General features: G+C 38.0%; 1 protein-coding gene across 1 annotated transcript; it reads right to left on the reverse strand.

Moving 5' to 3' along the window:
- Positions 1-23498: 23498 nt before the first annotated feature.
- Positions 23499-84323, reverse strand: OTC (ornithine transcarbamylase). The gene is made up of 10 exons (XM_054566558.1): positions 84134-84323; positions 71890-72028; positions 70364-70445; positions 65674-65761; positions 46586-46739; positions 44589-44711; positions 37296-37349; positions 37073-37222; positions 31150-31287; positions 23499-25208 (listed from the first exon to the last, which is right to left on the reverse strand). The coding sequence occupies exons 1-10, from the start codon at positions 84208-84210 to the stop codon at positions 25149-25151; spliced, it is 1065 nt and encodes a 354-aa protein (XP_054422533.1). The 5' UTR covers positions 84211-84323; the 3' UTR covers positions 23499-25148.
- Between the last annotated feature and the right edge of the window lie 23658 nt (positions 84324-107981).

The following is a 107981-nucleotide window of genomic DNA, read 5'->3' on the forward strand; positions in this document are numbered from 1 at the left end:
GTCCTTTCTGAGGTTTATTTAGTGCCACACCTTTCTAATTTTTGTGCTTTTTGTTGGAGATTTTGCTTTTGAAAATGGCCTGAAACATGTAGTGCTGAAGTGCTAGCTAAGCTTGAAAAAGCTGTGATGCACTTTATGGAGAAAATGCCTGTGCTAGATAAGCTTCATTCAGGCCTGAGTGATAATGCTTTTGGCTATTAGTTCAATGTTAATGAATCAGTGATATATATATATGAAATCAGGTATCATTAAACAGAAACACAGATAAAACAAAGTTATGTATTGATCAGTTGATGAAAATGTTGTGGCTAAAGGGTTACAGGAACCTAACCCTGTAATTTTCCTAAGAGCACTGGTTCGGTATTTGCTAGTTCAATGTTCATGGTGACTTTATGGAATATAACTACTATAAATAACAAAAGTAACCTCCATTAAATAAAAGAAAATATCCGAGAAAGTAAAAGATGGAATGCCTAGACAACAGGTGAAAACTGGGACTAATAGGCAGCTCTCACTAGTTTACAGAGCTGATTGTGTGCTTATCTTCCCAGCTCCACATTCATTGATGCCACATTGGCAGCTTGAAATTGGCCATAGTAGCAATATTTACACCATGGGAATTGTCAAATCCTGCAAATTAGAGCTAGTTGTTACATTTACCAGCATACCATTGACTATAATTCTTCCTTTCTATAATTTTCACCTGAAATTCCTTTTGTTGAAGTACAGGGATCACAGTGAGGCTGCCACCAATTATCTCTGCTGCCTATGGCACTAAAGAGAATAAATTCTTAGGTGGATGATTAGGAATGTGTGAAAAAATTCTGTGCTTATTGCCTTTGTCTACTGATCCCCATGTGCCTGCCATTGGGAAATAATAACTTTTCCTTCAGTCCACCTTTAATTTATCTCATTGCAAAATCTAACTGGAACCTTGATAACAAAGGAATCTGAGAAATATAGTTTCTAGGCTTTCAGTCCTTGCAGTACAAGGAAGAACTTAGAAGATGGAGATGATACTGAATATCAATAAACCCTATATGACATGAAGGGAAAATAACTCTGGTATTAGTGAATATCAATAAGCTATTCAAAAATATTTCCTATGTGCCAGATACTGTGCTAGGAGATTTCAAGGGGTAATTTTCAAACTATAGGCAAAAATCAATAATAGATGTAATATTTTTTATGTTGTATCCAATGTTATTTTGAATACAGTTAAACAAAGCAAAATAGACTAGAAACAGTCCATCACATGTAGTATGAGTAAATATTGTTTGTAAAACTTTTATCTCAGATAGATAGATAAATATGTATCTACTTGTTTGCAAAATAAAATGCATTTCCTACTATTGATTAGAGTCAAATAACGTTTTAAAACATATCTTTAGAGCAAGGACCAGTAAACCTTTTCTTTAGTGTCAGATAGTAAATATATTAAACTTTGAAGGCCATGTGGTTTCTCCTGCAACTACTCAACTCCGCCTTTGTAGGGTGAAAGTAGTGTAGACAATAAGTAAATAAACGGACATGGCTTGTTCCAATAAAACTTTATATACAAAAATCCCAGGCTATAATTTGCAACTCCTAATTTAGAGCAGTGCCTCTCAAACTATCTGTGGTAAAACACCAGTGTTTTGTTTTTGTTTATTCCTGCCCAGGACAAGTATACAGCTTGTACCATATGCAACTCATCCAAGGGAGTTCAACAACATCCAGTCTGGCCTAGGCCTGGTTCACAAGATGAGTACAATGATCATGCACTTAAACAATATAACAATGTGAAAAATTTTATAAAAGATTATAAATACATACTCTGAGTTTGTATACTTAACTTGTTGCAGGCTGAACAAACGGTTTACATAAGAGGGACCAGTTGCAGTCCACAAACTACATTTTGAGAAGTTCTACTTTAGAGAATAGAAAGAAACAAAAGATACTACTGTTGTATTCAAGAGCTTTATGAGCTAATGGAGACAGCCCTGTTAACAAATAATAATACAAGGTAGAATACAATATGTACTCCAATACAAAAACTGGTTCATAGCATATGAACTTATTTTCCCCAAATTTGACCTACTTATCTGAAATGGCCAGTATTTGGTGTATGTGTGTATGAGTGTGTGTGTGTGTGTGTGTGTGCACGTGCACGCACGTGTGTGTGTTGGGGGGAGGGGAGAGAACAAGATTCCAAAGAAATTATTTAATGCATACCAATCATTATTAAAACTTTTTATTTGATAATAATCTCTGTGTATATCAGGATTTTTTTTTCTGTTTTGAACAGTGTTCTGTGAAGTTTAAAAGGAAAAATTCTTCTCATAGGCATCATTATGAGCAATTCTTGGCGAATGAAGACTTGGAAAACCTCCAATTCAATTACTGCTGGAGCTGGAGCTGACCAACTAGAGACAGGGGCTATTGTTATTTCCATGTCAAATGGCTTGCCTCTCTCTCTAGTGAGAGCTATTACTCTTCATATGCTAGTAGTGAAACCCACTTAGGGAATGTTTTAAGATTTATAAATATGTAATATGGTAGATGAGAAGCAAATCATAGTGTGATGGAGTCAAAATTCTTAACACTTGAGAGTTTCTGGCCATTACTTTCCTCATGCCCTTTAAAATGAACTGTTTTCTTGCTCTTTCCTTTTATTGCCTTCCACAAAGGGATTTCTGATGACAGACTAGCTTGAGAGCACTGTGCTGGAGAATCACAAGAAAATGGTGAACCCAATTAGATGCACAAGAGTTTCATGGAATCATGTATTTCTGGATGTCAAGGTGTTGGTTGGAAGGAGAGAGATGAGGAAGAAGCTGTGGTGCATGGTAGGCTTGCGTGGTAGAGGAATAAAAAGAGGAATTTTGACACATATTTCTGAGGACTCTGTTTTACTTCATGGAGTTGTTAAAATATAAGTCAAAAACTTAACCTATTTAAAATTTACTTTTATTTTTATTTCTTTTATTTATTTATTTATTTTTATACATCATGTTTATTCTATTACAGTTATCTCTATTTTTACCTCTTTACCACCCTCCACCCATCCCACCCCCACCCCCTGCTCCCACAGTCAATTCCCACTCTGTTGTCCATGTCCATGGGTAATTCATACATATTCTTTGTCTAGTCCCTTCCCCTTCTTTCCAACATTGTCCTCTTTCCACCTCCCCTCTGGTCACTTTCAGTCTGCTCCATGTTTCCGTGCCTGTGGTTTATTTTGTTCGTTAGTTTATTTTGTTGAATAGAGTCCACTTATAGGTGAGATCATGTGGTATTTGTCTTTCATCAACTGGCTGATTTCACTCAGTTTAATATCCTCCAGGTCCATCCATGTTGTTGCAAAAGATAGGAATTCCATATCTCTCTCTCTTTCTTTCTTTCTTAAATGCAGATTGATTTTATTTATTTTTAAATGTCAAAGTTAATTTTAAAATATTTAAAAATTTTAAAACCATTATAAAGCCTCAGCAATTAAACCAACATGACACCAGCACAGAAATAATCAAGTAGATCAATGAAATATAATGAGCATTCTAGGGACAAATGTATATATCTGTCAAACAATATAATATATGATTAAGTTGATATTTCAAATCAATGGGGAAAGTAAGGCTTATTCAACAAATAAGGTGCATGGACTACTATTACTTGAAATAAAACAAATATAGAGCCCTATTTCACACATTATAGAAGAAATATTTGGGTGAGTTAAAAATCAATATGTAGAATCTAAGGAGTTTTAGAAGAAAATAAAACTAATATTTTTGATGACCTCAAGTAAAATATTCAAACCCAGAAGTTATAAATATTGACAATATGACTACATTAAACATTTAACTATATAGTAATATAATATAAAAAAGTTAAAGGACAAAGAATACAATGGAAAAGTATTTGCAACACATCTAAAACATGGTTAATAGTTATTGTTGTTGTTTTTTTAAGGGAAAAAGGTTCTACAAACCTTTAATCAATAAATGGATAAAAGAAACCAAAAAGTAATTTAAAGCTTTTTAAAAAAATAATAGAAATAGACAAGAAATATACTAAAACAGGCTTAGTTTCAACAAATAGTAAAGGAACTATTAAAATAACATCATTGTCTCAATCAAATTAATGAGTATTAAAAATATTGGTAACATCAAGTATTGGCAACTCCAAAAGGAACTGAGTAGTCATAGAAACTTTTTCTTCATCTTAAAGCAGTCCCTTTAACATATTTTGTAGTGCAGGTTTGGTGGAGGTGTAGTCTTTTAGCCTACTTTTGTGTGGGAAACTCCATATTTTGCCTTCCATTTTAATTGAGAGCCTTGCTGGGTAGAGCAGTCTTGGTGGCAGGCCTTTGCTTTTCATGACTTGGAATATTTCTTGCCACTCCCTTCTGGCTTGCAGAGTTTCTGTTGAGAAGTCAACTGCCAGCTGTACTGGGGCTCGCTTATATGTTACTCCCTCTTCCTCCCTTGCTGCCTTTAGGATTTTCTGTTTGTCATTAATATTTGCCATTTTAATGATGATGTGTCTTGGAGTGGGCCTCATTGGGTTCCTCTTGAATGGGACCCTCTGTGCTTCCTGGACTTCTGTGACTTTTTCTCTCCTCCAATGAGGGAAGTTTTCCATCATGACTTTTTCAAACAGGTTCTCTATCCCTTCCTCATCCTCTTCTCCTTCTGGTATCCCTATTATACACATATTATTACGTTTCAGGTTGTCCTGCATTTCCCTTAATGCCTCTTCATTCTTTTTGAGTCTTTTTTTCATTTTCTTGCTCTTTCTGGGAGCTTTTTCTACCTTATCCTCCAGCTCGCTGATTTGGTCCTCAACTTCATCTAGCCTGCTTTTGATTCCTTCTACTGTGTTCTTCAATTCAGAAATTGTATTCTTCATTTCCTGTTGTCTCTTATTGATATTTTCTATGTCCTTTTTCATGCTGATATAGTTTGCAGTTAGTTCCTCATAGTTTCCCTGTAGTTTTTTGTAATTCTCTCTGAGCTCACTGAGCTCATTGAGCTTCCTTAGAACCGTTGTTTGGAACTCAATATCTGATCGTTTACTTGCCTCTGTTTCATTTAGTTTTCTTTTTGAGGATTGCTCCTTTCCTTTTGAGTGGGGCATGTTTCATTGTCTTTCAATTATTTGTGAGACTCCTCTTTTCCTTCTGATTCTTAAATTGATCTGTTTGATCTCCTGACTTTGTGGTGTGAACTTCTATGGTTGGAGACCGCTGTTTTTACTTTCTGGATCTGCCTCAGATGATGTAAGATTTTGACCCTGTCTGACATTAGTCTGTTCAAGACTTCCAGTAATCTACTGTTTGTGGTTTTCTCCTTCAGCTGTTAATCCAGTCACTCTGCACTCAGCAGGGTGCCTTAGACAGCTCAGGGCGGTGTGGAGTCCCTCCTGGGGGCAGGATTATTGGGTCCTTTCACGCTGCTGCCAAATGGGGGAGGAGTCTGCACTGGGATCCAGCCAGCTACTCTCTCCATTCTCACCCCAAAGCCTCTGTCCCCAATCTCTCCTCAAGTGTCGCCAGATGTCTTTCCGCCTTTAGTCAGGAATCTACTGTCTGTGGCCGCCACTCTGCACTCAGCAGGCAGCTTAGACAGCACAGGGCAAGGTAGAATCCCACCTAGGGGCAGGGCTATTGGGTCCTTTGACGCTCCTGCCGCTCAGGGGGAGTGGTCTCTGCCTGAGCAAGATGGCTGCTGCTGCATGGGGGATGAGTAAGCACTGAGATCCCACCAGCTACTCTCTCAGTTCTCTTCCCCAAACCTCCTTCCCCAGTCTCTCCTAAGGCGTCTCAAGCCCACTCTGCCCCGCCTTTGCCGGAGAACAGGGTAGGTGACTGCAAATAAAAATTTATGTGTTGGCCCTTTAAACAGTTCTTTGTGTCTCCAGCCGCCTTTCTCTGGCAGAGAGCAACCCTGCCACTTTTCTCAGCTGGCTGTTTTCTGTGTATCTTTTGGGCTCTAGTGCTGTGGGCTAGAGATCCCACTTTTGATATAGACTCCGCTCTTCTCAAGGGGATCCAACTGGCCCTTTCAATCCTTCTGGTGCTGCTGCCCATGGGCGCACTGCCCACCTTCTCAGGTCTGTACCACACTCCTTACCAGTTAGATTGCGCTAAAGCAGATTCTTCTGTCTCCGAGGTTACAAGCCTCCTCTTTCAGCCGTTGTTCAGTTGTTTGTTCCAGGCGATTTCTCCACAATTTAGCTGTGATTCCAGGTTGGTCCTGGGAGGAGGTCAGTGTGACTTCCATTCTCTCCTCCGCCATCTTGATTCTCCCTAAAATTTACTTTTAGCTGTATAAAGCATGCTCTTCTGAAAGCAACACATATATAAGTATGCTCTTTTGAAAACACCACCATTTGAAGAATGGTTTTATAACACTAGTATTATCACATTTAAACTAGTAATATTAACTAGTAACATTTTACTATCTCCCTTTCCCTCTCAGGGTATGCAAAGAATGTTTGAAGCTGGGTCTTCTGAGTCTGTAAGAGCTACTAGGTTTTCTTTTGGTGAATGCAAAAGAAACATAAATAATGTTGAAAGGTTCCCATGAATCAGATTTCACACTTTATTTGGGCCATTATAACCTGATTTAATTAAAATTGGGCCATTTTTCCACTTAATAAGAACTTATTAAATGAAGAATGGATAGGTAACATTATTTTAGTTTTACAAATGGGTGCAAGAGCTTAGATGCTTGCTCCAGGGTCACTTGGTGAATTAGGTTGCCTTATTAATTAAATTGCAGATATGGCATGAACTTTCAGTATTTTTTTTTTATCTTAAGAGAATCCCCAGATGATTTTGACAACTAGATCAGCTATAGGTGTAAATATAAGGGTAGAATCTAATCACCCTACTAATGTTCTAGCAGTTTCTTCATCCTTGTATCCTGCCATGAAAACCAGGATGCTCCCCCAGAGACATCGCCCTCCAGGATGGATCGTTTGGCACTTTTCTGTGCTTTGAAAAAGGCTTCACTCCTGCTTATATCCTGGACCCCAACTTCAGCCTCTCTTCTCCCTGCACATTACCCTAGAGGAATCATACCCTCCACTACTTTAAGTTGGACTGACATCTGGAGGGATTTCAGACACTTAAATTTTAGAAAATAAGATGGTTATTTTGCTGTTTTGAAGAGTAAAGATCCAGGAAATATTACTAAGACAAGAGTGGGACAGAAAAAGGACAGAGTATAAATTTTGGTTGAATTTATTTATTTTTTATTACACTGTGAAAATAGGAAGTTTAAGATTATTCTTGATAAAATGCCCATGAATAAATGGATCAGGGAGGAGTGCTGTAAATCAGTCCTGTCACTAATAAGAGAGGAGGATGTCATCAACCTCTTAAACACTCTCCATGGGTAACCGATCCATTAGGTAGATATTGTCCCTCTCCCTGCCAGCAGAATACAATTAATGTCATGGAGAAAGCTCAAGGGTGCTTGGGAAACACACATTTTATTTTTTAAAAAAACCTAACTGTCTAAAAACTGAAATGTATGTATTTCATTTTCTCCAGAAATGGTTGGCAATTATCTTTTCTTGTCATTGCATTTTTCAGGATGGAGAAATCCATTGTGTCTGTGGTACATTTCAAGTTCTTTGAGTGACTGATAACATTGCAACTTGAATGATTCAGGAAGGATTTTTATTCTCTTTAATGTATTGTTTTAATAAGTAAATTTAAGGCAGTCTATTCCTCCAGCTTAATTGGTTTTGTGACATTCCATTGAGTCTTGGTGGTTTATATAAGACTGATTCTGTTGGAAGGGTGACCTGCTTGGCCAGAGAGAAGAAAAATCACTATTAGACCTAAACTTATTCCTGGTGTTGACTCATCTTCCCCAATGCATCAGCATAATCTTATTTACCTTGACCAAGGATGTAGCAAGAATGAGACCATTGATCTGAGTCAAGAACTCTTCCAGACTCTGTTTTTGGCTCTTCCCAGACAGGAATGCAAATTCAACATCTGACAAATAGGTTATAACCTTTTTTAGGTCACAGACCTTTTGAGTACCTGATGAAGTTGCATTGATCCAGGTCCTCTAAAATGGGATTAGGCATGTGAGAAATTTATTGAGAGACAGGCTTGTGAGGGAAAATGAGTAGGGAGGCTAGGAGAACCATTAAGATTGAGAAGGATATCTGATCTGAGCCACTATAGAGGAAAGGAAGGAAAGGAAGGAAGATTAGGTGGAAGTGCCTTAGATGTCATTGCAGTTCTAAGGGAGTTCTACAAGGCTCTCAGGGTGTCCGAGAACCAAAGTCGCTTGTCAGAGGAGTCCCACCACTCCCAGGACCATATCTTCCATGCTTACTCAGTGACTTTGGACCTGCTAGGGCTTTCAGTCAAACACACTGCTGATAGTCAGAAGTCTAAGGGGGGCATTCTCATGGCCACCAGCCTACCCCTTGTACTGCACAGATCTACTCCACACAAAGTCAGGAATAGATCCTGCATGGTTTCCATGGACCTCTCTTCCTGAGGGGAAAATTCAGAAAAGGAAGGCTAGTGGGCCAAATTACAATCCTTATTGTAGCAGTTGGTCTCGGATCTGCAATTGGTACTCATCCTCTCTCTCTTCTATTATTCATTCTATCACCCACAGCTATCACCTCCATAGGTCTGGTGTTACCTGATGATAAAACCCTAACTTTCATTCCTGAGAAGTCTGAGGTTGCATCTGCTACATTTGCCCATTCACTGCCATACTTGGGTAAGGGAGTAGTAGCAAGATGTACCCAAGTTTATCATGTGAGTGACATACACATTCTTCCCTACTGCCATTATATAAAAGCAATCCTACTTCCTCCTGATGATCAGCATCAGTTACTCTTGCCATAATTGTGACTCCTTTTCTTGCTTGCTGGTCCCTGGGCACAAGGCATCCAAAGTGTCATGGTGGTGGCCATGGCTTGTAGCTCAATGGGATCCTTTCTGCATCCTCTGGCAAATTGTGCCCTCTTTGGAAACAATTACCACCAACCCTGTCATGCCAAGTTGATGGGACTGGAAGCATAGGGTCATCATGTGGTAAGCGGGGTCACTTCTGCTTCCATGCCTTGGTCTCTGGATTCATGTATTCTTCCTACTTGGGACACAGCACCAGATAGAGGTCTCTGATATAATATGTATACTGTATCCTGAAGAACACCCTCTTTTTTAAGAGTGTTGCCTTAAAACTGCCAATTTAGTCACTCATTTCAAAATCTTCCCAGTGTCCTATGAGGCTGGCTGGGTCCGGATAGTGTGGTATGTGTCACCACCAGTGGATGCCTTAGAAATAGGCTCACTCCCACTCTTTCTTTGCTGTAAAATGGATCCTCTGGTCAGATGCTATGTTATGTGGGATTTAGTGCTTGTGGATCAGGCCTGTCATAATCCCCTGGAGAGTGGCACTAGCTAAGGCTCTACAGACAGCAAAGTTGAACCTATGCTTGGAATAAGTGTCTATCCCTTCCAGGATGGCAAGGTCTCACTGTTGTTGATGACACCATGTGACCAAGAGAGTGCTGTATCTGAAAGCTCATTTTGGCTTTCTGTTGCCAACAGGCTGGACATTCAGAGACAGCAGTCGCTAGATCAGCTTTGGTAAGTGGTAGTCAATGTCATTAGTCACCAATGTTATAGACCATATGTATGTTGGTCACCTGGCCACTTCATGAATATGCCTGCCATGACAATTCTAAGGTGGTCGATGATAAAGGCTAGCTGCTGAGTCATTTTTTTCTCCTTGGTTGTTTGGTGCCTCTTCTGTGGTGGATGCTTTCTGCTGGATATTTACATGGGATACAAAGATCTTCAAATTTTGTACCCACTCCCATGTTTCCATTCACATGTCTTTAATCAGAACTTCTTGGTCTGATCTTATAGCCTTCCCTTCCAGGCCATTGGATACTGCCCATGAACCTAAATATTCTCTCCTCAGACCACTATTACTTCCATACAAAATGGGTGACCAGATATACCACTTCATCTCCAGCCATTGGGAAGATTTTCCTTCTCATTGTCATTCAGGGCCAGTCCTGAATGTGGTGTAATATAGCTGCCATCCATTTTCAGCTTCATCCACAGACTAAGCCCAATCATCTATAATCCACACAAGAGCTTTATTTTCCTCCTTCAGCTATTTGTTCTCATATGACTATGGGGTTCAAGGTTCAAGCTTTTGTGGGACACTGGTAAACTCTTTATGGGTCATGTGGGGATGTGGACTACCTGCTTATGCAGTTTACTTGTGTCCTCTGATCTTGCTCTGGCCTCATCTTGGATATACCATTTCCATTTTATTATAGGCTGATGCTAGGCCTCTCTGACTTTAAAGCGTGACAATTAAAAAAGAACTCAACTCAAAATGTATAGCTTCAGTCGCATGGTCACTTGGTGTCTGTGGTCAAACATTCTATCTCTACCAGGGCCCAGTAATGTACATGCCAAGACCTGTTTCTCAAAAGGCATGACATTGTCCACAGTGGGTGGCATGCCTTTGCTTCAGACTCCCAGGGCCTCCATTGTTTATCTTGCTATAATCTCCATATTGTAGCTTTTCCCACCACTGACTTTTTTAATACCATAAGGTCTGCTGGATTGTATGGTCCAAAGGGCAAGGTTGCTTGTACCATGACCTGGACCTGCCACAGAAACCATTTCCTTCTCTGAACCCTACTTAAATCTGGCAGCATTCCATGCCAGAGGAATATTTTTAGGAGTGGAATGTGCTTTGGGTCCCTCCAGAACCCCAAAACATCTACCAAATTCTGTGCTTCCTTTTCTGCGGTAGAGGGTGTAAGATTCAACACTGTTTTCTACTTTGGAAGGGTAATCCAGCATGTCCTTTACTGCCGGTTCCTCCACTGGGATCACCACCAGTGAAATCTTTATCAATTAAGTCATCGCTGTGTGCCAAGGAATATTTGTGCCCCACCTACCAACCAAGACGGTGTCATCTACACCTGCAGGACAATGAATGACCAAGTTCCAACTTCACTTCTTACTACCTATATTATCAGATGATTTACATAGTCTGGGTCCCATAAGAAGTATATGCCACAACAGAACTAGCCATACAAGAGATTTCTTAGGGACAGTGCCTAGGAGGTAATATGGGAAGGGAACCAGAGAAGTCAGAAAATCTCAAGGCAGATCTGACTCTGGGTGATGGAGTGAGAAAAGGGAAGGAGATGGTAGGAAGTCTGGGTGGAAGCATCTTAGGCTGCAGTGTAGTTCTGAAGGAGATCTACAAGCTTGTCAGGGAGTCCTTTAGCCAGAGGTACCATCAGAGAAATCCTCATCATTGGCTAAATCAGGCTGTAGGAAGCACTGCCTTGGTGTCAGTACAATGATGGATTTCAAGTGCAACAACTGGACCATCAGTCACTTATGTTCCATGCTGTAGGAGACCCGAGAGAACCGTTCTCAAGGCTGCCACAGAAGCTTTGTTTTCCTTCATAGAAAAAAATACTAATATACACATATAAAATGCGGATAATTTCATGGGTTTTATTGACCCTCTCAAGTTCATTCCTTGGACTGCAGGGGTGGTTAAGAACACATGTTTTCAGAATTGATTACTCAAATCATTTAGCAAGAACTGTCTGGGCTTTTATTTGAAAGACAAACAATGCATCTTTAAAAGACACTATACATTTTGTAAAGATGTATTATAGCCTCTTCATTAAAAAGAGGGGGCCTACATCTTCTTAATAAAATGTACAGTGCTATATACATTGTAGATAATCTGAATATGTTGGATGTGTATTCACTAAAGATTTCAGCCAAAATAGTCCCATTTGGAGGATATTTTAGCAGTAGGATTGGGAAGCAGCAATGGCTTTTGAGTCTTGAAGCTCTCTCTTGCCTGGCAGTTTGATGGAACAGAAATTTGGTGAATCTGTCAATTATAGATGGTTCAGACCTTTATTCTGATAAAGAAGATGCCCAATTTACTTAATCAAATAAAATATTTTCAAAATGTAATTCCTCTTTGGTAAGTAGTGCCATTGAAGTAGTGTAGTAGAATACGTTTCCAAATCTAGACAAAGGGTGAACTTGGACACCTCATTTAATTCCTGTTCTTTGGATTTCCCTACCTTTATTTAATGTTTAAAAATCTAAATGCATTTATTTATTTATTTATTTTTAATTTTAATTGAGATAAAATTTATATGTTTCAAAGTACACAAATATTAAGAGAACAGCTCATTGAATTTTTACATACATTCATGTAACCATAAATCAGGTGAAGATATAGAACATTTCCAGGACCCCAGAAAGCTTCCTCATGTTTCTTCTTGGTCAGTACCCATGCATGTAAAGGTAACCACTATTCAGACTTCTATAACTACAGGTAAATTTTGCCCATCCTTGAACTTTATGAGCTCCTTTGTATCTGGCTTCTTCCACTCTGCATTATGTCTGTGAGATTCAGCCTTGTTTTTTTGTGGATGACTGTATGTACTTCATTTCTTTTTATTGCTGTGTAGTATTCTATTTATTGACCCATTCTACTGTTGGTGGACATTAGCATTTTCATTTTGGGCAGTTATGGAAAAAGCTGTTAGGGATTCTTTAACATGTCTTTTGGTGGACATAAGCATTTATTTCTCCTGAGTACATATCCAGGAGTGAAATTGCTTGGTTATGGGAACATGTATGTTCAGCTTTGTTAGATATTGCCAAATAGTTCTGTAATGTAATTGTACATTACAGTTTCCACTCCCATCGAGAAGGTGTAAAAGTTTTAGTTGTTCCCTATCTTACTATATCCTCACAGACTAGGTAGTGTAATTCCTTTAAATTTCAGCCATTCTGGTGGGAATTTCCCACTTTAAGTAAGACTAACTGAGCTGTTATCAGTCAGGAAAAAGGCACATTAGTGCTCTCAGAACCTCTTAGAGACTTTGGGGTGGTTTTTATCCTGCTAGATACATAGGGTTGTGGTGTGGATGTATTTTTTGACTATTTATTAGAGCATTCTTGGTTCTTTGGAAGTGGCCTACAGAAAAACATAAGAAAGAGTTTTATAATTACAAAGGGCCTTAGAAAAGCCACTGGAAATAATTCCTGGCATCTGAAAGTCCAGTCTATGGCCCAAATTGAAGTGTTACAAGGAGGGAAATGACCACTTCAGGAAGCAGAGAAGTAGTCAGCTCCAAACAAAAAAGTGCATTATATATTTTATACTGACATTAACTGTCCACTCTTACTTAAATATGTATAAATTCTTCTCAATGGAATTTAAAGGATTAATAATTTAATTATCAAAGAACTTACACTTTGTTAGCTTAGAGAAACAGATGTTCACACCCGTAAGATTCTGCTGTTGTTGAGCTTTTCCTGATGAAAAAGGAAAGACAGGGAAACCATTAATAATTATAACTAAGTGGTTTGCCTGTTTTGCTCTACTCTCAGACCAATGAGCAGGAAATGTGTTGGTTAGATCTGTTAATCTGTAAATCAAGATTTGAAGAAAAGAAATATAGGTCAAGCATCTTCTTTAATCCTTTACCTTAACTATTCTCACCCTATAAAGCTACCTTGATTAGTCTGTGTGGCCCTATTTTGAAAGGTATCAAAATAATTAAAAGTGAAAAAAAGATAATTAATTGCTTTCTTTGTGGTAGGTAAGGAACTAGGGGTCCTTGCATCTACTATCACATTTATGCTTCACACTAAATATCTTGCTTAAATTCTTCTCATCCTTGTGAAGCTAAGAGATTATATTTTATTAGTATTGCTTTAAAGATAGAAATTTTGAGCCCTGACTGGTGTGCCTCAGTTGATTAAGTGCCGACCTGCAAACCAAAGGGTCGCCAGTTCAATTCCCAGTTGGGGCACATGCCTGCGTTGTGGACCAGGTCCCCACTAGGGGGCACACGAGAGGCAACCACGCATTGATGTTTTCCTCCCTCCCTTCCTCCCTTCCCTACTCTCTAAAAAATAAATAAATAAAGTATTTTTAAAAGAAAAAAGAACAATTGAGGCCAAGAGGTGACATGACCTACTCGTATATATTTCATGATAATTTCAAGTTTAAAGTGTTTATTCTTTCTCTTTGACTTCTATTTTTTTATGTTGATATGAGCAAATATCTTTTAATTTTTTTAAAGATTTTATTTATTTATTTTTAGAGAGAGGGGAAGGGAGGGAGAAAGAGAAGAAGAGAAACATCAGTATGTGGTGCCTCTCTTGCGTCCCCTCCTGGGGATCTGGCCCACAACCTAGACATGTGCCCTGGCTGGGAATCGAACTGGCAACCCTTTGGTTCACAGGCCATTGCTCAATCCACTGATCCACACCAGCCAGTCTACTTTTTATTTTTTTAAATTTTTTAACTGTTTTTCAATTACAGTTGTCCCCATTTTTCACCCAGTACTCTCACCTGTATTCTTTCTCATTGACTTTTAGATTCAACTTCTAAGTCTTGTCAGTTTTCTCTCAGATCAAGTATTTCATTTCCACAACTGCTACTCTAGTTCAGGGAACAAAATAGCCATGAGACTGGTTTCCCAAATAATCTATTCAGTATCGCCAGATCAATATTGATTAAGCACTGCTTTCATCATGTCACTCTCATGATAAAATGTTCAACGGCTACTCAGAGCCTGCAGGATAAATTCCAAACTTAGCTTATTGATGAAGGTGCCCCTTGGTTTGGAACTAACATACTTTTCTGAATACTTGTATATACAGATCCTCCATTTCAAACAATAATGGACTATTATTCATTGATCATCACACAAGCATTCCCATTTCATACATTCCCATTTCACATACTTGCTCACAGTCCTGACAACCTGAATGCCCTTCTCCTTTTACACTGTCCATCCAGATGTTGCCAGTTCTTCAATGATGGAGCCATATTCATCCACTGACCTAAAGGGTTTCCTTATCAGTCCTGCAGGTGGTATTTTCTCCCCTCTCGGAAGTACTGTGGCATTTCAAGTTGTATTAAGCAGACTGCAAATTATTTACGGAGTAACAATGGAATGAAAGGTGGCATGGTAAATTCAAAAATAAACTATATGCTCCTTGAACTGAAAGAGCTCCAAATGTGAGATGACAATATAAATGGAAATTTTAAATAGGGAACTAAAGATATATTAGTACCATTTTAAAGCATGTACTATGTAGCAGGCCATGCACTACTTTTCCTGGACATGCATACTTATTTCTATAAGTAATATATATACTTATAGAAATATATATATTATTTATTTATTATTAAATATATATATGTGTATATATATTACTATCCTCTATTTACAGATGAGGAATCTGAGGCTTAGAGCTGTCATAGGACTTAGTTATTCAGTTAATAAGAGGAGAAGTGAGATTTAAGTAGCCCATATTCTTATCCTTTGGGCTATAGTTCACTTAAGATGTCATCTCAAGTCCCAGTTGTCCAGGAGAAAGACTGGGAGACTGGGGGGAAAGACTAACAGGAAAATGAATACAAAGAAGTAGAGGAGGGCAAAAATCAACAATGGAGAAATAAGAAAATAGAGTGAAGCATAAGTCAGTAAAATAGGGCTTAGGATTTTAGAGCTAGATCTGGCAACATTTGTCCTCCAAGGTCCTCTTTTTATAAACAAATCTGTTTTAGATTCTTTTTTTTTAAGATTTTATTTATTTATTTTTAGAGAGAGGAGAAGGGGAGAGGGAAGAGATATCAATGTGTGGTTGCCTCTCCCGCACCCTCTAATGGGGAACTGGCCTGCAACCCAGGCATGCGCCCTGACTGGGAAAGGAACTTGTTACCCTTTGTTTCACAAGCCAGCATTCAATCCACTGAGCCACACCAGCCAGGACTGTTTTAAATTCTTAATTGACTCAAACTCAGAGATTTGTTTCTTGGCTTTAAAGTTGTGGAAATGCAATTCTCTTGGTTTGTCAATACTTGAGTAGACTTTGAAGACTAACTCATACCAACCAAATATCTAAAAGATGGATAGATAAACCAGATAACAGTGTATGTATACACACTGATGCTTATTTTACAATATACTCCACTCTTAGCTGTCTTTTCAGAATACTCCTAATGGATATGACCTATCAAAGGCTTCCCATTGCATTTGCAATAAAAACCAAAATTGTTGCCTTGAGTTCAAAGGCCTACATTGCCTAAGCTCTGCTAAATTTTTCAGACTTGTTTGTGCTCCTCTCTTCCTTGCTTACTACACTCCAGCTATACTCATCTTCCTCTAGTTCATTGAAGAAACCAAGCCCTTTATCACCTCAGGGCCAACCTGTACACTATTTTCTCTAACTGAAATATTCTTTTTTTTTCCATTCTTCACTTAATTATATGGAGATCAGAAATTAAATACCTTAATTTCTTTTACTAACCTTAGTTAAAGAAATGTAATTTTTACAATATTTAATGAAAAGCCTTGAGGGCAGGTAATCTTAGCATAAGTACTCTGAGAATTAATGCAAAGTGTCATGATGGTTGTACAAGCCTCAGGAAGATAACAAAAGAGAAGTTAGAGAACATTTACATTCTATTGACCACATAAAAAGGCACTGTTGGTCAATAGCATAAATTTTTAAGGATATGTGTCCTGTCCGTTGTTAATAGGAAAATATCTTCAGTGAAATGTTTTTATCACAAGGCTTGTAAATACAAAATGTCTAGTGTAACTTCTCACAAAATGTTTTTTATAGCAACTTATAGTTGCTCACTTAAGTGGTAAAATATTTTTGTAATAACAAATGGAATGGGCTCATTTAAGCAGCAAACATACTTACCAGCCCTACAGTTCAACATATTGCTAAAAAAGAACTGGCATCGCCTCAGACAAATCTGAGATCCAAATCCAGTGAAAAGCTTGGGTCCTCCAATTATTCTCATAAGTCAGGACTCAGTTTAAGGTCACCTCTGAAAGGCTTTCTCTGACTACTGTGTTTAAAGCAGCACTACTCAAATTTTGGAAAACCACATGGTAAAACTAGAGACCCAGGCCCTCCCTACTTCAATAAACCAGGACCTCTGTATTATTTATTAGTTCTCCAGGGGATTCTGATAGTCACTTAAATCTGAGAACAATTGACCCAAATGTGTTCCTTTTCTTTTGCCCCTTTATTTTTTATTAGAATGTCCTGTTTCCCTCATAGGTCTTATTATATATGCTTGCCTGTCTCCCCTACTAGATTATAAGCACCATGCAGACAGGAATCATGTGTTCCCTGTCAATTACTGTATCTCCTACTGCCCAACACAGTGTCTCACAGAAAGTTGGGACTCAAAATAATAGATGGCTTGGTATGCACAGGATGAATAAAAGGCGATTTCAGTATAGATTTTATCTATAGTTAGTGCAGCCAAGACTTTCTTTATAGAAGTAAGTCATAAACTGTTTTTATTTTTCTCCAGAATCTTTTGGGGGAATGCTACTATGTATTACAGTTAAAATCAGAGTAGAGTCAACTGTGCTGGTTTAATTAGGAATGGGTGTTCCAGAGATTTTCCTCCTTGGCCTCCCTTGGATCCATGGAGGTAGTACAGGACCTTGCTGTTTCAGCTGGTTCAAAGGGGTGGGTACAAAAGAGTTGGTGGGTAAAACTGCTGACACCTTAGCACAAATTAAGGCTTTAGTACCAAGTCATTTTATTCTTCACTATCACATACAGGCAGATTTTAAAAGCCAGATTCACTTATGGATATCCTTGATGAAGCAGTAAAAGTTATTAATATTCAATTTCAACCTTTGAGTACACATTTATTTAATATTCTGTGTGCTAAGATGAGAAATAAGCATTAAGCCTTTCTGTTGCATAAGGAAAATTAATGATTGAAAAGCACTGTACAATTCTTTAAGTTGTTGAACTAGCCACCTTTTGTATGATACACCAGTTTTAATCGAAAAAAACTTACATACCATGCTATTAGGAATTGAGTATTTGGAAGACATCTTAAAAATGAGTGAAGTGAACCTGTCACTTCAGGAAAGTAACTGACAGCTTTCAAAAGAAAATTAAAATTATGTAGAATTTTATCTGCTTCACAATACTTAAAGATTTTTCTAATGAGATAGGTGGTTGTGTTAGCCCATTTGAGCTGCTGTAACAAAATACTGGATAGCTTGTAAACAGCAGGCATTTACTTCTGTTTTGGAGGTCAGGAAGTCCAAGATCAAGGTGCCAACATGGTTGTGTTCTGGTGAGGATTCTCCTCCTGGTTCATAGCTGGAAACTTATTGTGTCCTCACAGGATGGAAGTGGCTAGGGAGCTCTGTGGTTCTCTTTTATAAGGCACTAATCCCATTTATAAGGGATCCACCCTCCTGACCAAAGGCCCTACCTCCTAATAGCATAATCTTTGGGGATTAGGATTTTAACATATAAATTTTGGGGGGGACACAAACATTCAGATCATAGCAGTGGTGATAATAACAAATGTAATTTTTTAAAGATTCTATTTATTTATTTTTAGAGAGAGGGAAGGAAGGGATAAAGAGAGGGAAAGAAACATTGATGTGCAAGAGAAACATTGATTGATTTGCCTCTTGCCCACCCCCAACCAGGGACCTTGCCCACAACCCAGGCATGTGTCCTGACCAAGAATCAAACTGGTGACCCTCTGCACTATGGAATGACACTCACCTCACTAAGCCATGCTGGTCAGGGCACAGATGTGATTTTATAAATTTTACGTAATGTAAATCATTTGGAATACTGCATAATTCAGTGGACTAACATTTTCCAAATAACCAATATGGAGTCACACATGGGTAAACGATCTATTCAAAGTCCAAGGTAGACATTAAGTTTAACATTGTAGAAAAGTTCAGAGATGAGGTTTCAGATTTTACGTTGCAACTAATCTTTAAGGAGCTATGGCTTGTGGAGTTTCAGTGTAACATCAAAGAATATCCATGATTATTTGAAAAGCCTATTCAAATAGATCTCCCTTTTCAAACACTTATCTATATAAGGCTTGATATTCTTCCTATACTTCAAACCACCATAGTGCTCCAGATGGAATGCAGAAGTAGAAATGAGAATTCAGCTGTCTTCTATCAAGGCAGGCATCAAAGATGTGCAAAAATATAAAACAATGTCAGCCACTCTATTCAGTAACTTTATTTGTTTTGGAAAATAGTTATTTTTCATAAAAAAAACATGTTATTTATGTTAATCTAAAATGGGTTCACTATTGTCATTTTAAAATTAATTAGTAGGCATATATACCTAAAATTTCTCACTTTTAATTTCTAATGTGGTAAATACTGGTAAATATATCCCACAGAAACAAAGACTGTGATATCTTCATAATTTATGGGTGTGTAAAGAGGTTCTGAGACCAAAATGTTTGAGAATTGCCGCCTTAAGAACAGTTTGAAAACTTCCTTTGAGCAGTTCTAGCTTGAAACAAAGATGGATAAACCCTGACATATTTTTTTCCTAATCCTCTTCCCCTTTTATCTGCTAGACCCCAAGTCCAACAATTGCTAAATGCCTTTGATTTATTGCATATAAATTTGCACTCCTGCCATGCTTTGGTAAGCAAAGAATTTAGTCTCCTTGATTAGATTTTCAGATTTGCTGGCTTCCAGAATGTGGTTTGGCAAAGAGCCAGGTTGCTTACCTGGGTAGCACGTTCACAAACCAGCTCACAGAAAGAGATGGCCTCACTGAAGTGTCAGCTTCTGGGTTCTGCCAACTTCAGAAGACAAGCTATGAGATGGACATTATGATTTCTATTTTGTAGATAAGGAGGACAGGGTTAGATAGCTGTTATATAGCAGAGGAGGGATGAAATCCAGGCCACAGTGGCTCCAAATTAATCCAAAGATTAATACTTCGGAGAATCTGGATTGTGTCAAGAGCTTTATGATGGTACTTTATCCATGTGGAGATGAAAACATATCAAATAAGTCTTTACAATCATCTCAGGCCAATGATTCTCAAAGTGTGGTCCCTGGACCAGTAGCATCAACATCCCTGGGGAGTTGTTAAAAACACAGATTCTCAGGCCCCAATCCAGAACTGCTGAGGAAAAAGCTTTGGGGGAAGCCAGGAAGCCAACACAAAGGGCAGAACAACTAAACAGCTGCTAGGGTTGACAATTTGAAAGGTACTAAAATGTCACAGAAATAAAAAAAAATATTGTGTCAGTTAACTCAGATCTACTTTTCTCTGGGGAAAGCAAATTGGTCTCTTAATTCCATGTAGCTAATAAATTCCTTGTTATGAATTTGAGCATGTGACAGGAAAATAACATTTGTTTTGTATGATGTTCTACTTCGTTCTAAGAAAGGCTGATCCTGATAACCAGAAAAGTTTGTTGCTTGCTAAACACAAGTTTTTCACCATTTGGCCTTTTACTTCCCTATTCTGCCTTTGATGCCTAAAGGGTAAGCAGTATAGTACAGACCTCTGAAACATCTTTTTATGGATTATCTTAGATCAAATTCCCTTGAAACAGAGCCTGAGATGGGGATTCTTGTGCAAATAATTTACTGAGGAAGCACTCTCAGGAGAAGGGAGCAAGGGAAGCAGGCTAACAGCAGGGAAAGCTAATCAAGGATGTGGTTTCAAACAGATACTAGCTTTTGCCTGATCCCATGGGGAGCTCTGATGAATGAATTTCACCACACAGTTGGTCTAGAAGGAAGGGAGCCAAGTTTTGTTATACCTCTCTATCTTTCATTGACTGTGAACTTCTGGTGGTGGGATAAGAGTGAGAGCCTTTTGGGCTAAGTGATTTGTGGTGGCTGAGGGTAGCTCTTTAGAAAAAGCGGGGTCTGGGAGCCATTAGCAGCTAACTCTGACAGCCACTGCGGGGATGTACTAAGCCAGGTAAAAGGGATCTGGATGGGGTACCAACAGCATCTACTACATGGATGGTTTTTTAAATCTCCGTTCATATCCCTGGATATCTATACCCATCCCTGCCTCAGGGGTGAACTCTCCTCTCTATCCTTTGGCCCCACAGAACCATAGTCCTAAACCAGGCAACTTCCTATTCCTCACTCACCATATGACATAAATCAAATCATGTTCTTACATTTGTAGGAATCCAGAGAGTTTGCAGAGAGGTGTTGAATAGATGCATTATCCCTCCCTATAGAATACTTTTCTGTCCTAGGAACATTTTGTTGTTATTCCTTATTTTCTTCTTTTGTAAAATGAATGGTGTTCTGGATTTTTTCTAAATGTTATTCTGGTTTAAAAATTCATTTGCCTGTCAGTTGTGCTTGCATTTCCTCTGGGAGTGAGTTAAACAAAAACATTAATTAGAAACTGAGTCTGGCTGCCCCTGGCCAGTGGCTCAGTTTGTTAAGAGCATTGTCCTCTACACCAAAATGTTTCAGGTTCGATTCCTGGTCAGGGCATATACCTAGTTTGCAGGTTTGATTCCTGGTGAAGGCATGTACAACAAGCAATAAAGTGATCTCTCTCCCTCTCTCTCTCTCTCTCTCTCTTTTTCTCTAAAATCAATTTAAAATATCCTTGGGTGAGGGTTTAAAAAAATAAACAGAGTCTGGTGTCGTTAATATAAGTCAGACACTATTAAAACTGTAAAAAGATTTAGTCCAGCCCTGGCTGATGTGATTCAGTGGACTGAGTGCAGGCCTGTGAACCAAAAGGTCGCTGGTTGGATTCCCAGGCAGGGCACATGCCTAGGTTGCAGGCCAGGTACCCAGTAGGGGCATGCAAGAGGCAACCACACACTGATGTTTCTCTCCCTCCCTTCCTTTCAAAAATTATACTAAGCGAAATAAGCCAGGGGGCAAAAGACAAATACCATATGATGTCACCTATAAGCGTAACCTAACCAACAGAACAAAGACGCAAGGAAAATAAGACCAGCAACACTGAAAGAAAAAAGAAACCAACAGAGACAAGAGGGAAGGAGGGAGGGGTGGGCGGGGGAAAAGGAAGGAAAGGGTCAACTTATAGCAAGGACTCATGGACAAAGCCAAAGTGGGGAAGGATTGAGGGAGGGAGAGGGGGGAGGGGGACAGGGGAAAGTGGTGGGGGGAAGGCGGAGACAAATGTATTTGAAAAATTAAATTAATTAATTTAAAAATAAGTAAGTAAATAAATAAAATCTTTAACAAAAAGATTTAGTCTATATCAGGGAATTCACTTGCATATGTTCTGACCAAGATTCTTTTATCAATACTTGATATTAAATTTTCTGGACAATTATTAGGGATGAATTTCTTTAAAATACTAAAGAATTGCAGGGTTGATCTCAAATTCCTATTTCAATGATCAGTGTCATGTTTTTGCCACATACAGGTGGACAGACAGTCTCATTTCCATCATGGAGTCTTAATGAAACTGTGGCAGAAACTGAAGCAAGACACCAAAACCATCACTGAAGTGTCCCTATGTGTCTCATTTTAATCAAGCACAAGGTGACATTAAAAAATTCCTGATGTAAATAGTTGATAGTAGAGCCAGCCCTACCAGATACTAGCCTTTTGGGTGATTTAAAACAAAGCCCCTATTGAAATTTGGTCTGAAAATTGTTCCCTCTTGGTGGACAACTTACAAAAATGTCACTCCTTCCTCCTGGCTATAAGGCCTGTAAGGGGACACCAGACTTGGTAACTGAAGTACAGACCGGGTGTCAACCCTTACATTTTTCACCTGAGACCTTTACACAGAGTACAACTTGCATGTCAGTATATAGTGTTCCTTGTTGTAGGAGTCTGATCATTGTGACTTGACAGGTTTTTAATTCTTTGATATGACTTTTCTTGTTTGTCAAAACACATTAATCCTACAAAATTGCTGAGTGGTACCATATCTGAAGACATGTCTCAACCATCTCCATAATCTAAACATTGATGAGAGCTTCCAAGACAAAAAGGCCCAAAACAGAATGTGTTATGGTTACCCTCTCCATATGTATTCATCAGTCATTTTTATGACATGAGAAGACTTGCCTTGGAACTTTCACATTGGACCAAGGACGCCTGCCATTTTAACTAAGGTTCTAGTGTTGCTTGCATATGAGGTCTAATGTGGCATTGCCAAGCTAATTTGTGCAGATCTTTCTGCCTGGGGATCTTACAATTGTCAAATCACTAGTACAATATCCATTAGAAATATTTGACATTGAATAATTTTACTAAAGTTCCTGGGAACTTATCACTGAAACAAACAGATGATTCTTCCCTGACATTGAAATCAATGCAATATAATCAGTTGATGTTTTTACTTCCAATGTTACAATGGAAAAAGTCTGGAAGCAAGGAACTCTTTGGCTAGTTATATTAATAAAATGGATAGGATCTATTGCATACACCAGGGACCAAGCATTATTGCTGGGATTTTTGTTGATCTTTGTTATTGCAGTAGTTACATAGGAAAGAGAATGAGGGAGGACAGAGTATAAAGAAACAAGAGATAAAAAATAGTTTGGGGAAAAGTTAGGCTTAATTCCTTCCCTGTTTTCTTTATTCCTGATAATATAAATAATGTCTTCTTAAGATGAAAAATAAAGAGAGCAAACACATTTTTACAGATTTGAGTTGAGAAATATATTAAATTTTGTATACATGATAAAGAAAGATTTAGGACTTTTTGAGGTAAAGTGACTATATGTTACCAAGAAAATGATTATAAGTTCTTTCTTATTGAGGGGTGGAAATTAAACTTCCACTTGGTTCAAAGAATAACTAATAAAAACATGACAGCTCATTACCATGAGGAACCACTTAGAAAGTGGAAGGATACTCAGGATTTTGTCCTTTACATGTAGGCAGTTTCAGGGAGAGGCTCAACAATCCACATGATACCTTCTGCTTAATTCATTCCTATGCCCTCTGCTGAAAGAATATAGTCCATTAAACTCCCCTCTTTCTTAAGTGGTCCTTATAAACTACCACAGACGCAAAAATCACCTTTGATATTTACCAGAGAAAATGATTTTTCCCCTGTAACATTATGAGCCTTTTTCCCTACAAAATGTGTTATTGCATCTTCATTGCAAGTCTAATTTGTAATTCATCTCTTACTTACTCATTTTTAAGTCATAGATATCTGCTGAAAAATATCAGTCGACAAGCCTGAAAACATTCTTCTAATGGGGGAGGTAGAATGTACAGGTAATTACTTTTTTTGTCCTCTGGAAAATACATTATTTTTAAAGTTCCAATTATGTTATTTAAATTTTAACTAAAAATTTTCAAATTATATCATAATAATTCAACATTTCATATTTTAATCACTTACAAGAGACACTAGCTTTAATTACATTATAATAATCCAGTATGCAAATTTTATTATCCTGAAGAAAAACTGGAGGAAGGTTGGGCTACAATATAGCAAGTAGTGGATTTATGAAAATATCTAGTGTGTAGTGTGAGTAGATGCATGATAAGCACAAACACGAAAAAATTAAATTCTCCTGCTGAAGAATTTGAACCTATAAAAATGTTACTCTCTAATGGCTCGTACATTGCTAGCTAGGTATCCATGGTTTTACCACTCTTCACAAATGTTTCCTTAGTGTTGTAACATTAAGTATTCATTACAGAAAAGAGATGTGTGCTCTAGAAGGACCATCCTTCCCACAAGTGACTGGAAAAAGCTCCAGAGTTTAGGCATAGTTATAGCTGTTTTCTAAGAATTTCATCACTTGCCTCCATAAGCGAAAGTCTGTCTACCTCATTTGCCTGAAAATTGCGATATATCAGTAAGATGAATCATTTGGTTTCTTTGTTGGTCCTGGGGAATATGAACACAGCCCACAGATCTACTAGCAGCTGACTCTCTGGTAAATGTTTACTTAGAGATTTGTGTGGGTAATAATTTATTAAGGTAATAAGCATAGATTACAGTTAATGGCTTAGACATTACATATTCTGAACATAGTATTTTATGTTTAGTTGAGGTAAATATATATGATTATTAATATGATGACAAAATGTAACTCAGAAATTGCAAATTAGTTAAAATCAAGTCAAGGCATGTATTACAAGGCATCAATATTTAAATTAAGGACTTTAAGAAAGTTTCACAATGGCAAAGCAACATCATATTGTTCACCTATACCATGTATCAAGATTTGTTTATTTCTCTTATATTCTCTTCTCCTTCCCCCAAAAACTGACTCATTCTGTTACTGGAAAACATCGTTTCTCCCTTGACAAGCATCACAGCATTAAAACTTTGGCTTCTGGAGCTGAGGTGAATAATCTGTCAGCAGGGATACCATGACAGCCTAGGATGACACAACAAAGAAAGAGAAAAAAGAAATGGAAATTAGCAAGAGTCTGCTTAAGGACTTAAGAGGAAGTGGGTTGTAGCTTTGAAGGCATTTGGTAAAATATATTTTCCCAAGGAAATGACAAGGTGACAATTTCTATCTAATATTGATTTTTACTTAGATAAAGGAAGATCAGGAGGAATCAGACTGACACAAACATATGCACAGACATATGCTTACTTAGGCCTCATTCCAGGACTAGTTGAAATGATATATCATGGTGGTAGTGATGATTAGATTTTCCAGTCATAAGTGAAACCTAGGTATTGGCTGGTTTTAGAGAAATATAATCCCTCTCATTTTCATGTTTATACTGTGGTTTGGTCACTTGTAACCTAAATTAGATGTAGAATAATACAAGTAAATCATCTGGAATAACAAATAATGTCTATCTGAATCTGATTACTCATGAGAAAATATTTATAACCAAGAGTACAACTTCCCATTAGGCTGTCAGCCACAAATGGTAATTATCACTTTCACGCTTCCCAGCTTCCACAATAATGGTAATAGTATTAATATCAAACAGTGATGACAAATGTTTATTGAGTGTTACATGCCAGACGAAGTGCCTTATCATGTGTTAGTGGGTTAAGAGATATTTGCCAAGCTCTATGCTAGGTGGTGTGGTGCACTAGAGAGAAATATTTATGCGTTATCTCATTTAATACAGCAACCTTCTATGGTAGCTTCCATTACTATCATTTATAGATGAACTCTGTCCTGGTAATGACAGCTAATACAGAACTGGGTTGGGACCCGTATTTTTCTGACTCCATTCTTTTTTTTAATTGTTGTTCAATTACAGCTGTCCCCATTATTCCCCCACTGCTCTCCCCTGCCCCACCCATCCCCACCTCCACCCTCAATCCTACCCCTCTTTGGTTTGTCCATAGGTCCTTTATACAGGTTCCTTGACACCACTCTCAAGTGATAGTTTTACTACTTTTCAGGTCTGTGCTCTTCCCTTTCCACCGTTTTCCATATGTGTCCCCAGTCTGTATCAGAAATGCAGGTCTTATATTTAAAAGGTATTCATTGAGTATATTTACTGAGCAGTTACCAAATGCCGGGCCCTGTGCTGAGTGATTTATGTGTACCCTAACATTTAATACCCTTTCCAACCGGGTGAGGCGGTAAGGGACATAAAATACAAATGAGGGAACTGAGGCATAGGCATTTTCCTGAGTGGCAGTAGTAAGGGATGGATCTGCATCTGCCTGTGCCTTGACCTTGACCACTCTGCTCAAATGAATCCTAACTTATTTAATCCTTGCAATTTTATGAAGTTGTTTCTATTTTAATCCCTATTTTTATATGAATAAACTGGGCTTTGAGAAATTATAGTACTTGATCAAGATTACACAGAGAGCCAGGATTTTAACCTTATTTTCAAAGCCTGTGTTGTAGAACAAGTACTATATATTGCCTTGAGGCTACAAAAATGTATTGAGCACATATTTAGGGTATTTGTTAGGCACCATTCTATATATAACAAAGAACATTACAGCCAAAATCAATGCTTTGATGCAATTTTCATTATATGGAGTGGGGGTGGGGAGGGATAAGCAACAAATAAATATCAGGTAGTATTAAATGTCATTAGAAAATAAAATAAAAATGGTATAAAGGGGCCTAGGGAACCACTTAAGAGTGGATGGCCAGGGAAGACCTTGTTAAAGGAATGACATTTAAGTTAAGATCTAAATGACAAGAAGAAAGTAGAAAGGCCAGACTCTGGGATAAAAACATCTTGCAGGTAAAACATTTTTAGCCTTTTTATAGGTTCCTGGGACCATATTTCAGGCTTGGTTTTGTTCTCAATTGCTATTACATGTGTGAAATTTATTTTCAAAAGTAAAATCTTAGAAATTCAACTTGAAGTAGAGTTTCTAGATTTAACTAAACAAAATAAAAATAGACAGACAATTAAACTGGCATTTTGGAAAAACAACAATTTTTTATCTATAAATATGTTCCAAATGTGGCATAAGACATTGGCTATACTAAAAAATTATTTATCTAAAATTTCATTTTAACTGGGTGTCCTGTGTTTTATCTGGCACCACTAATATGGAGACAAGTAAGAGACTATAAAATACTGTAATTATATTTGCAATAGTGTTGTGTATCTGAGTGTGAGCCTGATAGCAGTGCTTTGAAGTGTCAGCTTTTTGTGGGGTCCCTTTAAGTTACTTTAGCTCCACAGTAAAATTGGCAGGCACAGGAAGAAACCCTCCTGATTTTATGAGTCATACAGCCTTACTAATTATTAAAAAATACAAAAGCAAGTTTTTGGTGGAGGAAAGGGTGTATTTTTTTAAAAAAGGGATCCAAAGGCTTGTGCATTATGGAGAGAATAATGTGATTACAAGAGTATTCTGAACAACGCTGCTGGAAATCACCCAGCACAGAGGCCTTAAAAAGCTACTCTGAGTGCTAAAAGAGAACACTTTTACTTTTTAAAAGTTATATGCTTTCAGAACAAGTCCTTCACCCTATTTAGTTATATACCTTATTATATACCAGTCATTATGAGCATTTCAGAACTTGAAGGTAAGTTCTATCTTTCCTTCCTCCTTTCATCCTCATTTTAGATGGAACTGTGTGGAAATCATTCTCTAGACTGTAGTACTGTTCACTAGAACTTTCTGCAATGATAGAAATGTTCTGTCTGTGCTGGCAAATACAAATAGTATAGCCAAGAGCCATACTTGGCTGTTGAGCCCTAAAAATGTGGTTAGTATGTCTGAGGAATTGAAACTTAAATGTTATTATATTTTAACTAATAGAAGTTTAACTCTAAAGAGCCACATGCACCTAGTAGCTACTGTATTGGATAAGAAAATTCTAGAAGAAAACAAGCATTGTGCCTTTAGAATATCCCAGAAAAATCTAACAAAAAGTGCTGAGCCTAAATGCCACTCTAAATAAGCTAAGAAGAATTTCTTTGCCTATAAAATAAGAATTTAGACTCTACAGTCTCTAAAGTTTTATCCCACTTGAAAATACTATGCTTTTATGAACTGTACAGTCTGCAGGGACTCCACAATATTCATTTTGTAATCTCCAATGCCTGACAGAGGATCTGGCACACAGCAGGTGTTCAGTATATGGTTGCTGAAGTGAGCTTAACTCAATGGGACATCCAAATTATCTAGCTTAGAGATATAAAGAGTGCAGCATGTATGTCATCACCATCTTTCCAGAATCCATGTCGGGTATCATTACTCAGCTACACCACTCTTTCTTTACAAAACCACAGGCAAGCTTAGGACCTTCTGATATAGTACTCCAAGTAGCCTATTGATGATATTGAGGACCTAAGATTAAAACTCATTTGCCATCTATAGAGCTTGATATGCATATTTTATATATGAAGAACTGGAACCTAGAGAGGTAATACTTGTCTATGATGACACAGCTGACTAGTATTAAAGACAGTTATGGAATTCAAGTCTTCTCACTCCCAGTTAAGCATTCTTTGTATTTTAGACTCTCCACCTTCATTTTAACATAGCTTTGCTTTTTGTTTAAAATATAATTTCCCCTAATAACAGTGGGTACCTCAGGAAGTTGAAGGATGGAGAGATAGTGCTAGACCATAGAAGGATGGAAAATAGGTGGGCATAAGATTTCATTGTATGTATGTCTGTATATATACATACATATTTATATACTTATATTTATTCTTATAAACATGTCAACCATGTGAATATATTATATATTTAATTTTTAAGGTAAATTCAAAGATGTTTTTAAATAAGCTCTTTAAAAATTGAGAAAGTGCAGAGCTTCTCCATAAATGATATTTTAGAAAGCTTTCTTTCAGTTTCCTCTCTGTCTGTCCAAATTTCTAAAAGGAAATATTTTAACAGATTTAGGTTGATTTATTTTTGTAACTCCAATCATACTCTGATAAAGACTAGAGCTGGAGGAAAGTACTTTTGCTATGTTGCTTCCTGAGGTATATGGTTGGACAGCTCACATTTTTTTTCCAAGAATTTGCTGAGTAGTCATGTTGCCTGAATGGTGATCAAAGTATAATTTTTCTTTCTTCATTTTTTACAAATATTCTCTGTGGATGCTTGCTATTGTCTGTTTGTCTGGTTTATGGTGATTCTACTTTTTATGTTCTGTTGTTTGCCCATGCATTTTCTTTTTATTCATCTGGATCTTTGCTCCTCAAATGTGGTCCACAGGAAAGCAGTATCTGCATTACCTAGGTGCTTGTTAGAAATGCTAAACTTTGGCCCCCATCTCAGACTCACTGAATCCAAACTTGTACTTTAACAAGATCTGTAGGTGATTCAAATGGACATTAAAGTTTCAGAAGCACTGGCCTATGTGACATGGCAATTGCCATCTAGCCACAGTTAGCACCCTGAAGTGGCAAGCTAGAAGGTACAGTAAAAAAAAAAAATCATCCTTCATATTAAATATGACAAATTTAGGCCTGATATACAACTTTCCATTGCAAAGGCAGTCATTATTGGCTTCCAAACAGACATAGTGGAGCTTGAATTTCTGCTGGTCACTGTATTTGGTCAACAATGAAAACGCTGATGGTGATAATTATAACAACAGTATTTACAGTGTCTTAGGTGCCATACTAAGTGTTTTACATGTATTATTTTAATGCTCGCAGTAACTTTATCAATCCTCATTTATAGAATAGCTAAATAATTAGCAGATAGTGCTTGTCACCTTGTTTTTCACTACCCCAGAGGTTTTAAAGCTCTAAACTACATTTCCCAGACTACCCAGCAGCTAGGATGCACACATACCACTTAGCTGCATCTACTCAAGACTTGGAGCCATGAGGGAATTAAACGCAGTGGAAGCCATTCGCTGGAATGTTGAGTCTTCTGCTGTATATGCAGGTAGAGGTATCTAGTTCAGTTGGAACAACTATAATGTAGTAGCTAGCATTTAGTTTCAAAGGCCTTAGTTACCAGCTTATGGGTCGTTGTGTCAGTGGTGTTTTGGCTACAAAAATCTACAGTGTTGTTGGGCAATTTTCCTGCCGTGTTGTTTCTGAATGTGTGGTATCCAAGAATGACTTGCTACACCCTCTTTCCTGAGATAATCTGGGAGCTGCTTAATGTCTTTCAATAGATTTCTTTCCCTTTCTCTACCTAGAGTAGACTCTATTGTTTGCCAGTAAAACCTGGCTAATATAGTAATTGCAATCAGTTAAATGACTAAAAGCCAAAAACAAAAAATGATGCTACTAAATTATTGCACTTGAGTATTCAGTTTTCCAGAAAAGAAAGTGACATTTGGGATACTGTAAAGCAGATATCTGATATTAATATTTCCCAGAACAGCGGTGATGAAGATGAAATTAGCAGCATTATGTTAAAGCTACCAATAATTTTTGTTAGTTTTGCTGCAATTCTGGAAATGTTCCATACCTAAAAACAAATGTGTCTGTGTGGCCAAAGTCAAGTGGACAAACAAAACAATTATCTAGGAAAGTTATGAAAGGAAGGAAGACAGGAGGAAGGAAATAAGATTACTTTAAATGCTTATTTTGTAGCAGGCACTAAATAAGGGCCTCTAAAAACATTAACAAGGAGATTGTAAAATAAGAATTGTACAACTTGTAACGGTTGGCAGGCAATGGTGGCTGGTGCTCAGACTAATCAAAAGGAGTAATAATTTCCATTAAAATAGATAATTTTGGAGTGGGATTGGTTTTACTCAAAATGCACTGTAAATGATAATAAGCAGTAATAATCAATTATGAGCTTTCTGGAAAGAAATAGATGCTGTATAAGCAAGTAAAGTAGGTGGATAATCTCAGTCGCTGATTGTTTGCCAAAAGGCATGAATGACCTACTTAGGGTCACCGAGAGAACTCCTTATTCTCCATTCCCCATTTCTTGCTTACCATGATTGTCCACTTTCTGTTTTCAGCCTCTGGGAATACTAGTGATCGTGGAGAATAAAACACTTCATCATCCACTTCTTCTGGCTTTCTGGGCAAGCAGTGTAAAAATGTCCAGTCAGAGGCAGCAACTTTAGCAGTCTAAGGAAGAGATGGGAATAAGACCTTGTTTTGACTATTATGTGTGACTATCACATTTGTTTTCTTTAATATTTAACAGCACATATGGCCTGGAGTCAGAGATCATTGCAAAGGGAGAGACGAAGGAGCATGCAAGGTGATGAAGAAGGGTATGAGCTCAAGGCACCCAGGGGAAATATATATGGTACTTTCAACTTTTGAAAATTTATTGTCATTTTTTTTTATTTGGGAGATTGTCACTCCAAATCAACTCAGTTTTCTGGGATTCTTTCTAGGGGAATAGTGGACATTTCCATGAAGAACTCTACTAGTATAATATGTGGCTGATAGCAAAAGTTACCAATTATACCCCAAAATATTTTAGAAGTTGCTTTTATGTGACTGTGTTGTATTTTGAGCTTATTTCCCAATTCTGCTTTTTAGCACTTGAAGCATACTTTATCACTAGTTAAAACAATTTTGAAAAAGAGCACTGAGATAGGAGTACATTAAACAGGGTTATGGGCACTGTACTAGATGTTTCATTCTTAATGCAAATATTCTAACAGTTTTAATTTTCTACAACAGTTAATTACTGAAAGTTACATTTTCCATCCATTTCATTGTTCACTTACAGATTCAAAACTACATACATTCCTTCATAATTTCTTACCTAAAAATTACTGCCTTTGTACTTAAAATTTGTTTTACCTCCCACTCTAGGTCTAGGTTCAGAACCTTCTGAGTTTCTAAATACTGGAAAAGTGACAAGGGAAAAGAATAACATTTGAACCTGTCATACATCAGTTCGGTTAATGCTTTTCATATCTAGAGTTCCAGCAACAGAACAATGTCTAAGTTTGTCAAGTTAAGTACTGGGTAAACCACAGAGATTTAAAAATTCTCCATGGATATAGAGAACAGACTGACAGCTGTCAGAGGGGAGGTGGTAGAGGGGGCTGGGTGAGAAAGGTGAACGTATTAAGAAAAAAACCCTAATAGACAACAATATAATGATTACCAAAAGGAAAGGAGGGATGGGGCAGGGGAGGTAGGAGAGGATAAAGGGACGGGATAAATGGGGATGGAAGGAGACTTGACTTGGGGGTGGTGAACAGACAATGCAATATATAGGTGATGTATTATAGAGTTGTACACCTGAAACCTATATAATTTTATTAAACAATGTTACTCCAATAAATTCAATTTTTAAAAAGATAAAAATAAAAATTCTCCATAAAAATGTTTGCCACATACATAACAAAGGATTGGCCATAATGTATAAATAACTCCTGTAACCAAGGATAAAAGGAAAAAAAAAACAATAGAAAATGGGCAAAGGATATGATAGTGGTTTATAGAAAAAGACATGGAAATGGACAATAAACACAAAAAGGATGTTTAACTTCATTAGTAATAAGCAAAACGCAAATTTTAAAAAACATGAGATACCAATCTTTAAGATTAAAAATGTAAATAAGGATGGAGAAAGTTTGGAGGGAGTATTATATCGTCAGTCCTTTTCAGATGGGCAATTCGGCAGCATTTCCCATGTTTTATAATGTATATGCCATTTTTCCCATTATGCCATTGTTCCTGGAACCAACAACTGAACAATAGTGAGAGAAGAGCCTTATAACCTCAGACAGACAGAAGAATCAGCTTTAGCACAACCTGACTGGTGGGGAGTGTGGTAGAAACTCAAGAAGGCAGGTGGGGCACCCACAGGTGGCTGTACAAGAAAGATATTGAAATGGCCTGTTGGATCTCCCAGGGTCTAAACCACAAGTGGGGATCTCTAGCATATAGCACCAGAACCCAAAAAAGTACACAGATAACAGACAGTTGCGCAAAGCAGCAGGCGGCTGGAGATGCAAAGAGCCGTTTAAAGGGTCAATGCTTAAATTTTTATTTGCAGACACTTACTCTGATCTCTGACAAAGGCAGGGGCATATTCTGGTGCTGACTCATCCCCCAGATGGCAGCAGCCACCTGGCTCAGGCAGACCACTCCCCTGAAAGGCAACACCACGGGAGGACACAATAGCCCTGCACCCAGGAAGGACTAGGCCCTGGCCCGGTAGTGCTAAAGCCCGACTGCTGAGTATAGAGTGGCAGCCATAGATCATAGTTCTCTGGCTAAAGGGGGTGCAGAGTGGTCAAGAGACGCTTGAGGAGAGACTGGAGATGGAGGCTTTAGGGAGAGAAGAGTAGCTGGAGGGATCCCCATGCTGATTCCACCCCCGTACTGCAGCATCCATCTGGCTCAGGCAGACCACTCCCGAGTGGCAGCAGAGTGAGAGGACCAAATAACCTCACCCCCAGGAGGGACTCTGCCTCGCCCTGTAAAGTCTAAGCTGGCCTGCTGAGTGCAGATTGACTAGATTAGAACCTGAAGGAGACAGCCACAAACAGTAGATTCCTGGAAGTCTTGAACAGAATGCCTAAGATCAGACAGGGTCAACATCTGACATCATCAGAGACGGATCCAGAAAGAAAAAACAGTGGTCTCCTCCAATAGAAGTTCACGCCAAAAATTCAGGAAATCAAGACAGATCAATTGAAGAAGCAGAGGCAAAAAAAGAAGAGTCTCACAAATAATGGGAAGACAAAGACACACCCCCCGCCACCTCCCGTTGAAGGGAAAGGAGGAAGCCCGAGAAAGAAAAATCAATGAAATAGAGGCAAGTAAACTATCAGATATTAAGTTCCAAACACCGGTTCTAAGGAAGCTTGATGAGCTCAGAGAGAATTACAGGAAAACTATGAGGAAGTTACTGCAAACTATATCAGCATGAAAAAGGACATAGAAAATATCAATAAGAGACAAGAGGAAATGAAGAATACAATTTCTGAATTGAAGAACACAGCAGAAGGAATCAAAGCAGGCTAAATGAAGCAGAGGATCAAATCAGTGAGCTGGATGACAAGGGAGAAAAGAGCTGCCAGAAAGAGCAAGACAATGAAAAAAAGGCTCAAAAAGAATGAAGAGGCATTGAGGGAAATGCAGGACAGCCTGAAACGTAATAATATCCGTGTAATAGGGATACCAAAAGGAGAAAAAGAGGAGCAAGGGATAGAGAATCTGTTTGAAAAAGTAATGATGGAAAACTTCCCTCATTGGAAGAGAGAAAAAGTCACAGAAGTCCAGGAAGCACAGAGGGTCCCATTCAAGAGGAATCCAATGAGGCCCACTCCAAGACACATCATCATTAAAATGGCAAATATCAAAGACAAACAGAGAATCCTAAAGGCAGCAAGGGAGGAAGAGGGAGTAACATATAAGCGAGCCCCAGTACAGCTGGCAGTTGACTTCTCAACAGAAACTCTGCAAGCCAGAAGGGAGTGGCAAGAAATATTCCAAGTCATGAAAAGCAAAGGCCTGCCACCAAGACTGCTCTACCCAGCAAGGCTCTCAATTAAAATGGAAGGTGAAATAAGGAGTTTCCTAGACAAAAGAAGACTAAAATACCCCTCCACCAAACCAGCACTGCAAAATATGCTAAAGGGGCTGCTTTAAGATGAAGAAAAATAGTCTATAAATACCCAGTTCCTTTCACAGTTACCAATACTTAATATTACCAATATTTTTAATACTTATTAATCTGATTGTGACAATGATGTGTTATTTTAATTGTTACTTTATTATTTGTTGAAACTAAACATGTTTTACTATATTTCTTGCCTATTTCTATTATTTTTTAAAAAAGCTTTAAATGACTTATTGGTATTCTTTATCCACTTATCGATTAAAGGATTGTAGAATTTTTTTTCCCTAAAACGACAACAACGACAACAACAACAATTATTAACCCTTTTTTAGATGTGTGGCAAATAATTTCCTATTCTATTACTTGTCCTTTAACTTTTTGTATATGTATATTACTATATAGTCTTAAATGTTTAATATAGTCATATTGTCAATATTTGACTTTATAGCTTCTGGATTTGAATATTTTACTTCAGGGTAAGTAAAATATTATTTTGCATTTCCTCCTAAAACTCCTTAGATTTTATATATTGATTTTTAACTCACCTGAATATTTTTTGTATACTGTGTGAAATAGGGCTCTCTATTTGTTTTATTTCAAGTAACAGTGGTCCATGCACCTTATTTGTTGAGTAAACCTTATTTCCCCCATTGATCTGGAATATCAGTTTAATCATATATTACATTGTTAGTCAGATATACATATATATATATATATATATATGTTTCCCGATTGCTCATTTTATTTTATTGATCTACTTGATTATTTCTCTGCTGGTGTCATGTTTTAATTGCTGAGACTTTATAATGGATTTAAACTTTTTAATATTTTATAATGGATCTTGACATTTAAAAAAATAAATAAAATCAATCTGCATTGCAAAAAAAAGAAAGAAGGAACTCTTCCCTTTTGTGAGGACATAGATGGAACTGGAGAATATTAGAGTAAGTGAAATAAGCCAGTCGGTGAAAGATAAATACCATATGATCTCACCTATAAGTGGAATCTATTCAACAAAGTAAACTAACGAACAAAATAAACCACAGGCAAGGCAACATGGAGCAGACTGAAAGTGACCAGAGGGGAAGGGGAAGAAGGACAATGGTGGAAAGAAGGAGAAGGGACTAAACAAACATGTATGAATGACCCGTAAACATGGACATCAGAGTGGGAATTGACTGTGCGAGACGGGGCGGGGAGGGAATGGTAGAGGAGGATAAAGGGGGAAAAATTGAGAAAACTGTAATAGAATGAACATAATTTAAAAATAAAAAATTTAAAAAATTAAATGAATGGATAAGTGAAAATGTAAGTTGGAATAATACGTATAATATACCATTTATGATAAATCAATTGTTGTGTGTCTAGGCATATGTAAATACACAGAGAAGTTCTGCAAAGAGACACATCAGATTGATAAACACTGGCTACTTCTGGGAATAGTCACTGTTAAGGGGAGGGGGAAAGAAATTTTCACATTTTATGTTTCAAACTTTATTCCATTGGCATACATGAACAAGGAGCTTATATATATGTATTACTTTATCAATAAAATATCTACTATAATTCCTTAATCCCTTTTTCACTAAAACAGGTTACTTACCCTGCTGACAAAATCCCAATATCCACCTGACTTTTAGGGTTTTCCTCCAGAACAGTGGTTGTCAAAGTGTGACCCTAGAGCAGCAGCATCGCATCACCTGGGAACTTGGTAGAAATGCAGATCTTGGGTCTCACCCCTCAACTACTGATTCAACATCCCTGTGGGAGTGGGGTCCTTCCAGCTGTGTATTAACACCTCCTCCAGGCAATTCTAATGCATTCTCAAGATCAAGCATTGCTTCCAATATCATGAAAGGCATCACAATAGATAGGATGCCCCTGGGAATGCCCTGGAGGCAGTTAGCAAAACTCAACTGGACTTGAGTCCTTAGAAAATAGAGTCAAGGATTGGCCTGAAGAACATAATTATTGGACATTTCTTCTAGAAGAAATCATGAGAAACTGCATGCAACAGAAGTAACCTTGTATCTGTAAACATATAAAGTATAAAGCATTTTGATGCCTACATTGCTGTGAGAGAAAAAAGTTAGCTTCTTCTGCCTGGGTTTAAAATTCCTTGAAATAGGACAGAAGTGTCTTTCTAAAGGATGTAGCTAACCTTCAGGGATAAAGAAATCCCTAGGGGATACAGTCAGTGGGTCCTTCATAGGGAGTGAAAGGACAGTCTGCTCCCCTTAAAGTGAATGAGTAATTAGATGATTCTGGCCTTTATCAATGGAATTAATGAACCTTCAGAGAGGCATCAATTTGTACCTTCATTGTAACCTGGTAACCTTGGAAAGCCTGGAGCCGCTTTTTCTTCTCCTCTTCTTGTCCCATGCTTATCCAAGTGTCTGTAATTAATACATTGCCTCCACGAGCCGCTTCCAATGGATCATTCGTCAGTGACAGTTTGGTATTGTTCTAGAATACACAAGCATGCCAATTATACATGGGACAGATAAAGGCAATAATAACTTTATGTATGGGAACATACCTCCTTGGCATACCGCTCTGCTAACTTGATTACACTGGGATCCGGCTCATAACCCTGAAGGGGGAAGAATTTAACTGTTATTTAGGTAATTTTATTCTATATGCTTTATTACATAAGGATTATATTCTTTTCAACAATATCCCCACTCTTTTCCCTTTTTATACTTTAAGTTGTAACACAACTGTGTTCAGTAGTATATGATATTTACATATTGATCAAACCTTAATAGTGCCTTGGCATTTTAAAATATAACCAATCGCCCCATTTTTATTTTATTGTTTTGACCTCTTTAGTCATAAACTCAACAGAGTAGGGTGCTTTTTAGCTCTTGGTTGCACTGCTTCTTGTTCCTCTAATAGTTTAAGAGGATCATATACATAATTCTATACGACCTTATGCAGTTTTGTCTGAGTCTTTCCACAAGCTGTTTTTTTTTTTTAATGCTCTTTTGTCTGAAATGCTTTTCCACACCCACTCCATGTGGATAACACTTTCAGGTCTCAGCTCAAATATTTCCTACTCAGAAAAACCTTCCATGACCACCCCAGCTAAATACTAACAGCCTACACACACACATTCTTTTACACCCATCAACAAGTGTTCTGAGTGTTGGGCACTTGCTCAGAAATGGCACTTACACAGCAAGCACACTTTTGTTCAAGTATACTTGGAATGGTTTGGTGAGAGAAAGGTTAGGACTTGAGTGAGGCAAGAAAGTTGCCTAGGGCACAAAATCTAAGGAGGCACTCACTGTCAGAATCCTGCAAGTACAAATTTTGCACCATATGGTACCCCGCTTGCACACCTTAGCCTCAGCTCCAGGTGAGAGGACATTATAGGAGCAGCCAAAATGCTCACGCTATTCCAGACCCCACAGGTGGCTCCTCTGCCTCCATCCTCTCCTTCCAATCTGTTCTGTGTATTATAACAAGAATTGTTTTTTTCTGAAGCCTTCAATGTTTACTATTTGTTTCTTAAGTCAAAGCTGATTAAGAGTATCAAGGCTCCCCACTGACACCCCCTGCTTCTGTCTGTTTTAATTCTTCTCAACATCTTGCTGTAGGAAAGCCACTCTTATTGACATCCCTGCACATGTCTTGCCCTTTTCTGTCATCACAGCCTTTTACCCTTGCATACCACCCTCTTTGTCCTCTCCTGGGTGTCTTCAAAAGAACCTGTCAGCTCCTCCTTTGTCAAAACTCTAGCCCAGCTTCACCTCTATACCCTCCATATGGAAGTCTTGTCAGTCCAAACACCATAATTATTCTCATTTTTTCCTTCATGCTTCTCATTTTCCTGAGTTCTTAGCTTTCATTATGAGTTGGTTTTTATAAATTCTCAGTAGGGCATTGTGGTGGATGCTGTCATGTGCCACCCAGATTCCCCTTCATAAATAAAGGACTTATTCCCCCAGCTGCTAGGCATGCTGCTGAAAGATGACTTTCAGCTGTCAGCCTTCTCTGGGCACTGTCTCAGCTTCAGAGAGCTGACACACCCAAGGTCACATACCTTTATAGGGCAACCTACATTCCATGACTGGTTGACAGGAGCGTATGAAAACCACACTCCGTCCTCCCACCTCACAACAACTCTGAATGGCCATCTCAGTCTGGACTTCTCCATAAAGTCAGCAGAAGTGGTTGTTAGGCCTGCATCACACCTTGATTTCTCCCTCTCCTCACTCCAGCTTCCTCCACCTCCCTTACACAGGTGTTAATCCCAAGGGCACACCCTAATAAAAATCCTGCAGGATAAATTCTGTCTCAGAGTCTGCTTCCCAGGAATCTCAACCTGTGAAATGTATGTTCAAGTTTATTTATTTGAAATTGTGTTTATTTGCACATGATTGTCTACCATAATTCCTTCTCTCATTACAAAATTCTTAAGGAGAGAACTATTCAGCCCTGGCTAGGTGGCTCAGTTGGTTGGAGTGTCATCCCATACAAAAAAAGATTGCATGTTCAATTCCTGGTTGTGGGTTTGATCTCCAGTCACGTATAAGAGGCAACCAATTGATGTTTTTCTCTTTTACATAGATGTTTCTCTCTCTCCCTTCCTCTGTCTCTAAAATCAATCAACAGATCCTAGGGTAAGGATTTTTGAAAAAAAACTATTCAGATGTTGATGATGATGGTTATAGACTTTTTAGCAGCTTTACTACCCTTAAAACAGCCATAAATTTTGGAATTTTGTTTATCAGAATTTGGGGGAGGTATTTAATAAAGATTTAATAATTTAGTAACTAATGTAGTGCACGTTCATACTGGTAAACGTAAATGAAGAGACTTGGCTATAACCTCATGTGCCTCCTGCCCTGAAAATTTAGCCTTCCCTTTGAAGAGCAGGTTTTTGTACTCCCTAAGTATAATCATTCTTAGAGAAGGAATCAATAAGTACCTAGAGAACCAACGGAGAGGTTTGGAAATTAGAAAATCACCCAACCTTGCATGCACTGGGCCATGACTGAGAATACAAAGTGGAATTCTTTATTCACAGCTCAGCTTTCAATACTAAATCACTCATTGGCTTTTACATAAATGTTAAAACCAGAGGAGGAAGATGATTAACAAACCCCGTTCGGTCTAAATATTCACTTAGAATGATGTTAAAATCATTACCATCAATAGTTTATGGAGCAATTTTACAATCAAGGACAAAATTATGTTTTCTTGAACATGTAAGTTATTCTTGGTTGAAGAATGGGGAAATAGATTAATTATGGCCTTGGAAACTTTTTAGTGCTTCTTAAATTTACAATAAATCTCCTAGCTCTATCTTCAAAGGAAATAGGTCTACTTATAAATTGGTAGAACAACTTCTACACTATCAGACTTTCCAGAAGACATTTTAAAACTCTTACTCCCACCAAGAATTAACCGGGTTTTAGTACACTTTATCATTTAAATGAGTTTCTGCATAAGAACAATACTGAAATTACTTTTTAACATTGGATTTTTTTTCTTTTGATGCTAATAAAACACCTCTGACATGCAATAAAATGTTTAAATCTATTTCTCCACCAGAATAAATCATTTCTAAAACATCTTATAGCAAGGAACAATTATTGTTAATATATGTTTTATCTGTAAAAACTAAATGTGGTAATAGTTCACATTAATACATTTCCTCAAACTAGATTTGTAGTAAGAGTGCTAATTCTTCCCGTAAAGTGAAGAAGCACCACCTTACGCACATGTGAAATCTGACCCTTTATTTCAGTGCATGCTGAACAGAAGAGAATTATCTGCTGTAAGAGTTATCTCTCTGAGTCCCCAAAGTTTACTATAATAGGGTGACTGCTTTTTCTTCTATGGCAAGTGTATTAGGCAGAATAGTGTCCTCCAAATAGTTCATTCCTACCCAAAATCTCAGGATGTGACCTTATTTAGAAGTAAGGTCTTTGTCATTAGTTAAGATGAGGTCATACTGGATCAGGGTGGGACTGAATGTAATATGTCTTCATAAAAGAGGGTCATTTGTAAAGAGAAACATAGACAAAAAGGGAAGGAGATAGAGGCAGAGGTTGAAGTGATGCAACCACAAACCAAGGAATACTTGGAGCCACCAGAAGTAGAAAGCGACAAGGAAGGATCCTGCCCTAGAGGCTTCAAAAAGAGTGTGGCCCTGCCAGCACCTTGATTTTGGACTTCTAGTCCCTAGAATAAACAGTGAAACAATAAATTTCTATTGTTTTAAGCCACCAACGTTGTGATAATTTGTTAGCCCCTGCAAATTAAGGCAGCAGGGTGCACTGACTCAAACTGATCCAGCAAAAACACTAGGGAAAAGCATTTTGTTTAGTGTTGTTTTGTTTTTGCAGAATTAAAAGACAATGCCGACGCTCTACCCAGATGCCAATCAGAAGGTCCTTTTTTATAGCCCTTGCTCCCTGTCCCCATTTCAGTGTGCTTTTCACACAGAACCCTACTGTTCTTCAGAAAATGGCCCTCTCACTACCAGCTGCTTTTCTTGTCAAAAGTGCCAGATTTGTCACCCCTTGTCCCCTTGCTACCCTTGACCAAGGACTGGTTCAAAGGATGAAAGCCCACCTTCCTTTCCCCAGGCTGGAATAGCTCTGGGGTATAACTTACACTCCAGAGCGCCTGTGGGATCAAGCTGAAGTTCCCTTTTGTGAGGCCGTGCCTGACATGGCACTAGGGTGACCAAATTATCCTGGTTTGCTTGGGACTCTCCCAGTTTTAGAGCTGATAGTCCCATATCCCCAGAAATCCCTAGTCTTGAGCAAACCAAGCTGGTTGGTCACTGTTAATGGAATTATTGCTTAGACTCTTCCCTTTCTCTGTTCTGATACCCCTATTCCCCTACAGGTTTCCCTTAGGAGTACTTCCTTAATAAATCACTTGTATATGAATCTTCATGGGGATCTCCTTGTGGAGAGCTTGGCCCAAGACATTGGTAGAGGGTGGGGGTGAAGACTGAATGCTTGAACTAATGCAAGGACTGGAATATTTCCTGTTGGAGAAATTCAGCTATTAATCTACCTTGTGAAATTCAAGTTCCTGGTGATTGACAAATAAACAAAAGTCAAGAAACAAAAGCTGGGAGGAATTTTTAGTCCTCAAATATTTACTTCTGGATGTCTTAGCTTATCAGAGTGAACCACTGCAGTGACTATTAACAGCAAACACATGCTTGATTAGAAACACACTGGTGCACAATAATTGTGAGTAGACATCATTAATGACAGGTTCAATTTTATCTTTTACTTTGTTTCTGAAATGGTTTCTATTGAGGGGAAGTTTCCTTTCAAAAGACTCCTGATAGAATATTAGTATTCAGTGAAAAACATAATGGGGAAAACAATTCAGCAGAGATGGGATTTTTTGTTTAAACATTCTGTGGGAATCCTTCAGGACTGCTTTGTGTACGCATCTCCTGTAGAGTTAATTTTTATCCTCTAAAAGGCCTATTTAGCTCTGGCTGGTGTGATTCAGTGGATTGAGTGCTGAACCTGCAAACCAAAGGGTCACCAGTTCAATTCCCAGTCAGAGCACATGCCTGGGTTGCAGGCCAGGTCCCCTGTGGGGGCGCGTGAGAGGGAACCACACATTGATGTTTCTCTCCATCTCTTAATCCCTCCCTTCCTCTCTCTCTCTCTCTCTCTCTCTCTCTTTTTTAAGTGCTAATATAGACTTTTTTATGACAGGAATCTTCATGTCTTAATTAATCAATTACAAAGTAAATTACAGACAATTACAAAGTAAAACCACAGAGAGAAATACTATTATATACATATTGGTTCTAATGTGTTTAAAAATTGACAATACCAAGTGCTGGTGAGGCTAGGAAGGAAGGAAAAGTATTATCCATTGCTAGTAGGAGTAAATATTTGTCTATTTTTGGTAATATTGCAAAAGATGTTTGTATTACTTAGAAAAGCAGAATGTTTTTACGGTAAACCACCCAGAGATTCTACCCTGAAGTATACATCTTAGAAACACTCTTGCATACATACACCAGAGAATGCTCAAAATGTTCATTGGAACATGATTTATATCTCTCTTAAAATAAAAATAAATATAAAAAATAAAACGCCTATTTATTTTGAATGAGGCTGTGGGTTATTTTAATCTAAGGTTGTCCTAGGGGAATCTGCATTTTTTATTTTGGTATGTTTATTTATGCTTTTATGTTATTATGGAGGTAAAACATTTACATATTAAGAAATTCAAAACATATAAAAGAATATACCATGAAAATAAAGTCTTTCTCCTACCTCTCTTCTTGAACTTCCCAGTTCCCCTTCTCAGAGCAACAACTATAGTATATTACCAGGTCATTATTTCTCAGAAGGGTCATTTTAGGCCTCTGAAAGAAGTACTGCTTCCTGAGCATTCTATGAGAGATTAACAGCAATGTAAGAAGTATATGGGGGTCAGGTTCACAGCCATGTGGGACTGAGACTTTAAAAGCTTATGAGTCCCTCAAGTTGAGTTTGAAGCACTAAGCTGGTGCAAGTGCCATCATGGTGACTTTCATGTTAGATTAACATTTTTCTTTTTATGTTTTTAAAGATTTTACTCATTTATTTCTAGAGAGAGGGGAAGGGATGGAGAAAGGGAGAGAGAGAAACATCAATGTGTGGTTGCCTCCTGTGTACCCTCCACTGGGGACCTGGCCCACAACCCAGGCATGTGCCCTGACTGGGAATCCAACCAGCAACCCTTTGGTTCACAGGGTGGCACTCAATCCACTGAGCCACACCAACCAGGTCTAGATTGGCATTTTTCTATCAAACTCCAGTATAGTAGTCCTCCATTATATGCAGTTTTCCGTGTCAAAGTTTCAGTTACCCACAGGCAACTGTTGTTCAAAAATACCAAGTGGAAAATTCCAGAAATAAATGACTGATATGTTTTCAATTGTGTGCCATTGTGAACAGTGTGATGAAATGTCACACCATCCTTCTCATCCCATCCAGGATGTGAATCATCCCTTTGTCTAGCATATCCATGTTGTGTACACTGCCTGTCCTTACTCACTTTATAGCTGTTTCGGTTACCAGATCAACTGTTGAGGTTTGCAGTGCTTATGTTCAACTTTGAGGTTTGTAGTCCTTATTTTACTTAATAATGTCTCATTCACCTCACTTCATCTCACCATGTAGGCATTTTACTATCTCACACTATCATAAGAAGGGGGAGTGCAGTACAATAACATATTTACAGAGAGGCCATAGTCACGTAATTTTTATTAGTGTGTTATAATTGTTCTATTCTATTATTAGTTATTATTATTAATCTCTTACCAGGCCTAATTTATAAGTTAAACTTTATCATAGGTATGTATGAATAGGAAAAAATAGTGTATATAGAGTTTGGTATTCTCTGCAGTGTCAAGCATCTACTGGGGGTCTTGGAATGTATTCCCCATGATAAGGGGGGATGACTCTATTAAAAAAATGATGGCATTCACCCTGTGCCTTGTGAGTTCTATGCTGTCTGGATTTTACTGCTTTCTTCAGCCTTTGTGGTACCAGTGCACAAGGATGCCAGTCATCACAATAGCTGGTTTCAGGGCATTCGAGGTGATAATTCAGACATGCTTTTACACAGACTCATAGGATGAAAGGTATCAGCCACAACTATTTCGTAGAGGTGAAAAAGTAGGCACTCAAGAGCCCAAATAGCTATAACAGTAGGGCTGATAACATAACCTAAATTTTGTGACCTCACCTCTGCTCTTGAATGGAAGACAGGTTTGTTTTTACTGGGTAACTGCATCTGGGGATGATTTAAAGGGGGGTAGTTTCAAGGCAAAAAGTTTCCCTACCTTTGGAGTAGCTGCCTGAATGTGCATTCCGAATTTTGCTGCACTCATCATGATGGAGTGCAAGATGTTGTTCCCATCCCCAATCCAGCTGAGGGTAAGGCCTTTCAGAGAGCCATAGTGTTCCTAAAAGGCAAGAGTGGAGATTATATACGGGAGGGAATCCACTTATGTGAAACAATTATTAGGATTACAATAAAAGAAACGATCTTCATTCCAATTTTAAGGCTTTGTTGGAATGATTCAACTCTTTTTTTGCATTATACAGAGCAATTAAATAACATGAATGTACAACTATAAAAAATAGCAAAATGTCCTAATATCTTAAACCAAGATATCATATGAACTCATATGAACACTTGTATTTTCAAACTTTTCAAATGTTAATCTTTATTGTATTAATTAATTAATTCATTCATTCATTCAACAAATTAAGTACCATCCATGTCCACTTTCCTTGGCCCTGGAGATACAACAATGGACAAAAGAGAAAATAAATCCCTGCCTTTATGGACATTACATTTCTTAGGATAAGAAAGGAGAAATACAATGTACCTAGAACAGTGTGGCATGGTAGATGAGTATGTTCCCAAGTATGTAAAGTTGAAAAACATGCCAATTAATACTCTGAGCAGTTTACAGATATAGGGATGTGTAGCTAAAGTACAAACACATGCCTGGGAATTATAAATATAGACATCAGGATAATAATTTCCTTGTGGGGTGGGAAGAAATGAGATCAGGGAGAGTCACATAGTGAGCTTCAATTCTATCTGTAATATTTTTTTCAAAAACAAACAAAAAAAATCCTGAAGTAAGATTTGACAAAACTGTATGGTGGGCATGTGAGTATTTGTTTTGTTTTTCATGAAGTATCTGTAGGTTTTATATATTTTTATGTTTATAAAAATAAGATAAAAAAAAGATAAAGCCTAAGCAATCTAGGGATCACAGGACTAGGTAGCTAAGCTAGGATTTAAATCCAGGTCCACCTGATTTAGATTCCATGCTCTTAATAAGTTCTTATTTAGTCATTCAACTCTCACTTTGAGGATATCCTATATGAAGACATTGCACCAGGTCCTGCAGGGGACAATGTGATGAATAGGATATTTCACTGTGCTTCGATCAATTTATAATCTAGTAATGATAAAGCCCCAGAGCAAAACATTAAATTATCTGGCACATATGTAAAAGCCACATCCACAAATAGCCACTTGGTATCTAACACCATTGTATCATCCTCTCTGCGTGAATCTTATCCTCATCACCAAGTTTTATTTTGAGTTTAACCTCACATTTATATGTGTACAGCATATTCAAATGAGGCATAATATAGACCTATCCAGTTTTCCCTGTCTAACCAGAATAGACACAGAAATCATGGTTTTCAAGATTCCCAGGGGCAAAACTACATAGATTGGCTGTGGCAAAACAAACAAGATAAATCTTTCAAAGTTAGTTATTCAAGTTCCTAATTTGGCATACATGGCTAAATCTGAGCCTCAATGCTATGTATTTTGCATGTTTTTAACTCCAGTTTTAAACAATCAGTTTATTAACAGAAAATAGCCTTCTTCTCAGAAGGTAATTTCATAATTGACCATTTTGAATATGCAAAGTACACTCCACCAGTCTTCACAAGCCACAGAACCCAATATATGGAGGATTACATGAAGCTTTTCCATTCTGTATATTCCATCATTCCCATTCATCCATTTGTGTTCTGGCACCAAATATGGCGCCAAAAAGCAAAAGGATTGAGAGAACAGGGGATGAGAGAGGGACTAAAAGAGGTTGGGAATCAGGTTGAAAATAAAAGGCTCTTATAATATGCCCTGTTCCTTGAATATCTAGTATACAAACATATGCTATAATTCTTTGCCAAGATAATATTTAAAAACAAAACACCAATACCATCATTAAAGCAGTTCCATTTAGAGCTACTCAAGAACTATTTATTGATTTTCATCTTGTGTAAGGCAAGGAAATAAGCCAACCTGGAGCGTAAGGTAATCAGCCAGGATCTGGATAGGATGGTACAAATCTGACAGCCCATTGACGATGGGGATGGATGCTTCTTTAGCCAGGATGTCCAGATCTGATTGTTTATATACTCGAGCCAACACTGCATCTGTCATGCTAGATAACACACTGCAGCAATTCAAGACAAGATAATCTAAGTTAATTATGCTTAATAACTCCTTCTTTAATACAGAATTTAAACAGTAATAAGAAGTACTGATAAATTATGATTTTCAGTAAGTTACAACTACCTATCAACACAACAGATTTAAAAGCTAATATTAAATATGTTGTCATTACAGAAGCTAGATATTGTTCCCCTGACATCCTAAACAATGACGACTGCTTTTACTATTTTTTTACAGAGATAAGAAATCAATTGTGGGCCTCGCAGCCATAATGATGAATTATAATTAATAAGTAGCAGTTGGTGAAAGGGACAAAACCAAAAACAAGATAATATTACGAGAAATATTAATGACCGGGCATGTAGCTAATTTTCTTTTGTAACGTCCCACAGACCAATGTACATTTTCACTATAAAATTCAAAGTACCAGGGTGGCAGCCATGGAGATGCACATACATTGCCTTATAAGAGAGAACCTTCTGGGAGGAGTGCTGTTGACTCGAAGTCCCCAGCTGCTGTACCTTCAGAATCCACTTCAGCATTCCTACCAAGGCCCCACTCTCCTCAGGCTGTTCCCACCAATGACTGAGAAATGTGGGGGCACCAGAGCTGGGCCATTCTGCCTGACACGGGATTTTTCAGCTGGGCAGTCTGGTGGGGCTCTTCATCAGCCGGGCTGAGAATTTCTGAGGTGCACTGTGTCTGAGGTTCTTTCTATCCCACTTCTTCCTTTCTCCTCTCCTTTCACTGGGGTCAGACCCGCATCACCATCTGAAGGTTCTCCCTGCCTACTGCCGCTTCCTCTCTCCTTAATCTTTACAGTTGTTTCCCCAAATATATTTCTTGCATGTCTAATTCCATCCAGTGACACAGCCAGCAATGAACTCTTGCAGGGACTGAGTCTGAGAAGGCATCAGCCCCTTTCCCTGCACTCTGCATAGCTATCAGTGTCTCTGCAAAAGACAGAAAGACAGAACATCATACAACTCACTCTCTCTCTCTCTCTCTCTCTCCCCCCCCCAAGAAAGCAACACAAATAAAATCATGGCCACAAATTCAAACAATTCATAGAGAGATGGATATTATTGTTCTCATTTTATAGCTGAAGGACCTGAGACACAAAGAGCTTAAGTAACTTGCCCTGAATCACAGCTAATTAAGTTGGAGGAGCTCATATTCAAATCAGCTTAACTCAAAAGTCCATGTTCTTACCATTACAACACATGGCCTCAAATTTTCAGATGATAAAAATCTGAAAGGGGAGCCTAAAATCCAGATTTTAAATTCTCTTCATGAGTCAGAATAATGGTGGTCCCTCAGCTAAAGTTTCAACCTTACAAAAATAGCAAGAGTGTCCTTTTGTTTAAAACCTTTGTTTCTTATCACTTAAAGGAAACCTTCACAACAGAGGCTTTAATCATTTTAGTTTTAAGGAAATATTCTTTTTATTTTTTATTTTTCCTTTATTTTTACTGACAGTATTGCAGATGCCCCCATTACCCCTGCCCCTTTGCCCACCTCCTCCCAGCCTCCGCCCCTCTTTCTCACAGGCCATCACCACACTGTTATCTGTGTCCATGGGTTATATATATAAATGTTCTTTGAATAATCTGGCAAAAGATTTTGGAAATTCTCTCATGATAGTTGTATTAAATATAGAGTCATGATTATAAGGTATCCAGTAGTCTTGGGTTCTAAATCTGGCTCTATAACTGACTAGCTGTGTGACCTTGGACATATTATTTAATTTGTCTATGACTTAGTTTCTTCATCTATAAAACCATAATAACAATATCTATCCCACTGGGTTATTGTTAAAGTGACCTGAAATAACTTGTATAAAATGCATAGTATGATGCCTTATTCATAGTAAGAGATAAAAATAGTAGATAATATTACTGTGTCAAAAGAAAATGAAAAAATAAAAGTATTATTTAGTAAGTTCTTCATAAGTTTGTATTTTAATTATCATATACAGGGTGGGGCAAAAGTAGGGTTACAGTTGTGAGTATGCAAAACATAATTTATTTTGTATTATTATATATTAATTATTGTATTATTTTCCATTCAAACAACTGTACACCTACTTTTGCCCTGCCCTGTATATTTTGAAAAATTAGTCCCTCTTATATGTCTGAGACATGTTATTTACTTGTCTGTATAAAACTGTTCGTACTTATAAAATTCAAGGACCACTAAAAAACTTGTTGCTCCACAGGATCAGAGAATCAAAGATTAAAAACTACATGCTTTTTTTTTATTGTTCAAATACATTTGTCTCCATTTTCCCACCACCACCTTCCCCTGCCCTCCTTCCCCCTCCCTTCCCCCCCCAATCCTTTTCCACGTTGGCTTTGTCCATGGGTCCTTTATACAAGTTCCTTGACTTGACCCTTCCCTTCCCTTTCCCTGCCACGCCCCCTCCCTCCTTCCCTCTGGATTCTGTTGGTTTCTTTTTTCTTTCAATGTTGCTGGTTATATTTTCCTTGCTTGTTTGTTTTGTTGGTTAGGCTCCACTTATAGGTGAGATCATATGGTATTTGTCTTTTGTCCCCTGGCTGATTTCACTTAGCATAATGCTCTCCAGTTCCATCCATGCTGTTGCAAAGGGTAGAAGCTCTTTCTTCCTTTCTGCTGCATAGTATTCCACTGTGTAAATGTACAATAGTTTTTTGATCCCCTCATTTATTGATGGGCACTTAGATTGCTTCCAGGACTTGGTGATTGTAAATTGTGTTGCTATGAACACTAGGGTGCATAGGTTCATATGAATTGGTGTTTTGGGATTCTTAGGGTATAATCCCAGCAGTGGAATCGCTGGGTCAAAAGGCAGTTCCATTTTTAGGTTTTGAGGAAATTCCACACTGTTTTCCATAGTGGCTGCACCAGTCTGCATTCCCACAAACAGTGTACTAGGGTTCCCTTCTCTCCACAGCGCCGCCAGCACCTGTTGTTTGTTGATCTGTTTATGATGGCCATTCCGACTGGTGTGAAGTGGTATCTCATTGTGGTTTTAATTTGCATTTCTCTGATGGCTAGTGATGCTGAGCATCCTTTCATAGTTTTCTGAGCCCTCTGTATCTCTTCCTTGGAAAAGTGTCTGTTCAGGTCCTTCGCCCATTTTTTAATTGGGTTGTTTGTCTTCTTGGAGTGGAGTCGTGTGAGTTTTCTATATATTTTGGAGATCAAACCCCTATCTGATGATCATTGGCAAATATATTTTCCCATATGGTTGGCTCCCTTTTCATTTTGCTGATGTTTTCTTTAGCCATGCAGAAGCTTCTTGTTTTGATGAAGTCCCACTTGTTTATTCTTTCCTTTATGCCCCTTGCTTTAGGGAACGTATTGATGAAAATATTGCTGCATGAGATATCTGAGAGTTTCCTGCCTATGTTCTCCTCTAGGACTTTTATGATGTTGCGACTTATATTTAAGCCTTTTGTTCATCTTGAGTTTATTTTTGTGTATGGTGCAACTGATGATCGAATTTCAATTTTTCGCATGTAGCTGTCCAGCTCTCCCAACGCCATTTGTTGAAGAGGCTATTTTTACTCCATTTTATTCTTCTGCCCCATTTGTCAAATACTGATTTACCACAGAGACATGGGTTTTCCTTCTGGGCTCTATATTCTGTTCCATTGATCTATGTGTCTGTTCTTGTGCCAGGACCAGACTGTTTTGATTACAGTGGCCTTGCAATACCTTTTTATGTCTGGTATTGTGATCCCTCCTGCTTTCTTTGTCTTTCTCAAAATTGCTGCAGCTATTCAGGGTCATTTATGGTTCCATATAAATTTTTGAAATTAAAAACTATATTCTTATAATATTTCATAGACTCATATTTTTTTTTCAAATTTTCATTGATTTCTCATGCCCATGTTTCCCAGATTTTCAGATTTCATGGATCAGCAAAGTTTTCAAAATCATATGAAGGTCAACATAAAATTCCTACCTTTTTGTTTAGTAAATTAAGAGTATGAGAAGCAAGTACATAAATACATATAATATGTTAGTATCTCCACTTCATAAAAGGACATTCTGACTCATAAAAATGTGTTGACCTAATCTCAAAGAATGATCCTTGCAATTGAATTAATTTAGCTTTATAAAATTCATTGTATTGTCTTTATTTTTCTTATTTGACCATTCCTGATGGAAACTTTCCATTACAGTGTATATCTGTGGAGGGGTCAGGATTTGGGAACCAGTATTCCTAACTGTCTAAGAACATTATATATTAAAGCATGAAAGAGGTGACTCAAAGAGCCAATTTATAGTTTCTCTTGCAAAACAAGTGATGTTTAATGGTTGACTAAGACAGGGGTTTTCAAATTTTGCTGTACAGGAAAGTTACTTCAAAAGTTTTTAACACTGTAATATATTTTTCCTGTTTTTAAAACTCTTGATGCCAAGGACATAATCTCTATCAATTACATCAGAAAAATAGACTTTCTAGGGGCGGGCCCTAGGGATCAGTGTTTTTAAAAACTTTCCAGGAGATTCCTATGTGCAGCCAAGGTTGAAAACCAAAGCAAGCACCTCACTCCTCAGATCAACAGCCATCAGCGCCACCTGGGAGCCTGCTAGAACTATAGAATCACAGGCCCCACCAATCAGAATCAGGATCAGAATCTGCATTTTAACATGGTTTTCAGTTTATTCATTTGTACATTAAAGTTCGAAACTTCCAATAAAGAGGGAATCCAAGCCACCATATTTTTTAAAGTACCATCCATTTTTTTCTTAGAACTCTAACCAGCACCTGCCCCTCAAGTATCAAGTGATGAGAGCCCAGAAAGACAGAAGATTTTGTCCATAATCTCATTGGCAGTCAATGCTTTCCAGTTCAATTGAACAAACAGGCATCTCAAATCCCAAAAAATGAATAATCCACTCCCTTCCATTAAGGCCCCCCTCTTAGAGTAATCAGCTACCCTGGCCTATGGATGCCCCAAGGCAATGGTTTCCAACATTTCAGGCCAGGTCCCTAGTTGGGGGTGTGCAGGAGACCTCCCACTGATGTTTCTCTTGCACACCGATGTTTCTTTCTTTCTCCCTCCCTTTCCCTCTCTCTAAAAAAATAAATAAATAAAATCTTAAAAAGAAAAAACAACGAAGTGAAGAACTACTAAACTACAGAGGCCCAAAGCTCCTAAAATAGGGTGGAGTCCAGGTCTTTTTACTTTTACCAAGTTTCCCAAGTCATTCAAATAAGCTTCCAAACTTTGAGAACCACTGTCCTAAGACATAAGCTACTATCTTAAAAGAATTTTAAATCTTTATTCTTTCTTCAAGATCTTAATAAAAATTTCCTTCCCAGTACAGCTATACTGATGCTTCATACTATAGAATGCAGGTTTTTAACTCTATTGTGGAAAAGTAACATGGATGGAGGTAGATAACCCTCCAATTATAAAGGCCTACAATTATAATCAATTATCAATTTTCTATTTCAGAAAAAAAATGGTTAATTTTATGATACCTACAATCCTATGAGAGAGAGAGGTAGAGGGGTATTTGACATAAAAGGACTTCTTTAAATATGCATCACTTCTTAGAGTGTGTACAGGTAGGGTAAAAAATCTGGAATAATTGTTGTAGTTTATTTTCTGGAATCTCAGTCAGAAAAAACAAATTTGACTTCTTTCATAGCTTCTTACAGCTAGGCCATGCACTGTCAACCTCTTATGGTTTTCATGAACTTTACAATGTGTTGTTGAGCTTTGCTAGATTTAGTATATATCACATGTAAATATTATCTTAACCTCATAAATAAGGGAACTGATGTCTTTGAAAACATTGAAGTAATTAGAGCAATGTTAAGAAAGAGTGAAGAAAGATCAGGCTGAAAGAGGGAGATACAAGGAGCCCAATTGGAGAAATCAACACTCTATACACAGTTTTTCAAGAAGATTGAAAACGGACATTGTAGTTCCCTCTCTTGAACAACCCCAAGAGCTCTCGAAGCAAAAGGGCCAAAAGGCAAGCAAGCATTTACTTGCCCTCTTTATAACGTGGAGTTTGTATCCCTGGAACCTCTATAGTATAATCTCATGAGAGAGTGCCTGGTCTGCTTTATTGAGGCTGTCTAACACCTCCTAGAACAGAGGTCTTCACCTCAACTGCATATTAGTATCACCTATGGAGCTGTAAAAAAATCCTGATGCCATATTCTGCCCTTTGGAAGGTTAAATCAGAATCTATGGTGAGGGATTCACATCAATATTTTTAAAGCTCCCCAGATTATTCCAATGTAAAGACAGGATGAGAACCATTGTCCTAGAAAATAAAAAGAGGGGGGAGAGAGAGAGAGGAAGAGAGCATGAGAGAGAGGAGGTGAGAGGAGAGGGTGATACTCTGCTGTTAGATGGAACAATGGGTCAATGTAGAGGAGGAAATTCTTAGCAGTTGGTTAAATCCCGTACCATAAGAAAAGTAAGGACAACAACATGATGTGTTTTACTGGAAAGGATGATATTTTATATACTTATAAAAGAACTATTTTCCTTTTATCTCAGTCACCACCAACAGCAGTCCCTTAGAAGCAGCAGTAGCTAGTCTTTCCCCCCTCAACACTTGTAAGCATTTCTAGTGCCCAGATTTTGGTCTTAATACTGTTCTATTAAAAAAACAAAACAACAAAACAAATCCTAGAAACCATTAGAGGATATCCAATTCCATGTCCTTGGGCAGGATAAAATCAGTATAGGTCTGTAACACCCAATTTTTGCCAGGAAACAAAAGAGATTTTTAAAATAGCAGGAGCAGTGCTAAAAGAAGAAAAAAAAAAAGAACCAACTTAAAGGAAATCTCATTGTCAAGTTGTGACCATTTATAGTAATAAAAATCATTAAATGAAATCAGGCATGCTTGTAAAAGGCCATGATGCTCATAATAAAATAGTAACAATAAGAAAATGTACAAAAATATAATTCTAAGATCAAAGGATGACTATTACCATGCACATTTAAGCTGATTTACTTAAAGTAGGAAAGTGTTTATATACAACTGTATAAATATAGATATTTGTGGGGTTTTGTTAAGCATATTTCTGTTTATCAAGTATAGGTGCGTACCATTTTCAACCTGTGTAAACCACAAAGAATTAATATAACATACAAGCCAAATAGTCCCAGAAATAGTAGAAAGTACAATAGATGGATAGGTCCCATCAACATCTGTGGTCATATATAAAGTAGAAAAGGAGTCTAGCAGTTAACTAGCACCAGTTGCCATATATAATTTCCAATTAGAAAGACAATACAGCCATTTATTCTAAAATGATAACTTACATAACTGTTCTGGAGAAGAAATCTAAATTTTCAGACTCAATTTCATCTCTATCTGGGAATGAAACCTCTTGATAACCCAACTAAGTATAATACAATATCAATGAAAAAGGCATATATTTTAAAATGTTTAAATTAGACCAGGTTAATATATTATGAAAATATTATAATGTGTCATGTAATGCCACAGATTAAAACAAATAAAAGTTAAAGAATATGCCATCTTTTAATTTCTTTTGAAAACTCAGAATTTATATGAAAAACAGGAATAAGGATCCTGTACACAGGATAATGCCCCTCCTCAAAGATGTCCACGTCCTAATCCCCAGAACCCATGAATACCTTACCCTTATGTGGCAAAAAGAATTTTGCAGATGTGATTAAATTGAGGATCTTGAGATAAGAGATTATCCTGGGGTGGGCCCAATATAATTACAGGAGTCCTTATAAGAGAGAGGCAGCAGGTCAGAAACAAGAGAAGATGCTAGCTATGCTGCTGGCTTTGAAGGACGAGGAACGGAAACATGAGCCAAAGAATGTAGGCAGCATCTGGAGAATGTAAAGGGCAAGGAATTGGATTCTCCTGTGGAGCCTCCAGGAGGAACACAGCCTTGTGGGCTCATTTTAGACCTCCAGAAGTGTAAGATAATAAATTCATGTTGTTTTAAGTCACTGATTTTATGGTAATTTGTTAAAGCAGCAATAGGAAATCAAAATAGAGCCTATGATAAAAGTGAAAGTTATGTGACAAAAATATATTCAGCCTCGTGGCCAGCAGCTTGAGTTTAATTCATCTTGAACTTAGCAACCAGTTCCCAAAACCCAATCAAACTTAAACGGTCAGCAATCCACTTAACTTGCATTCCTAGTCTCCAGAGGTGATTTTTTTTTCTTCTAGTCTGGTAAAATTACATACATAAACCCTGAAAATGTGTAAAAATAGTCTCTTACAGAATTCCAGACAACCCAGCATTATATAGAAGGTTAAATTCCAGAACCTTGTAAGGATATGAATAAAAGTAGGGATAAGAATATAAAACAATATTAAATCTATGATATTAACAGCATTATGCCCAGTTTTGTTGTTAAATATTAATCAACTTTGTAATCAAAGTGATATATTATGTGTATCTTTTCCTTTTTAAAATGTTTAAAGTATTCGAGGAAATCTAAAGTGCTAGGTTTGTGATTGAGGTAAATGTTAAGCATTTGATTAAGTTTGCAATCAGCATTTAAATGGCTGAGTAGACTTGTTTTGTTCATTTAATATGTATTTGATTTATTGGTTGGGTAAATAGTATGTGAATGTGTAAAGCAATCATTCTGAGACTTGAGCATGCATCAGAATCACCAGGAGAGCTTGTTGGAACAGAGCCAGTCATGTGTCTGATTCAGTAGGTCTGGTTTGGGGCCCCAAAGAATTTGCATTTCTTTTTTGTTAAGATTTTATTTATTTATTTTTAAAGAGGGGAAGGGAAGGAGAAAGAGAGGGAGAGAAATATTAACGTGTGGTTGCCTCTTGCACGCCCCCTACTGGGGACCTGGCCCACAACCTAGGCATGTGCCCTGACTGGGAATCGAACCGGCGGCCTTCTGGTTAGCAGGTCAGCAGGTCAGCACTTAATCCACTGAGCCACACCAGCCAGGGCGGAATCTACATTTCTAACAGGTGTTGCTTATGCTGCTGGTTTGGGGAGCACAGTTTAAAAACCACTGAGGAATGTTTGCTATTTTATGTTTACAGGAATACTAAATGTTTGATATTGCCATAAGATTAATAGATTGGACTGTAAAAAAAAGTACAGAGTAGGGAATATTCCTAAACACACAAAAAGCCCTTAGGCATTAAAGCATCTATGGGCAAAAGGTATCACAACAAAGCTTGATAGAAAATACCATTGCAATTCTCCTTCAGCTACCAAAGATGAAGGTGAAATGAAATCAGTGATGTGGGGGAGGAGGAGCAGCTCCTGGGTAGTTTTCACATTGGAATCACTTGGGGAAACAGATATTAAAGACCTTTAAGTGGGCCATTAGTTCATATTAGTTCAATGATGTTGCTTTCTATTTTATGTTAAAAGTTGATATAAATCATGGGGAAATCACCATTCTTATTTTTCTTCTTCCAGGTTACTAAATATCTTTAAATATAAATAGCCTTTTCACTGGAAAAAAATGACAAACCTGTAAATAGAGCTGGACTTATAGGCACACTAACTGTAATCTGGGCTTTCTGTAGTTCTACATCAATTTAAAACCCTTGCTTTAAACATTATAAGAGCTGTGTTATGTGTGCCACAAATGAAAAGTTGACAAGTTAAAAATACTCTCTGGCTCTGTAATGACTTTTATTTTTGGTCTCTTTTCATTCCCATTTCTATAGAGAGTTCTATTTGCCTTCCCGTGGATTCCTGAAATTTTGCAGACAATCTTAGGTATCTGTCCACAATGATAGCAAAACAGCTTTTGCAGAATCCAAATTATCCAAATTTATAATTTGTCACACATATCAGTTTCCTCTGGATGTTTAATAGCAAATGTTAGGATTAAAAATAATTCACAAGTTAAAATTTATCCAACTCAGTTTTGCCTAAAAGTTTAAAATGTGTTCAGTCTTTGCCCCATCATCTCTTTTGCTGCTGTTTAGAAAAAAAGAGAAGCACGGCATAGGACTTTCAATGGAAAGATGGTTCAGGAGATAAAATGTTAACATTGATTATTTCTAGATTATGGCAGTATTGGTAGTTCTATCTATATTTTTAAAATGTCTTTTAGTAATTTCTACCAAAAGCAATATTATTGTAATAACCAGAAAAAACATATTATTCAAAAAAACATACTTTGATAGTAAGTGAAGGTAGACTATGGTTTCTTAGAGTGATGGCTAATACTTGGCCTTGGTAAAGAAATGTTCAAGCTGAGTCTGGAATATCATGCCATATCAAAAAGCAAGGGAACTAACGAAGACTAATAGTGTTATGTCAAAATGACCCAGTAGCCAACTTGAATACAGAGCACAGTGGCTAAATATGGGACAATTTGAGCATCAGAAAGAATAACTACAATGAACTGACACCTTAAAATATGTTAAAATACATGAATTTCTAAAGACACTAAAAAAAGAACATTGAGAAGAGTCATAGCAGACCATTTTCAGCTCAATTTAAAAGTAAATTCTCAGTCGGTTTGTATACTCTCATCAGAATGGTCAGACTGCATAAAATGGAAAAAGATAGTTCACTATGTAAAGAGTGCCCTGATACTGAATTTTTTTTCCCTCAGTCTCAAGGACAATTTCAAAGGAATGGTGTGGAGTCAATAAAAAAAAAAGGTTAATGTTAAGTAATTCATGAAGACCTTCCTAACCTTGAGTTTCTATTATTCTTTGATATTTTGTCCTTTGTTTTAAGATCATACTTATTTAGGAATTAACTAAAATACTCAGAGGCCAAAAAAAAAAAAAGCAACACAAAACAAAAAGACACCATATACAAAGTCTTTCCCCATGGACCCAAAAGGCCTGCTGCAGAGTCTCTATGGTTGAATGAAAAGATACTTTAAAAATAAAACAAAACAAACAAACAAAAAACACAATAGTATGCTGGATCAGATCATAAGAGTAAATGTGGGTATTGATGAGATAGACAATCCCACAGAAATCCTGGTTCTCGTAGAGGCAGTTGAGTTGTTCATAAACTATTGGAACATAGTGAACGTGTTTCAAAAGACAAAGGCAAAGGCAAACAGAAGTTATATTCTCATAGGGTCTTGTCGTGCATTCTTCCCTTTGTCCCATTCTGCCTTAAATAAGACCATGTGCCCTTTAAATTCCAGTTTGTTACCAATGCTCTCCCTTATCAGTAGAATACCTGACTGGGAAACAGTTGGAGGAACTTTTTGGCTGTGCATAATGATACTACTGAGAACCCTGTGTTCATTTAAAAGTATGTTTCCTATTTTTCATTTTATTTATCAAAGCGGGCTAAGGACTTAGAGGAGACATGGATTTTTATCCCCAATGTAAACTGGTAAAGTAATAAACTTGCTGACTGAGTCTCCCTCTAGGAGGACAATATTCCAGCACTCTGGTATCACTTCCCAGGTTATAATTTTAGTTATATCAATGTAGGAATGATGAGGAAAAAAGATAATGGCTTCAGCAAACCTAGATGGGCTCCTCTCAAATGGGCTGGTGTTGGAAGGAGCCCAGGGATGTTGAATGAAATTGCCGTATAAAATTTATTCACAAAGGCTTCTATAATTGCCAGGTTATTTTGACTTAGACATTAGTTCCTATCTTTGAGGACCTCAGAGATAAATGGGTAGGGCATAATGGCATTCAGAATAACCTACTGAAAATATGCTTTAGGAATTCGAGGTTTGTGACAGTGTAAGCTGACTAAGAGACAACAGAGATGGCCAGAACTGAGTCAGAGCTTATCCTGAGATTGAGTTAGGCCATCACCAATTCGACCAACATTAACTTGAATTTCTTCTGTGTGCCCATCCTTCAAAAGTATGATCTCATTTATCCTCATATAACTCACTAAGATAAGTATTTCTATCTCCATTTTACAGCTGAGAAACCTAAGACTCAGAAACAAGTGGTCCTAACCACAGGGTCAATGTAATATGAGCTGTGAATTAAACCAATGCCTGATCCTGCTTGAGAGCCCCTGCCCTTTACACTATGGCAAACTGCCTCTAAACTATGAATATATCATATTTCATGCTGGGATGGACTGCCTTTTGTTACCATTTACCCAAGGACGTATAACTGCCATGCCTGCTAGCTTCTTAGTGACCCCAGTAAAAATCATGGAGATGCCATATTTCCCATTAGATACCAATTATGTACCTAATTAGGCGCATATTTCCCATCAGATGCCAATATTAAAATATTTCACGAAGGAATCTAAGAAAGATTGTTTTTGGTCTTAATATCACTGCTATATATAGGTATATATCTTAATGACAGTATTATAGGTTTTTAAAACATTTCTTTCAGTATGACAGTGGTTCATTCTTTCTCTTGAGGATCATGACTCATCCACAAATCCATCCATAATTTCCATTATTTGAGTTACCTGAATGACAATGATTTGAAACCCTTTCATGTTGTTGCAGGAAAATGTGCGTATGTGGTTTATAGTGGTTGAATGATGTCCCCTAAATTCATGTCCACCTGAAAACTCAGAATGTGGTCTTGTTTGGAAGTAGAATCTTTGCAGCTATAATAGTTAAGATGAGGTCATACTGGAGTAGTGTGGGCCCTGATTCCAATGACTGATATCCTTATAAGAAGAGAGGATATATAGAGACATACAAAAAGAAACCCAAATGAAGATGGAGACAGAGTTTGGAGTGCTGCATCTCTAAGTCAATGAATATCAAGGATTTCTGGAAGCAACCAGACACTAGGAAAAGGCAAGGAAGGATTCTTCCCTAGAGTCTTCAGAGTGAGCACAGCCCTATTGACACATTGGATTTAGACTTCTAGCCTCCAGAACTGTGAGAGAATAATTTCTGTTGTTTTAAGTCACCAAGTTTGGGTAATTTGTAGCTCTAGGAAACTAATACAGTGGTTTGCGCTGATTTTCCTTTCTACTAGTTTTACATTCACAGAACACACTTTAGCAATCACTAAGTAAATTACATTTATAAGGAAAGTAAGTAGAGTAGAACAACATTATATTATTTGGTTTTATATGGAGCTTTTCATACACATGGTTCCTGAAGCTGCATTACAAAGTAGTGTATTAAAGTGAAAATGACTGTGAAGCTATTATACACCTTTCAATAGTGGACTCAGAGCATTAGGCATGAACAGCTGTCATTATGGAAGAAACAGAAAGCCTTGAAACTGGAGTGATAATGTCTGTCTGCTGTTCCTAAGTTCCATCAGATCTTAAACTTCAAAAAAATCAGTGATCTGAGTCATGCTAAGGTGTCCTGGTGTCACATCTGAAAAAATAAGCCCAGAGCAAGGGAAAAAAAAAATAGAACATCCAACTCTTAACCACAGAGAATTGAGAACATCTGAAAATACCCTCAAATCTGAAGCAAATTTCATTGAATATATATGTATATGTTTTGTGTCTTTTGATATGTTAGGGTGTGGGAAAGAGTTGCTAAGAGAGGCTTTTCAAAAGAGGGAAGTAAGCAATGGTCGATTCTGTCTGATAGGAGTCTGGCCCTACAGGGACCCACACTGAACTGAGGACACAATTTCAATCTTAAGGCAGTCCTCCCATGGGTGTAGGATATGCTCCCTTACCAGTTAGACTATACAGAGGTAAAGGATATTCAGAAAAATCCAAAAGAGAAATGAGAGCCCTATTGTGGAATAAAAAAAAAAAAAAAAAAGAGTTAACATAGCAGTCCTGACATGACAATCTTCAAAGGGTCTGCTTACAATGTTGGCCCTTGGCTAGTCTCTGGGAACTTGGACTTTGGGAGGGTTTCCACCATTCCTAGAAATAATAAGGATGGCTCGCGGTCTAAACTGTTTGTATAAACAATATGATAAGATTATGCTCAATGCCTGCTTTTTGGGGGAGGAATCTAGAATTTGGGTTCCTGCTAGGCAGAAGATGCCTATGTGACCAGACCCCAGTAAAAATCCTGGGCACTGAGTAAAGACTGGTAAACAATGTTTCACATATGTTGCCACAACTCATTGCTGGAGGTTTTAAGAATATCCTGTGTGTCTCCACTTGGAGAGGATTTTTGTGCTTCATCTCCCCTGGACTTGGCCCCATGTGCCTTTTTCCTTTGCTGAGTTTGCTTTGTACTCCTTGTTTTGTATGAATCTTAGCCATGAATAGGACCATATGCTGAGTCCTGTGAGTCTTAATGAATCATCAAACCTGGGGATGGTCTTGGGGAGCCCTGACAGACTAGCTTCTTCACAACAGCAGTTCACAGCTTCGTCTCAGTGCCCCTTCTCCCTCCACTAGCACCCTCAGATCATATGAAAGATTTTGAAGAGTGAACAGGTTTTATTATTGTAATCAAGAAAGGAAAAAGCAACACATTCTATTTTGAATGTGTATTTAAGTTTTTTATTCCTTGATTTGATTTTGTTTCCTTCTTTTGGTGTTTGTAAGGGTATTTTTTTTTATCTGTGGATTTAAAATATGTTTATTTGCAGACTTTAAAACATTGCTAGCTGTCCTTCTGTTCCTGAATACATCAAGCTTGCCTTAACCTTTTACACCAGCAGTTTTTTTCTGTCCACAATGCTCTTCCCACAGCTTTGCATACCTGGCTATGTCTTTTCTGTGAGTTCTCAACATAACTGTCACCTCCTCAGAGAGGCCTTCCCTGATCACCCAATTTAAAGTAGTCCTCACCCCTCCCACAGAGCACCTTGCTTGAGCATCTTGCTTTAGCTTCATCATAGCACTTATTTCAACCTACAACTCTAGTCATACTTCATTTATTTGTTTGGTGAAAATCTCCTCCCTCTACAATATAATTTCTACTCAAACAAAGCTTTTGTTTATTTTGATCAGCATTTTATTCTCAGTGCTAAAACAATGCTGGGAAGAAAAACTAGGCATTTAATAAATATTTTTGAATAAATGAATAATTAAATCATTTGACTAAATGAGTGAGACACTTTGGAAATTGCACTTAATAGCCTTCAGGAGACTAGCCCAATTTTGCCTTTTTTTCCTGTCACCACATGCACTGTATTCTGCGCCCTGGCCCCACCAGGCTCTTCTTTCACCAGTGGGCTGTCACTTTTATATTCCACCAGGCCTCCAAAACAGCCATACAGGAAGTCGGAGAAGCAACACCGTCAATCATTGCCAGGTGTGCACTCTTCTCTTTATTTGAAAGGCAGAGCACTGTTATTTAAACATCATCCCATCTCTTTGCATCTTACAAAGTTTAACTTCCACAAAAAGCAAGAAGGCGATTGCTATGGATTACACAGTGCATATTGACAGAATAGATGCCATTAAGATTCACTTCCGCCCTTTCTCTTGTCTTCTTGAATTTAGATTTACTGAATTTTGGGATCTCAGCCATATCTTGTTTGTCAGATATTTTGGCAGTTTAAGTAGTAATGGGATACACAAAAGAAAGTCAGATTTCCACAATGGCTACTCTACCCCCTTTTTTGACAGTCCCACCTCCCATTGCAGCCTCATCTGATATTGCATGAGCCTTATTCTCCTTGTATCCTGAAAATTTTCTCCTGCCTTTCTTTAATTACACCTGCCCAGGTTCAGCCTTCTGCAATTCTCCCACAGTGAAACTCTGCAGCTCATTTTCTACCACTGAGCTCATATTTCTATTTCTCCAGCTCTCAACTTCACCCAGTCTTTATCTCCAATGATCTGTGGCCAATTATTTGTATTTGGGGGTTCAACTCTTAATGAAATATGTCCAATACCTAATCTATCACCTTCTCCCCAAAGCAAAAACTTCCTTTATTTTCTTTCTTCTAATATATACATACATATTTTAATAATAACTGATCTTAAATCATTTTCTTTGCACTATCAATGTACCCTTCATAATCAGTTATCATAAAACAATATAAATAGCTTATTACCTGTCTCTTCTTTACCATCCCCTTCACTAATGCACTAGCATAGATTGACAGCACAAGAATCCCAGGATTACAATACATCCTCCCAGTTCAGAGTCTCTCAAAGTGTGGTCCAGCCACCCTTGCAGCAGAATCATTTGATATAGATGCCCACACACCATCTGAATCCTAACTTGCAGAATTAGAAATGTTCTCTCTACCTCCTATGTCTACCCCAATCCAAACTACTCTGCAACTGTCTACACATGGTTTACATTAGGGCACACATCTGTTTAAAGACCACACTTTTGTATCTAATACATTTGCATGAAAATATATCTAATACATTTGCATAAATTGAGAGTATAAAGTTAACCTTAAGGATCAGAACTCCCTCACATTTTAGAAAAGGTAATTAAGATCCAGAGAAATTTTCACTTATGGAAGTTACAGAGTAGGTAGGTGGCGAAGGTTGGATTAGATCTCATTTTGTGATTTTCAAGCAATGCAGAAAAGAGTTAACATAGCAGGCCTGACTGCTGTCCTTTGAAAGCCCTGCTTGTAAGATGCCCCTAGATGGCATCTGGGAACTTTGATTTGCACAGGGTTTCCACCATTCTCAGTACTGATAAGAGCTGCGCCTAAAATGCTTTTACAAACAATATGGTTTAAAGCAAACACCTGCTTTCCTTCTGGGAGTCTGGGATTTGGGTACATGTCAAACAGAGGATGCTATGTGACCATCCCCCAGTAAAAACCCTGGGCACTGAGTCTCTAAGGAGCTTCCCTGGTTGGCAACATTTCGCACATGTTGTGACAACTTGTTATTGAGGGAATTAAGCATGTTCTGAGTGACTCCACTGGGAGAAGACACTTGGAAGCTTGCATCTGGTTTCCCTTGGACTTTGCTACCTGTCCTTTCCCTTCATTGCTTGTGATTGGTATACTCTCACTGTAAGAAACCATAACCATGAGTATGACTATATGGTGAGTCCTGTGAATCCTACCGGTGAGTCATCAAATACGGGGGTGGTCTTGGGGACCTCATGACACAGAAAACAATGATTTCCATAACATATTTTATTGACTCTCTCATGGGATGTTTTAAGAGGCAGTAGGAGTAGTCAAAACAGCATAGCCTAAAAAAAACCAGCGTGATTTAAATGCTGACTTAGCTGCTAAGACTGAGTCATGGTTTCATTGTCTATAGAATTGGGCCAATAATACTCACTTTGTATGGTTTTTAAAAAGATTTGGAGGTAATAATACAAGAGATTCATAGTATATACCTTTTAAGAGGGAACAATTGTTTTCATTCAGTCTTTTGGATTAGATGGAATGATCAGAAGGAATTATATGGATCAAATTTCATGTATCCATATATTCATGAAGCAATGGATGTAATTATGTATGTGGACTACAAAGTCCCAATCATGTTGGAACCTGTGAGCAGATTGTTTTTCTCAGGATCTGCGTAGAGCTCCTCAAATTAATGACTTGCAGTGGGGATTGTGTGGAGAGCAAGCACAAAAAGAACATGTTTATACTCATCCTTAGCTTTCAATCCATGCTTGGCTACCTGTCTCTTGCTTTTGAACTCCTGCCCACTCCACTGATTTCTGAGCCCTGACCCCTTTCTGGCCGCCAAGCTGCACTCTTAACTATTTACTGAATGCTCGGCTGTTCCTCCCACTGTACCCTTTTCCAACCACTGGCTCACAAAGACTCATTCACCATCATTCATTTGGCCCTATATGGAGAATCCCCACTGAAACTCTACCTTGGCTGAATCGCTGGCTTCATCTCTTAACTGGCTTGTGATATTTGCTCTTGAATAAAGTATACTTCATTTTTGTGAAAGGAGAATTACCAGTCAAATATAATTCTAGTCAGTGGCAGCATATATGGAAGAAAAACTCATTTATGCTTATTTACTCTTTTTGTCCAACACTTCTTAATACTAACATTGTCTCATCTGAAATAATGTAATGAAAAGATTTAAAGTTGAGTTATTTCAAATCTCTTCAACCACTCAAATGAAGCGGTTTCTTTAGTGTATACTAGGGTAGCTGCCATAAAAAAGCAGAGAGTGTCTGCAAGGAGTTGCTTTATGGCACATCATTTTCAGAAAAAAAAAATCATTAGTCTTCCATATCAAGGGTAAAATATCTAAACAGAGACATTTGCTCTGTATTTCTCAACCAGACATGACATAATTGTGAAAGTATTGCATGAGGAATCAGCGGACCCATGTTTCAAACTTTAACTATAATATAGTTGATAGGAGCCTTTTCCCACCTCTACTTTCATCTGGGTAGGGGTGAGAGTTACTAGAACTTGCCAGTAGAATGTGAGTGGAAGTGATCGTGTCCCTGCTAAGGTGACTTTGAAGCAAGTATCCTCACTCAATGCTCTCTTCCCCTAGCTCCTGACTGGATGTTGACACCGAGGGTGACCTTAGAGGCCACAAGTTCAAGACTGTAGAGCCATTCTCATCCAGAGTCTCTCAGTGGCCACATAAATAATCAACTCTTCCCTCTTACCAATCAGGAACATCTGCACTATGTTAAGTCATTGACATTTTGAGATTTTGTATGATAGTAGCTAGTATGTCCCTAATTAAGTTGTTTCACCTCTTTATGCCAACCTCTTTGGGTTGTTATCAGGATTAAATGAGTTAGAACAATACTGACATATAATAAATGCTCAATAAATGTTGGCTATTAATATTATTACCTGCTTTAAGGCTAACTAGTTATGTATGAGGCATTGAATATGTCAATTTCCCTGGACCTCTATTTCGATTGTAAAATGTAACAGTCATGCCTGATGATCCCTAAGTTTCCCTAAATTTGAAGTTTTATAATAAGAAACCTCTTCAAACTGTTAAGAAAAAAGTTATCTTAACTCACAGAAAGTGGCCAGAAGATGAGGTACAGTTATTCCAGAACATCAAGTAAAGAGGAAAAGAAGGAAAACAGACAATAGCACATCAGATACTAAGAGGGGGAAAAAACATTATTAAAAGAAAAGCATATTTTGTTATTGAGATGTATCCATCAATTTTGAAATGAACTTTGAAGAGAAGAAGGTTTACAAACCGGGCTGTGTCCGTGAGACTTTCATTCACACCCAAGTGAATATCTTGGGTCGTAAGAAAACAAGGGTGACCTCCCAGAAGTGCAAAGCCTATAATAAAATAAAGAGAAAACAAAAAGCATTTTGAAATAAAGCACTAAAGTAGGTAATACAATTATTATGAACTGGCGCCGTGGAGGCAGGGATTTCCATTGATGCATCACTCTCAAGAATGTAGAATAAATACTGGCACATAGTAAGTGCTCGACAAACACTTGTTGAATGAATTTAGGAGGGATTTTGACTCCAGAGAGAGAGCCCATTTTTTTCAATTGCAAACATTTAATTTTGTTAACAGAAAGAACAGAATGTTCGGTTATGTGTGAAGTGAGCTAATGGGATTTAGTGATGATTATAATCACTAATCTTTCTTCCTGAGTACTTCATCTGTTTATAAACAGGGAAAGTCACCTAAATAAATATGAGTACTGGAAATTCATCAAGAAAGTATTTATTGTTTACCTACCATGTGTCTAGCACAGGGGTAAATGTCATGGAGGGTCGGAGACTATGGAAGAATGTTTCACACACAGTTTAAGACCTCCTGGCAAGTCTACTCCAAGTCACAGTCTTACTCTCACTAAAGGTCATCTTGCTGCAAAAACCCAGGATTAGATCGTTACTTTTTCACTTTCCTGTGTGTGCTATAAAGATGCTCATCAAGCCTGGACTTATGAGGTCGGGGAGGAAGATGAGTTACAGAAAGTGTTAAGAAGTAGGAGTCAAAGCCTTCAGCCTCTAAAAAGGAATTCCCCTCTGCAGTTTGGTCTCTGATCCAAAAGAAGCCTCAGACCTTATTCCAAAAGCACAAGTCAAGTATTCATCAGTTTATTAGACCTGGGTGGCAGTAACTGCTTTAGGAGGATGTCAGAGGTTTTGAGAAGAGACCAGGAGCTGCCGTTGCTGATGAGAGGAGGGCAGAGGGACAGGTTTCTACTCTCTCTTCTCCCTTCATCCAGAGAAGTCTGCTTTTATCTGTTTCATTTGTTTATGCATTCACATCAGTCATTTTTGAACAGAGTTTCTTCTGTTAATACCTTAATTTATGTCTGGGAAAATAATAGTACATTCCCCTTTGCTCTTTCTTTTTCTCACACCCCTGGAAGCTTTGGAAGAAGGGGTATAAAAGAATTCGTGCACTGGAAATCTGAGCGCTCTGAAGGCTCTTGCTGGTAGAACTAAGGCAGTCATTAACCTCTCTGTTCTTGACTTTCCTACCTAAAGAATAGTATCATGATTTTTATATTGCCACCTTTGTAAAGGTGATGAATTTGAGCAGCCTGGAAAACACCAGCTTCTATTTTACCTTGAAAGTCAAATACCAATGTTAAATAGTGAAAAGAATCATCTTTTAGGATGCTCTGTGCATTTTTCTATCAGCTACTGCACTTACAAAGATTAATAAATGTATCTGCCTATCTGCTCAATTAACTTGCAATGAAAGAATATAATCATCAGTAAACACACAGGAGAATTGCACGGTTTGCCAGGCAGGCATAAACAAAGAGCGGGTGAGGAATAAATGATCTACATCTACACACAGTGACATTGATACATCTCTCAAACCTAATGCTGAGCAAAATAAGCCAGACACAAAAGAGCATATGCTGAATGATTCCATTTATATAATATTCGAAAACAGGCAAAACTAATCTGTGACGTTCGAAGCCAGGATAATGGTAATCGTAGGGTGGAGGTAGTAGCAACTGGAAGGAGATACAAGGGAGGACTCTGATTGCTATTAATGTCCTGTTTCCTATCTGGGTATTAATTACAACGATGTGTTCATTGTAAGAATTAATTGAGCTATATGCTTAGTGATTTTTGTGTTTTCTATAGGTATGTTACATGTTAATAAAACATAACATAAGCAATTAATATGGCTTAAGTGGGATGGGCAATTTTATTCTGTCCCTTGGGATAAGCAGAAATATTGCATATCTCTGCAACTCAGGCTTGGGATAAAATCTTCAAGGACTGTCCTGTGAGGATCACCTCATCCTAGAGGTTGGCACAAATCTGGGCCAGTAATAGGCAGTTTTAATTACATCTTATCTTCAATTCTAAGTACCAAAGTAAAAGGTTTTGATGAAAAATGGTGCTAAGAGACAACTATTAAGATGCACATGTACACAACAGAAAAGCTCTACCATGTTCTTGGTTGAGGTTTACCATTTCTGTAAGTATTTAAAGCAGCTACTTATTCTGACTGATTCGCCTAGTGTTGAGCTTGGCAGAATGCCATATGCAATTAGAGCCCAGGGTATTTATTGAGGATAATGATGAATACTCTGTGAACTTTAACTTTTTATGGCCTTCTATTCCTTTTCTCAGGTATTTGTTGTTACAGTTTGCAATTTTGTGCAGGTTTCAGAGCCCTTCTTTATAGATGGCTATCATTTAACAAAAAATGCTTAATGCCATCTTTAGAAACAATGTTACTGGAATAAAACATGACTATCTCATGTCTAAATTAAATTAGATACTGACAAAATACATTTAATAATAGCTTCCAATCCTGCATCTGCCATTTATTAGCTATGTGTCTGGGCTGTTTGCTGAACCTGTTTCAGCTGGTTTTCCTCAATAGGCTGATCCTTATAGACTTGTCATGAAGATTAAGTGAGATAATCCATGTAATTAATGTAGAGTACTTGACACAGGGTCTGCACCCAAAGGTTTATTAAACATTCACTCTTGGTTTTATTAATAGCTTAACAACCACATTATATGTGAACAGTAAAACTGATCACTTATTCAGGGATATTCAATAGCAAAAATAACATGTGAACAGAGAAAAATGGTAGAAAACACACCGTCAACTAAGAAGAATTAGATTTAAGAAACTTAATATTGAGAAATTCTCTATGTATTAATTCTTTTGTCAAAAAAGAAACTCCTCATACTAATGACGAAATGAAATAAAATTCTGCCCAATTCATGGAAGACCCATGTTGAAAGGACACAGGATTTGAGAATCACTAACTGGTTTAGAAATATTTATTTTTATTTAATGGCAGATGTCCACATGATCTCTTAAAGGAGCCACCTTTAAAGAGCAAAATATTCTCATATGTTTTCTTTCTATGACTTTAAAGATTAGGTGACACCTTATATATTTCCCTTCTTCCTCCTTCCTTCTTTCAGGGGACAATGGGAATGCATTAATAACAGTGAACTTGGCATCTGAATCCTGGTGCTATTTGTATTAATTTAGTGAACTTAAGAGGCCACTTAATCCTTCTGAACTTCATTTTGTTATGTATTTGATAACTCCATTACTTATCATTACAAGGCAAAAATGGCATGAAGCAGATGTTTGCTTCTAAGTCCTAGAAAGCTCAGGTGCTTGTAAGTGGGGTAAGGTATTTCAAGATCGACCAATGTGTTTTTGTTTATGATACTGCCTCCTCAATTCTATCCATTTGCCCATTTGGGCAGTCACATTGTTTATTCAAGGAAGTTTTGGTAGAACAGAAATGCAGAGAGAAAGAAAAGAAGCAATGTGTGGCTTATAACTTTCAAAACAGACTTTTTGAAACTTAGTACAGAGGTAACCATTTGAGGAAAAAAAAGAAATTTTTGTTTTAACAGCCTAGGATTCCAGCTACAAACAATAGATTTGAAAGAATACATGGATAGTCAGAGCAAGCTTTTTTCTCCTGCGTTATCACTGGGCCTCCAGTACTAGGAAATGGAAAGGGAAGAAGAGGTGCAATAGAGAAATAGAAATTGGTGGGTCTTTGACACTGTAAATTCCTGTCTGTACCCCAGGCCAAGTACTTCAGGTTGGGGATCATAATAGAAATTTTAGAAGAGTTTGGGGAACCCCAGAGCTGAGAACCTGTGTCATGCTTTTAAGACAGAGATCTAAGAGGCAACAAATGTAAACTCCCTGGAACCCAGCATGAGCAAGGAACGATATAGTAGAGAGAGCCTTGTGGTATCTCTGTGCCCAGTGTGGCATGGAGAGCTGCCAAGAGATTGAGAGAGCCAAGCTAAGATATATTTCAGGTCTTGTGATCAGAGTGAAGTAAACTCCATAGTGAATGAGAGAGAGCCAAGGTCCAATAGGGATACAGAAATCCAAGCAGACTCCAGCATTAACCCTTTGATGACCAGATACCCATAGCCCTAGATGTCTTGACATTCATATATTCTCTAGGACTTAGGCACAACTGTAATGTAAAGGATAGGAGACTCTAAATTGGCAAAGAAACCCCTGGAATGACTGAGGATTGCCTAATATTTCAGAGATTAGGTTTCCACCAACCAGCAAAATTGGTACAAATAAGATAAAGTTCTTTACATGTCAGAAGAATACACATTTCTGGACCATATGAGTTTGAGACATGAGAATTTGCGCCTACTTACATTTTGTACTTAACATTAAGTGCTGTTTGGGACTTCTGGTCAAGTCCTCATTGAATTCCTACAGATGAGGCTAATCTTTCTGCTTTCAGCTTCTGAGAATTGGAAAGGGCATTGAGAAGCTTTCACTCCTGCTCCCAGAGACAGTATTTCCCCTCTGTGGTTGCTAAAGAGAAAGACAGATTCCCCTCACTCCCCAGCCCACACTGGGTTACTCCTCCTAGGTCCTTACCCTCTCTGGCCACCTCTTCAACACAAGGGTGGTTCTGTCGGTGGACTCACCTGTTTCTGTGGACAATCTTGTTCGAGTACTTCTTTTTTCAAAAATCATGCTTAAAGCCTTGCCTTGCAACAAAGGCAAATACTGAAAATCAAAGACAACAATACAATTAAGATGAAAAATATCTAATATCAAAGATTATGTTTCAACATTTATTCTTTACATTATCAGAAATACAGAATAATTAATCACTGCTTCCAAATAAGTATTCAAAATGTGACTTAAAAAGTGAAGTTAAAGTGTTTTTTTTTTTTTCATTTTCTATACCAATGGGGAAAGGGAACAGGAACTCCCAAAGATTATTGATATATAATTAGAATATAATTATTAGCTGCTTTGGGTTCGGTCTGAACACTTGTTTCAAAGTATATTAATATTTCACACTAGAACCACCTTCTTACTTAAATCCATGTAAGTCCCCAAGATGCTTGGTTTGGAAATGTTTTCTCAGCTAGGAACATGCTACCCTGTCACAACATGGGGCACTAAGACTCTAAAAGATGAAGCCTCAGAGTGTCAGCTACTTTCATTATGCATTTTCGTAGGAGTGCAAAGGTTTATTTCTGCAAGTCATGTGGAAACAATCTGGAGAATTTAGTGTGAGGTGGGGCTCTTTCTCCTTCCTCTTCTATAGATGGACTTTTCTGACAGGATGAGCTCTGGAACAAATAGATTCCTGCCAGTTAAACATCCTCCCACACAATGTAAAGAACAAAGGCCTGGGATCTTGGGGGGATCCTTTCTCCTTATTTCAGGTCTTCTAAAGGAATACCATCCCGTAATAGTTGTAGTCACTCTGTTTACAGTATGTTCATAGGAACTTGAAGAGCTCATGAACTAGATAAGAAAATCAAGGTTGTGTAAAAATTTCTCAACCTGTAACCAACTTTTTAAAAAAGTTTTTAAACAAGCTTGGAATACAAAAATGCTTTCACAATTAAACAGTCTAAATTAAGCTACTGCATTAATTAAGTGTATTGCAAACATAAATTGCTCAAAATGCCGAATAATGATTACAGCTAAGCACCATATCCCATCTTTTCTCCTACTTGGTTACCATTTAATTGGTTTTTTTTTTCCTAATCTAAATTTTTAAAACATCGTCACATCATTGTAAATTTTTTGACATTATCCTAATGATCATATATCTGATACGCATTCACAATTAAAATTTGTGGCTAGAAAAAATTTATCATCCTTATTTTTATCTTGATAGAACACACAGAGAGGAGAAAGGAGATATAGAAATAAAATCTTTCCGGAGAATGATTCTTTAAGTTCCGATCCAGTTAATAATGAATTTCAACATTATACATGAAAGAAGTCCAATGACTTGTCATTGAATAACTTATTTTTATGCTTTTTATATGCCTGTACACTCAGTGATAATCAATTACCTTGACTGTGTGGTTTCATTTCTTGCTACTGTTTAGGAATTTTAATGTTTTCTTTTCCCTCTTTCTTTGTAAGACTGTCTTTTAAAAAGCTGATTGGTAGTAATGGAAGGTAAGATGAAAATGCTACATACCTCTCCTTTTTGTTTTATCCTAAATTTCAAATCTGCTGATAGCCATAGCATATACTTAATTTCTTCTCCTGTAAAGTCCTTTAGAGTGAGGAGGTCACGACCCTTCAGCTGTACTTTATTTTGTAGTGGTTGTCCACATCTAAAAAAAAAAAAGAAGAAGAAAAATGTATATATAAGAAAAAAATTACGTCCTGTGATGACTCATTGTTTTATTCTTAAAACAAAACAGTAAATCACATGTAGCCTCGTGTGTCTCTGCAAAGTGCTAATGCATTAAAATTGATAAGGCTGAGGTTGACATTTTAGATATTTTGTATTTTGATTTTTGAGAGAAAATAATTTGAAGAAAGAAATTGAATTCTCATTTGCTGCAAATAGCCATATGAGTGGCTTTGCCACTTACTAGTTGTGCAACTTTGGGTAACTTAACCTCTCCCTTATAGGGTTTGTTGTAATAATTTATTACATAGACATCAGACAGTATCAGGCATATAATAAGCATTTGACAAATTTTAGCTATTATTATTGAAATCATTCGATTGTACAATCAAAATTTGTAATATGCATACAATAGAAAACAATGTCATTCTTTTTTCCCCTAATGCCCTTCAAATCTATTCTTTGAGATTTGTTCTTTCTACTTGTCCCCGGTCAAATACAATGGACCTTGGAGCTTTTGTAGTAATTCTGAGGAGGGAAAAAGTTCTCTGCTTGCTTTACTCCCTCAAAGAGTCTCAGTAAAATGATATATAATAATAAGAATGATTTTTCAACTTTAAGAGATGTACAGCAAGTTAATACCTATAGGCAGAAGAGGGACCATAAGCCGTTTCCTCTGATTCCCTGCCATCAATTCATCCATGTAAAGACAAAGGAAGGTCTGTTCTAGCAATCTAGCATTGATGTAGGTGCTTGGGTCTGATACTCTCATGGGGGTGCTTTTCAGGGTCCCTTGGAGACTCTCTCAACTGGGAAATGCCAGCAGTTCTTGATGGCAGACAAATACATCTCCTCTGCCACACAAGAGCCTACCTCGACTCTTTCTGCTGACATCTCCCCACCGCCTCAGCAGGACTTTTGGTCATGAGGTGAAACATTATCATGCTCGGTCTCTTGGGCATTCCATATTGGTTCATGAGAAGTCCTTCATGTTCTGTGCTCTTACAAGAGTCAGGTCCATCCTAGTACAGACTCCCCTCTTGTTCTGCCATTAAAAACAGCTAGCCATCCAGTCCCTCTTACTTTAGATTTTCCAGGTATAGGCCTGAAATTTGTATATTGTGTCCCCAAGCTCTCCTATTGTTCAGTGCCCTTGGAGCCACTGTCTCTAGGCTTGAGATGAGGAAAGAATACCCCTCTACGTGGGACGCACCATGCACTTCAAAAATACTCTTCTAACCTACTACCTGTTTCTTGGTTTCTGCATACATTTTAGAAGCCACAGGAAGTCACAAGTGCATTGCAAAACTAACTCTTATGCATATTCTTTGCAAGTCCTGTTTTAGTGATCTGGCATCCCACTTTGGAATGAGGGAAGAGTCAGCACCTATGGGCCTGGGTAGAAACTGAGACAGAAGGAGTCCCATTTTAACATTTTGTTACATTGTGATGACAATAATTGTTATTTGGGATGATCAGTATAGATTGAGTGCCGGCCTGTGAACCAAAGGGTCACTGGTTTGATTCCCAGTGCAGGGCACATGCCTGGGTTGCAGGCCAGGTCCCTGGTAGGGGGCGCATGAAATGCACCCACACACTGACATTTCTCTCCCTCTCTTCCCCTCTCTAAAAATAAATAAATAAAACATTTTAAAAAATGACCATGCTTAAATTCCAGCCTAAGAATAAAGCTTGGGCTACTAGAGATAAAGAGTTAATTCTCTGGTGGGATTTATGTCTTTTGGCAATGATGATAAGATGATAGGTAGGAAAATCATAAATTCACTCAATTTGTTGTTTACATGGCATGATATACAATAACTTTAAACAAATGAATATTTCTCTAAACATCCAACTTTCTGGCAGAGTTGATTTGTTCATTTAGTATTCAGTAAGTGAGTAGATTTTTTTCAGTAGACCTCTTGTGAGATTAAGCTCTTCATAGATTGTAGTTTTTAAGGAAACTAACTTCCACAATGATGGTTTGCGGGTTAATTTGCTAATGGTTGATTAATTGATTTAATAGAAGGTTCTAATGATATATCCAACTCCAACAGAAAGCAGTGTTTACAACTTATATGTGAATCAAAATTTTGGTTAACATTCTTATTTCAAAAATGAACCATTTTTTCAATTTTTAAAATATGTGATTCACATATTCTCCACATAGAAATTTCTTTAAAGCATCAGTCCTCAGTTGTGTTTTGTTTGTTTTTTTTACTACAGACTCCTTATATTTAAAAAATTTGAAATGGACCTATAATATATATTAGTTTATATTATATGTGTTAGTATTCTGATAGATTATGTACATAACAAAACATAAATAAATTAAAAATTAAAGTTTAGACTAAGAAGAACCAAATATTTAAAAAATAAATTGTAAATATGAAAAATATTTTGCTGGTTAAAGAAGTTTTCAGAATACCCCTGGTTTGTGTGGCTCAGTGGATTGAACGCCAACCTGCAAACCAAAAGGTCGCCGGTTCAATTCCCAGTCAGGGCACATGCCTGGGTTGTGGGCAAGGTCCCCAGAGGGGGGTGGCAAGAGGCAACCACACAGTGATGTTTCTCTCTCTTTCTCCCTCCCTTCCCCTCTGTCTAAAAATAAATAAATAAAATCTTAAAAAATATTTTTTAAAAAAATTCTAGAATAGACCTTCATTTTCTTTCATCTATGAGAACCCTACTAAAAAGCTTACAAAACTGTGTCCAAGATCTGGATAGTAGTAGTCACCAATTTAACAACTTTAGAGACATGGCATTAGGCAGGAAATTTGTTTTTATATATGTGTTTCAGTTATGTGTTTGGTTCTGATGACACTAGTTAACGATAATATTAAGCAATACTTAGACTATGCAAGTACTGATATTGTTGAGAAGTAAACCAATTGACTGATACTCATGCATTTTTTTTAGGGTCAACTGGATTTGTTTTCAGAGGATCTGCAAACAGGTTTAACATGTCTGGCCTGGAATGGAGGCATGGCAGCTTCATCCTTCCCAATTCACATTTAGGGCAGTTTTGAAAATATTTTTTTCTTCTGGAATAAAGTCCAAGCAACATAAAATCATGGAAGATAAACTCTCTTGACTCTGTGTCTTACAATAATACATTAATATTCCTTGCCTTAACACTTCCTCCAATATTATTTTAAAAGGGGGTAAAACTTTGCTGGGAAGCCCTGCTCCCCAGGATTCAAGAAATTTGGGAAACATCACTATAGCTGTTGAGCTCATATCTATCAACAACAGGAAAATGACCCATGAACCAATTTTGAGGCTTTATTTTTTGTTTGGAGCTCAAGCAATGATTTTCTGGTTATTTGGAGCCCACAAAAGCTGAGTTTCCAAACTGCTACACTTCAGAGATTTAATACCCTCCTCCAATCTCAGTCCCTATAGGGTTTTATTGTATCTACTCCCTTCTAAATAATCACAGAAATACATGTTTCATTTAAGAAAATATTATAGATCTTAAAGTTGTGTTGTTGTTGAATCACAGAGAAAAAGAACTGGAAGTGAAAATTTTGCATGGAACTAAACTATTTTCTCCCTTTTCCATGCAAGGAAATCAGAAAATAATGGTGAAAGAGGAGGCCCAACAACACCCTTAGCTTCTTCAAAAAAGCTACAATTTTGCCCTGACCTGGTAGCTCAGTTAGTTGGAATGTTGTTCTGATACCAAGGTTGCGGTTCCATCTTTGGTCAGAACACATACAGGAATCAACTAATGAATGTGTAAATAAGTGGAACAACAAATTGATCTCTGTCTCTCTCAAATCAATAAATAAAACATTTTTTAAAAAGCTTCAACGTCCATCCCTTATTACCCCAATAGAAGACAAATTGGGGTTTTCTCAAATTTGTCCTTACACACTTCAAGAAGTTTCTAAGTTGGAAGTGTGATTAGAGTTCATTTTATGGTTAGGGTTAAGGTTCTCCTATTGAGATCACATTATGAGATGCTGCTCTTTTTATTTCTGCATTGACAGCTTTGAGTTTAAAAGTAGAAAAGACACAAACATCCTGCATAAATCTTCCTTTTTGTCCAGACCTTTCATTTTCAAACTTAAATAGCAACGGAAACTTTATTTCAATTTTTTTTTCCTTAGACTACAAGTGATCAGAAGAATTATCTCTTTGTGACTCTAGTCTCCACATGGCAGCTGCTGATAATGTTGCCCTCATTCTCATTGCCCTGGAACTGCACCTCCAATAAATGTTAGCAGATAAGCCTTTCTTTTTTCAGACAGTTGTGGCTTTGAATGGTAGGGTGGGACTGTAAATAACCATTAAATATGAATAATCAATGGGGAAAATTACAATTATTCTGTGACTTTTAAAATTGTGTCAAGACATTAAAAAGTCTGTTATTGTCAGTATAAACACATGGTGGAAATTAGTAAGATAGTAAAATATATATATATATTTAGTACACTGTAATTTAAAACATTAGAAATACTGAGGATTATAGTGTTTTTATTTCTTTGTAAAAACTGTCAAGTAGTTTCAGTAATGCACACTATCTCCTTATCACATAACTTCAGACACTGAGCAAGCATCCTTTCTATGCTTTGGCAAATTGTCATATTACTTTCTAAGTTTGAATCAACTTCCAACATTTTATCCTTTGCATTTTCAATGTTGTAAAATACCACTGAGAATTCTTTTAATATGAGGTGTTTTACTGGTGACACTTCCTCTGGAACGTCTTCATATTTTTTGTTACAACCACTTTCCTCATTTATGTTGATAAGTTTGTCTTCACTAAGTTCTTCTGGCTGCATATCTAGAGCCTCTCAAACAGTAGCAGGGTCAATAATCCCACAGTCAGCTAGTTCTTTCATCAATACATTAATATTTGATTCAAATTTAATTACCACTGCTATTTTTTGTTTGTCTGCTGCACTTTTGTCTCTATTGAACAGTTCCCTCTTTCAATTATACCACTGCTATTTTTTGTTTGTCTGCTGCACTTTTGCCTCTATTGAACAATTCCCTCTTTCAATTATCCATTTTCATAAAATGTTGCATGAGTTTAAAAGTAGGCAGCACAACTATGCTTTTTACTGTATGTATGTGAACTGAATAACAGATGCACAATGAGCAATCACCAACAGACTCTGAAAGAAGGAATGTGGTTGGTCACTGATCATGAAGTGCATCTGTTATTTACATAGAGATTTGTGAACTGAAGAGCTTGCAATGAAATTTTTACTTTATGCAACTACTCAAAATTAATATATCATGACAACTGAAATTTAAACATGTACTTCAAAGACTGGACTTATTTAACTAAACTTCAGTAACTGAAATTCCTACATATTGGGACCATGCAAAGGAAGGACTGCCTATACTCCAAATGCTTTCCCATTGTAAGATTCTTTTTTTTAAGATCTATTTTCTTTTCTTTTTAAAGATTTTATTTCTTTACTTTTAGACAGAGAGGAAGGGAGGGAGAAAAAGAGAGAGAGAGAAACATCAATGTGTGGTTGTCTCCCATGCAACCTCCACTGGGGACCTGGCCTGCAACCCAGGCAAGTGCCCTGACTGGGAATCAAACCTGCAACCCTTTGATTCACAGGCTGGTGCTCAATCCACTGAGCCATACCAGCCAGGGCCCACTGTAAGATTCTTATATCCCATTCCTACTGTCCTCTGAGTTCTCAAGACTGGCTTTTAGTCTTCCTTAGGCTAGAAGCTTAAATGCCACATCCTATAAGATTCCTTCCCTGACTGTACTGAGTAGTCTCCACTTTGCCTTCATTTTTTCATAATACTGATCACAATAATTTTTAAATATATATATATATGTTTCTGTTTATTGCTTACTTTTTAACTTGCCATTGGATTATATGATCCATGATGGCAGGGATCCTGCCTGTTTTATTCATTAATATTTATGTAGTGTTTATTGAAATGGCTGGGACATAATAGGCATTCAATAAATATTTCTTAAGTAAATGGATGAATGAATGTCTTTGGGGCAGAAGTAAATCAATTTGTGTAAGAAATTCAGCAGATATTTAGGAATGAATTTAGAGATTTGTCATGGTGGATTTTCAATGCCCTGACTAAGATCTGATGACAAAAAAAGAACACCAAGCACCCCAAACAGAATTAACGCTGAGGCAAGACCAAGTATGGGCCTAAAGTGTTGCTACAGCTGAAATCCCCTGGGGTTCAACCACTCCAGTACAGTACTTGCAGTGCTGAGAATAATGGTTACACATATGCATGTGAAACAAGGAAGTTACAACCTTGAATCCTAAGCACAGCATTCTGAGTCAAGTGCAAAAACCTGGAAAACTGATGAGAGGATGTGATGGAACAAGTTTTTGCCCATGGCAGCATGAGGGCCAAATGTAAAGTACCTTTCTTGATAGTGAACTATACCGATATTTGATTCCCTCTGTCCACTAACCCCTTTTGGACAGAATAAGTCCCCAGGATTCTTGGGGACAAAAATGGTTAGAATGTCATACTGGCATATGAGGGCTTCAGTGACTAACTAGAAAACTTAAAAAACTGCATCTCAACTGGTAAAGAGGGTCATACTGTTTACACAATTGAAAAATCATTAGAGTAGTCACCACCTTTCTCAATTCTATCTAGGAGGTGGGGCAGGAAATGTTTGCTTGGGAAAAAGAGCTGTTTTTCATAGATATCAAGAGCTAACCAGGAAAATTTATCACTGAAAGGAAAGCAAACACAATGGTTCCAGTTTAAATTCCTATCCTGTTTACTATCTCCTCATAGCACCCCCACCTTGGCTTCAAAATGAGACTGCCACACCTCTTTCCTAAATTCCTTAAGCTGTCAGGAGAGAGGGGGGTTGAGGGAAACTGGATGAAAGACGATGATGGGATTAGCCAAAGAACATATATGCATAACCCATAGACACAGACAACAGTCAGTGTGGTGATAGCCTAAGGGAAGACAAGGCGAGGTGGGGGGATGGGGTGGGCAAAGGCAGGGAAAATGGGGACATCTATAACAGTGTAAACAATAAAAATAAAGTTTAAAAAATTAGGGGAAAGTAGAAGAGCTTCACAGTTTCACCATGCTGAAATGCCTCCATCCTGGGCCCCCTTTTTTCCTACTCCTTATCAAGTAGTTCTTACTTTCAGGTGATAAACTCACGCTTGAAGCAGCCAGTTAAAAACACTGGCGTAAATGGCTATAGAGACCCCATGCTGCAGTTGGACGCAGCCTAGTTTGGTTCAGGAGCAGCCAGCCCAGGGCCAGAGTTACTATTTTATTGTTTCCATAAAATGCATGGTCTGCTTGTACTTACGTGCCTCCTTGGTAAATCAGACCTAAATCACATTATCATTCTTCAGCTAATACATAATAGGGAAGGTACAATATTGGAGAAAACAGCAGGAACCACTTACAGATTTTCCTGCAAAACGGTCCTTGTCATTGCAGCCTGGTCAAAGCCAGAAATTTGAAAAAGGCAACACCAGTTCCTTACATTAATCTTATCCTTTGAAAAAAATAATTATAGTGATTTCTCAACCCCAAATCACTGAATGCTAAGAAGTTAAGCCAAGGTAATAGTAGATCCTTGGGTTAGCTTTATCCAAATACCTTCCCAGCTAGAAAATGGAAGAGTACTATTCTCTATTGGAAGAATGAACCTTTTATTGCTAGAGTCTACATTTTCCAACTCTGGTAAATTGTTTGGAGCATGGGGGAAGGCCTGGATATGTTCCCATGTATAATTGTATTTTGTGGGAAGAAAAAGTGCTTGATTTGAGTAAAATGTGGTCAGTCAGAAACAGACTTTGCCAGAGTAGGAAAATATTCAGTGTTAAATGATATTTTGATCACTGTGGAGAATGTGAGATAAAGACTTTAGCTTCTGGAGGCATAAGAGAGAGCCAAAGGCCCCTATTGCTGAGATTTTGGTGCTACTTTAACGTTGCAGATGGATGCAACAGTTAGGGCTTACTTTCTTTGTTGTTGTTCTTGCTGTTGTTACTGACACATTTTGGCAATTCCTAAAAAAGAGACACGGCGCAAGAGTACATTGGCCAACTTGATCAATCTGGAAGGATCAAATTAATCAGAGCGGCGCAATGAATAGAGCATTGGTTTTGAATTCAAATTCTAGTCCTAATTCAACTATTACCTTGGCAAGATAATTTCCCATCTTTGGCCTCCATTTCTCATCTGAAAAAATTAAGAAACTGTACTAAAAGTCAGTGGTCCTTTATATTTTTGTCTTCTACAACATTTATAAGCACAAGATTTTCCATGGGCTATAAGGGAGTCATCGAATTCTCAGTGGCCTCATTTTAATTCTATTCCTTTCTTTCTATTTCAAAAGGCATATTACAATGCATACAAAGGAGAGTGACTTTATTTTTACAAAACTTGATTCTGATCCTAATGATTTGAGAAAAGCAAAATATTTTCTAAATTTATTTTATTATTAACACTAATCACAATAAGTTATTAATAAAAATGTACTTGAAAACTTTCTCACTATTGCCACATACTCACATGTGGTATACATTACTATTGATAGCCAGGTGACTATGTGGTTTCTAAAATATCTTATATTGTCAATATTCTAAAACTGTGAAATTTCCCCTCATCTGAAAATTGAAGACTGAAATGATGGTTAGCTCTGTCTGACCTACTATTAAAGGGTTAGAAACACAAAACTAATGAAAATCTGTAGCGGTCTCTATTTCTTTTATGTTAATTACTAAATTATTGAAAATAACAAACTAGGAATAAAACCCAAATTCTACTGTTGACCAAGGGAAACATTTTAACCTTCATTTCATTCCTGGTCTTATGTCCTGTATAGTTTTTTAAAGTCAAGAATTATGTTTTTTAAAAGGCATTCATTTTTAGTTATGAAAGAAAATGTGAATAATCACAGAGGACTGTCTCTTCTATGCAAAAATATGGATGGACTGCCATCACTTCGTCTGTATCCATGTGTGTATAGATGGGCATGAGCATGAGATGAAGGGAACATAATGAGTTATGTAAACCCTTAGAGAGGTCTGGAATGAAATACCTGAAAACCAGTCACCTCCAGCTCCAATCCATAACCTCCACAGATTGGGTGGCTTAGCTCAATATTCTCTGAAGAAATTTCTATCTGTGAGATGAAATTGAACTGCACTTACAAAGTGGTCTTCTCTGATAAAGAAAGAGATTTTTTAGTGGTTTCTTTAAAAGATAGAAGTGGTTTCCCTAATAGGCAACAAATCATAGGACACTGTCTATTATCCAAACACAGCCAGGCTCTAAAGCCTCATTTGTGAGATGAAAAGCCTATAGATTGGGTGTTTTTGGCAGTCTTGGTGTCTGACCTTATTGATTTTGTAATAATAATAATAATAATAATAATAATTGACTAAAAATGATTGATCCAGAAGCCAGCATGGATGGCTTCAGCCTCACTCATGCTGTTATTTTATCATGTCTATGGCCGACATGGCTGCTTACTTCAAAACTGTGCAGCCCCTGTTTTATGGCATTGTGAAACCCTAACTACATGTTTCCTATAACTCTTTAGTGGTAAACTTACGTGGTAGCTTTTGTAACAAGAGCCTTCCAGTTTTCCCAAGAGAGCTGTGTGTGTGGCTCGGGGGGGGGGGGGTGTCAAGTATTTGTTGAAGGCTGAAAATCAAAGTACAATAGAGGCAGAGTTGACAGAGAGATTTTCTCTGTTGTTAAGGGGTCATCAAAGAATGTAGGTCTTACTAGAGATCAGCAATTCTGAATTTACCTTGTTGGTAGCTACTGTGGCTAACTAAAAGAGTAGAAAAGAAAAATACCCATGCTACATGAGAATGACACCATTACAACATTATCTCATTTTTCAATAGATGCTCATGCTCTTAACTTCCTAATAGCATGGGTGATTTGATGCTTTCACATTTTCAAATAGCATATTTTTGCTTCATTCACTGTGAGAGATGACTAGCCAGGATTTTCAGAATTGCAGTCTGGTATAGCAGGATGTAGACAATAGAATATTAGTAAGTATCAAAAAGCCCAAATATTTTGAAGAAGTATTGCAAGTATTTATAATAATAAATATCAGTAATCACTGTACTTCGCAAAGAATATAAGCTCCAAGCTTTGGTCATTTATTCAGTTGATTGTCTTCAGCTCAGTGATAACTCTTAAAAACTATGGAATAAAATTTCATCACACTTTTATCTGATGTAACTCAGTGAGATGGAATAATAAAATACAGTTTTCTCACACACTATATCACTGATTTTCAGTAGCTGTGACTTCATGTGTCTGAAATAAAATATCTTATTTATTACTGTATCTCCAACACCTTGCCTAGGGTGTGGCACAAAGTAGGCGATCAATATATATTTAGTAAATGAATGATTGAACTACTGTGTAGTGGAAGCAGAACAGGCATTACTCTTTTTCCCATTTTATAGGTGAATCAACACCACAGAACAGTAAAGTGACTTGCTCAATATCATATAGCCCGCAAGTGGTGGTGCCAGGCCTTGAACCTGGTTCTTGAGACTCCAGAACCTGAGTTTTCTTCCAGATTCTTGGATATATGGTCTAATTCTGACACTAACTGGTAAAACCCATACTCTCCCTGGACTTCTTTTAGTTTATCTGTATAAAAAGAGAAGGCGTTATTCTGTGGCTCTGAGGTCCTACTTAGGTCTACTACTATGGATTTAATTTACAATATCTTTTATAATGAAACTCTGTATTCTGAGAGTTTTATATTCACCAAAGAAGTGATGGAGTTCAGAGAGGTCAGAGCTGTGAGGTGGCCCAGAGAAGGGGCACTGAGGGCCATTGTCACAGGGTTACTTTCTAACAGTGGGAGAAAATTACAGACTAGAAGCTTCCTCCTTTAGGAAGTCAGTGAAGTTGTTTTGAGGTTGGTTTAGGTTGTAAAGAGGCCCTGGGAAAATTCTATCTGATTGTTAACATGCTCTAATTACTCTAGAAGCTTTCTGGCAACAAAGTCCACATTTGATGACCTTGGTTACACAGCTAGCTCACCACCTTCCCCACAGACACACTATGCCCCATTCTCTACCACATGCTCCAAGGCTCTAAGCTGGATGTAGCTTTATAAAAAAAGATTTATTTACTTATTTATTTACTTATTTATTTATTTTTAGAGAGAGAGGAAGGGAAGGAAAAAGAGGGGAAAACATCAATGTGTGGTTGCTTCTCACGTGTACCCAGCTGGGGACCTGGCCCACAACCCAGGCATGTGCCCTGACTGGGAATCAAACCAGGGACCCCTTGGTTTGCAGGTTGGCACTCAATCCACTGAGCCACACCAGCCAGGGCTGGATGTAGCTTTTATAATTAATCCAGTAGAGACAGCCTCCTTTGCACATGCTACCAAGAATTTCAGGGCTAGATATCACATTTGGATTTTATTTTATATATTTTTATTTTTAAAAATATTTTATTTATTTTTAGAGGGGAGGGAGAAAGAGAGGGAGAAAAGCATCAATGCGTGAGAGATACATTGATAGGTTGCCTCTCACACGCCCCCAGCTGGGGACCTGGTCCACAACCCAGGCATGTGCCCTGACCAGGAATCAAACTGGCAAGCTTTCAGTCCGCAGGCCACTGCTCAGTCCACTGAGCCACACCAGCCAGGGCTTGGATTTTATTATTAAAAATTCATTCTCCGCATCACACATAAGGCTCCAAGTAATTAATCCCCATGCCCTGGACTGATTTATTGTTTTCAAACAAACCCATTGAACACAAGATGAAGGCCCTCTGTAACTTAGTTCCTCTAATTTTCTTCAGCCAGTTGCTCATTTAGAATGCACACAAACAGAAGAGGTCAAGAACTATCCCTGCTATACCTGCTGTGGTTAGTCACCCCAATCCCCAGCACACAATGAAATCTGATTACAGAGGACTGAGCAATGAAAGCTCAGCTGGACTTTAAGACAGCTGTCTCTGAGGGTCGAACCTGGCACTACACCCTGCAGAGAAATGACTTTTGAGGCTGCATTACTCTGCAGAATAGATAAATTTCACTTATCACCATGGTTCCTAAATCACACTCAAATCTCTGGCCATGATCACTTACCGAAAATTTCGAACCACAAAACTGTGACCATTTCTAAGAGCTGCATTGTTCAACAGGATCCTCAAATTAAACAGCATCTTCTTTTGCTAGCGAAAAGGACGGTTCTATGCTCTTGAAAATGCCTCACCAGAGTAGTCAGTAGGGTTTACCTAAAAGCTAAGAATGCTTTTGATTGCAGTGAAAGAGCAAAGGTAATATTAACCTTCAACTACCTTATCAAATTTCCCTGTTTAGAGATACTGCAGGGCAGGGTTCACGGGTATTTGAACTTTAAGCCAAGCTTCACCACTGTGCATTTTTTTTAGAAGGAATCAAACTCTTTTTGGTGCACAGACTCCTCATTTTTCATAATACATTTGTGCTGTCACATACTGGTACAAAATCAATCGACAAGTACTCATTGAGCATATAATATATACAAGGCAATGCAGTGCTGGCCGCTGTGAAGGCACATAGAAACAACTCTTTCAGAAAATGTGAATTGGCAGTGCCAAACCCCAGATGTAGATGTGACAGCCCTGAGTATTTCCAGTGATACCACCTTTCTATCTCTAATGCCAAGCCTTGACACAAAAACAAATAGAAAGAAGTATAGAAAGAAATGCCCTGGCAGCTTTTGGTTTAAGCTTTTTAAAAAATTATTATTATTATTATTATTATTATTATTATTATTATTATTAGTTGGTGGCAAGAAGCTGGAGTGAGGATAGAGGTATAGTAAAAAGGTCTCAGTAGAACTCCCATTGTGTTTTTCACATAGTAGGTCTTCAATAAATCAGTACCTGCCCATTAATTCTAGCAGGAACTCAGAATCAGTAGAAGTGGGGAGGGTGCTACCGTATGCTTCTATAGCAGCCTCTCCAGATAACTAAGTGGCCATCCAGAGCTTCATGTTCGTTCATTCACCCACCACACTTATAAATCAGATGTTTTCAAAATCTATTCTGTCGGTTATTGGGTTAGGCTAGAATTTCAGAGATGGAAGATGAGCTCATCTTTACAGAGTTTACAGTTCAATAAGGGTGATAAGATTTGTAACCAAATATCCCTAACAGACGCTGATGGGAGAGGTCCAAATAAAGCGCTGCCACATCATAGGAAACAGGGAATGCTCTAAGCTGGGAAGGGTAGAAGGCAGGAGAAGAGGAAAAGGAGTGGGGGCTGCCTCTGCTGGTCAATTTATTTGACTTTAGCAAACCCAGGTAAGCAGTTGCTAGAAGTTTATATAACACAAGAGAAGTATTATTTAAAAACCAACTATGGCCACTTCAGGGTCAGGGATGGTTGTGATGTCATAATTGATACCAGCGGAGAAATAAATCCTGAAATTATTCCCCTCTACTTATGGAAAATGATGTGGGATAAAGAGAGAAAGACCAAAATTTCCAAACATCTGCCAAATCTTCTGTTTTGGAAAGAATATTCCAGGCAGAGGCAAATGTTTGGAAAGCCATGGAGGTAAGAAGGTATAGAGTGATTGCTTCAAGTGGGAGAACAGACTGATACTTTCTTTGAAAAGATCATAAAGCATCTTTGGAGAGGCAAAATGGGCCAGCTCTTGGATAAGATTCAGAAAACAAAACTGGTCTATATAGTCTGTGTAATAAAGGGAAGGAAACTGAATTTTTGCAGGGAAACTGAGGGAGAAGATGTCAAACTGCATGCTATATGAAGGTCCATATCCTCAATTAACTGTGCTGCTTACACAGACAACTCATGTGAGTAGTGTTTGGAGAGAAATCAAGAAGTGTCTGCAGTGCTGTGGCAGAGAATATGAGCAGCACTTCTGATATGTCAAAGTAACTCAAAAACTCTCATAATTCTATAAAGGTAGGCACTCAGTGCACCAGAGGGATTAAAAAACACCCTAAACCACCCATTACCCCCAGAGATATTGGAAGAGAAATGCTACCCCGCAAGTGGAATGAGGTTAAAGGCAATTTCACTGAATCTCAAAAGACAATTTATCTCAACTGACATCTGGCTTACAGGCGGAAAAATAGCTTACAGGGTTTTTCATTCGTCCTCTCACTCCATGACTCCTCAAATTCCTCTTCAACTACCTGGTTTGGCTCCCTACCTAGTTCTCTTCGTCCATCTAGCACTCCATTCACTCATTTTCTCTCTGCTGCCAACAAGAATTGTGCAGCCACAATAGGCCGGGTCTCTGTGTTAGGTGTGCTATTGATGAGTCCCTTCCTATGTGGAGTTCACCACCTGGAATGACTCCATAGCACAACTTCTGTATCTGTCCCCTGACCCCATGCGCTCTAACCAAGGAAGAGGGGCTTGTTCCCTGCTCCCTTGCTTCAGGCCCCATGGGACCTACAGCTTGTCTTGCTCCTCATACAGCTTCCAGAATCGGGGGTGGCAGTAGGGGTTAGATGGGGTTCCTGGAGAAGGTGGCACTAATCTTTGATGAACTGGGAAGAATTAGGGAATTGTCAAACTGGCGGGACCTACAAAGGATATTACTGCAAAGGTAGGAACTGGTGAGTAGACCCAAAGGAAGAAACAAATAGGGTGTGTGGGGTAACAACAAGTAATTCACAATTGGAGGCGCGGATCCACCCCATTACTGGCCATTAAATGAAGCCATTCTACCAGCAAACAAATTATTAAATACATAAAACAATGAGTGTCTATGTCTCATCCATATCCCCTTTGCATTTGGTCTTCCTGTACATACCTGCCACTTCTTAATGCAAGAACCCACAGCTGTCAACATGAGGATAAAATCCCCATACTCCTCACCCTCATGTGTGCAACCATGAGGTGTGTTTTACTCACTCTAAGGTCTCCAGTGGGACTGAGCCTCAATTGCTCACAGTAGAAACCTGCTCATCAATGTGCCCTTATTAGCTGTCTTCCCTTCATAGTGCCACTTCTCTCACTTCCCTACCAGTACTTCCTGGGATCATCTTCCACATAAACCAAATCCCTTTCACAATGTCTGCTGCTGTGGGAATTCAACCTTTGCCCAGGTCTCCCTTCTCAACAGTTTTTCAATGCTCTGTTTCTTGTTCTCTTCTCTTAGCCACTCTGACGTCTGATTTGGTACCTGGGCTTTCAGTGTTAACATCTCTATATCATAAGGAACCCCCCTGGGGTTCCTGGGGCTGTGGAAATAGAAAACAGGGGATGGGTGCAAGGGAGATTAGGGGATTACCAGAAGATGATTAGATGTTGAGGGAAGGAAAATGGAGAAGTTAATGAGTCTCCAGGATTTTAAGTCGGTGCTATCAAATTTGAGTCTAAAATTCCAAATAGCCAAACCAGGGATATAAACGTGAGTTTAAACTTCCTGACATTTAAACTTTGGGAGTCTCATGGATGAACTTGCAATATTTCTTTGAAATTGTTACTGTGCCTCCCTAGTGAAATCTAAACACTGAGGAAGAAATCAACGTGATGCAAAGGAAAGAATTATGAGAGGGATGTTTGAAGTTCAAATGTGACATCTGGCTAGGTTCCTAACTGATGGTGAACTTGTCTAAGTCACTTAACTCCTCTAAGATCCTCACTGTCCTTATCCCTTCAACTAAAGGTATTCTAAAATGAGCTATTCCATTGCTTGATAAACTTTAACATGCTAACCAAACATGAGGTACAGTGTCTAAGAGTCGCAGCATAGCTATTGCCAAAAATCTATCACAAATTTGAGCTCTGTGCAAATAAGACATATGGCTGTTATTGCAGTGAGAAGCTCTGTTTATCTCAAAATGTTACTAATTACATAAATAGTTTTTATAGTTGGTTGTCTAGAATCTCTAAGACCCTAAGAAACCACAGCATTTACATGCAGTACGTACTTGAGTTACAAGCTCTGTGAGATTGTTGCTAGTGAGCTTGTTGCTAGTGATCTATCTTCCACTGGATATGAACAAAGAAGCGCATATCCCTGCCTGAGACCAGTAGCCATACTGTGACCATGAAGAGAAGCAGCATTAGAATGAAGCTGTGGTTTGACAGAGTGGAAGAAGGAAGAAACCTGGTCATGTATGACATCATTTAGTTGCAAAATCAACCAAACTCATGACCTGCCTTACAACTGGACGCCTTGTTATGTAAAATAATAAATGTCCTTTTTCTTGAAGTCACCCTGAATTGTTTTATTGTATTTTTTTTGTTACCTGCAACCAAATGCATGCTGATACATTATTTGGGTTAGGTTTTTGAAGGTTTACTTCTCATGTAACAACAGGTAGAGAATGATGTCCTTCAAGGATGTGGTTCTAGTTCAGAACTTATCATTTACTCATTGAATGACCTTGGGTAAGTCAGTTTCCTTATCTGTAAATGGAAACACTATCCTTATTCTCATCTTTAGTTTTTATATTTTGGTTAAATGAATGTATTGATGTTTCATTTTTAATTTTTAGGCTGGATTATGTGTTAGATATATATTTAACTTTAGAAGAAACTGCCAAAATATTTTCCAGAGTAGCCATATCATTTTACAGTTCTTCCAGGAATACATGAGGGCTCCAGTTGCCCTGAATCCTTGTTAGCACTTGGAATTATCAGTATTTTTCATTGTTGCCATCCAGATAACCATGTACTTATTTCTAATTGTGGTTTTAGTTTGTATTTCCTTAAAGGCTAATGATTTTAAGCATCTTTCTTTGTGCTTATTTGCCATGCATATATCTTCTTTGGTGAAGTGTCTGTTAAATCTTTTGCCAAATTTATTTTTTAATTGAGCTGTTTATTTTATTGTTTAGTTTTGAGAGTTCTTTACATATTCTAGATACAAGACATTAGATATGTAATTTGCAAATATTTCCCCCTAATCTGTAGCTTGTCTTTTCATTCTCTTGACAGTGCCTTTTGTAGAGCAAAGGTTTTTAATTTTAATCAAGTTCAACATACCTCATTTTCTTTTTATGGATTACAATGTTAATGCTATATCTATGAACTCTTTGCCTAACCAAGGTCACAATGATGTTCTGCTGTTTTCTGAAAGTTTTATAGCCTTACAAGATTGATATTAAGTTTGTTCAAAGTATAAGTTTAGTTTGAGATTTTTTTTATGGGGGCATATGGATGTCCAATTTTCCTTTCCTTAAGAGCCCTTTATGTCCTAGCTCATGTAAAATTTGCTGGAGAATCCACAAAATTCTTTTGTGTTAATGTCTCTGGACTGCTTCAGAAACTGTAAATGTGTGTGTTATTGTAAGGATGTATTATTATGTGTCTTGGATCTACATGGGAATTGGCAAAAGGAAGTAAGTTAGAATTATGATAGTAAAGTAAATCACCCATGAGCTGGCTACTACTTTCCTCTCCACTTATACATATGTCACCCACAGAGCTCCAGTTAACAGATAATCTGAAAATTACTTTTTAATTAACAGATGGTAATGGGAATTTGTAAAACTCCTCTCCACCCCTTTCCCCACCATACCCTTTTATCTCAGACATTTGAAGAAAGTAAAACAGGGTCCTACATGAAGACCAAAATTCTGAATAAGAGCATAAAATGCTGATCATCAAATTTAAATGCAATCTCTTTGCTCTCTTGTCATATAAAAACCACATTTTTGTTGAAGTCACTCTCCTGTTAATCATTTACTCTGGCAGTTATTGATTTTAAGTGGAGCTTAGACTTTTCCAGAGCCTAGTTAGGGACAAAAATCTCAAGTTTTCATACATGGTACCTTTTATTTTGTGATCTGGTAAATTTTGGCATTATAAGACAAAACTAGGAAATGCATACAAAGTTTATGAAGTAGGAAAAGGATAAATAAATATGGTTAATAACCTAAACTTTAGTGTCAGAGCCAGATGAGGTGCAAAAGGTTAGGTTATCTTTCACAGTGCTCTTTTATTTGCTCAAGCTCCCATCCAGAATTCTAGAGACATCTCTTCCCCCATAGGCTGATTCCAATTCCTCCCCTGGGAAGCACAGAGGTCAAGCTGTGCATAAAGGTGATTTATTCGCTGACCAAAGGTTATCAGGCATTAAGCAAACAGGGAGCTCACAGAGTTACAAGGTTCACCAGTGCCTCAATGATCATCCCTGATGCTCCATAGTATTGCCAGATAATTTTAGAATCTGAATGATGTGGGGACCCTGTGAGGCTATTGCCATTGCTTCCTACTGCCCAGGGCTTATCTAGAAGCACTGTCTCAATAATAATGTCCATGACAATATTCTCTCCTTGAGCCCAGTACACATATCCTGATGTCCTTAAAATCATTACTTGGTGAATGCCTTCCCTGCCCATTTTGAGTTCTTGAAGATACCTGCGATCATCTTTGTGGCTGGTGCCTCTGTCCAGATACTACTTGGGAAGTCCTCTTGATCTGCTCAAGATTGTTTTATTAGGCCATATCTGCTAAGGTTTCTGTACTCATCTTAAGCTACTAGCTAAACACAGCCTTCTTCTCTTATGGCTATTCACTGGTAATAAACAATTCTGTGGACTGTGAACATGGAACCTGCCCAGGGCCCAAGAAGATAAACTATGAGAATTGTGTCCCCAAAACAAGACAGAAACAAGCCCATTTACTGGAGTTTTGTTGACTCTTTTAACACTGCATCATGGAGGTTGGACACTCATGATTACCAATTTCATCCTCCAGAATTCTTCAACTGGAGTTCAGCATCTTTTCTTCCAGAGAAACAAGGAGTTATAGATCACCCTCAGTTGTTACCCAGTGTATTACTATTAAGGAATAAGCTAATCACCTGGAAACCATATAAGGAAAATTAATCCAAGGATTTGTGTAGTCAGTTAAGGTTGAAGGCCTATTTGTTGTGAGGAAATTCCTCTGCCTCTTTAAGCCTCAGAGCTTTTCTTGTAGCAGCTCCTATCTCACAGCTTTGTTGTGAAGATGAAACGTGATAATGAATAAAAGTACTATAGCACAGTACCTGGCTCAGTGTTCAATGAATGTTAGCTTTTTTCTTAGTTACTAGCATCAGTACATATACTGAGAGTCCCCACCTCCTCCCAGGTAGTTATTAGTATAACAGTAGTCACTTTCCCAGAAATAAAAGTGTTCAGGTACCCTGCTTATTTTTTTTCACCATTGTCCTCTAAATCAATGACTTTCAACCTTTTTCATCTCATTCCTGACATAAACTAATTACTAAAATTCTGCAGCACAACCCCCAAAAGTATACTTTTTGCCAAACAGACAAAAAAATAGGTATAATTTTCACATCAGACAGCTATTGTTGTGTTGGCTGTTGTCATATTTTTTATTCAACAGTCTAAGGGTGAAAAGGTCAGTGCCCCTGACTAAATATTCAGGTACTGCATGTTTTAAAAATTCTTGTGGCACACCAGTGTTCCTCTTTAGGCATACAGGTTGAAAATCACTGCTCTAAACTAATAAAAAATCAGAAAAAGAAAATGCTTCTCAACGAGGATCTATAATGCTTTTTCCCCCCTCTCATCTTCCTTTTCCCCCTAAATGATGAAAAAACTAGGGTCTTTGTTCTCAGTACTTCAACTGCCTAACTTTTTAAGTTTCTAATCTTTTGTCTGCTACTATTTTCCTTATGTAACCCTGTCAGGCTAACTAACCTATCTTATTTGAGCTGGAAACGAGATAAAGTAATTAATGATTGCTAAGAGCTTTGAAAATACAAAGGATTCTATAAATGTCATGGGTCATTATTGCCTTCCAGTGTAATGAAACAGTATAATAAAAATGGATCATAAAATCTCTTTGCTATCATGGGCACTACTCTTTTTGACAGTTAAAATTTACAGTTGCAGCCTGTTTGTTCAAAGCAATGAGGGACATGAAAACAACCTAGTCATTTTCTTTTTTTCTTTTTTTATTTTACCCCCAGCCAAGGACTTTTTTTTTTCATTGCTTTTAGAGAGAGAGGAAGAGAAAGAGGAGGGGGAGAGAGAGAAACATCGATGTGAGAGAGAAGCATCCATCAGTTGTCTCCCATATGTGACCAGACCAGGGACTGAATCCACAACCCAGGTAGGTGCCCCTTTGGTTATGGAATGATGCTCCAACCAACTGAGCCACACTGGCCAGGGCAATCCAGTCATTTTATAAAGTAGGTAACCCTGATCAATTAAATACAAAATGACTCTGGAGTTATCAACAATACATTTTGTGAATCCATGTGAGAATAACTCATCATGATCACCTTCAGTTTCTAAAGACATCACTGACTCTTCACCCACCCACAAGACCTTTTTCTGCAATGAATGTGCTATTTATATCTCTTGCACAAAACAGTTTATATCACTACCAGGTGTTTGTTTTTATGCATCATGCATCATAGCAGCAGGACACTGGACAGGGAAAATAAATAATCCAGGTAACCTTGCATTAGGTGGGCGGGGGGAGTATAAATGCATTACTGAGTTTAGAAAAAACTTTTTGATAAACTTAAAGTAAAAGCTATTTGCTAGATTTCCTATTATAACTGCAAATGGGACAGCATTTTAAACTTGCTGGGTGTAACTGCCCTATCCAGAAGCCCATCTATTTCTTTGCGTTTGGGGAAGCCTGAGGATGTTAGTAACTAGATTTACAAATGATTAATACATATGGAGGGATGCAAAAAATTGGGTTTCTTTTCTTTTTTCCAGTTATCCCAATTTTTCCCCTTGCCCCCCCCTCCACTCAGCACCCCCCACCCCCTAAGGCAATACCCCACCATTGTTCATGTCCATGGGTCATGCATATAGGTTCTTGGACTACTTTATTTCCTATACTGTATTTTATATCCCCGTGGCTATAACTATCTATTTGTACTTTTAATCCCCTCACCTCTTCACCCATTCCTCTATATACCCCTCCCATCTGGCAATGATCAAAACGTTTTCCGTTCTCCATGTGCATGATTCTGTTTCTGTTCATTTGCTTAGTTTAAGATTCAATTGTTGATAGATATATATTTATTGCCATTTTATTTTTCATAGTTTTGATCTTCTTCTTTTTCTTAAGTAAGTCCCTTTAACATTTCATATAATAATGGTTTGGTAATGAAGAACTCCTTTAGTCTTTTCTTGTCTGGGAAGCTCTTTATCTGCCTTTCAATTCTAAATGATATCTTTGCTGGGTATAGCAATCTTGGCTGTAGGTCCCCGCTTTTCATGACTTTGGATATTTCTTGTCAATATCTCCTAGCCTGCAGTATCTTTTCAGAAATCAGCTGATAGTCGTATGGGAATTCCCCTGAATGTAACTAACTGCTTTACTTTTGCTGTTTTTAAGATTCTCTCTTTATCTTTAACCTTTGGCATTGTAATTATGATGTGCCTTGGAGTGGGCCTCTGAATTCATCTTGTCTGGAACTCCATGTTTGGAATGCTTGAAGTTGTCCCAGAGGCTGCTTACACTATCCTTGCTTTTTTTGGATTGCTTTTTCTTCTTGTTGCTCTGATTGCTTGTTTTTTGCTTCCTTATGTTTCAAATCATTTATTTGATTCTTGGCTTCATCCACTCTACTGTTGTTTCCTTGTAAATCGTTTTTTATTTCAATTAGGAATCCTTCATTTTTGACTGAATCTTTTTTATGCTGTTCACATCCTCACTAAGCTCCTTGAGTATCCTTATAACCAGTGTTTTGAACTCTGCATCTGATAGATTGCTTATCTCTCTTTTGTTTAGTTCATTTTCTGGAGTTTTGATCTGTCTCTCATTTGGGCCTTGCTTCTTCATCTCCTGATTTTGGCAGCCTGTGTTTGTTTCTATGTATTAGGTAGAGCACTATGACTCCCTGTCTTGGTAGTGTGGCCTAATGTAGTAGGTATCAAATAGTGCTGGGAAACACCCTGTCTGGTTTCAGGAACTGTAACCCCACCAACAGGTGGGAGGGCCCCAAGGCTGGAAATAATCAAGAAGGCCTTGGGAAAACAGGTCACTGAGGAGACATAACCTGTCTCCCCTGGCAGGGACATAGCTCCTGCCTCTCTGCTTTGCCCTGTGATGGTCGGTGATCCTGACGGGTAAGTTATCTCATGCAGAGATAACAACCTAAGACAGATATCGGCCACTATGGGAGGCAGATAAGAAATTGGGGGACACAGAGGAAGGGCAAAAAGGCCCACACTCCTTGGCTCGGCTTGGACATGGCCTGAGTCCTCATTCTATCCGAAAGAAGTCTACTTGTCTCTTGGCGGCTCCCTCTGCCCGCCTGGCTCAGGCTCGAAACAATACTGGAGTCAGTCCTAAACCAGATCTGGCGGTTCCCAGGGAAATCAGGCCTAAAAGTAAATTCTTTAAAGTGTGCTTTGTTCTTCCCTCAGAAGCTATAGCCAGCTCATGCTGAGAAGGAAATTTATAGTATTCACAGACCCTAACCCTATACCCTTAGGCACTCTTATGTTTACTATGCTCTCATGTTTAGTTGTCTCTCTTGTTTTCTAGTCTCCTCTTGGACCCATGTAAATTGGTGTGTTCCTGCCATTTGTTTTCTTCAAAACATCACCCATTCTCTGTGAACATTAACATACTGATGATATGAGATAACCTGTGCATTCCTGTTACGTAGCCCCACTGATAACCTTTTCAATAAAATCCTTTGAACAAAGGGACTCTGGGCCTTCCCCACTAGAGGGATGTGCCACGTCCCCTTTCCTGGCAAACAGAGAAGTGTTTGCAACGTCTCGTGTTTATTCCCCCCGATCCATGACACCCTCAGGACAGGCTCTGTGAGATTCAGAGTTCCCGATCCCATCTCAGCTTTCCCTGGACAGTAACCCTCAGATCCCACAGCGCCACGCTCCCCGCGACATGCTCCATTCCCCTGCAGGACAGGTGGCAACCTGTGGCGGCACTCCCCCATGCATCGTACCACCATGCTACACTATAGGGTCCAGTGGCACAGCCTCCCCTATCACACAAGCTGGATACTGGAGATGCACACTTTGTGTGGGCTGAGTACATTCTCCTCTTATAGTTGAGCTTGATTACTGTTGGAAGGTCAGTGGGAGGGATATACCCAGGTCAGTCAGATGCAAGGACTGGCTGTGACCACTGACCACCAACCTCCACCCTCTGTGGATGGTCAGCTGTGCAGGGGCAGAGTGGTGGTGCTCTGATGTGGTCTGAAGCTGCCCACTGGGTGTGCAGGCTCTGGGGTTCCCTGAGTGGTATAGGCCAAGGTGAGTCTGCCTGTGTTCTGCCTGGGGCTACCCTGCATGAGCTATAAAGCAGTCTGCAGATGGCTGCTACTTGTGTTTGGCTTGGAAGTTCCTAAGTGAAGCTAGGCTGGTTGCTGCTAGTGCCAGGCCTGAAACCACTTATCAAGAGTACGGGGGCTAGGGGCTCTGAGACTGGCTGTTGCTTTTTTGTGAGGATTTAGGAAGCTGTAAAGCATGAGCCAAGACCAGCCATTCATATGGAAAAGCAGCTTGGATGGGCCCATAAAGTGAGTGGGACACGGAGTCTCTGGGGATCTCCAGGGTGGGGCAAACAGCGTTATCCACACTGATGGAGTTTCAGATATGGCACTAGCCTGATGGCTCTGTGGCTTTGCTGGGGGAGGGTTCAGAAAAGGGACATTGGCCTCTGTCCACCTTTCTGTCTGAGAAAAAGTTGTCCCCTAGTTCTTGTCTTGATGCCAGACACTTGTTTCTCCCTGTATACCACTGATGCCTTTCAAGCTGCCACCCTGGTGTTGAAGCTCAGAGGAAGTGAGTCTGAGTAAGTCCGTGTATGGATTCCTTATAGAGGAACTGCTTGGGGCTCCAGAAGCTTCTTCTACTGACTCAATCCCCACTGGTTTTTGCAGCCAGAAGTCATGGGGACTTATTTTCATGGCATTGGAACCCTGGGCGGGGGGCCTGGTGTGAGGCTGGGACTCCTTGCTCCCAAGATACCCTCCCCAGAATTTTTATCCACCACATGTGGATGTAGGACCAGCCCATTCCATGTCTCTGCCCTTCCTACCAGTCTGGATGGATGTGGTTTCTTTAATTCCGCAGTTGTCAGACTTTCATTCAACTGGATTCCTGACAGTTCTGAGAGATGGTGTGATGGCTGTTCTATATTTTAGTTGCAATTTTGATGTGCTTGTGTGAGGAGGTGAACTGTGTTTACCTAAGCTGCCATCTTGACCAGAAATCAGGATTGGGTTTCTATTAGAGGGTCTGATCATATTTACAACCCAGGATTTAGCATTGTTTTAAAACCAAACTCATATAAAAATGTTTACCAATTTTGAAATTGACCACAATTCTGTGCTATTTTTTTCATCCTGACACTGCTCTCTGATTTGACAAAGTAATGTTGGCACCTGACACTATTCCTTAACTTTATTAAGTGAGTATAATTAAGAGTTATTTGCATTCAATTATTTGCTTATCTGCTTCTTTGATTGTGTTTTCTCTTTTCATCAATACCAATTTTAGCTTCATTTAATCAAAGTGTTGAAATAATTAGGTAGATAAGAGATTTAAAGTAAAACTGATGCACCAACCATGATAAGACCCCAAGGCATCCTGGAATATTAACTTCCTTTATCACTGTTCTTCCTAAGGTTCACCTTGATTTTTATATGCATTTTAACATTGGGGGGTGGTTACTGAGAAAGCCATTAAAGTCAACATGAACTGTCAAAAGGCAATTAAGGTTAACATGCTTCAATATGTAATATTATAGGAGGAACACCACATATATGACTTACTGACATTTGTAGAAGTTTCGTATACAATGAGAAACTGGGTCAAAATAATCATTTAAAAGTATTCATCAGAGAAAAGGAAAGATCTTAGAGTATGCATTTATTAAACTTTTAATGTAAATACAGTACCTTCTTTACTAGATTCTTAAGAGATCTGAGATCATATAGTGTTAGACATAGATTGACCCTGAATAATTTAGTCCAACTCTCTCCTCCGGAGGACCAGGGAAATATAGTGAGTTTCTCAAAATCAGGTAGAGAGGGAGGGGGGAGAAAGAGAGAGAGAGAGGGAGACAGAGAGAGAGAGAAAGTGAGAGTAAGAAATAGAAAAAGGCTTCTGGACTTCGAGCGAAAGCTCTTCCCATTACTTATAGACGGAAAAGGGAGGGAGTGTTTCACAGCACAGTATCCAAAAGTCCCTCCAGTTCTCATTTTGTGACTCTTAGTGTAGCATCTTAGTATACAAATCTTCCCTCCCACTCTTCACCCCCTTCACAGCCAGGTAATGGGCATATGATCCTGCACATGCTCTCACCCGGGGCTTTGAATCTTGAAAGACTAAAGAAAGAGCCAGTGAGACAAGATTCACAATGCTGTGATCTACCAGCATTTCTGACTGTATCTAGTGGCTAGAACACTCTTGTCATGGTGATTAGGGCCAGTGGTGGCTGTGAACTAAGTCAGCAGCAACATCCTAACCCAATCTCCTGCTACATTGTCTCCCTACTCTCTCCTCTTTGACCATGCATTCCTCTCCAGATTTTGTTAATTCTTTACGTTCCTTGAGGACTTTGCATTAAATCCTTTTTGTCCCTGAAAAACTCTGACTGACTCAGAAATTGGTACCACAAAATTAGCTGCAAGCAACTGACTTCCAAGAAAAAGTGATAAAACCAGGGATTGGTTGACTGACATTATAACTCCCTCTTAAAAATACAGTGAAACAGCTGATTAAACAATTGCTTATGGTCACCTGGAATGCTGATTGAGAGTATGATTTAAGGAGAATAGTGTGAAGGGCATGAGGAGTTCAATGACATCCAATGAGGTGGCTCCTTCTTGTAATGAATGGCTTAATGGTGAAAAAATTCATCTACCTCAGCAGATCTGAGATGGTCAAAGATAAATTCAGACTTTAGTTTGATCCTGTGTGCCGATGAATTATAATACCAGTGTCATTCACATCCCTGGAAGGTTTCTTAGGTGCCTATTGTGGCATTATGTGGGTTAGACATAGAGCTGAAAATCTGACATGGCAATATATGAGAGGATTCAGAGGACCCTAAGAATGCTGAACCCTTAATTCTCACTGAATCTCCCTTGCCAGCTCAAGAAATCTCTCCTAGCTTGTCTGATGAAACTGTTCTTCCCTTGACTGAAGATGCTTTTTTACCTGAGGGAGTTACCTTGCAAGATGAAGCCAGTTCTCTTCATCCTCCTCCCTTCTCCACCAACTTTCAAGGTTTTCAGATTGCCACATGACACCTGGGAGGGGGCAAACAATGACAAAGTCAAAAGCCAGAGAAGGTCAAAGAACTCCAGGATTTCTAGTTTATATTGGAAGAACTCTGGGATGTATGTATGGGAACAGAGTATAAGGATGCTTGATCAAAGATGAGAAATGTAATTTTAGATTAGTCTGGGTCCAACAATTCAAGACTCACTGCGGATTGAACAGATATATTGAATCTGAGGGGTGAAGAAAGGAAATGCTCTGAGTGGAAGAAACTTTAAGCACTACACCTCACTGGCATTCTGCCAGGACAGAGAGAAGACTTCATGCATGGATCTAAACCAAGTCATGAGCGATGGTTAAGTGGCTTGGCCAGATGATTAGGGACACAGAAGGAACAAGATTAAAGACTGGAGACAAGGAGTTTTCAAGAAAAATGAAAGCAAACTTCTCAGAGTGAGAATGTTGATCTCCCTTGTCAAAGCACATGAAAAGAGACACCATGTGCAAGAATCTCTTATATCTCTCTCAGTTATTACTCTATCCAATATAAAAATGTTACACTGCATTTTAGGGACATAAATGTAGATGTTTTCTATATAAATAGGAGCTAAAAAATACCAACAATGTATTGAGAGAAATGTTCAATGAAATTTAGGTATTAACAGCCTAAAAGGTAGGTGTTCTGTCAGGAAAACATTGATTAGGGCATTTCATTGGGCTGGTTTATATATATATATGTTTGGCTGCCCAGTACTTGAACCCTCAACTAGATTTGAGGATCTGAGTCTTGGTTTCTTCTATAAAGATTTAGAGAGATAAAGGGATCTTCCTAAGAACAGGAAATAGAGGAAGGAAGAAAATGAGAGAGAGAAGATAGGAAACTGGAAATAAAAAGAAAATCTCTACTCTTGTCTAGTAGTCTTACTTTTGCAGATTAATAAAGGAAATTTAGGAAGTCATCTGTTAGTGGAGATTTGTCTTTTTAGAAGAGACAGAGAACTGCCTTGTTTTTTTAATTGTTTTTATTTATATAACAATGATTAATAACAACTGTGCAACATTATAATTTGATATCTCTATACTCTATTGTCTACTAACAACCAAAAGTCTAGTTCCCATTCATTGCCATATATTTGACCCGCTTTGTTTTTGAACACTTTCTTAATATTTACAAATCCTGAAATGTGTCTTTTTTAAAAGATTTTATTTATTTATCTTTAGAGAGAGGGTAAGGGAGGGAAAGAGAAACAACAATGTGTGGTTGTCTCTCACGTGCCCCTCCACTGGCGACCTGGCCCACAGCCCAGGCATGTGCCCTGACTGGGATTCAAACCGGCAACCCTTTGGTTCACAGGCTGGCACTCAATCCACTGAGCCATACCAGCCAGGGCAAATGTGTGAGTCTTGAAAGAAGGCAGAAGCCCAGTTCCCACCAGGGAAGCCAAAGGCAATATTTTTCTGTCTCCAGACCTTGGCAAAGAGAGTAAACTAGTAGGTGAACTAGCTTCAGCCAATTGAATGTTCCCTCCACTTCAGGACTTTGCTCTTGAGAATGTGACCGAAAGATGATGGAACAATGAGATTAGAAGCGCAGTGAAAGCAGTGGCTGCATCCAGCAGTGGTGTCCTAGCCAGATTGCTCTTGCTGGGTAGACTTCCTCAAGCTCTGCATTTTTTTATGAGCCTTATTCTCCAATATTTCCACTGATTCTGTGCACTACCCAATAGTCTCAGTACTAGATATCTACTAAGGAAAGCTGATTTGTATGGGCTACCTTAATGAGCTCTCATATCTTCTAGCTTCTGGTGGGATTTGGCCATTGGAATCTCAGCTGGAGAATGAAGGGAGGGTATAGTGAATTCAGAATATTTATTCTAATGGTTTCCCATGAAGTCACCTTGGGTTGGCTGTTCTTCAACAGAAATTCACTGTTCTTCTCAAGGTGGCCTACACTGCACACCTCTCTCTCTACTTCTACCTTCTAATAATCTCTTCATCTCTTTATTTCTTTGGGCCAAGGGATAGTAACTGCTCCACTGTTGTTAATCCTGGGTCCCTGTACTATGCCTTGTGGCTCCCAATCCCCTTCCAACACTTTGAAATAAGTTCCTTTGTAAGTAAACCCCTCTCAAATTATCCTAATAGGAGGGTGTCGTCTATTTGTTAGAAAACTTACTGATATGCCTTCAAGTGCATTTATTTTCTGTTTAACTTTGTGCCCAAGAAACCCAATGAGCTTAGTATTCTAAGAGGAGGAGAAAGAAAAAACAAAATCCCAGAGCTGGGATCAAAGGTGAAATTTTTAGTGAATGGTAATAAATGACACAGAATGCAGCCAAGAGACCCTGTTAGGAAAGTCACCGATGGGAACGCATATGTAAAAAATAGCTCAAAATCTACGTAGAGAGTCTTCAAGCCTGACTGCCAGTCACAAAATAGCAATGGCTACCAGCTTATGTGAAAGGGAGCTTCTGTTCACAGACATACAATTGCTGAACAGTCAGGCCATTTATTCTTGTGTCTGAACAGTCATTAAGCCCTCCCTCACTCCCTCCCAATTCATATGATATTTTGCACAAAGTGAAGTACACATAGGTTTTCCCAAATGTCTCCTCCACAGTTTTCCTCGCTTTCAGAGACACAGCTGCAACATGGAATGCTGGAATGCTGGAATGCTGGAGCACAAGAAAGCTATTAATCTGGCTCCATCTAGATGTACCAAGTCTAATTGCAGGGCCGCCTCCAGCAACAGTACAGGAGTATGTACAAAATAATACACTTTTAAAAACATAGACCATAGAACAAATAGTGGGAATTAAAATTATAAGGAAAAGTAATATGTAAAGAGCTTACTGAAAGCTAGTCACTACTGATTTTGTACACACGATCTTATTTAAACCACACAATCCTGCAAATTAGGAGTTATTATCCTAATTTAACAGATGAGAAATTAGAGGCAAAAAGTCAGTGGCTTGCCTAGATTACTCAGGTAATAAGTGGTAAAGCCAAAATTCAAAATCCTGATACCCCACAATAGTTATATTGGACAAAATAGACTTCGAAATAAAGGCCATAACAGGAGACAAAGAAGGTCAATACATAATACTAAAGAGGATATAACCCTTGTAAACATGTATGCACCCAACATAGGAGCACCTAAATATATAAAGAAAATATTGGTGGACGTTAAGGGAGAAATTGACAGCAATACAGTCATAGTAGGGGGTTTTAACACCCTACTGACATCAATGGATAGGTCTTCCAGACCAAAAAAAAAATCAACAAGACAACAGCAAACTTAAATGGCACACTAGATCAGATAGATTTAATTGATATTTACAGAACACTTCATCTCAAAGTAGCAGAATATACATTCTTCTCAAGTGCACATAAAACAGTATCAAAGATAGACCACATGTTAGGACACCAAAAAAGTCTTAACAAATTCAAGAAGTTTGAAATCATATCAAGTATCTTCTCTGACCACAATGGTACGAAACTATAAATCAATTACAATTTTACAAAACTGGAAAACTTTCAAACACATGGGGGCTAAATAACATGTTATTACACAATGAATGGGTTAACAATGAGATCAAGGAAGAAACCAAAAATTACCTGAAAATACATGAACATGAACACAAAATGACCAAAAACCTATGAGACACAGCAAAAGCAGTCCTGAGGTGGAAGTTCACAGCATTATAGGCCTACCTCAAGAAGCAAGAAAAATCTCAAAGATAATCTAACTCTTATTCAACAGAATACTGGAAGTACTACCACACCAGTCAGACAAGAAGAAATAAAAGGCATACAAATTGGAATAAGAGTAAGTAAAACTGTCATTATTCACAGGTGACATGATATTGTATATAGAAAACCCTAAAGTCTCCATCAAAAAACTACTTGCTCTAATAAATGGATTTGGCAAAGTAGCAGGATACAAAATTAATATTCAGAAGTAGGTGGCATTTTTATACACCAACAATGAACTATCACAAAGAGAAAGTAAGAAAAAAATCCCACTTACTATTGCAACCAAAAAAATAAGGTACCTAGGAATAAATTTAACCAAGGAGGTGAAAGACCTGTAGTTGGAAAATTATAAGATACTGAAGAAAAATACTGAGGCAGAAACAAATAAGTGGAATCATACACCATGTTCATGGATAGGGAAAAATAACATCATTAAAATGTCCATACTACCCAAAGCAATCTACAAATTCAATGCAATCCCTATTGAAGTAGCAATGGCATATCTCACAGATCTAGAACAAATATTCCAAAAATTTATATGGAAACAAAAAAGACCCCCAATAGCCTCAGCAATCTTGAGAAAGAAGAACAAAGTTGAAGGTATCACACTACCAGATATCAAACTATACTAAAAGGCTGTAGTAATAAAAGCTATGGTATTGGCACATGAACAGACATATAGATCAATGGAACAAAAGAGAGTGCACAGAAATAAACCCATGCCTTTGTAGTCAATTAATATTTGACAGAGGACACAGAACCATACAATGGGATAAAGACAGCCTATTTAATAAATGGTGTTGGGAAAATAGGACTGATACATGCAAAAAAACAAAACTAGACCCCTAGCTTACACCATACACCAGGATAAACTCAAAATAGATTAAAGACTTAAATGTAAATTGCAAAACCATAGAAATTCTAGAAGAAAACATAGGCAGTAAAATTTCAGAAATTTCTTGTAGCACTATTTTTTGCCAATATATCTCCTAGGGCAAGGGAAACAAAGGAAAAATAAACAAATTGCACTACATCAAATTAAAAAGCTTTTGCATAGCAAAAGAAACCATCAACAAAATGAAAAGGGAACACACCGAGTGGGAGAACATATTCACCAATGATACATTTGATAAGGCGTTAATTTCCAAAATATATAAAGAACTTGCATAACTCAACACCAAGAAGACAAACAACTCAATTAAAAAATGGACAAAGGACTTGAATAGACACTTCTCCAAGAGGACATACAGATAGCCATTAGACATATGAAAAGATGCTTAATGTCACTAATCATCAGAGTTTTGCAAATTAAAACTACAATGAGATATCACCTCACGCCTGTCAGAATGGCTATCATCAATAAATCAACAAACAACAAGTGCTGGCGAGGATGTGGAGAAAAGGGAACCCTAGTGTACTCTTGGTGGGAGTGCAGACTGGTGCAGCCACTGTGGAAAACAGTATGGAGTTTCTTCAAAAAATTAAAAATGAAACTGCTTTGTGACCCAGCGATGCCACTTCTGGGAATATATCAGAAGAAAGCTGAAACATCAATTTGAAAGAATATATGTATCCCTATGTTCATTGCAGCATTATTTACAATAGCCAAGACCTAGAAACAGCCCAAGTGCCCATCAGTAGATGAGTGGATAAAAAAGCTGTGGTACATTTGCACAATGGAATACTACTCGGCTGTAAAATAAAAAAGGAAATCTTAACCTTTTGCGATAGCATGAATGGACATGGAGATTATTATGCTAAGTGAAATAAGACAGAGAAAGACAAATATCATATGAATTCACTTATACGTGGTCAACAAAACAAACGGACGAACAAAATAGAGTCATGGATACATGAAACAGACTGACAGCTGTCAGAGGGGACAGGTGTTGGGCAGCTGGATGAAAGAAGGTGAAGAGATTAAGCAAAAAAAAAAAAAATATATATATATATATATATATATATATATGAAACATAGACACAGACAACAGTGTGGTGATGGCCAGAAGGAAAGGGAGGGAGCAGGTAGGTGGAGGTAGGCAAAGGGATAAATGGGTACTGAAATAGACTTTGCTTTGGGGCAATGGGCAATGGGCGCACAATGCAGTGTGCAGATGTTTTATTGAGTTGTACACTTGAAACTTGTATGGTTTTGTGAACCAATGTCACCCCAATAAATTCAATTTTATATTTATGTGTGTGTGTGTGTGTGTGTGTGTGTGTATACACACATACATACATACACACATAAATAATTTGTATAGCCAATTTGCTTTTTTAAAAGGACATGCCTTTGTAAGTTCCCACAAACTGTGAATAAATGTGCTTATGTCTCCTGCTACCTAGACGGGACAGCTTTTTAAATCTTTGCCAATCTAATAGGCAAAATAAATAACCAAATTTTATTGTTTTATTTTCACTTTTAATAGTGGACTTAATTGTCTTTTCAATGTTGAAACTTTGGATTTTTTTGTACAGACTCCCTATTTTTGTTCATTGATTTTTTTTTTTTTGGTTGGATTCTTTTTACTATTTTTTTTCCTTTTCTGTTCTTTAAAATTTGGAGAAGGCAGGCCATAGGCTGAGAGAAAATATTCTTTTAAAATAAAAATCCCTGGCTTTGGACCTATGTATTCTTAGTTCATATATCCTGGATCTGTACTACAAAAATTCAGAAATCAAAGAAGCCATTAGAATCTGATTTGTAAATCTGGGTGCTTATGGGATTTCACAGTGGAGTTTTCAAAGTGGAGACATGCCTGTTTATCTGATTCCAAATAGAGAAATATACAGTAAAGACAGTTGCATTTTAATGCAACTAAAAAAAAAAAGGCCTTGGAAGTTTTGTTGAATGCTGTCAAAAAATGAAGTAAAAGGCATAATCCATCAAATGTCTTTCTTGTTCATACATGCCTCTATTTTTAGTTGACACAAAATGCTCTAGAAATGAATACCCCTAGAATTAATAGGGGAAATTGCCAAGAGTTGTACATGATGTCAGGTGGGTGTTGATTTCTGTATATCAACATGATCTACTGCAAAGTATATGAATGGTTGGCCATGGATGGGGGGGTATCAAATGAGTCATAAAATTATACCTTTTTGAACTCTCTAACTCTCTGCCTTCTTCAACATGGAAGAGATGACTCCACAGACTGAAACCATTTGGCTACAGGGATTGTGGCTTAAGTATTTGCTATTCACTGAATGCCATGGGCGCTCCAACATTTCCCAGCCCCACTGTGGTACACAGGGGCACAGAACACCAGATCTGGCCAGTGGGTTGTGAGAAGGAGACACATGTTACCTCTGGCCTGAAACACTAAATTTCCTTCTCCCTCTCTCTCTTGCCCTGTTACAGCAACCAAAGAGGTCAGGATCACATATGGTACAGCTACAAGATAGCTGACCCTCCATCAGTAGTGTGGGCCCTTGCTGTTCCATATTGGACATGCAGCATAAGTGAAAAAGAAACTTTTTGTTTGTGTTATGCACTGAGATTGGGGTGTTATTTGCATTGCAGCATAACCTGGATTATGCTGATGAAAACAATAAATGTAACCAACTCTGTCTCATTATTAATAACTAGTACTATTGAGGGTTATTCTACTTTAGGCACGAAGCTGTAAATTCTACACACATTACCTAGTATCTCACGACAACCTTCTCAGGTAAACAACGAGATATATATATATATATATATATATATATATATATATATATATATATATATCTATCTCGTTATGTATACATATATATGTATCAATAGTAGAAGGGAGACTTTCTTCCTCCCCTCTTGTTATGCTAAATGTAGTGTTTCTCCTTCTGGCTAAGGCCATTCCCTCCATATGAGATCTGGATGCCATATTTTCCTCCCTTAGTATATTGACTATTCCTCACTCTCCTAAATCTGTGTTTTCTTCCCTTCTATCCTGTTTACCCCTCAAAGTCCTCAACCTTAACAGAAGTCCTCCATCCCTTTCCCTTCCTCCTCCAATTACTATCTCCCCCTCTTCTAGACCATCTCCATCTCCTGTCTCCAAAACATTCACTCTCACTTCTTTCTCTCAGCTCCTCCCACTGACTACTCCAATATTGTTTCCTCCTCCAGCACTCTACTAAACAGCTCTTTTCACTGCCGCTAACGATCTCTGCATTCCTAGATTAAGTGGTCTTTTAGTTTTTACCTTACTTAATATCTCAGCATCACGTGATTGCAACTGACCACAGCCTCCTTGCTGAAACCCTATTCTGTAGGCTCTCCCTCTCTGGTCTCATTATTTCCTTTTCAGCTTCAGTATCTGTTGCTGGGCCATTAAATTTGGGCCTTTGTCACATCTGATCCTAACCTCCTTTTTCTTCTCAATCTGTAGTCACTTTGCAGTTGTTCACCTAGCAGCCTTTTCCAAGGCTGCTTTCACCACCTACATTCAGGCATCTGCCAAAAATGTGCTTCATCTGGAGCTTATGCTCAATCACCTGCTCAGCTCAGTACCTCCACTCTGATATCATGAACTGTCATGTTTTCCCTTCCTGACCCACCTAACTCCAACCCCTTGTGCTCCTTCTTCAGTACATGGCATCACCCTCCTTCAATCTGCTTATCTTAGAAACCTGGGAGTAGAGTAAGGCTGCATCAATACCTACCCAAGTGCTCAGTACAAAATGTCCTTAATGCTATTGTGAAATTAAAAAAAAAAACAAATTAAAGCACATTATAACTAAAGTAAGTCTTTAAAAATTATGATTTTTATGCCCTGGTTGGTGTGGCTCAGTGGATTGAGTGCCAGCCTGCAAACAAAAGGGTTGCCAGTTCAATTCCTAGTCAGGAAACATGCCTGGGTTGCAGGCCAGGTCCCTAGTAGGAAGTGTGCAAAAGGCAACCACACACTGATGTTTCTCTCTCTTTCTCCCTCCCTTCCCCTCTTGAAAAATAAATAAATAAAATCTTTTAAAAAAAGATAATAATTTTAAAAATTCTGATTTTCCCATAGTAACTACAATGATGATTTTTTAAAAAAAGAATATACAATTCTTTGCAGATCCCTTCTTTGCTGTTGCACTAAGAACTATTTGGTAGTTCTGCCTGCCTAGGAGTCAGTAGTCAGACAGCACTTCCTATTGAATCTACATCCTAAAATATTTTAAAATTTGCCTGCTTCTCTCTGGTGCCAATGCCCCATATTCCAATCCAGTGTGACTGCTTATCTGAATTTCTGCAATAGCCTCTGAACCCTCCTTCCTGCTGCAATTTATTCTCCACAAAGCAGTCGGGCAGAATAATTCCAGGAATACACATAACTGATCATATAAATCCACTGCTTGAAAGCCCTCAATGGCTTCCCATCTTCTCTATAAAGCAGCCAGACAGAACAATTTCAAGAATACATATAACTGATTGTATCAATCCACTGCTTGAAATTCCTCAATGGCTTGTTATTGTCCTTAGGATAAAATCTCAGATTCTTAGTCCCAAGACCCTGCCACCTTGTCATGAGCCAGTGTCACCTATTTCAGATCCTAGAAAGGCCCTCCTTAAGGGCCTTGCATGCGGTTTACAGGTTTACTCTCTGCCCAGAGCTCTCTCATACTTCCCAGCTTCTTCTTCAGTTCTTACATTTAAAGTCCTTCCTTTGGATAATCTTTCCTTAACCCATCACACTAGGTCAATGTTCTTTGTTAAACACTTTCATAGTAACTCCCATTTTGCTTTTTAAGTGATTTTTCGTATATTGGATAGTTTAATCTCCCCTCACAATTTTAATGCAAACAGCCTTTAAAAAGTCAGTAACACACCTCCTCACACACAGGAATTCAGGGATCCTTGAATCCAACTTTTATTCTAAAGCCCATGCCCAAACTACCACATGTACATGAATCTACTCATCCTGGAAGATGGGTTTTTGCCTCTGTTTTATGATGGCCAAGGGTTGATGTACGGGAGACTAAGGTTTTGACTGAAGAAAAATAGAACCTCTCTGGCCAAATTTTAGAGCAGTGATGTTCTGCTGTTGGTGAAACCT

This window comes from Pteronotus mesoamericanus, unplaced genomic scaffold (assembly GCF_021234165.1).
Source record: "Pteronotus mesoamericanus isolate MK-2021 breed Mesoamerican mustached bat unplaced genomic scaffold, CSHL_Meso_final contig_173, whole genome shotgun sequence".
Taxonomy (NCBI): Eukaryota; Metazoa; Chordata; class Mammalia; order Chiroptera; family Mormoopidae; genus Pteronotus; species Pteronotus mesoamericanus.

Excerpts from the sequence above, each read along its gene's own strand:
- OTC (XM_054566558.1), bottom strand. The coding sequence starts at position 84,210 with ATGCTGTTTAATTTGAGGATCCTGTTGAACAATGCAGCTCTTAGAAAT. Across the intron at positions 65,762-70,363 it reads AAGATTGTCCACAGAAACAG|GCTTTGCACTTCTGGGAGGT; the intron begins GTGAGTCCACCG and ends ATTTTATTATAG. Across the intron at positions 37,350-44,588 it reads TTCAGGCAGCTACTCCAAAG|GGTTATGAGCCGGATCCCAG; the intron begins GTAGGGAAACTT and ends TTCCCCCTTCAG.